Raw genomic sequence first — 116,453 nt, 5'->3', positions numbered from 1 at the left:
GAGGTGATATGCTAAAGATAAAGAGAGTAAACAGCAAGAAGAGAAACTGGGCTGTGATGCCCATAAAACAACTGCAATACTGTGATTTATGAGAAAGATAATACTTGGCCATTCAGATGACCAAAATATATTTCTCACATACATTTGGTCCTTTTCCACAATTCTTGGCTCACAGCTCCTGAAACCTGTAGAATTTCCTAAATGTTGAGCGTGAAAAAGGTGTCTCGTGTTATTTAATGAAGTGACCTTTGGAAAGCATGGATGGGGGCTGGTTGCCAATGGAGTCAACGAAAGGATGGTTGAAACTTTCAGTCCCATCCCCGCTCATCCCATCTCTGGGGAAGAGAGAGGGGCTGAAAGTTGAATCAATTGCCAATAATTTAATTAATCATGTCTCTGTAATGAAGCATGCATAAAATCCAAAGCACAGGGTTCAGAGAGCTTCTGAGTTGGTGAGCACATGGAGATTTGGGGAGAGTGGCACCTGGAGAGTGCATGGAAGCTCCACGCCCTTTCCCGGTGCCTTGCTCTGTGCTCCTCTTCCACCAGGCTGTTCCTGAGTCTTTTTATAATAAACTGGCGATCTAGTAAGTAAGTAAGTAACATGTTTCTCTAAGTTCTGTAAGCCTCTTTAGCAAATTAATTGAACCCAAAGAGGAGGTAACTGGTGACAAGAGAAAAAATTCTGAGATGTTCTAAATTAAAACTACAGTGCCAGAGAGTGGAGAGACAGTGCAGTTAACCTGTTAATTCCCATAGGACAAAAGACTGCTCACATTCTTGTATATCTGTTGGAGTTTAGGATTAATTCCCAGGTAGCTATTTCTGTGATTATCTAAGAGAGAATAGTGGGCCACAATCAAACCCCAGGAGCCTCTGCTTCTTATTCGCATGTGAGCTTTACAGACTCCTTTGCACTCATCCCAGAACTATCCCCACTTCACCTTCCCCCCATTCCCTTTGTCTAGCTACCATAAATTCTTTCAGAATGGGTTTACCCTGTCCCCACCCCCCCATACTTGATGAAAAAACACTTGCAAAACTCCTGGATGTCGGACATGTTATCTTTTCCACCTAGCTGTGCAATGGTTTAGACTCCATGTCCCAAGACTGGTCTTCTTTTTTTTGTTAGCAATGGCCTAATAAACCCTTTTGTTAAAATACTCTGTAGAAGTTAAATTTTTCTTTTTCATTTAACATTGGAACCTAGCCAGTCAATCAGAGGCACAGGTAACAACCTGGACTTGAGACTGGTGTTTGAACTGAGTTGCCAAGGAGGGGGTGGTTGGAACCTCCAATCTATAAGCAGTATATCAGAAGTTCAGTTAACAGTCTAGATTTTCTGCTGGTGTCTGAAGTGAAGCAGGTAGGAGGTATAGGACGAATCCTTAACCTCTGGAATCTGATGCAAAATCCAGGCTGGCAGTGGCAGACTTGTGTAGAACTGAGTCAAAATCTTGGATATCCTGGTGGTGTCTGAGTGCTTGGCATTTTGTGGGAAGCACCTCCTCCCTACACACACACACACACACACACTAGAATTGAATCCAGGAACTCAGAAGAACTGCCACCCATCCCTGGACTCTATTTGCAGATTCTTCTATGTGAGACAAATAATCTTCTACCTTGTTTAAGCTATTCTTATTCTGGGCTTTACTGTTACTATAATATCATTTAAATTCGTAGGTAATATAGAGGCTCCCTTTCCCAGGAGATGAAGGATCAAGTTTGAGCAGTGAGCAGTTATCTGTTGGGCTTTCTTTCTTCCTAGTTGTAATATATGACCAGATGGTGCCAATCAGTCTCTTCATTCTTGGTACAGTTCCAACCTTTTTCTGGAATTACTCACAGCTCTCTATATCCACCCCGCCCTGCTTATACAGATAAAGAAAAGTAAATGTACCTTATGAATAGTTAAAATACCTACTATATTTATAGTCTTCTATTTATCAAAATAAACTAAAAATATCCAATACATTCATTCCTCTTCACTTGGCATATTAACTACCATTATGCATGCTTCATAGTCACTTTTTCCTTTTGGAATATCACTAGAGTCATAAATTTTAAAAAATCACCTGTTCCAATTAACTACATTGTTTTCCTTTTGATTATCAAATTGTCACAGAATGTCAGATGGGAGCCTTTTAAAATTGGTTCCTTTGCCTTCTCAGATCTACCCTGTACATTTAAGAAACTATTCTTGCTGACTGTCATCAACAAGTTCCAGGCCTAGAATTATTTAAGATATGAGGGAGGAGCTATTCTCCAAGGAACCCTGAGTACTTTTAAAGGTGAATAATGTTTGAGGCAAAGATCCAGGTGCTAAAAATGCATATTATAATTTTTCCTAATGCTGTTTCTATGCTACTTTAGTGATACAGTTTGAAAAATTATTTCTTTTGAAAACCACAAATTCACATTGGTATTTCCTATTTAATTCAAGCATTACTAAATCCTTTCTTTTTATTTAACTCTAACATACAGTTTTATATTTATTTTCTTTACAACATACCTGCTTATATTCTGACCCAAATTGCAATGACATCTTTTCTCTTTAGTAATCTTATAATGTCTCATCAACCATCATTTTCTAGTTCCTTTATTGATTGAGTCATCCATGCTGAGCCAATGGGACAGTGAGATAAGAGAGTCTATAAATACTGGCAGGAGATTGGTTGAAGGGATGAATTATTGAATTCAAGGTAATAGCAAGTTTAAGGAGGATAAGACAGCACAGATCAGGAGAAAGAAGAGAGATTGTGGGATAGTCTAGAACAGGTTCCGTGAAGGTAAATGAAAGAGCTGGAGGAAGGGGGTGGTGGTCAGAGCACAGAGGGATTGAAGTGCAGGCTACAAAGAAGGAACACTTTTAAAAGGTGGCTATGGTCATTGATGTGTTCCATGCCTGGAGATCTACACTTGCCTACATGTAACCTTCTATCCATAGCTGCCCAAGGAAGTACTGTACACCCACTTTCAGCTGGTACAAACAAACATACACACCCCATGTCTTGGGTGGGGAAGTGAGAGCCAGAGTCCATTTGAGACCTGGTACAGATGAACACCCAGGTTCACTGCCTGCTGGTTGTAATGTCCATGAAAAATGTGTACCTTGTTCAGGCTGGCCACATGTCCCCTTCCTGCCCTACCAGTCATAGGTTCTGGGCTGCTCAGTGGCCCTCCCCACACTTCTACTGGTGGCCGAGCCTCCTGCCCTAGTCCATATGGTGCTGGCTCAGCTCCTGACTGTGCTGGCTGGGATCTGTGGTGCTGGCTCTCCTCACAGGAAGGAGCCTGCAGGGTATGCTGAGCCTGGTCCATCTGGGCCCTTGTGGGGGCCTGTCAGGCTCACCTGTCCACCTGTTTCCAAGTAGCACTGAGCTAGAAGCTGGGGGTGGGGTGGGAGAAGGGAGAGCAAAGTCTGCAAAGTATGACAGGACTCTTTACCTGCCAAATCCTGCCCTCATCCTAGGGCTGCAGACAAAGAGATGCAGTGAGATGTTGTGAGGGCCTCTGGGAAGTGGGAGGGGCCACGTCCTAAGACACCATATCTCTGCTCATCACCTTGGGTGTTTGGCACAGGGTCCCATGCAAGAAGGTGAAATACAAACAGCCAGAGGGAGCCTCTCTCTTACCCCAAAGATGTTGCTTGTAGGGCAGGAGAGGGGAGAGGACAGAGTCCAGAAGTCAGGGGCTACATTCCTATGCTTGAAAGGCTTGAGCCCTCAGAGTGGAAAGATGAGGAAGCCAGAGAAGCTTGAATATTTCCAGCCACCCAGCAGGTTCCCCCGACGCAGGCGCAGAGATACCCGGTCCCCTGGGTCCAGGGGCAGTAGCACAGAGCTGGTGGCTGCCTCCCGGGTCACGTCAGGGTCATTGGCAAAGGCTGAGATGACAGGCCATGTGTTCAGCATCAAGCTCACCTGGAAAGGGAGGCCAGTTAGCATCTCTCCCCAGCCCTTGTCCTAGGACCCCACTTTTCTGAGGGTGGCCTCTCTCCTCCCCAGCCCCAGAGGGATACCCTAGAACCTGGCAACCTGGAGTTCATGCACTCTCCTGGGAGGGCTGAGGGGTGGCCAGTGCTGGATTCTGCAGGTCCTGCACATTCTGCTAGACAGGCCCTTTCTTCCCTTGCTCCTGGGTCCCCAGGACACAGGCCAATGGAGGGTCTGCCCAGGATTCAGCTGGGCTTCGCTTATTCCTCCCTCCATCCAAGTGGGACAGGGATAGGGCCTAGTCTTCAGATCACCTGGACGGTTTGGCGGTTGTAGACCTTCACCACGTGGAATCGGAAGCTGTAGACACCCCGGACAGGGGCCACGAAGGAGCCTGAGGCCCGATCAAAGCCTCCACCTTCATTCACCAAGACCTGGGGGAAGCAGACCCGGCTGGAGCTCAGGGAATACCTGGAGCTCAGGGAAACCACTGGGTTGGGGGATGGGTCAGTGAGTAAGGAAAATAAGGGGTGGCAAGTAGCTGTCAACAGGAGGAATGTACAGGTTCAAAAGAAATAGTGAGAAAGGGCAAGGAGGAGTATGGGTAGGAGCGAAGGGAAGGGAGATGGACAGTGGGATTGAGTGGCAACTGGCCACAGCATAGTGGGCTTAGATTTATTCCAGGCCCTTGGAGGGTAGGGGGTTGGTTACCTGGTCAAAGTAGATGGCCCCACTGGTGCCGTTGCCCATCTCCCCTGCCGGCTCATGGTGGTGGCTTCGGACTGCCGCAAACGCCACTCTTCCAGGGGGTGCTTCTCCCAGAGCTGCTCCCCCGGGCCCCCCTGCAGCAGCTCTGCCAGGCTCACAGACCACCAGGCACTCACCCTCCAGGAGGACAGGCTCTGCTCCCTCCTGGGCCCATCCAGTCCCCAGGGCCAGAATGGTCAGCGCCAAGGGCAACCTGGAATTGAGTGTGAGACCTGGTAGCCAGTGTTGCTTTGCTCCCAGCATGGCTGAATGGCTCTAACTCACAAGTCCTCCTGTCTTCTTGTCCCTGCTTCTGGTCCTTTCAGTTTCTGCTCTCCTCTAGACGTTCAACACCCGTCACCCTGCTCCTCAGCCCTCTCTCTGTGTCTCACTGTCACCTGGTCTCAGCATCTCCCTTTCCATACCTCTCTGTGTACCACAACTCTGTCCTGCTTCTCTCTCCTGCTGTCACTGCAGTTCCCTCCTTCTTGGCAGGGCACAAAATGACAGCAATTGGGCTCTGGGAGGGAGAGGAGAGATGAAGCAGCCAGTTAGGAGGGCTACAGCCAGAACCCCAGGACAGGCCCTGAGGAGGGAAAGCATGGAAGGCTGGAACTGGGACCACAGAGATGGTGAGTGTGTGCGTGTGTGTGCACGTGCAAGCGACAGCTCTTACAGCCCTTCCTCCTCCTCATGCCTTGCCTCTTCAAAATCCCTCACAGGTCTACAGCACTCTCAGTGTTAGCTCTTCCATTGTTAGACAGGAAAGCCCTTGTCTTTTTCCTACAATTGTTTTGGTGAGAAAGTGCTTGGGCCAACAGTGTCACTATGTGGTGACAATGGGCCAGTCACTTTTCTCCCTTTGCCTTCCAATAGCTTCATCCGAAGGGACTGGATTAGTCCCTTTAAAGCTTTGACTCTCAAGGAGTGGCTCCTGTTCCCTGAGAACTAGGGACGAGGAGCAAGGACCCAGATGGATCTGAAGAGTGTAGGGAGACCCAGTGAACAGCGGCCGAGTGGGCGGGGCCTAGGCCGGGGGCGGGGCCTGGAGCTGGGCGGAGACCGGCGGGATGGGGGGCTGCCTCGCTCCTCGGGCACTATGTAGGCTCAGTCCAGGGAGGAGCTCGGCTGACTCCGCCCCTGGTCAGGAAGTGACTCCAAAAACAGTTGGAGATGTGAAGAGAGGTCCCTGTTGGGTGAGAAATCGGAAAGGCCCGCCCAGATTCGAGTCCCCCCCAGCCCTCTGCCTTTCTCCCCTGGGCCCAGGCCGGGGGCGTTGGCGAAGTTGGGCCGACGGACACTTAGGGGCACGGGCTGGACAGGAGGCCGCGGGAGGCCGAGGCAGGTAGGGGAGCCTGGGCGGTGGGATTTGGAGGCCGCACTGCAGCCCTTGGCCGGGGGCTGCCGCCAGAGGCAGTGGGCGGGGCTCGGTCCGGTCCTTGGGCCCCGTAGGGGCCCGTGGCTCAACCTAGTGGGTGGCGGCGGATGCGGGGGAGGGGGAGGGGAGGGGGAAGGGGAGGAGGAGGGGACGAGGATGGGGGTGGGGGAGGGGGGAGGGGGGAGGTGAGAGTGACTAGAATCTTGGAAATGGTAGGCGAGGGACTGCCGAGTACAGCCCTAGTTCGAGCCCTGGTGAGGATCCATTTTAAAGAGGACGTCTTCGATCGGTGATTGCAGAGTCCCCGGAGGATTGGGACTCTTTCGTCACCCGTCAACTCCTTGTGGACCCAGACTGAGCTGGAACCGCCCCTCCCCTGCTGCTCAGTGCTGTGGTCATCCTATTACAAGGCCAGACGCCCATCCCAGACAGACAGCCTTGTTTATCCATGACGTCCTTTTGGAGAGAAGGCCTGTGCCCCTTTAATCGGACGTTCACTTCCTACCCTCAAGATGGCCCGAGATCTCCAGGGTTGTTTACCAGATTTGTAACTAGGTGCGACCTGTTGGTAGCTGATGTAGCCGGAGAGGCCAAGATGTGGGTTGAGGGGACGGCGAGGCTCTGAACTGTTTCCTACCTCCAGGTCTGGGCGGCCAAGCCGCCATGCCTACTTGGGGGGCTGGCTCCCCGTCCCCTGACCGCTTTGCCGTGTGTGCGGAGGCCGAGGACAAGGTGCGGGAGCAGCAACCCCACGTGGAGCGCATATTCCGCGTGGGGATGAGCGTCCTCCCAAAGGACTGCCCTGAGAACCCTCATATCTGGCTGCAGCTGGAGGGCCCCAAGGAAAACGCCAGCAGAGCCAAGGTGAACACCCCTTCCTGACCCTTCTGGGAACAGTGACTCCCTCCCCCCACTCAGAGGCCTGGGAGAAGAGGGGCTGGGAAGGATCTCCACCGCTGCTCGTCTTATGGCAACCTCAATGGTCCTGAGATGTGAGAGACTCCCCGACTTTGTAATTGTTTGGAGTTTTGGTTTTATTTCCTTTGTGATGACCTAGGTTCTGCCAGAGCTTGGAGACGGGTGATTCAGTTCAAATGAGTGTGTGCTCTGGGACAGTAGAGAAAATCCAGTTGAGCAAGCAGGTCCCACCAAGGAATTCACTGTAGGGAGGCCAGGCCTGGGTTCCAGTACAGCTCTACCACCTACCAGCCCTATGTGACCTGAGTCTCAGTTTCATTATCTATAAAATGTAAATAATGGCAGTATCCACCTCTTTGGGCTCATTGTGAATCAGATAAAGCATGAGTGCAGTAAAAGTTAGCAATAGCGGTAATAATGATGGGAATATACAAGACACATACACACATAAATTTTTTTTTTAAAGATTTTATTTATTTTTAGAGAGAGGGTAAGGGAGAGAGAAAGAGAGAGAGAGAAACATCAGTGTGTGGTTGCCTCTTGCACACCCCCAACTGGGGACCTGGTGTGCAACCCAGGCATGTGCCCTGACTGGGAATCGAACCAGTGACATTTGGTTCACAGGCTGGCGCTCAATCCACTGTGCCACACCAGCCAGGGCTTCACACATAAATATTTAGAGAGACAGTCCTGTGACTAATTAATTTTAATTGTATCTTAACATCAGTCAAGTTCTAAATGGAAATACTAGACATGGCTGTCAGCTGGAAAGGGAAGGAAGTGAGATCCTTGATCCCTTTTCAACCCTGGCTTTTTTCAGGATCTGTGGGGCTCCATTGCTCTGCCAGGGCATCCTGGAGCTCAGGGGAGAGCAGTGAGCCTGAAGGGGCTACTGGGCCACTTAGGATTCTAGCAGTCTCCTGTTTTCCTACCTTTCCCTTTTTTTCCCCAGGAGTACCTGAAGGGTCTCTGCAGCCCAGAGCTGCGGGATGAAATCCACTACCCGCCCAAACTGCACTGTATCTTCCTGGGGGCCCAGGGTTTCTTTCTTGATTGCCTGGCCTGGAGTACATCAGCCCACCTGGTACCTGGGGCACCTGGCTCACTGATGGTCAGTGGCCTGACTGAGGCCTTCGTCATGGCTCAGAGCCGAGTGGAGGAGCTGGTGGAGCGGCTGAGCTGGGACTTTCAGCCAGGGCCGTCTGCTGGAGCCTCTCAGTGTGTTGGAGTGCTGAGAGACTTCTGTGCCCTGTTGCAGCCCCGGGGGGATGCCCACAGAGAGGCCCTGCTGCAGCTGCCCCTGGCTGTCCAGGAGGAACTGCTGAGCCTGGTGCAGGAGGCATCTAGGGGGCATGGGCCCCAAGGGCTTCCTTTCTGGGAGGGGGGGAACCTAGGCCTGCTGGGTGCTCAGCACCAGGGAGTCAGAGCTCCCCTGAGTGAAGGCAGGGATTCTCTGGACAGTGGACCTGCAGCGTGGCAAGAGTCAAGGAGAGAGAGACATGCTATGGAGAAGGAGGGAGGGAAGCAGGGTGGTCCCAGGGAGATGGATTTAGGATGGAAGGAGCTTCCTAGGGAAGAGGCCTGGGAGAAAGAAGTGACCTTTAGGTCGCAATCAGGGAGAGGAGAGGCAGCGCAGGAAGGACTCCTGAAAGGGAAGGCCCTGGGGAAGGGGGTGTTGCCTCAGGAAAGAGGAAGGTTTTGTATACAGGGTGAGCCTCCTGGTGCCCAGGGCCCCTGTCAGAGGGGAGCTCAGCTCCGGGGAGCCTCTCTCCTCCAGCGGCTCCACAATGGGGAAGCCTCACCTCCCAGAGTGCCTAGCCCCCCACCTGCACCTGAACCCCCTTGGCACTGTGGAGACCGAGGAGACAGGGGAGACAAGCAGCAGGTTGTGGCTCGAGGTCGGGGGTCTCCATGGAAGCGAGGCACCCGGGGCGGCAACTTGGTGACTGGCACCCAGCGGTTCCAGGAGGCCCTACAGGACCCTTTTACCCTGTGCCTTGCCAATGTACCTGGCCAGCCAGACCTCCGCCATATTGTCATTGATGGCAGCAACGTGGCTATGGTGTGAGTACCAGGTGGGGATGAGGGTATTGGGGAGGGGGATGAGATGGGCAGTATTGTTCATCTTGGGGACATCTACTGAGGGGTAAGCATTCCAGTCAAGCTGCCAGGCCCTCCTCTGGGGCCCCAGAGTGCCGACCCCTTCCACTGCAGGCACGGCCTCCAGCACTACTTCTCCAGCCGCGGCATTGCCATTGCTGTGCAGTACTTCTGGGACCGTGGTCACCGAGACATAACTGTCTTTGTGCCTCAGTGGCGCTTCAGTAAGGATTCCAAGGTCAGAGGTGAGTTGGGCCTTGTCTTTTTTGTATCCTGGGATAGACCCCGCTTCCACCTTGAGGATAAGCGTGTTGTGCTGCTCTGTTTCTAGAGGGTCACTTCCTGCAAAAGCTCTACTCCCTCAGTCTGCTTTCCCTCACTCCCTCCCGAGTCATGGATGGCAAGAGGATCTCTTCCTATGATGACAGGTACTTGCTTCTCTCCTGGACCCAGACTTGATATTCAAGGAGCTCTGTGGGATATTGAGGGTGAGCCAGAGACTTCTGACCCTTTGCGCTGTTTCTAAGCCTGGGTATTGAGCAAAGGGCCAGTTATTCCACTGTGTGCCTCTATGACTGGTCAGGTAAACCTGCCCACAGGTGAGATGAGATGGACAGTAGACAACTGTGTTTGCCCATTCATCTTCATTTTTCATTCACCAAGCTAAATAATGCTTTGTGTTTATATTGTTCCTTACTGTCCAGAAAATACTAGTTTAATGAAAAGATGGGAAAGCTGATGACCTGAATAACTGATGAATGCCTTCTTCCAACCTAAATTACCAAACATGTAGAGAAATTCCCCCAACATTCTGGAAAAACAAGAGTGAATGTTCAAAATGACAAGTCAAACGGAGAAACACAATCCACACATGATAACATAAAACACGGCATAATAGAGAGATCACTGGACCTGGAATTTGATGATCTGACTTGGAGCCCCAAGTTGCAGTACTCATTGACTGACTGTGGATCAGTCTTTTAGTGAATTTACCTCTTGTCTCAGGGTCCTCTTCATTCATTCATGTTCCTTGTGACTAAAGAACATACACTATGTGCTTTACTTACTCAAGGTGCTAGGCAAGAATACAGTGATACAGTATTTCCTCACTTATCATGGGTATTACGTTCTAGACCCCCCTGCGATAGGTGAAAATCCACGAAGTAGGAACCTTGCATTTATTTTAGTATTTATATATATTTTAAGGCTTTATAAACCCTTCCCACACACTTATAAACCATTCCCAGTCCCTTATTAACCTTTCCGACTCCCTTATTAACCTTTTCCACAATTTTATAAACACTACTTATGTTCTTAAACATATTCTATACTCTTAAACCTATGTAACTTTAACAACATATGTATATAGTTCTGCAGAATCCCGCGATATAGCGAAAAATCCCCGATAAATATAATATTTTTAACAATCCTGCAATACAGTGAGGCCGCAATAAGTGAACTGTGATATAGAAGGGGACTACTGTATCCCTTAACTGTTCATGAACCCAATCAAGTATGGCAGAGAGTCTTACCTCTGTGTTACAGAAGTGGAGCAGAGGGTAAGAATGGTTAGCTTTCTTGGCGAAGGCTACTAAGTGGCAATGGAAAAATGGGAGTTTAAAGCTGGGTCCTGGGATAGACCCTGCTTCTACAATACCTTGAAGATAACCATCTGTTTCTAGAGGGTTACTTCCTCTAGAAACAGTGTGGGAAATGGGCAGATTTTAAAAGCTAATTAACCAATTAAAAATGTTTACAACTGAAGTCTATTCTCTAATATTTTCAGTTTTCAATAAAAAACGAGTTTCCAAACCACAGTGATGATACATTTTATCGTTTCAAGTACTTAACTTTCTCTCCCTAACAAGTAAAAAGTATTCTACAAAAAGGCAGTTCACTGTGTCTCAGTGATGTTGTCTTATGTCTAGACTTTACAGATTATCTAAGACATGGAACCTTCTATTTATACCAGCATTGACACAGAACTGAAACTGAAAGTTGAGTCAGTTGCTATGAATTTTAAAGTCACATGTTTCTACAGTTGTGTGGGTCCTGATAGGCTGGCAGCACAGTATGAATTTGGAGTCTTGCCTAGTTACAGTGACTGATAGTCATGCATAGTATAGGCTTCCTGGGTGAATACTGCTGAACAGCATGTGGCATAACATGATAATGGTAAATGTGCTTAGCCTGAAAATGCCTTTTATATATTATATGGTACCTTAAACAATTATATGTCATCTCCTTAATTTGTTTCCTGGATAGAAACTCAGAACCAGACATGTGTCACACAAAATCCTAACTACTAGTCCCCTCAATACCACACTGTCTTTCAGATACTGACTGCCCACTTAGTGCTGGGTGTGTAGCTTTCAGAAAGAGGTGGGAATGCTGGGAATTTAATTTCAAAGAGCCAAAAGAAACTATAAATCCAACACTTCAGTAACCTGGAGGAAAGGGAACCTGCTTCTGGCTGGGGTTTTGCGGAAAAGGAGAGACTTGTGTTTTTCAGTGCTAGAGAAGGCTATGGGCTGGACTGGATCTCTTGGTTTCTAAACCTGTTTAAAAAGATCCTCACCCACCTCTTCATGAGACCTCCCCCAGTTCCATGGAATCAGGATTACTCAGGTGTAGCCCAGGGGTTTCTTTTTTAATTATATTTTTATTTTTTCACTTAATTTTATGTTGTTAACATTTATTTATATTGTGCCATCTGGGTGAGCCTGTAATAGCGTAGCAAGTTAATACACCACAGTTTATACATCCCCTTCCCTTTTTTTAAAAGTTACTCTGGTGATTCTGTTCATCAGTGAAGTTTGGGATTACTTTCCAGATAGAGGGAATAGTTTGAGAAACATGGAATTCAGAGCATGTTTGAAGAACGGGATGTAATCTGATCATTGATTTTTGGCATGAGTTGAGAGTACTTTTGGGAATACTGGGAGAGAGAAGGCCATAAAGGTGGCTGGATCTGTGTTGCAGAGGCATTTAACTGTCAGGCCTGGGCATGTGGACTTTATTCGGGAGATAAAGGGCAAGTATGGAAGAGTTGTGTGTGTCCAAAGAGTTGGGGGAGGGCAGGAGAAACTAGAGGGTGGTAAATGACAGAGGGAAGGGGACCCTCTTATCAGTATCTCAGCTGCAATGTCTGAATAGCTAAGGTGGTAATGGTGAAACTGGAAAGGAAGGGGACAGGATGGAAGGCTTTTCAGAGGGAAAACATGATGGATTTGTGACTGATTGTTGGTAGAGTTGTGACTGATTGTAGGGTGGAAGAATACAGAGCCAGGGCTAGATCTTACTGTCTTAATTAACAAAGCATTAAGTACATATTGGGTGGAGGATTGTGGTGAGTGGAGGGGATGTTCTTGGGATTCTACATTGGATTCATCTTTATTTTCTCTCTAACTCATGGCACCTGTATCCAATCAGTCCCTGGTGGCTGGGTCAAGATGGGGGGAGGAGGGGCAGAACTCCCATCACCAGAAGTGGGTCATAGGAGTCGATAGCACTCTTTGGGGTTGAGGCTTTGGAGAATTCCAGAATGTTGATGTGGTTTCCGAGACAGGTTCATGGTGAAGCTGGCTGAGGAGACCGATGGGATCATTGTCTCTAATGACCAGTTCCGGGACCTGGCGGAGGAGTCTGAGAAGTGGATGGCAATCATCAGAGAGCGGTGAGGGGGCATCCCCTGAGAAAAGGGCTTGGACTCAGACCTTTCTCTAAAACCACTTCTGCTTTGCCACTGGGTGAGGACTCTGGAAATGGGCTTGACACTGGCTTGGAGGATGGTAGCTTACAGCTTGTGGTGCAGTTAGTCTCAGCTGTTTGGAAGATGAGCAGGGGCCCCTCTGTGACCATTCCACTTTCTGTCCCCATCCAGCCTGCTACCCTTCACCTTCGTGGGAAACCTCTTCATGGTTCCTGATGACCCATTGGGGCGAAATGGCCCCATGCTGGATGAGTTCCTGAAGAAGCCAGTCAGGTAATGCTCCAGACTCTCTTAGGCAGCCCCAGCCTTGGCCCCCTTTCTGCAGGGACCTTGCAGGCCTGGAGACTGGGGAGAAGTGTGACCTCAGTCTGGGCCAGCCTAATTCTGTAGTGGTTTGTTTAGGTTGCCTTGGGCTTGGCCCCAACTGCTTCCCTGGAAATCCTGACACAGATCTCCAGGCTGGGAGGGACGCTCCTGTTTCCTGTTTCCCCTAGTCAGTGTGTGCTGGAGTTATTTGGAACATGGTTGCTTTTACTTATAGCCACTTGTATTCAGAACTCCCTCTGCTGGGCCATTAAGTAAGTGAGTATTTATTAGACTAGAACTAGATTATAATAGTGGCAGGGTTCACCCTCCTGGTTTAAAAGTAACCACCCGTCTTCCCTTCTGGAGTTGGTTGATACTGCCGCTCAGCGGTCAGCTTGGGGAACTTCAGAGCCAGGAACAGGCTGGGCAGTTAAGAGCAGTGGAGTGCTGGGAGGCCTGCTGAGCTCTACTTCTCTCCCGGTTGCACATCAGCTCCTCTCTTCTCTCTGCTTATCCCCAGGCCACAGGGATCTTCTAAGGCTCAGCATCCTTCCAGGGGCTTCGCAGAACACGGTAATCAGCAGCAGGGAACAGAAGGGGAGGAAAAAGGCAGCGGTGGCATTCGGAAGACCCGGGAGACAGAGAGGCTTCGGCGCCAGCTGTTAGAAGTGTTTTGGGGCCAGGATCACAAGGTGGACTTCATCCTGCAGCGGGAGCCCTACTGCCGGGACATCAACCAGCTCTCTGAGGCTCTGCTCAGTCTCAACTTTTGAGCCTCACCGGCCCTAGTGGCTGCCTCCCTGTCAGCATCAGCCTTGCCCAGCTTAGCCTCTTCTGTGAGGATCCCTTTGATGCTCAAACCCTGACCTGGACCCACTCTAGTTGGTTCATTGGTTGAGGGACGGACTGAGGAAGAGCATTCCAGTGCTCTTGCCTGGGGCACTTTGGGGACAGGTCCATAAAATGGCCTGATCTCTTGAGTCAGGACGCCAACCAGCTCTCAAGAGGTTCTGTTCAGCTCTAACTCCCCAACCTTAGCACAGGGTTTCTGTAGGGAGTGCGGGCTGCTGGAAAGGGTAGGTCCTGGAGATTGGGACTTCCACGGTGGAGTGGGCAGGAGGGGAATGAAGACAGGTGGCAAGGAAGTTGAGCCTTTCCTACCCCTGGCTGCTGCTCTGGATGGCCAGAGGACAGGGTGCTTCCCAGGCCTGGCAGGGCTCCTGGGAGCCTTGAAGGGAATGCTGGGCCCTTGAAAGGCTAGTGTGAGGGGTCTGGGTCACAGTGGTGCAGCAGGGAGCTGGTGGGAAAGGTAGAGTGAGACATGGCTTCTGGTCTCAGCCGTGCCTATCTGCGATCTTGATTGAGCTACTTGGCCTTTACTTCTGCCTATCAATCAGATGTAAAAATGCCTGTTGGGAGAAATGAGAACATGGAGGGCTCTTTGGAGGAAAAGTACTTGGACCAAGTCTCAGGTGTGTCTGTCTATAACTGCACAGGTTTCCAAACCAAAACCTTACTTTCAGAGAACTGAGGGTCCTCTGTCCCCAGGGCCTGCGCCCTAGATTTTAATACTGCACCCTCATGATGTGCCCTATAATGGCTGCATCCCTTTTGGGCAACCCCCAAATCCACATTTACAAAACAGTTAGTTAGGGGTGACTGTTTGCATTACCAGAATACTCTCAGGGTTCCTCTAAATGGCAGCTCTCCTGTTGCATTCAAGTGTTTACAGATTGACGAATGTGTCAGAAAGTCCCGTTCAGTGCACTTGTGGTGTGAATTCACCAAATCGATGGAAGCCATGCTCTGCAATGACAATGTGATCAACCCTAGCATTTTCTCTACAGAACACGTTGCATAAAGCGAGGCCCACTTCTGCTTTGTGTGTGTATTTTGTGTGTGTGTGTGTGTGTGTGTGTGTGGTGGTGTGGTTATAGAGGTTGTATCTAGATGAATTAATTTTTTGGAAAATGAAAACTGAAGAATTATTAGAATAGGGAGAATCAGACCAACTGCTGTCCCATTGGAACATTCTCTTGCCCTGATTCCTACAGGTCTTTGTCCTGTATCTGCTTGAAGTCCCCCTGTGCCAGGTAACTGACTACTTCCAAAAGTCCTTTCTTTAGTGCAGCCCTGATATATACTTATGCCCTTGAGGCTGGTCATTTCCCCAGGAACAAATACAGGGCTAACTTCCTAGAGTCCCAAGACTGGATAAAGAGGGACAGGTGCCACAGAGTTCCCTGCTGTCTAGGCCCTGAGGTGAGTCCCTGGACATCATCCTTTTCAGGCTCTGGCTTGCTTCTTCCTGAGCAGCACAGGCAGTTAAAGACTGCCGCCCCAGTTCCTCATTCCAGCAGCTAGTGGGAGCCGAGTGATGATGGGGAGGGTCCCTGGGTGCTAGTGTTTACCATTCCTCCCAGTTGTGATGTACATCACTAGACCTTACCGACTTGTGCTGGGGGCAGGTGTCGGAGAGAGGCTAGTCAGTGACAGTGACTCAAAGTTCCCTTGCAAGAGGGGAGATTGATTAATATGGCCCAAGTTGAGGGGGCTAGAGGAACTACTGGGCAAGTTGTGGCAGGTATCAGGGTAGGTAAAACAGGAGGGTCCTAAATGAACACTCACTATTTTTTTTCTAATAGGGTTGTAGTTTTTGGTCATTCTTTGCCCCCTTTCACTTTCAGTGATGGTGGGTGTGAAGTAGGCCAGAGGTATCTTCTTTCCTTTTGTGCCTGGGACTCTGGTTGACTGAAGTGGCCTCAGACAGATGTGAGGCCAGTCCTAAGCTACTTACAGGCAGGGTTGGCTTACTTCTGCAACTTGATGAACTGGGACCATTGTGTGATCGCTTTATTAATTCACTGCCATTCAGCAATAGACTGAAGGCTGTCCTAGACTTGGACCTCATCTCCTCTGCTGGCCTCCTAATGGTACCTTGTGAACAATTATGCAGGGTGACCACAGAACCCATTAGAAATGGATCATCACATCTCTTCTGGTCTCTACCATTATTGTAACCTCATGCCCCAAATTTGTTAGCAGCTCTTTTGGCAATGGAGGGAACAAAAAGGGAAATAATGCCCATTGTAACTTTCAAAACCCCACATAGGTGAGTCTTCTAGGGTGATGTTCTTTGAAATAAATTCAAGGAGAATCTAGGCTGAAGAGATGAGTCAAAGCTAATGAGATAATTTATCTTTATTACCCAAACTGTAGAGTATTCACTACACAGCAAAAGAGAAATGGGGCAGGAATGGGTCATGTGGGGAAACCAAGCTTGGAGATTCTTTTACAAGGAGTTGAAGATGTTAAGGTTCCAAGCTAATGAGACTACCCTTGAAAAGTGGACAGTCAAAGTGCAGCAACAGAATAACAAGAAGGGATAGGGAGGAGAGGAACCCCTAAGAACCAGATGAGTTCAGGTCTCTAGAGGAATACCAGATATTATTCAGTTCCTCATTGGGAAGCCTCTGTTGAGGGAGAGGCCATAGGCCCTGCCATGAACCTTCTCACTTAGGCTATGACTTCCTTCAAGGCAGCTCCCAGCTCTGGGAAGGAATACTGGTAGCCCGTGGCCAGTGTCCGCCGTGGGATCACCTTCTGGCCCTCCAGCAGCATGACAGCACGTTCTCGCCCAAAGACAGCTTGCACAATGGTGCTAGGGAGTGGGATGAAGGCTGGGCGGCCTAGAGCTGTGCCCAAGGCCTGAGCAAACTCAGCATTTGTAGTGGTATAGGCTGGAGCCACTCCGTTCAGGACACCCTGCACATGGCTTGCTTCAACGGCATGGACCAGGATTCCTGCCAGGTCCCCAATGTGAATCCAGGGGAAGAACTGTTGGCCAGAGCCGATGGGGCCCCCCAGGCCCAGGCGGAAGGGTAGCAGCATGTGACCAATGGCACCGCCCTCACGGCCCAGCACAACCCCTAGAGCAGGCAAGGATAGTGCAGGGAGACCCCTCAGCATCCAGGCAGCCTCAACGTTCCTTTCCCATTTCCCCTTCCACCCTCGTTTCCCATGCTGGCTTGGCTCTAGCGGTCCAGGGGTATGGCTGTCTTTGGGACTTCCAATCCTCCCATCTGCAGGCTGGCCAGAGGTGGTGGCATCCTTACTCAGTAAGCTCAGTTCCCCTTATCCCTCAGCTCCCCCAGCACAGAGAAGACATTCCAACCTGGCCTGATACACAGGCTCCTTGTTCTCACCAGAGCGTACCACCACCTGGCGTGTAGAAGCTCCAGGAAGCCTGGCTGCAGCTTCCCATTTTGTTACGAGGTTGGAGAAAAAGTCAAAATCCCCTCCTGGGCTGTCCTCATCATACTCGGCAGTCAGGCTGGGCTGGTAGTAAGCTGCCGGAGGAACAGCACTTGTTTGCCCTGGTTGTCCTTGGTCCTGCCTGGTCCTTTGCATTGAAGGGCCCCCTTGGCCTAACCCACCTTGGCCCTCAGGGTCTCCCCATGGGATGGAGCCATGGATATTTTCCCCTTGAGCATTGCTGTTAGCTTACTTGTTCCTGCCCTGGAGTAACTTATCTTTTGCTGCAGGGCTAAACTGAGAGGCTGCTACAGTGTAGTGGTTCAGAATAAATCCGTGGGTGGGTGCCAGGCTGAGTTTTAATCTTAGCGCCACCACTTTAACTATGACTTTAGGCAAGTTACAGAACCTCTCTGTACAGAATTTTTGCATTTTTAAAAGGGGAATAATAGTGCCTACCTCATAGTGTTCTTGTGAGGATTAAATGCTATATGTGTGAAACACTCAGTGGCTGGTATATGTGTCAAAATTGTTTGCATTTGATCCCAAAGGTGAAATACAAAAATCAGAAATTTTGTTCCTAAAGAACTCTGTGATAAACAAAGGACCTGGGAGTAGGTGGAGTTTTTCCTGGCCTTGGGAGCAGTACCACTCCACCCTCTTTCTCTAAGGGTCCCTGATTTTCAGTGAAAGTACACAAAGGTTAGGAGAAACATGCGTGGATCAACAGCCTCGTAAGAAGAACTATAGGCATGTATACCTCAAAGGGCCTGAGCTACCCCTTCACTGTGTACTCCCTTCCCCTGGCTAATGTAAGGGGTTGGTGATTTGGGGCATACCTACACCAGTGACTAAGACCCAGGCCTGGGGGGGTTGTGGGGCCTTGGTGATGGCGCTAGCTAGCAGGTGGGTGGTCTCCAAGCGGCTGCTGAGAACATCTTTTTGGAAGGCTTCATTCCACCTGCAGGAAAAACAGGGAAAATAAGCCACTGAATACACACATGTATCCCTTCTATCTTTCCCTGGGGCCTGTCCATGACTATTTCTAGTAAAACCCTGCATTGTGGCTTAGAGAAACTGTCCATCTCTCCTACAGAGGGAAAAGCATATCCTTTTGGGGCATTCTGACCTATAAGTGAGGACTAAAGTCATTTGGCTGAGTGGGTGGGAAGGAGGATGGGTTTGGAGGTGTGGTATGGGATAAGTAACCAGGGATCGGGCAGCTCCATTCTTCACATCTCAGAGGGTCTCACCAGAGTCGTTCCCTCTTCTCCTGCTCTACCGGATATCAGTTTTAGGGTCCAGCACCGACTGACCTTCGGAGAGGGTTGAGGATATTCTCTCCAGCCAGGTTGACTGCGGCATCGCAGCGGGGCAGCCCAGACGTAGCGAGCTCATCCTGTCAGAGAAAGCACGCAAGTGCCCGCACAGCCCTGCGCCACCAAATCGGGCCTCTCCCCATCCCCACAGTCTCCAGAGGGTGGACATACCCACGTGATCCGACCCGGCCCGGGCTTTCGGGAGACCAGAGTCACTTCGTGGCCTCTGGCTTTCAGCAGCTGGGTTAGGGCTGTCCCAATGAAGCCCGTCCCGCCACCTGATCAGGAAATACGAGGTGTTTATTCTCTGTTCCCGCATGTGGCCCCTTTTTCTGGTGCCATCCCATCTGATCCCAGATTTCTCCCCTGTTTCTCAGCCCCGGCCCCGCGATACACGAGTGACACAGGTCATAGGGATGGGGGAGATTTGGCATCTCCAGTTAGTAGGACAAGGCCAGATTGCCGGTGCACGAGACAGTGCCCTCCATCGCGGTCCACCTAACCCTCAACCTCTGGTTCAATCTTTTTTCCATAAGCCCGCCCCCCATCTCTCCCACTTTGCCCTCCCTCACCCACGAGCACCCGCATAGCTACCAGGACCTAACGCGCCTGCGTGAGATCCAATCGCACCGTTTCGGCTGCGCGTGCGCGTCATTGGGAAAGCGCTCCAATTGGAAAGTGGGCAGAATTGAGACTAGGCGTGGCTCTTGTGGCGACCCGGAAGAATTCATAGGAAAGGCACTACGTTTACGTATTTCATAGGGAGGTGCATGGAGAGAGAGAGAGAGACAGAGTTGGGAGGGTGGGAGGGTGGGAGGGGGAAGAGGGGCGGTGGTGGAAGGGCTTGGGGGAGGGGCCGAAGAGGGGTGGTGGAATTGACCCAGGGGCCACAAACAACGGGGAGGAGGCGGAGAAGGGAAGGTTTCAGTGTAGAAAAACATCCTTGACCTAAAACCTGAAGCTACTCAAACCGCCAAATTCTTGAGGTCCATTCAGCGTGGTGGGTTAGTAATCCAAAAGCATCCGTCCGTCGTTACAGATGATTTCTTTTTACACGACCTTTTATTTTTTTCTCCTTGTTGCGTTTCCTTCCTATCGGCATTTAAACAGTCTAAAGTTTCCCTGGTCTTAAAATAACCCTTCTCCAGCCCTCTTCATCCTCTGCTCGTGTCCTCTTCCTGTCTTCGCCTTCACTGCCAAACTTCTCAAATGATTGGTATCCATTTTCTACTTCCCAATTCACTGTTGTTTGGCTTTGACTTGATCATTCATTGCCTCCCTCTCCAAGATCACCAGTTTCCCATGTGTTACCAAGTCGAAGGCCTACTTTTCAGTCATTTTTCTTGAACTCTGTAACACTGGACATGCTGACTCCTTCCTCCCTTTGGGAATGCTCATCTCTTGGCCTCAGTGAAAACCACACTCCCTTCTGGGTTTTTTCATTAGCTCTTTTCGGTCTCTATTGCTTGCTTAACCACCTCCCTAAGGTTTTAAAATTTGGTATTCCTCAAAGCTGGGTCTTAGGACCTTCCTCTCTTCCCACTATGTACTTTCTCCCAAACATCTTCGTTGGTGAACTCAGTTACCAGTTTTTCAAAGACTTGCCAAATCTCCTATGCAACTTGAATCTCCTCTGAGCTCCTGGCTCCTATAAAAACTTCCCACTAGATATCTGATCTTGAATGTCTAAAACCCTGTTGATTTTACTTTCTAAATATCGCCTATCTAGTTATCTCTGCCACCACCACTCTCCTCCAAGTTATTGTATAATTTTTTGTGTAAATTTCTGTAAATTTCCTAATAAGTTTTCCTGCTTCTGCTTGTTTCTCCTCTCCAAACTGCTCTGCACATTGCACAAGCTGAATGAGCTTTTAAGGACACGTGGGAGGAACACTATGGTGGCATATATATCCTAAAAAAACTCTTCAATTGCAAAGTTCCTGGATATGCCAGATAAAATTTAACACATCTCCCTTTAAATACATTTTTGAGCTAGCTGGAAAACAAAGGAAATCCCCAGAGGACAAAAATCAAAGTGTGCCCTGGGACTGAGGCTACTTTGTGGTTGTTGATCAGTTTTAGTAACCCATAGGTTTGGGTGACAGGAGATGCCTGGGACCCAAGCAAGATTGGGCATGAGACTCATGCATAAAGTTCTGGGTGGGCTATGCCCACTTATTACCATGGGACATGATTAGGAAACTTGTTTCTGTAGGCTTGGATCTTGAGTAGGATTTGTTGTAAAAAAAATTAGTCTTTTCTGAGAAGTTGTATCTATTGGCCTGCCCTGACACAGTTTTGGAGTTTGAACTCATTGTTACCTACTTGCTTGGCCTAGGAAGCCCTAAGCCAAGAATTTAAGTTAAGTGTTCCAGATAGGAGCCAATGTAAACCATAGGGTTCACAGGATCTCCTTAGATAAATTCCTGCCAAGCATGAGCACACAATCCAAAATTACAGAACACAGGGAAACAAACCACTCTGGGTAGGACTCAGCAGAGTTTGACCAAAAAGGATTTCAGTACTAGAATTTTGAGATATGGAATATAAAACTACCAAGTCTAAAATGTTTAAAGAAGGAGGAGATATTGAAAACACAAGAGACAAGATGCTATAAAAAAATTCTAACAGAATTGATAAAGAACCAATTCAAACTCCTAAAAATTAAAAACATAATGATTGAAATTTAAAAACTCATTGAATAAGTTTAAGTAGTAGAGAGTAGATTTATCATTGGTTAGGAGAGGATTAACGAGATATGAAGAAATTACCCATAATGCAGCACAGAGAGACAAAGATGTAGAAAATATGAACATGAGGTAAGAGACAAGGAACATAAAGTGAGAGATTCTAATTCTTCTACTTGGCATTCAAAAAGAGAGGAGACAGAGAAAGTATTTGAAGAAATAATAGCTGATTATATTCACAAATTAGTGAAAGATAATGAATACTCGGATTCAGTAAGTAAAATAAATCTCAAGTAGAATAAATAAAAATAAATTCATGCCTAGTCACATAATAATGAAACTGTAAGACAAAGACAAAGAAGAGATTTTAAAAGCAAGCAGAAAGAAAACACATTACTTAAAAATAAATAACAATTAGGCAGGCAACTGATACCTCAACCACATGACCACAACAATATAAACCAGTAGTACCTTCAAATACTAAGAGAAATTAATTGCCAACCTAGAATTGTTTACTAACAAACTGGCATTCAAGAATGAAGGTAGGGAGAGGTAAGATGGCGGAGGAGTGAGGAGAGGTTGCGGTTTTAGGCTCCGGAGACCCGTCTACAGTTTGGTCTAATTGCAGACAGAACATCTCAGTGAGCAGCTGGACATTGGCGGGAGTTGAGCCAAGGCACTGCTGGATTAGAGAAAATCCATCTGGGAACAACCTGTTTAGTGAGGATAGCGGAGAAAAAGGGGACGAAACGGGATTCCTGACTGGGGCGGCTGCCCGAGCTGTGGCGGGAAGCACACAAAGGATTTTTGGCGACCACAGGCTACCCCAGAGAGGAGTCAGGCGGAGAGCGGATCTCTGCCCGCTGGCAGAGACGGGACTCGACCAAGTGGCATTGGCGCTGAAGGACAGGAGACAGCGTGCTGCCGGGCAAGTGAGAACATAATTCTCCTTTATATTTTTCTCTAGTGGATGGTGGAGACGGGAGGAAAGTTTGGGTGTGGTAGGCCGTTCTGGAGGAGCCCAGGCGCAGGGGCGCGCTAATCCACTCCTCAACCCTACCATTGGGTCGCGGGGGCGCACATAGGGAAGTGCTCTCATTCACTGGCCCAGGTGCGCGGGGCCGTGAGTCCAGGCGTCCCTCGGACATTCCCCAACGGACATAAGATCAGTGCCCCAACGGGCACAGGGAGGGCCCACTGAACACGAAGAGGACTGTGCACAGACACCCCTAGACAGCTCCCGTGGGCGCAGGGCCCCAGGCCGGAAAGCAGACCACTAGCGCAGGCTCTGTTTGTGCCCGCCCAGATGGGTGAGGGAAGGCGGGCGGCTGCAGCACGGGAACAGGGAGAGGCGGCGACCCACGGACGCTCGATTCCACTGAGCGCAAGTGTCCCTGGCCCTGCCCTAAGAGGCGAGAGACCAACTCCCGGAGCTCGGCTCAGCGGGACTGAGGGCACGGGGCAGCGTGCGAGCGTGAAAGCACCTCAGCCCGGGGTCAGTGGGAGCTCTCGGGCCGCCTGTGCGGGCAGGGTCACCTTGGCGCAAACGGGGAACCGCCGCGGCCCAGCGAAAGCAGGTGCCAATCCCGGGGAAAGCGCTCGGGCCGTCCGCGCGGGCAGGGTCACCTCGGCGCGAACGGGGAACTGCCGCGCCCCAGCGAAAGAAGGAGCCAATCCCGGGGAAAGCGCTCGGGCCGCCCGCGCGGACAGAGACACCTTGGCACGAACGGGGAACCACCGCGGCCCGGCAGCAGTGGGCTCCAACCGCGGGGCAAACTCTCGGGCCGTCAGAGCGCGCAGGGGCTTGCGCGCAAGGGCACCTCAACTGGCTACAGCGGGCAGCAAGGTAGCGCGCCGTGCCGGCAACCGCGGGCGCGCACCATAGCGGCAACCGGGTGCGCACACCAGTCCGGCAAAAGAACAAGAACCTCTGACCTGCCACACTAGACCAGCTGCGGACCCAGAAAAAGAAGGCAACACACCAAGGCTAAAACGGAGTAAAAACATCGTTTTTTTTTTTTTTTTTCTCCAAATTTTTTCTCCCAAATTTTTTCTCCCTTGTTCTTTCTTTCTTCTTAATAATTTCTTTTCTTTCCTTCTTTCTTTATTCTTTTCCTGGGGTTTTTTTTGGGGGGGGGTTTTGGGGGGTATATATATATATATATTTTTGGTTCAATTTTTTTTTTTCTCTCTCTTTTTTCTTTCTTCTGTATTCTTTCTTTTCTATCTTTCTTTGTTCCTTTCTTGCTAACCTTTTGGGGTTTTTTGGGGGGGTGGTGGTAAATTTTTTATTTTCTTCTCTTTCTCTCTTTCTTCTTTTCTTTCTTCTATTTTCTTGGGGATTTTTTGGGGGAGTGTTTTTCCTCCACCTCTTCCAATAATAACAAACTTTATCTCTAACGTGTTGCATATAACCTCTCCTTCTCATCCTTTCTCTTTAATAGTGGTTTATTCGTTTGTGTGTCTAGCTTAGCCCCCCTATTACTTTAAATAATACAATATAATTACTATATAAACCCAAATACAATACAATCCCACTTTCTTACTATACTAAGTATTTTTCTATCCTTTTCTTCTATTTTTCTTAACATACAATGTAAATATTACTAACTGGCTTGCACAGTCTCAACTATTATTAATCTATCAACCCCTCTATCAAAAATTATATTTTTCCTCCCCAAAAACAACTCGTATCTATTCTTCTTATAGTATAAAAGCTCAAATCTCTTTACATTTATATTAATACGGGCTAGTTGGCTAACGATAGCAGGATAGAGTGGGGGATACTTTCTGAGGGTGTGGGTCTCCTGCCTGGGCTGTGTGTTTATGTCTTTAACAGCATATCCACAAAAGAACTCAAGACAAAGCAGATAGAGTGACTCTCAACCAAGTAGCCAGAAGGAAGATCCTATCAAAGAACATCTGAAATATAACCGAACAGCATAAACAAACGACATAAAGGGTAACTCAAGACCATCAGGCTCAGGATATCAAAGAGACTGCACCACTGAAACTCCCAGACCTTCGATAAAGAATATTACACCACAAAGGAGGGAAGTCAAAGCAGACTACCCCCCCCAAAAAATAAATAAATAAATAAATAAATAAATAAATAAATAAATAAATAAAAACAAAAAGAATCCAACATGGTAAGACGCAAAAATAACCCCTCAATGAAAAGAAAAGAGGAATCCTCAGAAAGAGAGATAGACGAAATAGACATAGCCCAAATGTCAGACATGGAATTCAAAACAATGGTGGTAAAGAAGCTCAATATACTCGACATCCTTAAAATCAACTATGACAACCTTCAAGGAAGTTACCAGCAGCTCCAAGAAAATTACAGGGAACTGGCAGAGAACTACACCAGCATAAAAAAAGACATAGAAATCGTTAACAAGAACCAGGAAGAACTTAAGAATACAATCTCTGAACTGAAAAACACAGTAGAATCAGTCAAAAGCAGACTAAACGAAGCAGAAGATTGGATTAGTGAGTTAGAAGATAATGTAGAGAAAAACTCCCAGACAATACAGCAAAATGAAAAACGATTGAAAAAATATGAACAAGATGTAAGGGAATTACAGGATAGCATTAGGAAAAATAATTTAAGGATCATCGGAATACGAGAGGAAGAAGAAAAGGAACATGGAATTGAAAATCTGATAGGAGAAATAGTGACAGAAAATTTTCCGAACCTGATGAGAGGAAAAGCTATGCAAGTCCAAGAAGCACTGAGAGTTCCAATCAAGAGGAACCCCCAAAAACCCACTCCAAGGCACATCATAGTTAAAATGGCAACATTCCAAGACAAAGAGAGAATCCTAAAAGCAGCAAGAGAAAAGCAGCAAATAACATACAAGGGAGCTCCGATAAGGCTATCAACTGATTTCTCAACAGAAACATTACAAGCCAGAAGGGAATGGTCAAAAATATTTCAAGCAATGAAAAACAAAGGCCTACAACCAAGAATACTCTACCCAGCAAGGCTCTCATTCAAAATAGAAGGTGAAATAAGGAGTTTCTCAGACAAAGGAAGACTGAAAGAATACATCTCCACCAAACCAGCATTGCAAGAGATGCTAAAGGGACTGTTCTAAGAAAAAAGAAGGAAAAAACAAGAGAGGAGAGGAACAGAGGTACAAAGGGAAATGAATAAATACACGTCAATAATAACCTTAAATGTAAATGGATTAAATGCTCCAATTAAAAGACATAGGGTAACGGAATGGATAAGAAAACAGGACCCACATATTTGCTGTCTACAAGAAACACACCTCAAAACAAAAGATTTACACAGACTGAAAGTAAAGGGATATAAAAAAATATTCCAAGCAAACGGACCGGAAAAAAAAGCCGGGGTAGCAGTTCTCATATCAGACAAAATGGATTTCAAAGCAAGGACAATAAAAAGAGACAAAGAAGGACATTTCATAATACTTAAAGGAACAATCCATCAAGAAGATATGACTTTGATAAACATATATGCACCCAACATAGGAGCACCCAAATACATAAAGCAAATACTAGAAGACCACAAAAAGGATATCAACAACAACACACTCATAGTAGGGGACTTCAACACTCCATTATCAACAATAGACAGATCATCAAAGCAAAGAAACACCAAGGATATACAGGCATTGAACAACACACTAAACCACATGGATCTAACTGATATATATAGAACTTTTCACCCCAAAGAAGCAAAATATACATTCTTTTCAAGTGCACATGGGACATTTTCAAAGATAGACCACATGATAGGTCACAAAACAAGCCTCAACAAATTCAAGAAAATTGAAATCATATCAAGCATCTTTTCAGATCACAATGCCTTGAAACTAGAAATCAACCTCAGAGGAAAAAATCAAAGACACCCAAACTCATGGAGATTGAATAACATGCTATTAAATAATGAATGGGTTAACAATGACATCAAAGAAGCAATCAAGAAATTTCTAGAAACTAATGATAATGAGCACACAACAACCCAAAACCTGTGGGACACAGCAAAAGCAGTCCTGAGAGGGAAGTTTATAGCAATACAGGCATATCTGAAAAGGCTAGAAGAATCTCAAATAAAAAACCTAACCACAATGCTACAAGAACTAGAACAACAACAACAAACAAAGCCTAGGGCAAGAAGAAGGAATGAAATCATCAAGATCAGAGCAGAACTAAATGACATAGAGACTAAACAAACAATCCAAAAGATCAACGAAACTAGGAGCTGGTTCTTCGAAAAAATCAACAAAATCGACAAGCCTCTAGCCAGTCTAATCAAGAAAAAAAGAGAGAAGACACAAATAAACAAAATCAGAAATGAAAGAGGAGAAATCACGACTGATACCTCAGAAATACAAATGATAGTTAGAAATTACTTCAGAAAACTGTATGACAAGAAATTTGACAATCTAGAAGAAATGGACAAATTTCTAGAAACATACAACCTTCCAAAACTGAATCAAGAAGAAGTGGAAAGTCTCAACAGACCAATAACAAAGAAGGAAATTGAAACAGTAATCCAAAATCTCCCGGCACACAAAAGCCCTGGACCGGATGGCTTCACAGGCGAATTCTACAAAACATTCAGGGAAGAACTAACTCCTATCCTCCTCAAACTGTTCCAAAAAATCCAAGAAGAAGGGAAAATCCCAAACTCTTTCTATGAAGCCAGTATTATCCTAATCCCCAAACCAGGTCAAGACACAACAAAGAAAGAAAACTACAGGCCAATATCACTGATGAACATCGATGCTAAAATCCTCAATAAAATATTGGCAAACAGGATCCAGCAACACATCAAAAAGATCATACATCATGATCAAGTGGGCTTCATTCCAGGGATGCAAGGATGGTTTAATATTCGCAAATCAATAAATATAATACATCACCTAAACAGAATGAAAGACAAAAATCACATGATCATATCAATAGATGCAGAAAAAGCATTTGATAAAGTTCAACACCCATTTATGATGAAAACACTCAGCAAAATGGGAATAAAGGGAGCATATCTTAACATAATTAAGGCTATATATGAGAAGCCTGAGGCCAACATCATACTCAATGGACAAAAACTGAAAGCATTCCCCCTGAACTCAGGAACGAGACAAGGTTGTCCACTCTCTCCACTCCTTTTCAACATAGTGTTGGAAGTCCTAGCCACAGCAATCAGACAAGAAAAAGAAATAAAAGGAATCCAAATTGGGAAAGAGGAAGTGAAACTTTCATTATATGCAGATGATATGATAGTATACCTAGAAAATCCTATAAACTCCACTAAAAGACTACTCAATATAATAAGTGAATTTGGCAAAATCGCAGGGTACAAAATAAATATACAGAAATCCAAGGCATTTCTGTACACCAACAATAAAATAGCAGAGACAGAGACAAAAAAGAAAATACCATTTACTATAGCAACAAGAAAAATAAAGTACCTAGGAGTAAACTTAACCAAAGAGATAAAAGACCTGTACTCTGAAAATTACATAACATTGAAGAAAGAAATTAAGGAAGAAACAAATAAATGGAAGCAAATACCATGTTCTTGGATGGGAAGAATCAACATCATCAAAATGGCCATACTACCCAAAGCAATTTACAAATTCAATGCAATCCCTATTAAAATACCAATGACATATTTCACAGACCTAGAACAAATACTCCATAAATTCATATGGAACCAAAAAAGACCCCGAATAGCAAAAGCAATCTTGAGACAGAAGAACACAGCAGGAGGAATCACAACACCAGATATCAAACAATACTACAAAGCCACTGTAATCAAAACAGTCTGGTACTGGCATAAGAACAGACATATAGATCAGTGGAACAGAATAGAGAGTCCAGAAATAAACCCAGGCCTCTATGGTCAACTAATCTTTGATAAAGGAGGAAGGAACATAAAATGGAGTGAGAAGAGCCTCTTTAACAAATGGTGCTGGGAGAACTGGATAGGGACCTGCAAAAAAATGAAACTAGACCACCAACTTACACCACACACGAGAATAAACTCAAGATGGATCAAAGACTTAAATGTAAGCCGTGACACCATAAAAGTCCTAGAGGAAAACATAGGCAAGAAAATATCAGATATCTCACGTAACAATCTCTTCACGGATACATCTCCTAAAGCAAGAGAAATAAAGGAAAAAATAAATAAATGGGATTACATCAAACTGAAGAGTTTCTGCTCAGCAAAAGAAAACAACAGCAAATTGAAAAGGAAACCAACCATATGGGAAAACATATTTGCCAATGACATCACAGACAGGGGACTGATTTCCAAAATATATAAAGAGCTGATACGACTCAACATCAAGAAAACAAACAACCCAATTAAAAAATGGGCAAGGGACCTGAACAAACACTTCTCCGAAGAGGACATACAGAAGGTCCATAGACACATGAAAAAATGCTCAACATCATTAGCCATCAGGGAGATGCAAATAAAAACCACAATGAGATACCACCTTACACCAGTCAGAATGGCCATCATCAACAAATCAACAAGCAACAAGTGCTGGCGAGGATGTGGAGAAACGGGAACCCTACTGCACTGTTGGTGGGAATGCAGACTGGTGCAGCCACTATGGAGAACAGTATGGAATTACCTCAAAAGATTAAAAATGGAACTGCCTTTTGAACCAGCGACTCCACTACTAGGATTATACCCGAAGAATCTTGAAACACCAATTCAAAAGAACTTATGCACCCCTATGTTCATAGCAGCACTGTTTACAATAGCTAAGTGCTGGAAACAACCTAAGTGCCCATCTGTAGATGAGTGGATCAAAAAACTGTGGTACATTTACACAATGGAATACTATGTAGCAGAAAGAAAGAACTCCTACCATTTGCAACAACATGGATGGAACTAGAGAGAATTATGCTTAGTGAAATAAGCCAGGCAAAGAAAGAAAAATACCATATGATATCACCTAATACAGGAAACTAAAGAACAACACAAACAAAGGAACTAAATAGAACAAAGAGCAGAATAGCAGTCAATAGGGGGGAGGGGAGAGGGAGAGAAGGGGGATAAGTAAGGGAAGGGTTTAATTAAAGAGCCTGTATGGAAGACTCATGGACATGGACAACGGGGAGGGATGTGATTGCGGGAGGGGGGGTGGGCTGGGTGGGGGAGAGAAATTGGGGGAAGAGGGGACAACTGTAATTGAAAAACCAAAATTAAAAAAAAAAAAAAAAAGAATGAAGGTAAAACAAGCATACTTTTAGACAAGCAAAAAATGAGACTTTACCATCCTCAGACTTTTAAACTTTGTCAGTGAAAAAGAAAATTATCTGAAAAGGAAGATGTAAGATGCAAGAGAATAATCAAAATGTTAGTAAGCAACTGGGTAAATATAAACAAATATTGACCATATAAAGCAACAACAATAATATATAATTTGTGGGTAAAAATGGAAACAGAACTAAACTATTAGTCACCAATAATGGAGAAGTATGTGACTGCATCTGAATTGCTGGGGAAAGGATAACAGTATTGAATAATATTAAACTGTTAAATGTATACTTAGAAGATTAAGGGCAGTCCTGGCCAGGTGACTCAATTGGTTGGAGTGTCATCCCAGACATCAAAAGTTTGCAAGTTCAATCCCAGGTCAGGGCCATACCAAGATTGTGATTTTGATCCCTGGTTGGGGTGCACACGGGAGGCTGCCAATTGATGTTTCTCATATTGATGTTTCTCTCTCTCTCTCTCTCTCTCTCTCTCTCTCTCTCTCTCTCTCAAATAAATAAAAACATATCTTCAGGTGAGGATTAAAAAATAATTAAGGGCAGCTATTGTACATTAATAATAAAATGTGCACTTCCAAATCAGTAGAAAGAAACAAGAAAACAATTTAACCATTTAATCGCCATAAAAAGAAAGTGTAGATAAAACTAGAAAGTTCCAAGGATGATAATGGGAATAATCAATAATGATAATATATTTAAACAGACTAAGAAACTGAATTAACTAGATGTATTGGAATTACAAATTTCAACAAGAATGAATCTCACAGTTATAATATTAAGCAAAAAAGAAGTTGCAGGAAAGTATTTATATTATGATACTACTTATTTAAAGATTAAAAGGACATTTGGCCAAGATGGAGGCACAGGTAGACGTGCTTTGGCATCCTCCACAACCATAACAAGAAATACAACTACCTCAAAACTAAAAACAAGCAGAACTACCAGAAAATTGAATTGCATGGAAGTCCAACAAAGATATAAAGAAGTAATACTCATTCAGGCAGGTAGGAGGGGTGGAGCCAGGGTGGAGAGGATGTGGTGTGGCGATCATGGTGGCAGCAGCTGTGGCAGCAAGGCAGTGGCTGTGGCCAGCTGATGGAAAGTGCAGGCACACATTATAAAAGTCAGGAGGGACACCTGGGGAGCAATCCCAGCCCCAGACCAGACTGCACAGCTTAGGATTCTAGCAACAGAGAAAATAAAGTCTCATTGCTTCTGACTGTGAAAACCAGTGGGGGCTGGGGCAGTGGAAGAAACTTCCGGTCTCTCAGCAGAGTCCACTTATTAAGAGGGCTCCAGTGGTCCTAGAACATCCACAAAACCACCCACTCTGGGAACCACAACCACGGCAACAGCTAGATGGGCGCAAGTCCCATATGGCAAGTGGGAGAAGTGCCTGGAAAAGGGGCAAGTGCTGAGCAAGCAGCCTTGTTCCCTCTCTGACTCCTCCCTCACATACAGTGCTACAAGATGGTGAAACAGTCACCCTATACTGATGAATACTGAAGGCTCCACCCCTTACAATGTAACAGGTGTGATAACTTTACTTCAGACACAGAGGCAAACATATGAGGCCTCCAAATAGAGAAGACAGAGAAGTATAGCCCAAAAGAGGGAGCGGGTCAAGGTTCCAGTTGGAGAACTAAGGGATGAGGAGATAGCCAACTTGACAGGTGCAAAGTTCAAAACACTGGTGATAATGATGTTCACAGACTTGACAGACATAAGGGAATAAGTGAAGGCTATTATAAATGAAACAAAGGAAAACCCACACAAAACCAATGGTGAAGGGAAGGAAGCCAGGGTTCAAACAAATGATTTGGAAAATAAGGAATAAAAAAAGTCAACCAGTACAGAATGAAGAAACAAGAATTGAAAAAAATGAGGAGAGGCTTTGGAACATCTGGGACAACTTTAAACATGCCAACATCCAAATCCTAGGGGTACCAGAAGGAGAAGAAGAAGAGCAAGAAATTGAAAACTTATCTGAAAAAATAATGAAGGAAAACTCCCCTAATTTGGTGAAGGAAATAGACATACAAGTTCGGGAAGCACAGAGAGTCCTTAACAAGCTAGACCCAAAGAAGACCACACCAAGACTCATCATAATTAAAATGCCAAATCTTAAAGGTAAAGAGAGACTGGAGATAGACTGGGACAACTGTAACAACATAATCAATAAAATATACTTAAAAAACTAAAGATTAAAAATAGGCAAAACATACTATTTTTTATAGAGGATATAAGTAGATTTGTAGTTAAAGTAAAAAGGGATTCATGAAAATGAGAAAACTCAGGACAGCATTTCCCTGAGGCAGTAGAGAATGCGATCAGGGAGGAGTACGCAGGGGACTTGGGTTTCTTATTTCTTATGCTAGGCAGTGGGTGTGTGAACATTTATTCAGTTTGTTTTTCTTTGTATTTTGTATATCTGAAATATTTCATAATAAATAAAAATATATCGTGGATTTAAAATTTATAGTCAGATTTCAGATGTGCATAAGCATAACTTTATTTTTGTAATTGAACATAAGTTATTCATGAACACTTCTCCTTGATAGTGGAATAAGCTTAAACTCACCCAACCTAAGAAACTTTATTATTTCTAGTTTAAAATTTCTCAGTTAATTCAGTTTCTCTGAGTAAATTCTTAGTCTTTCAGTGCTATATCTCACTTCCCTTTTCCTTCTCTCAACCAGTTACCTGGGTGTAGGAGGCCCTTTGGTCCAGACACTGTGGTCTAGTCCTCAATGCCTGCTCAGAAGAATCTCACCTCCTTTGGCCTTTAGATATTGCCTGCTGACATCTAAGTCACAGCTGGTTAGGCCAGGTCTTTGGGTGTAATGTTTTGATAGTGATACCCATACTTCTGAGTATCATACCTTTTCCTTTTGATACTCATGGTCCTTGCCTTGATCTCAGTGTTCCAGAGCCTTCCATGGGACCCCAAGGAACACTTGGCTTGTCTTCTGGCCAACAGCATGGGATGTATGAGAGCTGGTTAATCTCCCCTCAGGCTCAGCTCTTGATTCTCTGCCTCAGTCATCACTGCCCAGGCACCTTGCTGCAGTCTGGCACTGTTAGTTATATATTGCTGTTAACACATTATCTCAAAACTTAGCGGTTTGAACCAACAATATTTATTATCTCATATGATTTCTGTGGGTTAGGAATCTGGGAGCAGCTCAGTTGGGTGATTATGACTCATGGTTTCTCATGAGGTTATGGTCAAGATAGCAGTTAGAGCTGCAGGTATCTGAAGACTTGGAGGATCCTTTCCCAAAATGGCTTACTCACGTGGCTGTTGGTAGGGGTCCATGTTTCTTGCTGGTTTTTGGTAGGAAACCTCAATTTCTTGTCACGTTGACCTCTTCATAGGGCTGCTTGATGTCCTTATGACATGGCAGCTGGCTTTCCTGGTGCCAGTGATCTAAGAAAGTGAGAATGAGGAGGAAGTTTCAATGCCTTAATGACTAACCTAATCTCAGAAGTTACATACAGTCACTGTATTTATGCTGGAAATGAGTCACTAAGTCCAAGCAGAGAGGAATTTGGCTCTAATTTTTGAAGGGAGGAGTGTCAAAGAACTTGTGGACATGTTTTAAAAGCACCACAAGTTCCGTGGGACAATTAGGGCTTCTCTGAGGGGCTTGTAGTTTCTTGGCAATGCCTGGGAAATGGTGAAACAATCCAGCTGTTTTCAGATACCTCTTCCACTTCTTCAGGTTGAGTATCACTCCCTACCTCCCTAGCTGGGTTCCTTCTCAGAGAACACAGGCAGCATTTAGAATCTAGTTTTGTTCTCTCCAAATCTCTTCTTGCTCCTCCCCCTCGACCAGGAAAAACTGTGAGATGGGCAACTGTTCTGATGCCATAGATAGCCTGCTTCCTTTCTACTCTTAAAAAAAAAAAATCCTTACTTGAGGATATGCTTTTTATTTGTTTTAGAGAGAGAGATGGTGGGGAGGGCTTGGGGAGAGAGAGAAGAGAAGAGAGAAATATGAATTGCTCCCTCCTGTATGCACCCCTGACAACCAGGGATTGAACCCACAACTAAATGAGCCACCCAGCCAGAGCTCTTTTCTACTCTTTGACTATAGAACAGATTCTATGTTCAGTCTTCAAGATCCAGCTAGTTGGAATACTTTAATATTTTATTCTCTCAAGAAAACCTTGCTCTTGCAAGTGAATCTCCTACTCTCCAAGCTAGTTTTTAGATATGGAACCAAATAACTTTATTTTGAGATTCAAAGCTAAGGCTTATTTTATTTGTTTCTTTATACTGGGAGAGAAAAGGTAGTGCTGGGAGGGGTAGATACGTTGGGTAATATTTCAGAACACATTGACTTCCTGCATGACTGGATCCAGGTGCTCTAATACCACTAGTAATTCACATCTTTCTAGTTTTCAGCTCTTCTTCTTTGTAGTTTGTCTGCATTTTCAGGAAGATTTCTCCCCTTTATGGCAATTTCTAATCCCAGCAAAAATCTCAGAAGTTGACTCTCTTTGGACTGATTTGGCTCGTGTGTCCATCTCTGAATCAACCCATGTGGCCAAGTATGGAATATTCTCCATACTTGGGACATGTGTTTACTTTTGGATTAGGGGTGGGAGGGGGTCCCCACTCATCATTCCATCCTCCTGTGGAATCTTAGCTAGGTCTCTGAGGTGTCAAGGGACTCATTCCCTCTTCAATCACACTCTAGTTATTGACAGTCCCTTCTTTCTCTCCTGGCTCTATCTTTTCTTCCAGGGAGCTTGGGGGTGGGGTGGGGTGGGGAAGAGGGAGAGGAGATTCTGCAAAATAAGATGCCTTTAGATCGCAGATTCAGGACAGTGGGGGTCCATCAATATCCTCATGGTGATGAGGTTCAGGAATCCCTTCCAGAGCTTTGTGCCCCTTGTGAGAAGGGGTATACATAAGGACAGTGCTCTGCTCCCAGCAATCACTTCCTGATCTCCAGGGAGGCTGGTAGAGAGCAGGCTTGCCTGGAGCGTACTCAGCTTCTCCTCAAATGCCTTAAAGTCTTCTTTTCTTCTGGGTTCTGGGGACGGGTGGGTCAACTTATTCTTCTTTAGCCTCTTCTTTAACAACTGAACTAATTAAACTATTTGTAGCTCTCGCAGTCCATCTGACACTTCGGCAGTTAAAACATTCAAACCTGAGCCAGAACACAAGGCATGAGAAATTTTTGTCTACATATCTGGGTGTAGGGGCAAATGAAGTTGGTTTGCCCTTCATAAAGTCAAGGGTCCCTCCTGAGTTTGCAGCAATTGCAAGAACTTCATTGATGGAAACAGGCTTCCTTCCCTGCACAGCGGAAACAGTAAAGAGAGCTGAGCACAGTCCTTCTGGGTGGTCAGGCCACCACTGCAGGGCAGGGACAGGAAGCTATAGGACACTGAGAGGGATCCTAGCTGTTTCCCTCAGCATGGCTGGGGCAGGGTGGGGTGGGGGTTTGCTGGTGACGGGCGCCTCTGCCTTTCCCCCAGGCCACCTTTAATTGTGGGAATGGTCCTTGCTTCATTTTGGGCAGATTTTTGCAACTTCTCTCAGGCTCTGGAATGTTACTTGCTAAATGCTATTCAAATTATCATCTCACTTGGTTTCTGATTAAAATATGGTACAGCCAACAAACCAATCAAAATCCTAATATGGAGACACAACAGATAAAAAATCCTAGAACCCTCTGCCCCTCCTTTTTAAGAGTCTCCTCTGATCCCAGGATTTGTGGAGACAAAAGCAGGGTTCTCTGAGTCTCTCCCTCTGTGGAGAGAACTTGTTCCATGGGGCTACACCTTCTCTTCTCTCCTCTCCCCTCCACGGAGACTTCTAGATGTCACCCTGTCTAGTCAGATCCCTATCCAGACACCTATTTTCAGTAGGGCTTTTCTTAGGAGTTGATACTTCTCACCCCCATATCAGCCCCACCTTCTGTGTGTGTGTGTGTGTGTGTGTGTGTGTGTGTGTGTGAGAGAGAGAGAGAGAGAGAGAGAGAGAGAGAGAGATATGAAAGAGAAACATCAATGGGTTGCTTCCCATATGCGCCCTGATCAGGAATCGAACCCGCAACCATTTGGTATACAGGATAATGCTCTAACCATCTGGGTCATCTGGCTGGGGCCATAAATTCCATTTCTTACCATCTCAAAGAGAGGGCTACAGGCTGCAGGCTGTTGCCAGTGTTTAGTCTCTGGGCTGTAAAAATGGCTACCATGAAACTTTTCTTGGGTTCGTTTTTCCCTTGGCCAGTGTAGAAAACAGATGCAGGCAGTAAAAGTCAAGCCAATCTAGGTGACAGAAATGGTTCTATTTTACAGCAGGGTTATGAATTATTAAACAGGGGATTTGAAACCCTTAGTAGTGTATGAGCATCTTATTAGAGCTTATCTGATCAACAGGGACTTAATAGGAAGATGATCCATGGGATATAATTCCACAGTTAAACAAGGATGTGGTTAGGCAGATGAGAGTGAAGTGATCCTGTATGTGGGAAGACATAAATAGTCTTAACTTAAAACTTATATAATGTCTGTGGGAAGAAATCACATTCTCATACAATAAAATGTTACCTGATTTTATGTATTATTGCCAGATGCATAAAACTTTCTTATTCAATGGCCTTCTAGAACAATTTGACATCCTTTTAAGGAATTTTTGAGTGAGTAGGTGAGGTGGTGAAAAGCAAAGTAGACTTTCATTACTAAGGGTTGAATGAAAAAAGGAACTATGAATATAACAAAGTGGAGCACTCCTCTATGGTGGATCATGTGACCAGCCCAAAGAGTAAAAAGCGAGGTTACAGAAGCTGTCACTTAAATACAAACTGTATTACTTGAGGAAACAAAGGGTGGGAAATGCCTTATGAGGGTGGAAATTAGAAGCGATGTTTTTACTTACAATTTTGGGATGTGCAAATAGATTGCAACATAAACCAGGCCAGGTAGTAGGTGTAATTCCTTTAGTAAAAGTGTTTACACCCAATTAAATCCAACAGCCTTGTGGAAGAGAGAGAGAACTGAGATACAATAGGAAAATCAGTCAATGAAAAATGGGAAGATAGACTATTAAAAGGCAACACCCCAAAAGACCCTTTAAGTCAAGAAATAAAATTCGTGGATTAATGTTCCCAGGCACTTAAGGTAATCTTCCTTAGTGATTAACCAGCATAGTCAAGAGGCTGGCTGCTACAGGTAAAAATACACCTTTTAAAGAACATAGTAAAGGCTTCTGGTCAAGATGGAGGTGTAGGGAAACACAGCTTGCCTCCTTGCACAACCACAGCAAAAATTACAAATAAAATACAAAAATACCATCACCCAGAATCATCAGAAAATTGAGCTGTATGGAAGTCTGACAACCAAGGAATTAAAAAAGTCACAATTCACCCAGACAGATAGGAGGTGCAGAGATGTGGAGATGCAGTACAGGCAGTCTCACACTCACAGGATAAAAATTGGGAGGGATACCTCAGGAATGAGGGATACCTCAGAAGTGAGGAATCCCAGCCCCACACTGGAGCACATAGCCCAAGGTCCCAGTGCCCAGAAGATAAGTCTCCATAACTTCTGGCTGTAAAAACAAGTGGGGGTTGTGGCAGCAGAAGAAACTGTGATTCTCAGGCATATTCTCTTAAAGGGCTTGCAACAGACTTAGGACTTATGCTGACTCACTCCCTCTGGGCCCCAGCACCAGAACAGCAGCTGGAAGGGCACCAGTAGCATCCGGGAGAGTGCTGGGGGACAGCTTCCTCATGCACAAAACTCCAGAGGCCAGGCAGCAGCCATTGTCCCCTTTCTGAGCTCTCCCCCACAGAGCCACAAAGCAATGACACCATATCTGAGACTCCATCAACCTGGTTCACATGGATAGTACCTCCCTGGTGATTATGTAAGGCTCTGCTCCATCCAACTTACTGGTGCGCTTTTCTACAACAGGCCATGCTAGTAAGACAGAGAGTCAAAGCAGTTCTAACTAATACATAGTAACAAACACAGGGAGGCTCCCAAATTGAGGGGACAAAGAAATATGACCAAATGAAAGAACAGAACAAAACTCCAGAGAAAGAACTAAACTAAATGGAGATAAGTAATCTATCAGATGCAGAGTTCAAAACACTGGTTATTAAGATGCTCAAGGAACTCATTAGGTACTTCAACAACATAAAAGACCCAGGCAGAAATGAAAGTTATACTAAGTGAAATAAAGAGAAAATTACAGGGAATCAACAGGGGAATGGATGAAGCCAAGAATTAAATCAATGATTTGGAACACAAGTAAGAAAAAAAATTCATTCAGAACAGCAAGAAGAAAAAAGAATCCAAAAAAACTGAGAATAGGCTAAGGAGCATCTGGGACAACTTCAAATGTATGAACATCTGAATAATTGGGATGCCAGAAGGAGAAGAGAAAGAGCAAGAAATTGAAAACTTATCTGAAAAAATAATGAAAGAAAACTTCCCTAATTTGGTGAAGAAAACAGGTATACAAGTCCAACAAGCACAAAGAGTCCCAAACAAGCTATACCCAAAGAGAACCACACCAAGACACATCAAAACCAAAATGCCAACGGTTCAAGATAAAGAGAGAATCTTAAAAGCAGCGAGAGAAAAGCGGAGAATTACCTACAAAGGGGTTCCTATAAGACTATCAGCTGATTTCACAAAAGAAACTTTGCAGGCAAGAAGGGACTGGCAAGACGTATTTAATGTGATGAAAAACAAGGACCTACAACTAAGATTCCTTGACCTAGCAAAGCTATCATTTAGAAGTGAAGGGAAGATAAAGTGCTTCCGAAACAAGGAAAAACTAAAAGAGTTCATCATCACCAAGCCATTATTGTAGAAAATGTTAAAAGGACTTAAATAAGACAAAGAAGATCAAAACTATGAACAATAAAATGACAAAAAATACATATCTATCAACAACTAAATCTAAAAAAAAACTAGGCAAACAAGCAGAACAGGAACAGAATCATAGAAATGGAGATCATTTGGAGGGTTATCAGCTGGGAGGAGATGGGGGAGAAGGAGAGAAGAGATGCAGGGAATAAGAAGTACAAACTGGTAGGCACAAAATGGACAGGGGGATAAGAACAGTATAGGAAATGGAGTAGCCAAAGAACTTATATGCATGACCCATGGACATGAACTAAGGGGTGGGGGTTGCTGGAGGGAAGGGGGTACTGGGTGGAGGGGACAAAGGGGAACAATTGGGACAACTGTAATAGCATAGTCAATAAAATATATTAAAAAAAAGATTTAGATGTTAACTAGAAATGAGATAACCAAGAAACTTAGGGGGACTAAAAACCAACTTAAAAAAGAACCCCAAACTTTTAGTGCTGTGTAACATTAATGCAACTTAGTGAGTTATCACAGAGTGAACATATTCATGTAAGCATGACCTCAGTCAGTACTAATGCCCCAGAAGCCTCTCATTCCGTAACTCTGCGCCTCCTCTTAATTCTTGCCTCTTCACTCCTCGCCAAAGCTAACTGCTATCTTGACTTTTAACATCATAGATTAGTTTTGTCTTCTTCTGAACTTTATATTAATGGACTAACACTATAGGTCTTTTTTTTAAGTCTGGATTTTTTCCCCTCTCAACATTATGCTTGTGAGATTCATCCATGTTATTCTATTTTTATTGAGGTTAATTTTTATTGAGGATAGTATCTCATATTACTGAAAAGGTCCTTTTTCATTCACTATTGATGGATTTTTGGGTTGTTTCTAAATATCAGGTTGTTATGTACATTCTTGTTCATGCTTTATGATGCAGCTATTTCTTTTGGGTATATTCCTAGAAGTGGAATTGATAGATCATAGGATATGTGCATTTGCAGTTTCTCAAAGTAGTTAATGTACACTCTCTCCTACCATGTATGAGATTTCCCATCACTCCCCTGGCTAATATTAGATATTGTCGACTTAAAAAAAAAAGTCATTCTGATGAGCGGCTTTTTCCTTATTACTAGTGATGTTGGGTAGCTTTCATATGTTTATTGGCCATTTGGATATCATACTTTGTGAGTTTTCTGTTCAAGTCTCTTGTCTATTTTTTATTGGGTTGTCTGATTTTTTTCTTGTTGATTGATAGGCATTGTTTATAAATTCTACATGAACCTTTTGTTAGTATATGTGATACAAGGATCTTCCCCTACTCTGTGGCTTGCCTTTCTCCCTCTCTTAAAGATGTGTTTTGATGACTAGAACTCCTTGTAATCCAGTTTATCAACTCATTTTTTCTTTAAGACAGTAGTTCTCAACTGGGGTGATTTTGCTCCGTAGGTAGCATTTTAAGATAAAATACATGACACCTAGTTAAATGTGAATACTAGGTGAACGATGAAAAAAAATTTTTTAAATCCTCATCCAAGGACATTTTTTTAACTTATTTTTATAGAGAGGGAGGGAGAGAAGAAGGGAGAGAAAGAATTATTGATTAGTTGCTTCCTGTATTTGCACGGACTGGAGGGTTGAACCTGCAACCTAGGTATGTGCCCTGACTGGGAATCGAACCCACAACCTTTTGCTTATGAGACGACACTCCAACCAACTGAGCCACACTGGCCAGGGTGAAAAAGTTTTTAATATAAGTAATATTTGGGACATACCTAAGCTATTTTCTTCTTGTTGTCTTAGATTTAAATTCTGTTTTTTCCCCCTAATTCTGGCAATTAGACCTCTAGGGGACATTTGGCAAAAATGTCTTGGAGACATTTTTGGTTGTCATAACTAGGGTGGTGGTGGTTGTGCTATTGGCATCTAGTGGGTAGAGGCCAGGGATGCTGATAAATATTATGCCATGCCTAGGACAATCCTCCACAACAAAAATTTATCCAGTTCAAAATGTCAATAGTGCAAGGCTGAAAAACTTGTTTTAAGGTTAGTGCTTTTTGTGTGCCTTGAGGGAATCTTTCTAAACCTCAAGGTAATAACGATGCTCTCTCTAGAAGTTTTATGTTTTACCATTCATGTGTGGACCACATGGAATTGATTTTTGTGGCTTTGTGATATGGGGTCAAATTTCATCTTTCTGCATAAATATTCACTTGGCCCAGAAATATGTGCTGAAATGACTTCTTCCTTACTGCTCTGCAGTTCTTCCATAAACCAAATGTCCTTGGATGAATGTATCTGTTTCTGGTCTGTATTCTGTTTCACTGATCTAATTGATTGCCTTTGCATCAACATCACATTGTACTAATTACAGTAGTTGTTCATGCATTTTCTCCAGCAACCGGGACATCCCCACTTTTGGTGTTTCTGGTGTACATACCTTGAGGTCTGTGCTTTGAAACTAGTTTAATAACAAGTCCTTTACTGTGGAGCTCCTGAAGTGCTGCCCTGGCCAAGGAACCGCGGATCTTCAGTCTCTTAGAGAACGGCTGGGGTTATTTGCTTATAGTTGGCAACTTCCTTACAGAGTGTGTCATATGTTGCTTTGTCAAACTAGATTAGGTTATTGAGTGTGTCCCAGACTTCACGTTTGTGCTACTTCATTTTGGCCTTGCACCCAGATTTGTTCACTGGGTCTTTGTCTTTCTTGGCTGACTTTCTGGCATCTTTTTTCTTGTCATCTGTGGGCAGCAGAGCGAAACTCCAAAGCAGCTGCTACCACTGCAGCCTCAATAAGTTGTTGGACAAAATGGCCAGTAGTTTTAAATAAATCCAGATGTCTGGGAGTATCTTAGATTGGGTTTCCCCTGAAACAGATCTGGATACAAAGATCTGAGTGCAAGTAGTTTAACTGCAATGTGGTTCCTGGAAGCATCAACAGAGGAGTGAAGCAGTGAAACAGACAAGGAAAGAAGGAAAGAGAATACTGAGTGTGTTAATGAACAGATTGCCTCTGTGGACGACTGGAGCTTCATCTTGCAAGGGACTATTGGGAGATGGTGACAGACATGTTTTAGAGTTGCCCCACCAGAACAGGGTTATCAACTAGTTCCCATCAATCATGGGTTGAGGCCATTTTAGGGGCCATTTTTGGTTTGCTGTGTATGGGCTGAGGATGTTGCTGCAACCAGAAAAAGCTCTTAGGGGAGAGTTATGGATGATTGGAGTAAGAAGTCTTTTGGAGAGGCTCACTTCAGTGAGCAGTGATGGACTATGGGTAGGAAACTAACAGTATCAGCTACCCTCAAGCTTCTGAAATGATTTGACCCACTCATGCCCTGCAGTCAGTTTATTTCCTCTGGCCATTGATTCTTCAAGGTAGTGATCATTTCAAATTATAACAACAAAACATTACATAGCATCAAATTATAGCAATAAAACATGTAGTCGTCGTCGTCGTCGTCGTCGTCGTCGTCGTCGTCGTCGTCGTCGGCAGCCGTCTGTCTCGAGAGACGATGGCGTAGCTTCCTGAGAGTCTATCTGCACCGCCGAGAATGGCTGTGCAGTCCGATTCGGGAGTGACAGTCCCTGCCACAGAGGCAGGCAAGCTGGAAATTCAGGTAAAAGTGATGTTGCAGTCTTGAATTCAAATTCCATAGGGCAGCAAGTGGAAACTCAGGCAAGGTTTCTGTGTTGCAGTCTTGAAGAATTTCTTCTACTTTAGGAAACCTCAGGCTTTGCGCCTAACATCTTCAGCTGATTGGATGAGGCCCACCTGCATTATGGAGGTTTACTCAAAGTCTACCAATTTAAATGTTAATTGCATTAAAAATGCCTTTATAGGGACAGCTCTAGTCCCTATTGTTGCCATTGGTCCTGGGGTCACTATTAATAGCTGTAATCTTTCTCCTCTAGCACCTGTCTACTCCCAGCTCCCCATCCCCTAATCCGCCCCTTGGCAAGAATGTCTGTTGGTTTAGGTTGCTGCCCTATTAGGTTGTGAAGATCTGACATGCAGAACATCAGCAGAAATTGGGGCTGTAGCTGGTGAAGTGTCAGTAGTCTATTGTCATTGCCACGGTAGATCTGGCCTTCCAAGACACCATCCCCTGCATGCTTTACATCTTTGAGAGTGCCACTAAACTAAGCCATCTCACCTAGGATGTTGCATTGTTCCTGAATTCCCGTTTTGGCCAGAGCTGGGGAGGCAGCTACAGAAGTTTTTCTACCAACATGGACCTTACTTTATAAATTAGAGATTCATTATGAGAGTCTGTCAGCTTCTAAGTACTGTATGTACATTCCAAGTATGCATTCAGAGACCCAAGAGACCCACTCTTAGATGGACATAGGTGCAGACTCCGTTTGTCACTTGGCATCTGCTGAGTCCCAGCTCTAACAGATGGGCCATGATTACCTTTTGGATTTCCAAGTATTAGTATCAGCTCAGATCCTGTATGCAAGAACCCTAAAAGTGCTGGATGTTTTGTAGTCTCTTTGCTAAAGGGTTGCAAAATATTTCCTGAACGTCAGATCTAGTACATTGGGAGGCCCTGAGGTGAGAAGTTCTCTCAGATGCAAAGGGGCAGTGAGAGACTAGAGAAACTGTTTTTAAAATGCTGAACAAAGAGGGCAGAACACAAGGCAGAAGAGGTGTCAAACACTTTGTTCCCCCGAAGCTGTTAGATGAGTTTTGATTAATGTCACCTCACAGTTCCTGGAGCAAGAGAGGGTCCCCTCTCTGTGATGGAATGGTAGGAATGTTAGGATGAATTGTTACTGAGTGATCGAAAAATATTGCTCTGGCTCCTGCAATAGCTTCGACTTCCTTGGTGGCCTCTGTCACCTAGGACCAGATATCTCCCTCTTGAGGGGTTTGCCTTAAAAAAAGTAGCCTTTCTTGCCTCCATGTAGAAGTGAATCATAACAGTAGCCTTCCTGGGCCTGTTACCATTCCTGCACCAAAAACTGCTTTAGTACAGGCTTGAGAATCTAAAGCTCTGTGATGTGACCTTTTCCTTTTCTCCTGCCCTTGAAGAGGAAGAGTTAAGGAGCCTGCTGTGTATAAACTGGCATGTGGCTTTAGGACTTTCAATCAAAGACATGGGAGAGAGAACAGGCCAGCAGACTCTATGGAAGGTTCCCTGAGGGGATGGGCTTAGGCAGGAAAGGCTGTACAGTTCTTCTCCACTCACCCCTCCAGATCCACCCTTCATCCTGCTCTGGGCCTACCTTACGGGCTGCTTAAAGATTTCCCTTGTCTTCTAGCTTTTCAGTGGGGATTGGCCAAATGAATACTGGCAGGAGTTGGGGGGCAGGAGGAGTGAGATGGTGGAATTTATTCACAGTCTCTCGGTGCCAGACCGCTGGTTGCATGTGAGTCCTTCCTTTACCATAGCCTCCAGCTCCTGTCCTGCAGAGCTTCCACCCTTTTTCTGGGTTCTCCAGGCCCATTCATGCCCAAGAAATGGTGGTGGCTTCTCTGCCATTATCCCCTATTAATTTCCTTTAACTTTGTCCCCTTTGCCTACAAATCCTCCAGTGAACTATCCTAAATTCTCCTGTGTGATTGTGCCATCTGCCACTGCTGGGAAATGACAGAGAGACTTTTTGAGGATAAAGACTCAAAGGACAGGTTGACACAATTGTTTCACAGTGCAGAGGTGGGGTTGGCAATGGAAAGTTTGCAGTTGTTTCTCATGCAATTTACAGAACCAGCAGGGCCAGCAAAGATAAGCTCATGTGTGAGATGAAAATCAGAGATTTTCATCAGGAAAAGCAGCATGAAAACTAGCAAAGAGCTTAGCTTCCTGGCTACCCCTGTGCAGTGATGCAAGTACTGATGAGGAAACCAACCCAAAGTAATGCAGCCAACTCCTCTTCTGGGGAGCCACGGTGTTTGATAGCACTAAAGCCATGTTATAGAACCAAACCAAAAACTTCAAACACTTCAACTATCCAAATAAGTTGAAAGTACTGAAAAGTTGAATAAGGACAGAGCCTTTCATCATTTAATCAAAAACATACTCAGCAAATAATGGTCTTAACCACAAATCACATTATCTGGGCAGAGATCTGCTAGCTTCTACTTAATCCCTCTCTGGCCTGGGGGACTGAGGTTGGACCGTGCAGTCATGGGATATTTTACAGTGAGAAGGGGAAACATCCAGGGTCTTCCCAGGAAAGCAATCCTGCCTTAGAGCCCCCATACTAACACAGATCACCCCCCTTTCGTTAAATGCACAGCTCTGTGTCTTGGCGTGTAGTCAGTACTTAATGTGTTTTGACTTGAGCAGTGTTAGCTTCTTTCTCTTTCCCTTAGCTTAGGGGACTAGCTGGGTTAGTGTGTATGCTAGGAAGGCCTGGGACATGCCCTTCCCAAGAGTTAAGTGAAGCCTCTGGTGCTGAGAGACAACCTTATGCAAGTCCCTGCTTTTGCTAGATGGGAGCAAGCAACAGGCAACAACCCCAGAATCTCAGAATCAAATTTCTACTGCTGCATGGTCTTGTCTTTCCTGACTATAAACCCATATAGAGCTTGTTCGATGGCAGGGGGGTGCAGGGAGGTGGGTGTCACTGCCACAGGCTGAATCAGGACACTGAGTCCTGGGTTGCAAGGCTTGGGACTGTCCTGTTTGGGGTCCCCTTATAGCTACCACCATGAGTGGTTCCCCCAAGCCTGAGCCTGGAGGGTCATGGATCTCTCCTGTACTTTCTGTCCTGGGGATCTGGGTCCTATGTGCCCTGGTTCCACAGCCTTCTGGGAAGGTCTTTCTGGTTCATGTGTTCTTCATTGTTTTTTCTATGCATACACAAAATATGCATTTACGAAATTGAGATTCTACTATAGGGAGATTTTTTATATAGCTTTTTAAAAAGCATTACATTATATGGAATTTTCCAACATTACTAAATGTTTTTGAAAATAAAGTTTTGAATGAATACAACTTATTCAATTACATAAATTTACTATTTAAACATGTTCCATGGCTAGAATTTCTTTTTTTATTCTTAAATATGGTTTAATACTTTTCTCCATGTATGTACATCATAACACTAAGGTTTCACTGCTTAGGATCTCTCCGTAGAGGCTATAGGGTACGCAGAGGCTATGGTTTTTATGCCCTCCTATTGATATGTTTGTAGAATTCTATTTTTTTTAAATGTGTTTTATTGATTACAGTGTTACATTTGTTCCAATTTTCCTTCCCTCTGCTCCCCTCCACCCTATGGCCCCCTCCCTCCCCTTGTCCCCCCCTTTTAGTCCATGTCCATTGGTTGTACATATAGTTCTTCTCAACCTCTCTCTGTCTATTCCATTCCCTCCTACGATGTTTCTTAATTCCTATACTATCTCCCTCCCTCTCCCCCTTCCCCTTCCCTGCTGACCTCCCCCCCAATATGCTCCCCATATCTATAGTTCTTTTCCCACTCTCATTGCCTATTTAGTTTGCCTTTGCTTCAATTTCCTAGCTTCTGTTGTTTCTTGTGATGAAGTTTTCATTTTAGTGTTCATAGTTTTGATCCTCCTTTTCCTAAACCAGTCCTTTTAACATCTCATATAACAATGGTTTGGATCTAATGAACTCTTTCAGTTTTATTTTGTCCTGGAAACACTTTCTCTGCCCTTCTATTCTGAATGACAGCTTCGCTGGATAAAGTATTCATGGTTGTAGGTTTTGGATTTTCATTGCTTTGAATATTTCTTGCCAGTCCCTACTTGCCTGCAGGGTCTCCTTGAGAAGTCAGCTCATAGTCTAATTGGGACCCCTTTGTACATGATTCTTTCCTTCTCTCTTGCTGCTTTTAAGATTCTCTCTTTATCTTTAACTTTTGACATTTTGATTATAATGTGTCTTGGACTGGTTCTCCCTGGGTCCAGTTGTTTTGGAACTCTCTGTGCTTCTTGGACCTGTAAATCTATTTCCTTCCCCAAGTTTGGGAAGTTCTGCTTAATTTTTCAATTTCTAGTTCTTCTTCTTCGCCCTCTGGCAATCTGATAATCTGTATATTCGATCTCTTATAGCTGTCCCAGAGGTTTCTGATCCTCTCATTATTTTCCTTGCTTCCTGTTTCCTCTCTCTGCACTGGTTGACTGTTTGTTCCTTCTCTATGTTCTGGTTTGTTGATTTGAACTCTGGATTTTATTTCCTCACCATCTGTCTCGTATGAGGTTTTGTTCCTTTCAGTATGAGTGTTTTTCAATTCTTTCTCATCTTTTTCCAGATCTTTTGTTAATTCTGTAAGCCACCTGATAACAATGGCCCTGAACTGAGCCTCTGACAGGTTTCTTATTTGTTCATCTGTCAGATTCTTCATCTGTTGCCTGGTGAGCTGCGCCACCGGGATGTCTATAGTTGTCTGCCTCATTTTGACAGATGCGTTTTGCTTTCTTGGGCTGGCTATAGGGGGCAGTGTCTGTGTACTCGTCACAACCCAGTGACCGGCGGCAATACGCAACCTTTTTCGCCACGCTGTGGCCCTTTGTCGTCACAACCCAGCGACCAGTGGCTATCCGCAACCTATTTAGCCACGCTGTGGTGCTTTGTGTGGGGGCGGGGGTCCAAGATGGATTCCTGCAGTTATTCCGCTAGGAGCTGGGATCCGTCCTCCCGCCCTCTGAGTCTCACTGTTCCGGGCGATGTGGTGGTTGCTTTTCCCAGCGTTGGGGTCGCCTTATTTTTTAATATTAAGAACACTGAGGTTAAACTCTTTATTCATGACTCTTTGTGTATATTTCTGATTATTTCTTTTTTAATAATTAAAAAAATTAAATTATATTTTATTCATTCTTCTATTACAGTTGTCCTGATTTTCCCCCATTTGCGCCCCTCCACTCAGCAACCCCCACTCCCTCAAGCAATCCCCCCACCACTGTGCATGTCCATGGGTCATGCATATAAGTTCTTTGGCTATTCCATTTCCTATACTGCACTTTACATCCCCATGGCTATTCTGTAACTACCTATTTGTACTTCTTAATACCCTCACCTCTTCAGATATTTCCCTACACATCCCTCCCATCTGATAACCATCAAAACGCTTTCCATATCCATGATTCTGTCTCTGTTCTTCTTGTTTGCTTAGTTTGTTTTTTAGATTCAGTTTTTGATAGATATGTCTTTTTGCCATTTTATTGTTCATAGTTTTAATCTTCTTTTTCTTAAATAAGTCCCTTTAACATTTCAGATAATAATGGTTTGGCAATGATGAACTTCTTTAGTTTTTCCTTGTCTGGGAAGCTCTTTATCTGCCCTTCAATTCTAAATAATAGCTTTGCTGGGTAGAGCAATCTTGGCTGTAGGTCCCTGCTTTTCATGACTTTGAATATTTCTTGCCAATCCCTTCTAGCCTGAAAAATTTCTTTTGAGAAATCAGCTGACAATCTCATGGGAACTCCCCTGTAGGTACCTACCTGCATTTCTTTTGCTGCTTTTAAGATTGTCTCTTTACCTTTAACCTTTGGCATCTTAATTATGATGTGTCTTGGAGTGGGCCTTTTTGCATCCATCTTGTTTGGGACTCTGTGCTTCCTGAACTGTCATGTCTATTTCCTTCACCAAATTAGGGAAATTTTCTTTCATTAGTTTTGCAAATAGATTTCCAATGTCTTGCTCTTCCTCTTCTCTTTCTGACACTCCTATGACATGAATGTTGGACCTCTTGAAGTTGTCCCAGAGGTTGCTTACACCACCATTATTTTTTAAAATTATTTTTTCTTCTTGTTCTGACTGGTTGTTTTTGCTTCCTTATGTTTCAAATCATTGATTTGATTATTGGCTTCACCCACTCTACTGTTGTTTCCCTGTAAATTGTTCTTTATTTCAATTAGTGTATTCTTTATGATTTTTTTTTTTAATGCTGCTGAGGTCCTCACTAAGTTTCTTGAGTATCCTTATAACCAGTGTTTTGAACTCTGCATCTGATAGATTGCTTATCTCCATTTTGTTCAGCTCTGTTTCTGGAGTTTAGATCTGTTCTTTCATTTGGGCCATGTCTCTTTATCTCCTCATTTTGGCAGCCTCCCTCTGTTTGTTTTTGAGTATTAGGTAGAGCTGCTACATCTCTGAGTCTTAGTAGTGTGGCCTAATATAGTAGGTATCCTGTAGGATCCAGTGGCATAGCCTCCCCTATGACTCGATGTAGGTACTCGAGGTCTGCCCTTCATGTGGGCTGAATAGTACACCTTCCTCTTGTAATTGAGCCTTGGTTGCTATTGGCAGGTCAATGGGAGGGATTTACCCAGGCCACTCAGCTGCAAGGACTGGCTGTGACCCCTGACCACCAATCTCTACCCTCCGTGGAGGATCAACAGGGTGGTGGCACTCTGACATGGTCTATAGCTATCCACTGGGTGCACAGGCTCTGGAGATTCCCAAGTGGTGCAGGTGAAGATCAGCCCCCAGCTGTGTTTTGCCCAGGCCCTCCCTGTCTGAGATATAAAGCAATCTGAGATGGCTGATACTTGTGCTTGGGTCTTGGAGATTCCAAGTTGAAGTCAACCTGTGAATCTAGGCTGGCTGCTGCTACTACTGGGCCTGGGGCCACTTAGCAAGAGGGTCAGGGGCTGGGGGCTCACTGAGGTCAGCTGTTGCTCTTTTGAGAGGATTTAGGAGGTTGGGAAGCATGAGTCAAGGCCAGCCAATCATATGGAAAAGTCACTGTTAGCAGCTTGGGTGGACCTGTAAGTTGGGTGAAACAGAGTCAGGGGATCTCCAGCGTGGGTCAAACAGTGTTAGCCAGGTTGATGGAATTTCAGGTATGGCACCCTTTTGCTAGCTTTGTGGCTCTGTGGGGGAAGGGTTCAGAAAAGGGACAATGGCCTCTGATCACATTTTTGTCTGGGAGAAACCTGTCCCCTAGCTCTCACCTTGAACTCAGACACTTCAGGTCCTCTCTGTATACCACTGATGCCTTTCAAGCTGCTACCCCAGTGCTATAGCTCAGAGGGAGTGAGTCTGAGTAAGCTGGTGTATGGAGTCTTTAAAAGAACTGCTTGAGATTCCAGAAGTTTCTTCCACTGACTCAATCCCCACTGGTGGTTGCCGCCAGAAGTTATGAGGACTTATCTTCCTGACATTGGTACCCTGGGATGGGGAGCCTGGTGTGGGGCTGGGACTCCTCACTCCCAAGATATCCCTCCTAAATTTTTATCCATCACACATGGATTTGGGTACAACCCCTTCTGCATCTCTGCTCCTTCTACCAGTCTGGGTGGATGTGGTTGTTAGACTTCCATTCAACTCAATTTCTGATGGTCCTGAGTGATGGTTGTTCTATATTTTAGTTCTAATTTTAATATGGTTGTGTGAGGAGGCAAGCCATGTTTACCTAAGCCACCATCTTGACTGCAAGTCCTCTCTGATTTTCTTGCATTGAGGGCCATGTGAACAAGACTGCCAATCAGATGAATGAGTATAAAATTTTATTTAGAAGGGGTAATATAGGTAGCAGACATTATATGCAGTTATGATTTTTCTGGTGAGGGTGAGTTGCAGAGGGAACTGACTTCAGGGGAGGACTTAGTCAAGGTTTAGGTTTCTGGTGCTGCCTATAGTGTCAGGACTAAGCCAATGGGTACTGAGAACTTTGCCGAACAGTCTCATGGTGTAGTTCAGACTTTGTTTCTGGTTAGGTTGCTTCCAGATCGGATTCTACAACATCTTGGCAAACAGATGTTGAATCTGTATAAAGAAGAATTTACTAATAATCAGTTGTTACAATATGATTGTGTGTTCAGGGGAGGTAAGTGATTTCTTATTTGCTGAAGATACTTGAAGTAGATGTTGCATGGAGTCTTGTTTAAGATCCACAATTAACATAAAGGAGAGGTTTGGACTTGATGTAAATGCACTGACGTTTTGATGGCCGTGATTCCATAGCCACTATAATCCAGTAAGATCATTCCTTCTCTGAGTTCCTGAAACATTTATTATCTGTTCCATTTTTCACTTTAACATGTGAGGCATTTAGCTGCCTTTGCTTATATCCTGCTTCTGTCATTTTAACTATCTGACTTAGGACAGTTCCTTAAATTCTCAGCATTAGTTACTGCATCTATAAAATATGAAGAGTGATGTGAAGCAGGGTTTCTGGAGAATTGAATGTGGTTCTAAGTGTAAAATGCCACATGGTTGGTACTTAATAAGTGTTGGTTTTGTTCCTTTAATTGTGTTATCATTTGTGCTGTCATATAGCTGCTTAATGGGTAAATGGTGAGTATGTCCTGATTGAGAGTTTATATTTGCCTGGGCAAAGAAGATTATACTTTCTCTGAATTCTTCTAAACACATTACAGATGAGTCAGATATGCAGACTTTAGTGATTCTCTGCTTTGGACAGCATCTTGTTTCTATTCATTTAACTTTAGGCACCCAGGTTGTTACTCTACTTTTTCTTTGAGTAATTGGTTGTGTCTTTTTTGATTGAGCATCTGTATAAAAATTCTTTTAACCTTTAAGTTGCCATGTAGAGATACAACACCTATAAGCTTTTGTAAATTTTAAAGTCTCATGTAAAAAATACTATAGGTAGCTCAGCTGATTCAAGCATTGTCCCAATATGTTAAGGTTGCAAGTTCGATTCCTGGTCATAGTTTTTATAGGAATCAACCAATGAATGCATGAATAAGTGGAATAGCAAATTGATGTTTTCTCTCTCTCTCTTTCTAATAAAAACTAAGTTTAAAAAATACTATGGATAAGGAACAACCGATGACACGGGCTCATGCCACCTTGCATCAGATTGAGACAGCGTGTAATGGAGCAGGAACAGGACATCCTTTATGGTATTGGCCACATTTTCCTGAAGCAGGCTGGAGCTCACTCTGTGCTTGCCTTTGTGCTAACCTCTACCTGCTTCTGCAGTTGATGTTTCTGAGTGAGTTTCTAAGTTTAAAGTTTAAATTTAACTGCCGCTAACTTACATTCAGCATCTGTAAAGTGATTTTCAAGAACATAAGCTGATTTATTTTACTATGCTATTGCCTCAACTCTGAACACACTAGTTCCTTTTTGAACCACTGCACTGTGCACAGTTCTTTCAGTGGACAGAGTATCCAGAGGGTTGATGAGTGGAGAGGCCCTGGGTGAATACCCCAAGTTTTGGTTTAGGAACAAGATGCTTCATGCTTCACCATTTCTGTCCCAGGCTTTTAAGCAAGAACACTCCCTCCTCACCCCCAATCTTGCTTTTTTTGGAGTTTCTTTCTGGTATTTCTAATTTCTTTTTCAGTTTTTATAAATATTTATTTGAAATCAAGTAACATTTAAAAGGAAAAATGGGACAACTGTAATTGAAAAACCAAAAAATAAAAAAAAAATTATTTTTAAATTACAGTTTACATACAACGTTATATTAGTTTCAGGTTTACAACATAGTGATTAGACATTTATATAGCCTACAAAGTGATCACCCCAATAAATCTAGTACCAATATGATACCATACATAGTTACTACAACATTATTGACTATATTCCCTATGCTATATTTTACATCTTCATGACTATACTGTAACTACTAATTTGGACATTTAATCCCTTACCATTTTCGACCTGTCCCCTAACCTCCTCCCATCTGGCAACCATCAAAATGTTCTCTGTATCTATGAATTTATTCCTGTTTTGTTTGTTTATTATTTTAGACTCCACATATAAGTGAAATCATATTGCATTCATCTTTCTCTGTCTGACTCATTTCACTCAACACAATACCCTGTAGATCCATCCATGTTGATGCAGATAGCAAGATTTTATCCATTTTTTAAAATGGCTGAGTCATATTCCATTGTATATATGCACCACTTCTTTATTTATTCATCTCTTCATGGATACTTCCATATCATGACTATTGTAAATAATACTGCAACAAACATATGGATGCATATGTCTTTTTGAATTAGTGTTTTAAATGTCTTTGAATAAATACCCAGAAGTGGAATTGCTGGGTCCTTTTTTGTCTCTTATTATATCCCTTGTTTTGAAGTCTGTTTTGTCTGGTTTAACTGTTGCTACTTGAGTGTTTTTGTTTTAAAATTTTCATGAAATATCGTTTTTTATCCTTTTGTTTTCAGTCTCTGGCTATCTTTCAGTCTGAAGTGAGTCTCTTGTAGATGGCACATGTAAGGTCTTGTTTTGTTAACCATTCAGTCACATTATGACTTTTGATTGAAGCCCTTAACCAGTTACATTTAAACTAATTGTTGATAAATATGTTGTGATTGCCATTTTATTATTCATATTTTTGATCTTTCTTCTTCTTCTTTGACTTCCTTTATAAAAAAGTATATTTTATTGATTATGTTGTTACAGTTGTCCCAAATTTTTCCCTTTGCTCCCCTCTGCTCAGTACCCCCTTCCCTCCAGCAATCCCATCCCCCTTAGTTCATGTCCATGGGTCATGCATATAAATTCTTTGGCTTCACACTTTCCTATATTATTCTTAACTTCCCCCTATCTATTTTGAACCAACCAATTATGCATCTTAATCCCTGCACCATTTCCCCATTTTGCTCCCTTCCACCTCCCAGCTGATAACCATCCAAATGATCCTGTACCTATGATTCCGTTCCTATTCTGGTTTACTAAGTTGGATTTTGTTTTTATTTTTTAGATTCAGTTGTTGATAATTGTGTTTGTTGTCATTTTAATGTTTATAGTTTTGATCGTCTTTTTCTCAAGTAAGTCCCTTTAACATTTCATATAATAATGGCTTGGTGATGATGAACTTCTTTAGCTTTACCTTGTCTGGGGCGCACTTTATCTGCCCTTCCATTCTAAATGATAGCTTTGCTGGATACAGTAATTTTGGTTGTAGGACCTTGTTTTTCATTACATTGAATACTTCTTGCCAGTCCCTTCTTGCTGCAAAGTTTCTTTTGAAAAATCAGTTGATAGTCTTATAGGCACCCCTTTGTAGGTAACACTCTGCATTTCTCTTGCTGCTTTTAAGATTCTCTCTTTATCTTGAGCGTTTGGCATTTTAATGATGATGGGTCTTGGTGTGGTCCTCTTTGGGTCTAGCTTGTTTGGGATTCTCTGTGCTTCCTGGACTTGTATGTCTATATCCTTCGCCAAATTAGGGAAGTTTTTCTTCATTATTTTTTCACGTAAGTTTTCAATTTCTTGCTCTTCCTCTTCTCCTTTTGGCACCCCTATGGTTTGAATGTTGGCATGTTTAAAGTTGTCCCAGAGGTTCCTAAGTCTCTCCTCATTTTTTTCAATTCTTGTTTCCTCATTCTGTACTGGTTGACTTTTTTTTCTTCCTTATATTCCAAATAGTTGATATGAACCCCAGTTTCCTTCCCTTCACCATTGGTTTTGTGTGAATTTCCCTTTGTTTTACTTAACATAGACTTCACTTTTTCCCTTGTGCATTTGCCATACTGAAGCATATCTGTCAAGCCTGTGAGCATCTTTATTACCAGTGTTTTTAACTCTATGTCTGTTAGGTTGACTGTCTCCTCATTTGTTAGGTTGGCTATCTCCTCATCGCTTACTTCTCCCACTGGAACCTTGATCCATTCCCTCTTTTGGGCCATACTTCTCTGTCTCTTCAACTTGACAGGCTCCTGTGTTTGTTTGCCTCTCTGTCTTAGGTAGAGCTGTTGCACTCGTTATGTTGTAAGGGGTGGAGCCTTAGGTGTTTGTCATATGGGTGACCTATTTCATCACATTGTGGCGCTATATGTGGGGGAGGGGTCTGAGATGGAACAATGCCACTTGCTCAGCACTCATCCCTTTTCCAGGCACTTCTCCCACTTTCCGTATGCGACTACCACCTCTCTAGTTGTTGCCCTGGCCGTTGTTCCCAGAGTGTATGGGTCTGTAGACATTCTAAGATTGAGGGCTTTCTAAACAAGTGGACTTTACTGAGAAACCAGCAGTTTCTTTCTCCATCCTAACCCCCACTGGTTTGCACAGTCAGAAGCAATGAGGCTTTATTTTCCCTGGTGCTGGAACTGTGAGCTGTGCGGTCTGCTCTGGTGCCAGGAGCACTCCCCAGGTGTCCCTCCCTACTTTTTAAAACGTGTGACTGCACTTTCTGCCGGCCTGCTGCTGCCGCTGCTGCTGTTGCCACCACACTGCATCCTCTCTGCCCCAGCTCCACCCCTCCTACCTGTCTGGATAAGTATTTCTTCTTTATATCTTTGTTTGTTGGACTTCAGTGCAGCTCAGTTTTCTGGAACTTCTGGTTGTCTCTAGTTTTGAGGTAGTTTTATTCCTTCTTAGTTGTGGAGGGAGATACAGCATGTCTGTCTAGACTTCCATCTTGACCAGAAGTCTGAGAAGTTTTTTTTAACATTTCTTGTAATACTAGTTTGGTGGTGATGACCTCTTTTAGCTTTTTCTTTTATAAAAAGCTCTTTATCTGTTCTTCAATTATAAATGATAGCTTTGCTTTATAGAGTAATCTTGGCTTTAGGTTCTTGATTTTTTTCCTCACTTTGAATATTTTCTTCCAATTCTTTCTTGCCTCCAAAGTTTGTGTTGAAAAATCAGTGGACAGTCTCATGGGTGCTCCCTCATAGGTAACTAAGTGCTTTTCTTTTGCTGCTTTTAAGATTCTCTTTTTGTTGCTTTTCTGGACTTGGTGGAGCAGAAGATGCCATCGTGCAGGTTGACATCTGCCACAACAAAGACTGAAGGGTTCAGCTCAAGGAGCCCAAGAGCCAGGACATCTACCTAAGGCTGTTGGTCAAGCTATACAGGTTTCTGGCCAGATCAACCAATTCCACCTTCAATCAAGTGGTACTGAAGAGGTTGCTCATGAGTTGCAGCCACCTCTGTCCCTTTCCTGGATTATCCAGAAGATAAAGTTTTCTGGCCAGGAGGGCAAAATGACTGTGGTTATAAGGACTATAACTGATTATGTGCATGTCCAGGGGCTGCCCAACCTGAAGGTGTGTGCATTTTGTGTGAGCAGCTGGGCCTAGAGCTGCATCTGGAAGGTTGGGTGCAAGATCCTCATCTTTGACCAGCTGGTCTTGGACTACCCCAAGGGCTGTGACACCATCTTACTTTCTAGTCCTTGCAAGGGCAAAGAGGTGTATAGGCATTTTGGCAAGGCCCCATGAACCCCTCACAGCCACACCAAAATCTATGTACATTCAAGTGCCAGAAGTTCAAGTGCACAAGAGGTCCATGCAGCCAGCTGTGGCTACAAATACTAACCTCGGGTCCTACATTGTTATGCAAAAGATTTTGGATGCTGAAAATAAAAAGATTCTCTCTTTGTCTTTAACCTTTGGCATTTTTATTACAAATCTTGCTGTAGGTCTCTTTGGGTTCATCGTGTTTGAGACTCACTGTTTTCCTGGACTTGTATGTCTATTTCTTTAGCCATCATGATTTCTTTACATAGGTTTTCAGAACCTTGCTCTCTTCTCTGGTACCCCATGACGTGACTGTTGTTACACTTAATGTTGTCCCAGAGATCCCTTAAACTGTCCTCATTTTTGGATTCTTTTTTCTTTTTGCTGCTCTGATTGGGTGTTTTCTGCTACCTTATCTTCCAAATCACTGATTTGATTCTCTGCTTCATCTACTCTATTGTTGATTCTTTCTAATGTATTCTTCACTTCAGTTATTGTATTCCTCATTTCTAATTTTTTAAAATGCTTATTTTTCTTTATATTTCCTATCTCTTTGTTGAAGTTCTGGCTGAGATCACTGAGCACCCTTTTAACTTGTGTTTTGAACTCTGCATTTGGTAGACTGCTTTTTTCCATTTTGTATAGTTCTTTTTTTTTTGGAGTTTTGTTCTGTTTTTTCATTTGTGATGTGTGCCCCCACCCCCATTTTGGCTGCCTCCCTATGTTTATTTCTATGTATTAAGAAGAGCTGCTACATCTCCCAGTCTTGGTAGAGTGGCCTTATGTAGTAGTTATATCCTGGGCCCCAGTGGTGCAGTCTCCCTGGTCACCTGAGCTGGTTGCTCCAGGTGCGTCCCTCATGTGGGTTTTGTGTGTCCTCCTATTGTAGCTGGGCCTTGATTATTGTTGGCACATCAATGGGAGGGATTGATGCTTGGATTTTATGGTTTTGAGAACTTCCCGTGACTATAGTGGAGGAGCTATTGTGCAGGGGATACCATATGGAGAAAGATGTGTGTTAGCAGGGCCCTGGTGCTTGGTAAGTCTGTATTTTGAGTGTGTTTTTTGTGGAGGTGGTTGTGTGGTCCTCTGGTGTGATCTGAAGCTGGTCACCAGGAATGTTGGTTATGGGTTTTCTTGGGAAATGTAGGCCAAGGTCAGCTGCTGCCTGTGCCCTTCCTGGAACCACCTGGTATGAGCTACAAAGTGGTCTGCAGATGGTTGCCACTTGTGCTGGGATTGGAGTCCCTAGAAGAAGCTAAGCTATGTATTAAGGCCGGGTGCCTCTAGTGCTCAGCTTGGTGCTGTGTAGCAAGAGGATATGCTGAGGCCAGATGCTGCTTGTTTGGGATTTGTGAAACTTTGAGAGATTTTAGGAGAGTCCACAGTATGAGCCAAGACAAGCCATTTGTATGAAAAGGCCACTGGAAACAGCTTGGGTAGGTCCTCCTGCAGGGTGGGACAGGGTCTCAGGGAATCAATCACCAAGGTGGGGAGAACATTGTTAACTGGGTTGATGGAGACTCAAATATGATGTCTGCTTGTTCCTTCAGGGTGAGAGCTGCAAGGAAACAATGGCTATTGCTGGCACTTCTGTCTGGGATAAAACTACCCCTTCTGTCTTCATCCTGCTGCCAGACAATTCAGTTTCTTTTTGAGTATTCCTGGTGTCTTTTGAGCTGCCATCCCAGTGCTGGAGCTCAGAGTGAATGAGTTCATCAGCAAGAAAGTTCATGCACTAGTCCTTTGAGTAGATACCTAGGACTCCGGAAGCCCTCGTTCTCAATCAGCCACAATCTTCTCTGGTTTTCACAGCCAGAAGTTATGGGGACTTTTCTTTCTAGTACTGAACCCCAGGGGAGCTGGGTGTAAATCTTGGATTCCTGGATTCTCAGGGGTAATTCCACAGCTGAGATATCCCTCCCGATATTTAACCACTACACATGGATGTGGGAGCAGCTGGTTCTGCATCTTGGCCCCTCCAACTAGTCTCTATGTGGCTTCTTTTTAGTTATAAGAGTTCTGTTCAGCTAGTCTATAGTTGGTTCTCAATGATGGTTGTTCTGCAGTTTAGTTGTAGTTTTGATGTATCACAGGAGGAGGCAAGTACAGTATTTACCTACTCTGCCATATTGACTGAAAACTCCCTGATATTTCTAGTTTCCACTTACCATCCCTGCAATAGGCAAATATTTGAGGAGGGAAAGTCCTAAAGTGTTCCTTCTTTTTAGTTTGATGAAGTACAGTTTCTTCTGTAGACTCTGTGATGCTACCACTCCCCTTATCGCTATCAGCATCAGTCAGGCTGGCCCACTCCTTGGGTCATCATTTTGTGCACCTCAAAATTAATAACCACGATCATCTTATCTTTCTGGATGGGCTGCAGGAGAGACAACAACTGTTATTTCCATTTCAGGGGTTCACATAATGTGTGCTTGATACGTGGTTGTTGCCAATGGTGAGTCAGTATTTGTAGGCTCAACCCTCCTCCTCATAGTCTCTATGAATAGTTTCTGGATTGGGAGAGGCTTATCTTCTATTAGCTCTAGAATGGCCTGATATTCTCCTACTAGGATTGCTTTATTATGTGGAGGCCTTATAAGGGTGTCTTATCTGCCTAGTCTTTTCTCCACATCCTAAATTCTTGGTTGCACGAAGATTCCTTTGTTTACTGAATAGAAAATGCTGCCCAGCTGCAGATACGATTCTCTAAGGTTGTTGGGGGTGAGTGAAGGGGCAGGTTATGAGACAGAAGGTGTAAAGTATTAACAGTATAGGGTAGGGCCAATCCTCTAGGTGTCATTTAAGCAGTTTTCAGTAGTGTTTTTGTCTAACCATATTTGGGGGAAATGTAGAGGAAGAAAATCAGTACCACAAACTAGGTGGCTGAAAACAACAGAAATTTATTCTCTCAGAGCTTGGAGACTGGAAGTCTCAGATCAAAGTATTGGCAGCTGGTTCTTCCTGAGGGCTGTGAGGAAGAATCTGTCTCATGCCTCTCCTCTGGCTCCTGGAGACAGCTGACAATCCTTGGTGATCCTTGGCCTGTAGATGCATCATGCTATCTCTGCCTCTGTCTTCACATGGCCTTCTCCCAGTGTGTGGCTATCTCATCTTCTTATAAGGACACCGGTATTGGATTAAGGGTCCACCCAACTCCAGTATAGCTTCATCTTAATTAGTTCTGCAACAACCCTATTTCCTAAATAAGGCTATATTCTGAAGCACTGCAAGTTAGGACTTCAATATTTTTTTTGGAGGGACACATGCAATCTGTAACAACTCCTTCAGTATATTCACATGCCAAGAGCCACTATACCATGCATGACTATGTGAGGGTAACTGTTGCCAGGGAAACTGTGGGTGCAGGAGAATAGTCCCCAGGTTCCCAGGGGAGGGCCTGACAATGGGGTAGGGTGGGAAGGGCAGATACTTGCCTTGGACTTTTGGACCTGGACTCCAGCAACCCAGGGGGAACCGGCTGTTAAGCACCTATTTCCCTATATGTTGCATCAGTTGTCCATAGGCCTTCCCATGAGTTTGGGCAAAACCCTCTTATCTGGACAGTTTTTCCTTCTGACCCCATAATGCCGAGACTTGATCACTCTGGGTGTTGGTCAGGCTGACTCACTCTGTGGACTTATCCTCCACATGGAAGAACTAACACTTTGGCAATGATGATGCCCTTATCTTCTCTGGGTGACAGCCACCAACTGATTTTTCCATGTTATGGGTCCATGTGATGCTTGTTTGATCTTCTGTGGTGGCTGAGCCAGAGTCAGTGCCTGTCAATCCCTTGGGGTCCAATTTAGCCTGTGGGCTCACACAAGCTCCTCAGTCTCCACCAGCGCTGCTATTCCTTGGGGGCCAGGTGGCTGGCAGGACAGGCTGACTACTCTCCCTACATCTCCATTGCCCAGTTCCAGGGAACAGGACTACCCCATGGATGTGCTGTCCTTAGGGCCTGGGGGTAAAGAGTGGATGGAGCTTTAGCTACAACTCAATGTGTGCTCTGGTCTCCTAAGCAAACATTACACATAGTGTCTTTGCTTCTTGTATCTCACATTTAAAAATTCTTATTTTATTATACAAATATAAAACATGAATTAAGATAAGTAGAAAAACTCCTATATTATCATTCCAACATTTGTTCTCTTATTTTTGAGATCTTCCTAGACAGTTGAATTTGGCTGGCTCTGAGGTAGTTCAGGGATGAGGCTCACTCTGATGCTCTTGGGGATCCCTATCCTGGGCTTGAATGGCCCTGACCCATATACAGCCCCGTTGTGACTGCTGCAATAGACAGACTCATCCTGAGACTCATCCCTCCTTCACTCCACTATCCTGAGCTCTTGTGCTTGGAAAATTTTCTTCTTTCCCATTTGGCAGATGCTTCTGTGGCTGTAGACACACTACTTAGGCGCTCGATCATGAGGCAGAGGTGGGTGTAAGGACATAAGGTATCAACAGCTTAGGCCTGGGATCATCTTTGAAAACAGTCATGGGGAATTTGCTATGTGCACCTGTGCAGTGGCTGAGGCATGGGGTTTGAAGGAAGAAGAGAAGTGAGAGAAGAGGTGGTGGTGGTGGTGGAGGGGTTAGGACAGAGGAGAAAAGAAGGTCAATCAGTGCCATTATTACTCTGGATGTTAATCCTATTGAGCAGATAAAAATATTTTCTTTAATAATCCAAAATATCACACAACATGTGTGGAAATTGGTAGGCTTGATTATTAATCTGGCAAGAAAGAAGCCCAGTGCAATTTTCCATTCAAACTAGAGAAGAGGATCTGCATTTCTCCCCGTGGAGCAGACCAGCTCTAGGGGAGCTCTGGGGGATAAAGAGTCTCACACACATTTTCTGGAGGATGCATCTTTATTGAATTTTTTTTTAATGTTTTTTATTGATTATATTGTTACAACAGTTCCAATTTTCTCCCCCTTGTTCCCCTCTACCCAGCACCCCCCTCCCCCAGCAATCCCCCCCCAAGTCCATACCCCTGGTTCGTAAAAATTAACTATCCCCCCCCTCTCAAATATTAGGACCCTTTGTAATCTTGTAAAGGACAATGGGCGAAGGTCTCATCTTTATTGAATTTTGCTGAGTATGCAGTCAGCAGGGTTTTGGGTGCCTCTGTGATTCTCCCTGGGGTTGGCCTGTGGCCAGGCTCCTGTGGAATCTGGGGGCTACCCAGGGAGAGCTCTGGCTTCGGAGTTTTCTGTGAGGCTGGCCAGGCTTCTGTGACCATTTGCTTTCTAAGATTTTATTAATCCAGGGCATAGATGGGGAGATTCGAGTGAAGACAGCAGAATGCTTTTCATTTCCATTTCCATATGACAGAATACCTTGAGCCATCCCAGCACAAAGAAGGGTCCCCCCAGAATTCCCCTGTGGGTTGGAGAAAACAGATCACAAGCAGGGATCATCCTTCTCTCCTGTTACCTTCTCTACTGTTACCTCATCCTGGTTCTATCAGCACCCCAGCGAGCACCAAGATACCCTATAGTCACGCCAGGAATCCTGACTCCTCATGGAGTCATAGTTTAGGAGTTACCAGTTTAATGTCCTCTTTCTCTCTCTGGCTCAGAACTACAACTCTAGATCCTGCCCCCTCCACCTCCTTATATTTTTCTCTCCAGGATCCCTGTATGGAGACTAGATGGGATGATTAGAGGCAGGACTTGAGTATGGGAAGGTGGAAACTAGAAGGAGGATTCCAGTTCTCTTAGTCCTGGAAACCCATGAATGCAGACACCAGTCACTGTACTAGGGGACTTCCTGACCCACCCCTTTGCAGGAGGATCTTGTCTCCCAGGGACATTGTGAGGAGGAAGTGTAAGTATGTGGTACCTTGTATGCTGATCTTTTCCTGGGGTTGCCTACACAGATTTGTAATTTATGATTGTAAAAGTGAAAGTGGCTGCAGGCCTTCCCATTCAGGAGTTCCAGCTTCACCTTTCTCAGAGTGTTTGATCCTGGCTTCATCCCTCTTCTCTTCTCCCCCAGCCAGTTGCCCAGCATACTCTTCCAGGTTGAATAAAGGTAGACCATGTGCACAGGGGGATTGTTCCCATGAGATGATTCAGCTCAGCTTTCTTTTGTAGCTATGAGAGAGGGAGAATAGATGGTTGCCAGTCTCAGGGAAAGTTGTGGGTGTAGTGTGGTAGAGGCTCCCTGGGCAGGGCCTACAGTTTTTACCCAATAGGGTGGTGATACATGGAGTGGGGGTGGTCCCCAAGGAAGTGGGCTTGAAAAGAGAATGAGGAAGGTACAGGTCAGGAGAAGGATTAAGAACGGGGAATTGAAAAGTCCAAGTAACAGAACGGTACCTTCAATAACATGATGTCATTGAGATTGGTGAAAGAGTTATATTTTGGATGAACAAATTGTTTTTTGACTTCTAGATTCTGCCATGTGGATTCTTCTTGTTTCATGTCATGAGCCCTGAGAGTGACAATAATTTTTCTGTTGAGACGGAAGAGAGAGTCAGGGAAAGGTGCTGGTCTCCTGAGAAGGGCCGACTCTGAGCAAAATGTCACCACAGACAACTGAGGCACTCATGTCTTACTGAGGACAGGTGTTCCTGCCCAGGATCACAACTGTTTCAGGAAGGGCGAGGCCCTGATAGGCACAGAACTGAGAGAGCTTTGCTGGCCCAAGGATGAGAGGGGAAGTATTGGCCTGTCTTGACCTGGGCTGCCTATAGTAAAGCCCTGGCCTCTGGAGATGGAGATGACTGATCAGAATGGCCCAGTTCTTCCTAATATACATTATTGACCATCTTGAGATAAGTGAGACATGAAAATTTCTCCTCAGGATACTTGAAAGTCATGTTAACTCTAGTTCCTACAACTCCTCACATGAAAAGGGAACAAATCAAATTTTCTTGCCTTCCTTTACAATGAGCAGCTGTCACCACAAATTCTTGACTTATGAGAAACCCGCCACAGTTACTAAGATGACCTTGGTCAGTGATGATTTTCAGATGGGCCATGTAGGGGCGGGAGTGTGTCTTGGACTCAATGCCACTGATAATCTCCCCTGAAACAGAAAAGCCCAGGTTCCCAAACATAGGCTAATTAAGCCTTCAGACAGAGCACTGGGTAAGGAAAATGAGTTGAAAGCTGAGGCAACCCTCCCACCCCCAGCCTCACCCTTACCTCTGCTGTAGCTCAGCCCCACCATGTATCCTTTTTATTGACTTTCCTTATCCCAATCCATCCTGTCAATCCTCAGCCTACTTTTGAGAATGCAATGGCTAGTCTTGCTTCTGAGTTGTTATTTAAACATTTCTTCATGTCCTGATCCTGACCTCCTCCACATGAGAGCAAAGCTGAATGACCATGAATCAGAATTGTGGATATTTTGAGGAAAGCAGCTTAAGAGGTACTCCCCAAGATGGTTTTCTGATTCTATCTCCACCCAAGACTTCTATTCATGAGGCAACTGTTATTAACTGCTGAGAAAAAGTATGACTCTTCCAGATAGATTTACCTCTGGAACACTTGCAGTGGGTTCTTACTTTCTCATTTTAGGGTCTTATTTGACTCAGGTCAGTAAGCTTGGAATAGGGGCTGAGGACCCAGAGAACAGGCAGTTATACTCCAGACTCACCAGCTCCAGCTTCAGGAGGCAAGAGAAAGATCAACCAAAGGAGTAGGGCCAGCATTTTCCCAGTCATGCTTCTCATGGTAAGCTGCTTCTGTCACTCTCCTCTCTTGCCCCTGCTTTTATACCCCCAGTTGTAGAAGTAGGGCGAGGAATGGAAACCACAGAAAGCACATTTCTGTCCTTCACTCTGGCCTAGCTTATCTTCCTCATCAGCAATTCTTTCAGCTCTCCTCTCTGCTCTGCTGGTGTTGAAGCTGTGGTCAGAGCCCCAGTGTCCTGGATTCTAGGATGAGGAATGCATCTTTCTCATTTAATGCAGCTCTCTAGAGGCATAATAATATCACAAATTGGAGGAGGAGGGGAGCTGGTATTTTTAGATGCTGTAGGAATCTAGAACAGGGATCTGCAAACTTTTTCTGTAAATAGCAAGGTGGTAAATATTTTCAGCTTTGAGAGTCATACTGTCTCTGGCAACTATTTAACTCTGCTGTCATAGCACAAAAGCTGACATAGATAAGATGTATACAGGTGGGTGTTACTCTGTTCCCATAAAACTTTATTTACAAAAACAAGTGGTGGCAGCCCTTCAGTTAGTTAGAGCATCATCCCTATGATACAGGTAGATCTGGCCAGATTGCTGGGCAGGGGGTAGGGGTCATAGGAGTCAGCTGCCTGAGGCAGTGGTAAACAAGCTAGCATGGGGTGTGAAGACAGATTTCCCTACTCCCGGCAGAGACATGGCAAGGGGAGGCCTTGCATGGAGAATGTGTCAGGCTAGTGAAAAGCCCTCCTACTCCCTTCTGGAACATGGCAGCCAGAGGAGGTGCTGACCGGCCAGTCAAGCCTGGGAAAAGGACAGGATTGGCTGGAGAGCTGAACCCTTTTGGAATGCATGGAATTTTGGGCCTGGAGATTTAAATGGAGGGAAGGTACAAACATGCATTTTCCTCCCTTGGCTCACCTGATTGGGGCGACTGGGGCGGAGGCTGAGTTGTGTGCACTGGCCATGCCCTAGGGACATGTGTCTGGCAGTGGCTCATGGGATGACATGGAGTCTTCTGTGGCTGCATGGATGACCCTGACCATGTCTTCTCTTCTTCAGGGATCTGCAGCATGGTCATGTGGGGCAGAGTGCTTGTGGACTGGCGGGCCTAGGAAGACATGTGGGCAGGAGGCAGGCCCCAGGGCCCCCAGTGGGGGAAGTGGGAAGTGGCAGTGGCTGACAGTACTGAACAGGCCATGAACAAAGACTCCAAACAGGAACTAGAGGCCCAACAGTGACTGGGTTACTTGAATGATCATGCAGCAGCTGCCTGTGGTTTCCCAAGGATGGTATTTTTATCTATTTTTAATTTTTTTGCATAGCATCTGTACAATTTTGTTTTTTATTTTTAGGTATATTTTATTGATTATGCTATTACAGTTGTCCTGATTTTTTTACTCCCTTTGCCCCACTCTGCCCAGTACCTCCCTTCCCTCCAGCAATCCCACCACCTCTTAGTTCATGTCTATGGGTCATACATGTAAGTGCTTGGTCTTCACCCTTTCCTATACTATTCTTAACAGCCCCCCCCCTGTCTATTTTGTACCAATCAATTATGCTTCTTGATCGCTGCACCATTTCCCCATTTCTCTACCTTCCCCCTCCCAACTGCTAACCCACCAAATGATCCCCATACCCATGATTCTGTTCCTATTCTGGCTTAGTTTGTTTTTGTTCTTGTCTTTTTTTTTTTTTTTTAATTGAACTAGCGGCAGACATTTTAATTGGGTCGTCGTCGGCAGCCGTCCGTCTCGAGAGACGATGGTGTAGCTTCTTAAGAGTCTATCTGCACCGCCAAGAATGGCTGTGCAGTCCGACTCGCGAGTGACACGGTATCTGTCTCCTCCCGTGTTAAATCGACATCTTGCGATGACGCTGGAGTGTCCTCTCCAGTGAAGCTGAAGCTACAGAGCCTGGGCAGGGTGATATGGAGGGTCTGCTGTTGCCCATGCAGCAGACCCCCCCTCTCTTCGCAGCTGAAGGGTCCAAGGGAAAGACGGAGTCAATACAGCTTGGCTTCAGGTGCGCTGCAGGAGTTGCCGGTGTTGACTACAACGTCAAACCGCCTTAGGGACTCCGGCTCTGGATTTTCTGTCAGGGTTTACTCCCTTAGCCTTTCCCCTGAAGAGGTATGCCGCAAGGCAGCGGAGGTTTTTTGGAGTCAGAGTTTTCCTTCTCTGATGTGCCCTGACTGGAAGATCGAACCAGCGACACTTAGCTCGCAGGCCGACGCTCAATCCACTGAGCCAAACCAGCCAGGGGCTTTAATTGGGTACTCCATGCAGTTTTAAGAAGGTGCATCATGCAGTTTTGAAAAGGGGACACCACATGTCTTTGAAAAGGAAGGAACACCATGCAGCTTTAAGAACATCTTGTGGCTTGGAGAAGAGGGGATACCTTTGTGGGTTTGGAAAGGAAAGGCTGGGAATCCACACGGCTCTGGATTAAAAGCTGGCGGGCACCACAATACAGAAAGGCCTCCCCAATCAGAATTGAACGACCGGCAGCTACTGGTAAAGCTGAACTTTGTCGAGGAAGTAGGGAAATGGTATCTCTATTAAAACAACTTTTTAAAGTATATTTTACTAATTATGTTGTTACAGTAGTTCCATTTTTTCCATTTGCTCTCCTCTGGCCAGTACCCCCCTTTCCCTCCAGCAATCCATGGGTCATGCATATAAGTTCTTTGGCTTCACACTTTCCTAAATTAACTTCCCAGTGTCTATTTTGTACCAACCAATTATGCATCTTAATCCCTGTGCCACTTCCCCATTTGTCCCCCTTTCTCTTCCCATCTGATAACCCTCCAAATGATCGCCGTACCTATAATTCTGTTCTATTCTGGTTTGCTAAGTTGGATTTTGTTTTGATTTTTTAGATTCAGTTGTTGATAGTTGTGAGTTTGTTGTCATTTTAATGTTTATAGTTTTGATCTTCTTTTTCTCAAATAAGTCCCTTTAACATTTCATATAATAATGACTTGGTGATGATGACTCCTTTAGCTTTACCTTGTTTGGAAAGCACTTTATCTGCCCTTCCATTCTAAACGACAGCTTTGCTGGATAGAGTAACCTGGTTGTAGGTCCTTGCTTTTCATCACATTGAATACTTCTTGCCAGTCCCTTCCTGCCTGAAAAATTTCTTTTGAGAAATCAGTTGATAGTCTTATAGACACCCCTGTGTAGGTAACTGTCTGCTTTTCTCTTGCTGCTTTTAAGATTCTCTCTTTGTCTTTAACCTTTAGCATTTTAATGATATGTGTCTTAGTGTGGTCCTCTTTGGTACAGCTTGTTTGGGACTCTCTGTGCTTCCTGGACTTGTATGTCTATTTTCTTCATTATTTTTTCATGTAAGTTTTCAATTTCTTGCTCTTCCTCTTCTCCTTTTGGCACCCCTATGGTTTGGATGTTGGCATGTTCAAAGTTGTCCCAGAGGTTCCTAAGCCTCTCCTCTTTTTTTTCAATTCTTGTTTTCTCATTCTGTACTGGTCAACTGTTTTTTTCTTCCTTATGTTCCAGTTCATTGATTTGAACCCCGGTTTCCTTCCCTTCACCATTGATTGTGTGTGGATTTTCATTGTTTCATTTAGTATAGCCTTTCCTTTTTTTCTTATGCGTTTGTCATACTTAAGCATATCTGCCATCCAATGAACATCTTTATCACCCGTGTTTTGAATTCTATGCCTGTTAGATTGGCTATCTCCTTGTCACTTAGCTCTCCCACTGGAACCTTGATCCGTTTCCTCCTTTGGGCCATACTTCTCTGTCTCCTCATCTTGACAGGCTCCTGTGTTTGCCCCTGTGTCTTAGGTAGAGCTTTCGCTCCTGTTACATTGTAAGGGGCAAAGCCTTAGGTATTCGTCATTACAGGATGACCCATTTCACCATGTTGTGATGTTGTGTTTAGGGGAGGGGTCTGAGAGGGAACAATGCCACTTGCTTAGCACTCAATCTTTTTTGAGGCACTTCTTCCACTTCCATATGGGACTGGCACCTCTCTAGCTATTGCCTTGGCTGTTGTTCCCAGAGTGGGTGGGTCTGCAGATGTTCTAGAACCATGGGGCCCTCTGAACAAGTGGATTCTACTGAGAGACTGGCAGTTTTTTACTCTGCCCCAGCCTCCACTAGTTTGCACAGTCAGAAGCAATGAGGGTTTATTTTCGCTGGCACTGGAACCATAGCTGCATGGTCTGGCCTGGTGCTGGGAACATTCCCAAAGTGCCTCTCTCCACTTTTAAAATGTGTGACTGCGCTTTCTGCTACCCTGCCACTGCCGCTGCCGGTGCTGCCATTGCTGTTGCTGCCGCTGCTGCTGTCACCACATCATGTCCTCTCTGCCCTGGCTCCACCCCTCCTACCTGTCTAGGTGAGTATTTCTTTTTTATATCTTTGTTTGTTGGACTTCCATGAAGCTCCATTTTCTGGAACTTCTGATTGTCTCTAGTTTTGAGGTAGATGTATTCATTCTTAGCTGTGGAAGGAGATGCAGCATGTCTGTCTAGGCCTCCATCTTGGCTGGAAGTCCTGTCATTCCTTTTTTTTCAATTCTTAAAAAAAAAAATTTTATTGATTATGCTGTTACTGTTGTCCCAGTTTTTTTCCTTTTGTTCCCCTCCACCCAGTGACCCCCCTCCCTCCAGTTGTCTCCCTCCTGTAGTCCATGCCCATTGATTGTGCATATAGTTCTTCTCAACATCTTCCTGTCTACTCCACTCCCCCCACTATGCTTCTTAATTCCTGTACCATCTCCCTCCATTTCTCCCCTCCCCCTCCCTGCTGACCTCCCCCCATAATGTTCCCTATACCTATAATTCTTTTCCCACTTTCTTTGCCTACTCAGTTTGCCATTGTTTCGGTTCTCTAGCTTCTGTTTTTGATTGTTGTGATACAGTTTTCATTAATGTCCATAGTTTTGATCCTCTTCTCCTAAACAAGTCCCTTTAACATTTCACATAACAGTGGTTTGGAGCTGATGAATTCCTTCAGTTTTACTTTGTCCTAGAAGTAATTTCTTTTCCCTTTGTTCCCCTTCACCGATGACCCCCCTTCTAGTTGTCCCCCCCTTAGTCCATGCCCATTGGTTGTGCACATAGTTCTTCTCAACATCTTCCTGTCTACTCCACTCCCCTCCTACTATGCTTTTTTTTCTATGTCCTGAATCATTTTTTAAAATTAATTTTAATTTTATTATTATTTTTTAAAATAATTTATTTATTTGTTTGTTTGTTTATTTTTAGAGAGAGGGGAAAGGGGTAAGGAGAAATAGAGGGAGAGAAACATCACTGTGTGATTGCCTCTCACTCGCGCCCCTGACTGGGGACCTGACGTGCAACCTAGTAATGTGCCCTGAATGGGAATTGAACCAGCGACACTTGGCTCACAGGCCGATGCTCAATCCACTGAGCCACAGCAGCCAGGGTTTATTTTATTTTTTTAATTAAAAAAATATATATTTTTACCTACTATGCTTAATTCCTGTACCATCTCCCTCCATTTCCCCACTTCTCCCTCCCTGTTGACCTCCTCCATAATGTTCCACATACCTATAATTCTTTTCCCACTCCCGTTGACTACTTAGTTTGCCTTTGTTTCAATTCCCTAGCTTCTGTTGTTGGTTGATATCATACAGTTTTCATTTTAATGGTCATAGTTTTGATTCTCTTTCTCCTAAACAAGTCCCTTTAACATTTCACATAACAGTGGTTTGGATCTGATGAACTCCTTCAGTTTTACTTTGTCCTGGAAGTACTTTCTCTGCCCTTCTATTCTGAATGACAGCTTCACTGGATAGAGTAATCGTGATTGTAGGTTTTGCTTTTCATTACTTTGAATATTTCTTGCTAGTCCCTTCTTGCCTGCAGAGTTTTTTTTTTTTTTTTTTTTAATCAGTTGATAGTTTTATTGGGATCCCTTTGTATGTAATTCTCTTCTTCTCCCTTGCTACTTTTAAGATTCTCTCTTTATCCTTAATATTTGACATTTTGATTATAATGTGTCTTGGTGTGGTTCTCCCTGAGTTCAGTTTTTTTGGAACTCTCTGTGCTTTCTGGACCTGTAAGTCTATTTGATTCCCCAAGATAGGGAAGTTCTGCTTCATTATTTTTTCACATAACTTTTTAATTTCTAGTTCTTCTTCACCTTCTGGCAAGCCTATGATTTGGATGTTGGCTCGCTTGTAGCTGTCCCATAGGTTTCTGAGCTTCTCCTCATTTTCCTCACTTTTTGTTTTCTCTTTCTGCACTGGTTGACTGTTTGTCCCTTCCCTATGTTCCGATTTGTTGATTTGATCCTTGGTTTTCTTGCCCTCACCATTAGTTTCGTATGTGTTTTTGTTCCTTTCAGCAGTACTAGCCTTCATTCCTTCCCCACCTTGTTTAAGATCTGCTGTTAGGTCTATAAGCATTTTTATAACCAAAGCTCTGAACTGAGCCTCAGAAAGATTTCCTATCTGCTGCTTTGTTAGATTAGATATTTGCTGTCTGGTCAGCTGCATCACTGGGATCGCTATCATGATCTGTGCCATCCTGACAGTTTTGTGTTTACTTTTACTTCCTGGGCAGGGCTGTCACACCTCCTATGCTACAGAGGGCGGAGCCCCGTGCACTCATCACAACCTGGCGACCCTTTTCACCACACTGTGGCGTTTTCTGTGGGAGTGGGGGGTCCAAGATGGATTCCTGCTGTTCACTCTCTGCTGAGAGACCGGGAGCCTCCTCCTCTGTTTCCACTTCCTCCGGGCCTCACAGTCCAAGGCAATGGGGGTCTTTCTTCCCCAACATTGGAATTACAAGCTGATGGGTCTGTCTGCAGCTGGGGGTGCTCCCCAGGCTCTTCTTGCCTCCCCTTAAATATGGTGTCTGTGCTTACCACCGTCCCATCGCCGTCGCCACTGCTGCCACCACCAGCACAGCTTGACCTCTTCACCCGGGCTTCACCCCTCCTACCCATCTGTTTGAGTACCACTTTTTTTATAACTTCATACGTTGGACTTCCATTTATTTTCTGGAACTTCTCGTTATTTATGGTTTTGCGGTAGTTGTATTCCTTCTTAGTTGTGGAGGGAGATGGAGTGTGTCAGTCTAGGCCTCCATCTTGGCCAGAAGTCCCCGTCATTACTTTTTGAAACAGGTTTTCTGTCCCTTCCTCCTCTTCTCCTTCTTGTATCCCTATGATATGAATATTATTAGGTTTCATGTTATCCTGCAGCTCCCTTAAACTCTCTTTGTTCTTTTTGAGTCTTTTCTTGTTTCGTTGCTCTGTCTGGGAATTTTTTTTTCTAATATGTCCTCCAACTCACTAATTTGATACTCTGCTTCATCTAGTCTGTTTTCAAATCCATCTAATGTATTTTTCATTTCAGATATTGTGTTCTTCATTTTCTTCTGTCTCTTATTGATAGGTTCTATGTCCTTTGTCATGCTTGTGTAGTTTTCAGTAAGTTCCTTGTAACTTCCATAGACTTTCTCGTAGCTCTCTGTTAGCTTGTTGAGCATCCTAATTATCATCATTATTTTGAACTCAATGTCTGATAGTTTGCTTACCTTGATTTTATTTAGCACTCTTTCTGGGGATTCCTTCTTCTCTTTCAGTTGGGGGTTGTTTCTTTGTCTCCTTAATTTAGGTGACCCTTCTTGTTTGTTTCTGCTTCTTGACTCCCTGTCTGCGTGGTGTGAACTTCTGTGGTAGGAGACCTATGGAACTCAGTGGTGCAGTCTCATTGATCTCCTGACTGAATGTTCTTGGGATACCTTTTATGTCCTTTATGTGGGCTCTCTGGTTGTAATTGGATTTTAGTTGTTGGGTCATTCTTTGGTGGGTCTTCCCTCCAGCTGGTTGACTGAGAGTCATTTTGCCCACCACGTCTTGTATGCTATTGTACAGGTGCTGCCAAAACAAAACCAAACAGCCCAGAAAAAAACACACCCCCACAAAAAATCCCCCACCCACAATCACATTATTAACAGCAAATAAACCAATAATAAGGGTGTAAAGAGATTAAGACTATTGTAAGAAAGGAAAAATGAATGAGATGACTAACTGAAAGAAAAATGATTTTGAGAGGGTAGAGGGAGAAGCAATGATAAGAGCAGGGAATAGAGACAATGCAAAGAGAAAATGAAAAAATTACATTGTAAATAAAGAGGAAGGTAAGAAGATAGAATGGAGTAAGAGAAAGGAATTGTATAGTGTTAAGTTTAAATAGAAATTTAAAAAATTACGTAGTGAGAGAGAGAGAGAGAAAAAAAAGAACCATATTGGAGAAAAAGACCCACCACAGCACTACCAACAACAAATGAGCAAAGATTAATATAAGTTCGATGGGAATAAGAGGGAAAAAAGAATGAAAGAAAGAGAAGCTTAAGAGATGTCTAGAGGAAAGAGAAGTAATTTTGAGAGGTTAGAGAGAGAAGGAATACTAAGAGTGTGGAATGAAAACAAGGCTAAGAAAGGGAAAAATTCAAATTTAAAGCAAAAGGGCAGGAGGAAGGCAAAATGGAGTATGAGAGGAGAACAGTAAAATTTGAGATCTGAAATACAAAAAATAGTGAAGATGTAGAAATAAAATTGAAGAAATGCAACAACCACCACCATATCAACAACCAATGAGCAAAGACTGATAAAGGTGGAGAGAGAATAAGGATATTTTAAGACTGAGAAAAAGAATGTCAGGTGACTAATGACAATAAAACTGGTTTTGAGAGGCTGGAGTGGGGAGAAATGGTGAGAATGTGAAATAGAAACAAGTCATAGCAAGAGAAAAAAATAAAACAAAAATAAGAGGAAGAAAGAAGGTAAAATAAAGTAAGAAAAGGAAGGAGCAAAATATGAGATTTGAAATAATCTAAAATATAAAAACTAGTGAAATAATAGGCACAAACTTGGAGGAAAAGAAATGAATGTTAAAAAACCATGCAGGAGAGAAAATAATGCAAATAATGAAGATCACAATGAAATCTGTCTTGGTAGAACCCAGTGTTTATCACTGTTTTCTCTTTCTGGATCTGCCCCTGGTAATGTCAGATGGTGTCCTTGTCTGGCCCTAGGCAGCCTGTTTGAGACTACAAGTGATCCACAGTCTGGTTGTCTCCTTCAGGCTTGGCTGGTACCTACCGTTCTGCCCTGGTGGCTTTCCATCAATCCAGGGCCCAGAAACAGTTCATTTAATGACCTGGGAGGACTGCCACTACATTCTCCACCTGCCTCCAGAGGGAGCCTCTGGTGCAATTGGGAGGGTGGGAACCTTGGGTTACCCCTGGGGGCCACTGTTCAGTCTTCAGGGAAGGTGTTGGGAGCGTTTCCCCACTCTCTCCCCACTCATCTTAGTCTGTCCCAGATTCTTTCCAATAATGTATGGTTTCTGGTGAATTAGCTGTCCATTTACCGTGAGGGGCCAATCTGTGTAAAAGGGGCTGCTCTGTCATGCTTGGCACAGATAGCAGCTCTGTTTAGGTGCTAAGGCTGGGCAGGGCCCTGAACACCCCTTGTTGCATCTGACTTGTCTCTCTGCTGTGCTGGTTTCAGTGGGTCAAGGCCCGAGGAACGATGTAGCTCATAATGTCAGGTAAAAAGGGCCCTTTCAGAGATTTTTCTTCTTTCCCCTACAAAAATGCATCCAGCTGGGGGTTCCTGAGCCTGGCTTCAATGATCTGCAGAACCTGTAATCCTGCAGGTAGGGGTTGAGCCCGCTCATCTGTGAGGGGACCTACCTGGCTACAGTAAATCTCAGGTTTTCAGCTCCTAGCCATCCAGTTCCCAGTGTGTTGCTCTCTCACAGGAGACTCAGGCCCGAAGTCCCCTGTGAGAGAGCAACAGTTCCGCGCATGCCAGCCATGCTTGGTTGGGCCCCACAGTCCCTTCAGTATGACCCTATTTCTCTGAGTTCTTTGTTGTCAGAGCCACTGTGCACACATACATGTGTACAGGAGCACTAGGTCCCTGCCAAGTCTTGAATCTCACCTGAGCTCCTCTTTTAAAAGTTTCTTTGTGGCCCTCATGCTGTAGCACCTAGCCCTGAGGTGCCTGTTCTTCACATGCTCCCCCTCCCCCCAAATCACAAAGTCTCTCTCTGTCAGGGCCAGCCACAACCTCCAACAGTTTTAATAAAGTTTCTCTCTGTATCTCTCCCAGATGGCACTGGGAAGGGTCTTGCAGTAATACCATAATATGGTGTGGTGGTGGGTGCTCTCCCCACTGCCTCCAGTGATTCTCAGCCTCAGGTGGGCCTGCTCCCATCACATCATTTCTGCAGCCACTACCTCTCCAGCTGTCTCTCTCCACCCACAGAGCTCGCAGCTCCTGAGCCCATCAGCAGCTGCCCTGATTCTGTGTAGCCAGCAGTGCTGGGTTGGGCAGTGGTGGTGGCAGTTGCTTCACTACGAGAGCCCGGGCCATCCACCCATGAGTACCCTGCAGGCAGGCAGGCTGTTGCCGACTCATGCACACTCCTCCAGACTCTTGTCCCCATACGCACTCATTCACACAAACTCTTACTCATTCTCTGCTGGATTTTTGAGTTGATTGCTCTTTGGTTTAGCTGCAAGACCGGTCTGGGAGCAAGTGAATGGAGCTTCCAGCTACTCTGCAGCCATCTTGGATCCTCTCACCCTCTCGTCTTTTGGAAAACAAATATTCTTTCTTTTCTCCCTAAAATTTCTTTATTTTTCACACTCTGTACACCATTTGATGCTTTTTTGTAAAAGAAAACTTGGTGGATCTAAAATAGTATCTCATTATTTTAATTTTATTTTCCTCTGAAACTGAGCATTCCTCATATACTGTTTAGCCACTGGTGCTTTTCTTGCTGTGAATTACATATTCATATTTTTTGCTTTTTTTTTCCCTATTAAGTCCTTGTTTTTCTTGCATATTTACAAAATTTCCTTGTGTATTTTGTTTATTTATTTTTACTTTATTTTTGTTGTTTACACTATTACAGATGTTCCTGTTTTCCCCTGCTTTGTCTACTCCCTCTTCACCCTTGGTCCCCCTTCCCTCTGGCAGTAACCACACTGTTGTCTGTGTCTATGTCTTATACATATATGTTCTTTGGTTAATTCCTTCACCTTCTTTCATCTGGTTCCCCTTCTCCCCTCCCCTCTGCCAAACTGTTTGTCCCATATATCTATGCCTCTTATTGATTTTTTTCTTTGACCCAAGGATTATTTAGAGTTTGTTTCCAAAATATTGGTTAATTTTTAGTTATGCTTTTGTTTTTATTTATAATAATCTATTGTGGGTCAGAACAATACTGTATGAATTCAATACTTAAAAACATGTTGCAACTTATTCTTTGGCTTAGCAAATATTCAATACTAATCAGTGTTCCACATGCACTTGAAAGGAATGTAGATTCTGCAGTATTTGGCTGTAATGTTTTGTATAGTATTAGCTAGCTCTTCCATTCTTGACCTAGATGATAGCTCCTGGAATATATAACCACTCTTAGCTTTAGAAAATGGAAAGTCTTATCCCTACTTTCAGCATTCTAATAAGTCCTAGTAAGTCATTCTTATGGAAGGTGAGTGGGCCCACATTGTCCTTTGGGAGAAGTTTTTATTTCTGTCCTTTCAGTGAATCATTTTCAATAATAGATCTGGGGTTTAGCCAATTCCCGGGTAGGACTGAGGCAAGGATGGGTCACAGAGATAGCCTGGCTAGGGTTCTCTAGAAGTGGTGAAGGTGTTCCAAGCACTGCATTCTTAGGCAGTTACTGAGACAGCATGACACTATCCACCAGGGGAAACTCTGGGCTCTCAGAAGGTTTTGGGGGACTTTGACATGATCCAGAAGTATCATTCCCTACTTTGGTTGAATTCTGGGTCGTCAAAGAGCCTGAATATCATCCTACATTGCCTTGCATTTGTGATTAGCACCCGCCTACTCCCTAAAATATCAACACCTGATCCAATCCTTTCCCTTTTAGTCTTTCATTGTTGACAGCCCAACCATTTTTTTTTTTGTTTACATGTAAAGGTGCCAAGCGCTGGTCTAACCTGAAACATGCTAGCTGAGAGCCAGTCATTCAACTTCTTCATGGTTCCAGTCAACTGCAGAATCCTGGAGGTGCAGGTGCAGCATGGAGTTTGGGGAGAAAGGGGACATGAGATGTTAAAGAGAGAATCAGGTAGACGAAGAGAGGCCAGAAGAGTAGTTCTCAGAAGAGGGATCCCAAACAAATGTGCTTGAGTTTACTGTGTGAATCCAAGTTGCCCTGATAAAGATACTGTTATTTTCCATATCATGATGCTTGGAAGGGGGTCACAGTTTCCAGTGCCAACAAATTTGGAACATTAAGTAGAAATATAAAGAAGTGAAACCAGAGTTTGTCACTAATCCTCCCTGTACCTGATCTCCCCTGTTCCATGGACCCAGGACATGGGGCCCCTTTGAAGATTGCCATGTAGGCAAGACTTATGCAACTCATCATTCTCCATTCATGGTTGAGAGTGTCTGATTTAATTTCCAAGGAAAGAAAAAACAGTCCCAGTTATAGGAGACTGGCCCAGCCTGGGTGTCGTTTTCTGCCTTTCTTCCCACTCAATGTCCTGAGAGGAATGGTGGGTGTAGTGGAAATACTGGCCACTTTCCCTCCTGAGAACACATTCCTAGGCCTAAGAAGCTCAAACTGGCCCAAACTGGCCAGTTTCATTCATTACCTGAAAGGTTAGCTCAGCACAGTGTAGAGGATTGAAGAGAATCTGGCATTGGACATACCACCTTTATCCTCTGAGGAGAATTTCCACTAGAGTTGAATGGGTTTTCACTTCCTTAAGAGGATGGATAGGGAACCAGAGGTGTTTAGCTTGAAAGAGAATATAGTTGGGCTAAAAGGATGATATGCATGATTGTGTCCTAAATTAAGGGCTAACAGGTGGTCCTTGATGAAATTTTCTCCTTGAGGTTCCAGATCTGGTGGTTTCATAACCTGATGAGTGACACTAATAGAGGGAGTTGAGAAGATACTCAGGTAACTCAGATTCTACCATTTATTTGAGAAATACAGTTGTCTGGAATCCCTGAGTGGTTGATTTGAGCTTATAGCTAGGAGATGAGATGTACCTCATGGTCCCACATGGGGCATCCTCTCCAGTAGGTGTCAGAGCATCCTATATGACCATGTGGCCAGAGTTTTAGAGAGAAGGGTGTGAAGAGTAAAATCTTCTGTATGGCCTGATAGTGGAGATACCAGGCAGCCCTATTCCTGTGCACCTCTTGCTGAATGGCTATGCTGGTCACTCTGATACCAGATCATTAGGAATTTGTCATTCTCACCATTGTATCTCCAGGACCCTGTACCATGCCTAGCAGTTGACTGATCCTCACTAACCTATTATGTATTAATGGATGGCAAGAGTAGAGCCCAAATGCCAGCTATTACCAGAAATGCTGGACTAAATGCCCTATGACTGTTGAGTGATCAACCCTGAGGTTGGGGCAGATGCTGGCCCCTTGTCCTCCAACACCCAGACCAGAGTCCAGGTGAGCTGCCAGGGGTTTTGACACCACAAAGGAGAGTTCAGTTGTTACCCACAGGGTATACAATGGCCAGCTGTAAAAACCTGGGCCAGAGATATGGGGGTGATTTTCTAAGAAAAGGGGTCCTGGTGGGATGGTGGTCTCTTGGGCCCTCGGGTGTCCCTTAGTCCAGCTCACTGTCCCTGTTCAGGTTCCTCATGCTGCTCAATTGGTCTTTCAGGTGCATTTCTCTCAGAGGAAAATTTTCTTTGGATCTCACACTCACCTTTGCCACAATAGTTTTCCCACATGCCCCTGGGAATTCTTTTCCTCTGGGTCACTGCTGGGATACCTCTCTTACCTTAAATTTGCAAGCTTTCTTCTTTCTTGGCTTTCCCATATGCAACATCTCATGCACAACTGGTCAGAGCCATTGTAGTAATGATGCTCTGTCCTCCATTTCCACTCCATGGGTGTGTCTGGATGGTTGCCATCATTCTTATTCCCCCAGCCTGCCTCCCTGCACTTCATCCCCTGCATCACCTAGTTCCAGTTCTGGTGCAAGAAGGACCTCAAAGCAGAAGTTGTTTGGCCTTGTCTTCAGATGTCTGAAACAGGTAAGTTATGGCAAATTATTTGTTTTTCTCTGTTGGGCTCTAGAGCCAGGGAGGAGCTATGTTTACTGGGCCCTCCTGCAGCACCTGAACCTGCCCCTGAGTGGTCTGAGATCCTGCAGATGAGTCAGGCTGGAGGAGAGGGCGGAGCTGGGGCCTGATGAACTGCTGAATGAGAAAAACAAGCATGGGGCACTTGCATTGTGTCTGGTCCATGTCTGTTGTATCTATCAGGATTTGGCATGGCTCTGTCCACAGAGATTTGCTGCTGGGTGGAATCCCCCTCAGTGATATTATGGGCACCATGGATAGTATCTATTTACCCAAGGTAAGAGAGGTGAAGATGGTGCAGTTTATCTTGATATTCTCTTGTCATTCTAGTCTACCTTGAGTTGGCAGTCAGGGTCTCAGTGATGACTGTCATGCCAGCAAAGCCTTCACTCTCCCATATTAATACCAGGAAGTGGAGGTCATTAGGTTTTATTAGAGGCTGGCTACCTCTGAAACCCATTCTAATAGTCAAAGTTGCAGCAGCAGTTCCTAAAACAAACATTGTAAAATTTCTGGGTTGTTGAAATGGTTTAATAATTTTCTAAACAGCGGAACATAATGTAGCCTTGGAAAGTTACACTTCTGAAAATTCAGTGGAAATTTGAAAAAGCAATTGTGCTAAGGTATCAGGCTAATGGAGTTCTTAATTGCTCTGGGGGTCATGCTGCCTAAAATCTTGAAATCATTTATAATTTGTTTAGCAGATTCCATGCACTTCTGATAGATTTTTCACATTTTTGTAACATAGCTGGTTTCTATGAGCTATTGAGACTGGTGTGTGCTGCCCCCTGTCATCCTCAAGGTGCAGATGGCTTTCTCCAGGGGCACCCACCTTTTCCCCAGACAAATTCAGACACCATTATCAATGTCACCACCAATCACTTCTGTGATTCTGCTACAGTGTGTTGAATAGCCAGTGTCTGGTTTCTCCTGATCCTGATGCTCTGTGCTGGGACAGAGGCAGTAGCTTCTGTAGACTTGAAGTCTGCCTTGGCTCTCGGTTTGGAAGAGAGGTTCCTCATGAGGTTCCTGCACCTGAGCTTGTTATGTATGGTTTTATGACTTTCTAGTCAAGTCAGTAAGGCCTCTAATGCACAGAGTCAGCACTTGCAGAAAGAGTGGGAAGAATTGGTCCTTTTGCACTAGTTTCAATGTGCTTTGAGAACACTTTCTTGCCAAAGCTCTGCTGCTGAAGTTTATTTAGTGGAGAAGAGTGCAGAGCTGTGGGAAGTGGTGTGGCTGGCTCTGGGATGGTCAGGAAAGGTATTGTCTTCAGGAAATGAGCACTGTGAGGCCTGTAGAAACCTTTCCAACAGGGAAGCCAGAGACTGCCTTGGAAATGCTGAGTACCAGGGAAAGACGTGGATGTGAGATGGGTCTTCCCTGGGTGTTTCCTGCAGACTGGCCCTGGGACTGGGTGGTGTTCTGGGACTCTCAGTACATGAAACAGAGAGTAAGGCCTGGATGGGGACTCTTCTACCTTCTAACCTCCCCAGCCCCACCATCAAGTATTCATTCTATTGCCAATGCAAGCATTTCATTGATAAATGGCTTACATGGAATATTAGGCAAATGACTCTCTGATGAGAAATTTCCATAAAACAATGGTCTAATTTACCAAAGCATTTATGTTTGTAGCCAGTTAGATTTGATATTTGTTCAGGGATAATTTCACTTAAAGCATGAAAACTGCAAAGTTCAGATGGTAAATGTCACATTTTAAGGAATAATTGACATTTTGATGAATGTAGAAGAACCTCTCTGCTGATTCTGTATAATCGTCTTAAGAATGTGTTTAAAGCATGATTTTAAGTTATGTGACTTCAGTAATCTTTTATTTGAATGTAATATTGATGTGGACAGTCCTGGGCTAATCTTTAGGGTAACAGTCATATTATTTTAGTCAACATTTGGGTTGTTGTTTGGTATAAGTTTAGAAATGAAAACAGGAAGCAGACCCCTTACACATTGGAAAAGAGGACAGTGGGGGTTGGTTGGCATGAGGGTTTGAAGGAAGAACTCTCGCTATCAATAGGCATTTGGGTTGCTTCCATCTCTTGGTATGTGAATAGTGCTGTGCTGAATATGGGAGTTCATTAAGCAAGCAGAGATTTTTCTTTCTTCAGAACTTGTATGGTTTACTTTTTTACATTAAAACATTTTTATATATTGATTTTAAGAGAGAGAAAGGGGGAGAAAGAGAGAAAGAATGAGAGAGATTTTTTTGTATGTGCGCAAACAGGGGATGATTCTGTAACCTTGGTGTATCGCGGGATGATGCTCCAACCAAGTGAGCTATCCGGCAGGGCTTTTCCTCCCCCTACATTTATATCTCTGATCCATTTGGGAGTTATTTTGGATTATGGTGTGAGAAGTGTGTCCAATTTTACTTTCTTTTCTCCCAAACTATCCTGTTTTTTTAACACCATGTATTAAAATTTCACTGTTTCTCAGTGGTTTGAGATGCCACCTTTTGCCACATATTAAATTGAACCTTGCATTGAATTTAAATTCTTTCCCTTTGATCAGCTTGTGCTACACACAACAGTGGCACAGAGTTTTAGGGTACACCTTAATATCTGGTAAGAGAGTCTCTGGTAGGGTAGAGAACAGAGAGCCTTTCCCTGGGGAGACAGGTGGCCTTCCATCAACCCTCAAAGATGTATGTGGAAGGGAGAAGGTGAGTGGATGGCTTTGAGGAGGGAAGTAGCTCATCCAGTCCCCAAGGATGAATTGTGGGAGGTTCATTTGTCCTGGGGAAAGGACTCCATTTTCCTGGAGGAGTTCAGACTCAGTCCTGGTTATGTTTGTTTTGTGCAGAATGATATTTAATAACATGAGAAATTGGATATTTGCACTGTAGACATGGGCATTTATTAAGGCTCTGGCAACCACACTCAAGCTGGCTTCCATCCTAAAGAACAGTCAGTCACAGTAGGTAGGGGGATCTCAGTGTGACTCCTTAGTTCAAATTGTCTCATTGTTCTATTTATCCAGGGCAGAAAGTGAGTAATCCTGGTGAAGACTATTGCAGGAGCTCCAATGCTGCTTCCATAGAAGACAATGACCTGAGCCACATTGTTACACACAAGGGGTCTCTGGTGTCCTCCTGTGGGTAATGAGAAAAAGGGACACTAAGCCAGGCATCTGCACTCCATACCTCCCTGTTCTTGGTGTTCTAAGGCCCGGCCGGCTGTGTGGGATGGGAGGGTGGTGGGGGTGCAGAAGTCAAGCTCCTGCATCTTTCATTGGTTAGGCTTCAACCCTGGCTGTGGTTACTGTCTCTAGCTCATCCAAGTCAAGGTAACTACCTTTTCCATAAAAACATTGCATATGTATGTTATATGTTGGGTGCTCCACCCCTCCCCTCAGAGACGGGATTGATTGGGAAAAAGCCCTTGCTATACTCTAGTCTGGCCTCCAGATTGAGGCCATGGGAATGTAATATGTTTCCACTGCCCAGTTCTACCCAGACCCCTCTGCCTCAGGTAGTGTTGGCAGATGCCTGTGTTCTTACCCAGAAAGTAGTCTTCCCTTCACTCTGGTCCCATACACAAATCTGCCTTTGGTAGGTATCAGAGTGACTGCTGCATGTGCAATCCCTCTGCATTTTCAGCTTCACATCCTAGAGTGTATCTCTTCCCCTGTTCAAGATGACCAGGACCCAGCCAGCTATAGTGCATCAGGACCCAGGTCTCAGCCTGACCTGAGACTGAGGCAGAACCACTGGCCTCACAAATTGATTCCATCTGACTCTGTTTTCCAGCTGGGAGGAAGAGTGCAGGCACTCAGAGAATGTCTATGCAGTGCTCAGCCCACCACCCTATGGGTCTCTGCCCCTGCTTCCTTCTCCTTGGTCCCAGGACAAGGTGAAACCCTGATGCTGGGAGGGAGACAGCTCAGCTGGAGAACCAGAGGGTCAGGTAGGTGGTACCTGCAGTAACATGATGTCATTCAGGTTGTTATGCTCATTATATTCAGGATGATAGATGGCTCTGAGCACCAAAATACTCTTCTGGGTACTTTCCTGCCTACTGATGTTGTGGGTACCCAAGATGACATGTATATAGCTACAAACAAATCTGGGGCACCACCACCATGCCCCTGGCAGAGCTGATCCTCCACGGAGGGGGGAAGGTTGGTGGTCAGTGGTCACAGCCAGTCCTTGCATCTGACTGGCCTGGGTAAACCCCTCCCATTGATCTTCCAACAGAAACCAAGGCTCAGATACAAGAGGAGGGTTACTCAGCCCACAGAAAGGGCACACCTTGATTACCGAGCATGAGTAATAGCTATGCCATGACCCAACAGGACACCTACTACATTAGGGCACACTACCAAGACACGGAGTCAAAGCAGCTCTCCCTAATACATAGAAACAAACACAGGGAAGCTGCCAAAATGAAGAGACGAAGAATCATGGCCCAAATGAAAGAACAGATCCAAATTCCAGAAAAAGTACTAAACAAAATGGAGATAAGCAATCTCTCAGATGCAGAGTTCAAAACACTGGTTATAGGATGCTCAAGAAACTTAGTGAGGAACTCAGCAGCATATAAAAGAGACAATCAGAAATGAAGGATACACTAATTGAAATAAACAACAATTTCTAGGGAAACAACAGTAGAGTAGGTGAAGCCAAGTATCAAATCAATAACTTGGAACATAAAGAAGCAAAAACAACCAATAAGAACAACAAGAAGAAAAAAGAATTAAAAAAAAAATGAGGGTAGTCTATGCAGCCTCTGGGACAACTTCAAAAGGTTCAACATTCACATCATAGGGATGCCAGAAGGAGAAGAGAAAGAACAAGACATTGGAAATCTATTTGCAAAAATAACGAAAGAAAACTTCTGTAATGTGGTGAAGGAAATAGACATGCAAGTACAGGAAGCACAGAGAATCCCAAGCAAGATTGATGCAAAAATGGCCCATCCAATACATCATAATTACAATGCCAAAGGTTAAAGGTAAAGAGACAATCTTAAAAGCAGCAAAAGAAATGCAGTTAGTTACCTGCAGGGGAGTTTCCATGGGACTGTAAGCTGATTTCTCAATAGAAAGTTTGCAGGCTAGAAGGGATTGGCAAGAAATATTCAAAGTCATGAAAAGCAGAGACCTACAGTCAAGATTGCTCTACCCAGCAGAGCTATCATTTAGAATTGAAGGGCAGACAGTGCTTCCCAGACAAGAAAAACTAAAGAAGCTCATTATTACCAAACTATTATTATATTAAATGTTAAAAGAGCTTATTTAAGAAAATGAAGATCAAACCTATGAACAATTAAGTGGCAAAAATACATATTTATCAACAATTGAATCTAAAAAACAAACTAAGCAGATGGCAGGAAGATGATGACAGAGTAGTTAGCAGCCCTGTCTACTTGCTGCCACCATGGACTGGACAATGGAGTAAAAACACAGAGAGGAGAGTGAGTAAGAGTGGCTGTGAGTGAGTGCAAACACATACAAGAGCACAAGGATTGTGCAGGAATGGGCCATGCTTTCTAAGTGGAACCGCCAGAGCTGCCCAGCCCAGCCCAACCCAGCCCAACCCAGCACTCCTGTAGGGGTGGCTGTGAATCAACTAAGTAGCCACAAACTACCAGGCCAGAGAGAAGGCCTGTGAGATGCAGACCCTATAAACTGTGCAACAGGAGCAGGCCTGCCATAGGCTGAAGATCTCTGGAGAGAGCAGAATCAGCACTGTGTCATCTCCCAGTGTTACTGTAGTACTGCAGGGCCCTTCCCAGTGCCACACAGGAAGGATCCAGTAAGAAACTTTGTATGAAACTGTTGGAGGTGTGGGAAGGAAGAGGCCATCCCTGACCATGATAGACTGTGATTTTTGAGAAGGGGGAGCGCATGGAGAACGGGAGCTCCCAGAGACTAGTACTGCAGTATGGGGGCCACACAGAGACACTTTGAAAGGAGAGCTGAGGCGAGAACTGAGAGTCAGCAGGTACCCTGGCCTCGCACACTTGTGTGAGGCCTCCACAGCTCTAAAAAAAAAAAAAAAAAAAAAATCCAGAGGGCTAGAGTACACCACAAGAACAGTTGGCGGGACCTGACCCAGGATGGTTCAGAGAGGAAGGCTGTTATAAGAGGAGAGTTCGGCAGAGACACCAGCAAGAGAGCAGCAGCCTCAGGACTGGGAGGCAGGAGCCAAATGCCAGTGTTTTGAAGCATACAAACAGGTGAGCTGGCCCTCCATCTGCAGAATCCCAGGCTCAGGAGTATCCTGCTGGGAACATTTCTATAGGGTAAAGAAGGTAAAGCTCTGGAAATGTTCTTTGCTAGACACAGGAGCTACACAGTACCTTGGGCCCTGATTTACTAAACCCAGCAGAGATGAGAGAATAGAGACTGGTGCAACAAGGTGCAAACTTCCCCCCTACATATATTGCCCTTCAAGTTTGGGTCTAATATTTCACCAGGTTTTATATTATAGTTTATTTCAAACCTCATATATTGCTCTTCCCTTTTATTACTGCATTTTACCTTCTTCCTTTCTCTTGTCTTGGATTTAAATTCTATTTTTTCTCTAGCTATGACTTGTTTCCATTTTGCACTTTTACTATTTCTTCCCGCTCCAGCCTCTCAAAACCATTTGTGACTGTCATTAGCCATCTCACATTCTTTTTTCTTGTTTTAAAAATATCCTTATTCTCCCTCCACCTTTATCAATCTTTGCTCAGTAGATGCAGATAAGGAGATTGTTGATACATTTCTTCAAGCTCTACAGTCACTATTTTTGTATTTCAAATCTCAAATTTTTTTTTTTTGGTTTTTCAATTACAGTTGTCCCCTTTTCCCCCAATTTCCAAATCTCAAATTTTATTGTTCCCCTTTCCTACTCTATCTTGCTTTCCTCCTGCCTTTTCTACTTTTATTTTAAATATGAGTTTTCCCATGCCTTAGTCTGGTTTTCATTCCTCACTTTCAGTATTTCTTCTCTCTCTATCCTCTCCTTCCTATTATGCCCAATCCACTATATAAATTTTAACTCATTTGGTGTTGAGAGTGATGTGGTGGATCTTTTTCTCCAATTTGGTCCCTGTTAATTGATACACACACACACACACACACACACACACACACACACACATCCGGTGGGAGATAAAGAAAAAAAAATCATGAAAATTTATATATCTCTCTATATAAATATGTATGTAAAAATATATATATAATTAGATTTTTTAAATTTTGGTTTAAACCTAATATATATGCTTCCCCTTCTGTAACTCCACTCTTGTCTTCCCATTTCCTTTTTTTTACTTATGATGTAAATTTTACTTTCTTTTTTTCTTTGCCTCATCTCTATTCCCTACTCTTATTATTCCTCCCCCGCTACAATCGCACAGTCACTTTTCTCTCAGTCATCTCATATTTGTTTTTCCATTCTTATAATAGTTAATCTCTTTATATGTTTATTAATATTGGCTTACTTGCCGCTGATAGGGTGGTAGTGGGTGGGGGTTATTTTTGTGGGTGTGGGTCTGTTTCCTGGGCTGTTTGGTTTTGTTCTGGCAGCATCTGTACAACAGTATACAAGATGTGGTGGGTAGAGTGAATCTGTCAGCCAGCTGGAGGGCAGGACCTACTGAAGAACAACCCAACAACAACCAAAACCCAATTACAACCAGAGAGCCCACATAAATGGCATAATGGGCAGCCCAAGAGCATCATGCTTAGGAACTCAAAGGGATTATGCCACTGAGCTGCACAGTACTCCTAACAGAAGACCACACCACGAAGACAGTGAGGAAAAGCAGACCAAACTGATATGCAGAAACAAACAAGAAGAGTCACAAAAAATGGGGAGACAAAGAAACAACCACCACTCAAAAGGAAAGGAAAAATTCCCAGAAAGAGTGCTAAATGAAATTGAGGCAAGTAAACTATCAGACATTGAGTTGAAAATAATGGTTATAAGGAATCTCAATGAGCTCAGTGAGAGCTACAAAGAACTCCAGGGAAGCTACAAGCAACTTACTGTGAACTATGCTAGCACAAAAAAGGACATAGAAAATATCAACAAGAGAGTAGAGGAAATGAATAATACAATTGCCAATATGAAGAACACAGAAGAAGGAATTAAAAGCAGGCTAGATGAAGCATAGGATCAAATCAGCTAGCTGCAGGCCAAAGTTCAAAAAAATTCCCAGACAGAGTAACAAAATGAAAAAAAGCTCAAAAAGAAGGAAAAGGGGTTAAGGGAGATGTAGGACATCATGAAATGTAATACTATCTGTATAATAGGGATACTAGAAGGAGAAGGATAGGAGCAAGTGATAGAAAACCTGTTTGAAAGGTAATGACAGAAAACTTCCCTAACTTGATGAGAGAAAAAGTCACACAAGTCCAGGAAGCACAGAGGATCCTAAAGAGACTGACTCCAAGACACATCATAATTAAAATGGCAAAATTTAAAGACAAAGAGAGAATCTTAAAGGCAGCAAGAGAGCAACAACTAGTAACATACAAGGGAGCTCCAATAAGGCTGTCAGCTGATTTCTCAACAGAAACACCACAAGCCAGAAGAGAATGGCAAAAATATTCCAAGTAATGAAAAGCAAAGGCCTGCAGCCTGACTACTCTACCAAACAAGGCTCTCATTCAAAATGGAAGGTGAAATAAGAAGTTTTCCAGACAAAAGAAGGCTAAAAGAAAACAGCTCCACCAAACTAGCATTGAAAGACATGTTAAAAGGACTGCTTTAAGAATACAAAGAAAGAGTGGTGGTGGTGGGGGGAGGGGAATGCAGGTACAAAAGGGAAAAATGACATTGAACAAGTATCTATCAATAATAACCTTAAGTAAATGGACTAAATACTCCAATCAAAAGACATAAGGTGGGGGGGAGAGGGAGAGAAGGATAAGAAGGGGAAGGGTCTAATCAAGAACATGTATAAATGACCCGTGGACATGGACAACTGGGTGGGGATTGACTGTGGGAGAAGGGGTGGGCAGGGTGCGGGGAAGCAATAGGGATAAAAGTGGGACAACTGTAATAGAAAAACAAACAAAAAATTTTAATGGGGGAAAAAAGAAAATATAAAGAATGGAAATGCAATTTTAGTGAATATTAGAAGGACAAGGATTTTCCTTCACACTGTATATTTTTTTCCCTATCTGATCCCTCCAGAATTTGGCATTCTGAAGAAGTCAGTAATGACATAAGGTTCTTTGCATAAAACTAATAAGACCAGTTGTTAATAGAGGTTTTGTTGACCAGACTTTGACTGGAATTACATGCCTGAGGGAGGCATGCTTAGGCTCTGGTTGTTACCAGAAAACCCTGAGGAACTGGACTTGACTTTTGAAGCTAAGAAAAGCCCTGAAGAAAAAGGCTTTGCACCTTGGTTGGTTGTGCGGTTCATGGCAATATTTCCAGGGAAGGAACAAAGGTTGCTTTCTTGAAAGATTGCTAGAAGGGACCTTAAGGCACAATGGAAAACCTGAACGACTTGGAAAAGACAGATGTTGATAGGCAAGGCTGAATTGCAGGTGTGTGGTTCAGCTTCTGTGCCCTGAAGGGCAGACTGAAGGTCACCCTAAATGTTCCTTGTGTAAGTTCCAGCAAAGCAGACTTAAAGATCATATGTGATCATTTGCTGCTCTTGTTGTGTTTATGCAAATGAACAGGATAAATTAAAAATGAACTTAATGTAGTCCCTTTAATGACAAGGAGGGTAATCTTAAGGAGAAAAACTGTGATTCAAGGAAAATCACAATGCTCAGTTGTAGACTATAAAATAGTGCAGCTAACTGTCTTTAAAGTTTTTTTTTCATGTAAAGTTTGTTTCGTTTGAATGTTAAACTAGGTCTATGGCATCATCAAAGATGCTTAATTTACAAGCAAGAAGAATGTCAAATGCCTTGCAACTGGATGTCTTCCCAATAAGACAGCCTCACAGATTTAGAGACTGGATTGTAGGTTATGTTGCATAAATTAACATGTGTTTTCTGTTTTTGAGTGATTGCCTATATGTATAGGCCTCACTTAATCCTGTCTGCATTGCTGCCTCCTGAGACTCAATGGTGTGACTGAACTAAGTGGCTGGAATACAACATGGATGTCAGCCTTTTAAATCAAGCACACCATTGTCCAGGAACAGCCAACTGACCTGGACTCTGCAAGATCCTTCCCCATGTGGGAAGGCCACCCTCCCTTCCACACCCCCACTCTTACTAGGGTTTTCTGGACTCAAGGGTAGGTAGGATGACTACCATGCCTAGCTTGAAGCAGCTAGAGGAGCTTGAGACCTTTGCCCATTGCCCTTTATAAGATTATAAAGGGTCTTAAGTCTGAGAGGGGGAGATTGTTATTTTTATTGTTATAAAAATTAATTAATTAATCATTAAAAAAAGAATAATATGGGAAAGGGTGAAGCCAAAGAGCTTGTATACACGACCCATGGACAAGAACTTGTGGGAGGGAGTGGGATTTTTGGGAGGGGGTACTGGGCAGAGTGGAGCAAAGGGGAAAAAATTGTAACTATTGTAACAATATAATCAATAAAATATACTTTAAAAAAAGACATAGAGTAGACTTCAAAACAAAGACCATAAAAAAAGATGGAGAAGGACACTTAATAATTCTTAAAGGAAAAATCCACCAAGAAGATATAACCACTGTAAACATATATGCATCCAACATAGGAGCACCTAAATATATAAGGAAAATCTTGGAGGATTTCAAGAAAGATATAGACAGCAACACATTTATAGTAGGGGACTTTAACACCCCACTGTCAACAATGGATAGCTTTTCCAAACAAAGAATCAAGAAGAATGTCATGGCACCAAATGACACTCTAGATCAAATGGACTTAATTCATACATAAAAAACATTTTACCCCCCAAAAGCAAAATATACATTCTTTTCAAATGCACATGGAACAGTCACAAAAATAGAACACATGATAGAACACAAAACAAGCCTCAACAAATTCAAAATAATTGGAATTATATCAAGCATCTTCTCAGGTCACAATGGCTTGAAACTAGAAACCAACCTCAAGGAAAAAACCCCAAAACATCTAAATTCATGGAGACTGAATAACATGCTATTAAACAATGAAGGGGTTAATAATGAGATCAAGGAAGAAATAAAAACATTTCTGGAAAGAAATAAAAATGAACACACAACAGCCCAAAACCTATGGGACACAGCAAAGGCAATCCTGAGAGGGAAGTTTATAGCAATAAAAAAGACTGAGAAATTTCAAATAAACAACCTAATGCTACAGCTATAAGAACTAGAGGAGCAACAACGAAGCCCAGAGTGAGTACAAGGAAGAAAACAATCAAGATCAGAGCAGATTTAAATGACATAGAGACTAAAAGAACAATTCAGAGGACCAATAAATCCAGGAAATGGTTCTTTGAAAAGAAAAACAAAATTGACAACCTTTAACCAGGCTCATGAATAAAAAAAGAGAGAGGACCCAAATAAACAAAATCAGAAATGAAAGAGGAGAAATTACAACTGATGCAACAGAAATACAGAGGGTTGCAAGAAATTACTATGAACAATCATATGCTGAGAAACTTGACAGCCTGAGTGAAATGGACAAATTTCTAGAAACATATAACCTTCCAAAACTGAATCAAGAAGAAGCAGAAAGGCTGAATAGCCCATTAACAGCTAGCAAAATTGAAACAGTATTCAAAAAACTCCCAGCACACAAAAGCCCTGGACTGGATGGCTTCACAGGCAAATTTTACAAAACATTTAGGGAAGAGCTAACTCTTATATTCCTCAAACTATTCCAAAAAATTCAAGAAGAGGGAACATTTCCTAACTCTTTTTATGAGGCCAACATTATCCTAATTCCACAACCAGGTAAAGACACAACAAAGAAAACTACATGCCAGTATCACTGATGAACTTAGATGCTAAAATCCTCAACAAAATATTGGCAAACTGGATCCAGCAATACAAGAAAAAGCTCATACACCATGATCAAGTGGGATTCATCCCAGGGGTGCAAGGATGATACAACGTTTGCAAATCAATAAATGTAATACATCACACAAAGAAAATGAAAGATGAAATCACATGATCATATCAATAGATGTGGAAAAAGCATTTGATAAAGTACAGAACCCATTTATCATAAAAATGCTCAGCAAAGTGGGAATAGAGGCAGCATACTTCAACATAATAAGGCCATATATGAGAAATCTACAGTCAACATCATACTCAATGGACAAAAACTAGAAGCTTTCCCCCTAAGATCAGGCACAAGACAAGGGTGTCCACTTTCACCGTTTCTATTCAACATGGTTTTGGAAGTTCTAGCCACAGCAATCAAGACAAGAAAAGGAAATAAAAGGCATCTACATTGGAAAAGAGGAAGTAAAACTATCCTTGTTTGCAGATGACATGATAGTGTACATAGAAAACCCTATAGGCTCCACCAAAAAACTGCTCGACCAAATAAGTGAATTTAGCAAAATGGTGGGATACAAAGTCAATGTTAAGAAACCAAAGGCATTGCTGTACACCAACAATGAACTATCAGAAACAAAAACTGGGAAGAAAAAATCCAATTTACTATAGCAACAAGAAAAATAAAGTATCTAGGAATAAACTTAACCAAGGAGGTAAAAGACCTGTACTCAGAAAACTAAAGAACACTGAAGGAAGAAATTAATGAAGACACAAATAATGGAAGCATATCCTATGCTCATGGATTAGAAGAATTAACACCATTAAAATGTCCATACTACCCAAAGTAATCTATAGACTCAATGCAATCCCTATTAAAATACCAAGGACAATTTTCACAGACCTAGAAAAAATACTTCAAAAATTTATATGGAGCCATAAATGACCCTGAATAGCCTCAGCGATTTTGAGAAAGAAGAACAAAGTAGGAGGGATCACAATACCTGATATCAAACTATATTACAAGGCAATTATAATAAAAAAAGTCTGGTACTGGCATAAAATCAGACATATAGATGAATGGAACAGAATAGAAAGCCCAGAAATAAGCTCAAGTCTCTATGGTCAGTTAATATTTGACAAAGTGAACAGGAGCATAAAATGGAATAAAAATAGTGTTTTCAATAAGTGGTGTTGGGGGAACTGGACTGGTACATGCAAAAAAAAAAAAAAAAAGAAACTAGACCACCAGCTTACACCATACACCAAAATAAACTCAAGATGGATGAAAGACTTAAATATCAGTTGCAACACCATGAAAGTCCTAAAGGAAAACATAGGCAATAAAATTTTAGGTATTCTATGCAGCAATATTTTCATCAATATATCTCCTAGAGCAGGGGATGTAAAGGAAAGAATAAACAAATGGGACTACTTCAAATTAAAAAGCTTCTGCATGGCTAAAGAAAACACCAGCAAAATAAAAAGGGAACCAACCATATGGGAGAACATATTTGCCAATGATACAAGGATTTTATCTCCAAAATATATAAAGAACTTATATGACTCAACACCAGTAAGACAAACAATCCAATTAAACAATGGGCAAAGGATGTAAACAGACACTTCTCCAAGGAGGACATACAGAGGGCCCATAGACATATGAAAGGATGCTCAACATCACTATCCATCAGAGAGATGCAAATTAAAGCCACACTGAGTTACCACCTCATACCTGTCATAATGGCCATCATTAACAAATCAAAAAACAAGTGCTGGTGAGGATGTGGAGAAAATGGAACCCTAGTGCACTGTTGGTGGGAATGCAGACTGGTGCCACCACTGTGGAAAATGGTATGGAATCTCCTCAAAAAACTAAAAATGGAAATGCCTTTTGATCCAACAATTTTATTGTGAGGATTATACCTGAAGAATCTGAAACACCAATTCAAAAGAAGTTACGCACCCCTATGTTCATAACAGCATTATTCACAATATCCAAGTGCTGGCAACAGCCTAAGTGCCCATCTGTAGATGAGAGGATTAAAAAACTGGTACTTTTACACAATGGAATACTATGCAGCAGAAAGAAAGAACTCCTGCCATTTGCGACAACATGGATGGAACTGGAGCGAATTATGCTTAGTGAAATAAGCCAGGCAATGAAAGAAAAATACCATATGATTTCACTTAATATGGAAAACTAATGAACAACACAAACAAATGAATAAAACTGTACCAGAGGCACGTGAACAAGGAGTAGACTGACAGTGACCAGGGGGATGGGGAGTGGGAGAAAGGAGGTTAGAAGGGGAAGGATCTAGTCAAGGAACTAGTATAAATGACCCATGGAGATTGACTGTGGGAAAAGGGGTGGGTGGGGTGGGGAGGAGCAATGGGGGCGAAAAGTGGGACAACTGTAACAGAAAAACAATAAATAAATAAATAAATAAATCCTTAGCTAACTAGGAATAGAAAAACAAATGTCTTTAATATGATAAAATTATCTACAAAAATGCCACAGCAATTATTATACTTAATGGTGAAACGTTGAATGCTTTTTGTTTGAGAATGAAGCAATACAAGGATGCCTGGAAAGCCACAATCACATTTCTCTTCAATATAATGCCGCATAATTTAGTGAGTGCATACAGGCAGGAAATAGAAGTGAAAAGTATAAGGACAGAAATTGATACATGATACATACATAGAGTATGGCAAGGAATCCACAGATAAGTTATTGCTAGAAACAAACTGAATTTAAAAACTAATCATATTTCTATATATACAAAAATACTGCAAGAAAATGAAATTAAAAAATAATACAAATGGCACGAAAATGTTTAAAAAACAAAAAATAAATTTAAGGAGAAACGCAAGACCTCTTTGGTGAAAATTATAAACTTGTTTTAAGATACATTTAAAAAGACCTAAATATAAAGATGCAGTATTCCTCACTTATCGCGGGTATTACGTTCCAGACTCCCCCGTGAAGTAGGAACCTTAAATTTATTCTACACTCTTAAACCTACATAACTTTAACAATATACGTATACAGTACCACAAAATCCTACAATTTAGTAAAAAATCAGTAATAAATAGTTAAATATAATATTTTAAAATATCCTGCAGTACAGTGAGGCCGCGATAAGTGAACTGCGACATAGTGAGGGACTACTGTATTCCATGTTCGTGGTTTGCAAGACAAAATATTTGAAAAATGTCAGATTGCTAAAAAAATGACGTATAGATTCATTGAACCCAAGAGGTATTTTATAGAACTTAATTGATTCCTAATATATGTGAAAAAACAAATGGCCAACAATAGCCAAGACACTCGTGAGGAATGAGAATAAAATGGGAGCACTTGCTTCAGCAAATAAAAGAAGAGTAAAGAAAATAGAATGGTATTAATGGGGACATAGAGACAGGACTAATGAATAAGAATAGGGAACCCATACTTATTTGGACAGATACACACATGCATGAATACTTGATTTATGATGGAGGTTTCCTGACAGAGAAAGGGGATAAGATGTTTTCTCTCCTCAATTAATGATGCTAGAAATATAGATATCTTCATGGTGTCCTGTAAGGACACGTATTTTCTATGTGGAAAAGAAAAAAAGAACTTGATCTTTATCTCATACCATATCCAATAATCCATTTTAGATGTGAATAAAGATTTGAAAATATAATGTAATAATGCCTTCATGATAGGTAAAGAAGTTAAACACTATAAAAGGGGGAGAGTAGGTTTACTGTTGTAATACAAATGAATAAACAATAATTAATAAATAATAATACAATACACTGTTTATCACATACTCAAAACTGTAAACCTAGTTTTGTCCACCCTTGTACATTAAAGTACTAATAATAAAAAAAGGATTGATGAATTTGATCTATTAAAATCAAGAGAAATAAAGGATAATTTGTAGAGGGGACAAAGATGCTTAAAAAGCACTTAGATCCAAAGTATGAAAAAGATAATCAGGTCAATAGAATAATGGGCAAGACTTCAACAGCCTCATCTTAAAAAAGGAAATCCAAGTGGCCAAAACATATGAAATGGTGTTACTCTCAGTAGATAAACCACCCATTTAAATCACAGTGAGATACTAGTTGCAGTTACCGGATTGGCCCTTTCCCCACTCCTAGGTATATACCCTTGAGAAACATGTGCAAATTTCCATCAGACACATGTCCAAGAGGTCATAGCAGCATTACTCATGATAGCCCCAAACTGGAAACACTTGGAAGGTCTATCACCTGCAGCACAGATAATCAAATTACGGCACATGCATATAAATGGATGCATAGCAATGAAAATGAATGAGTATTGACACAAATGAAACTCACAACAAACATGATGTTGAGAGAAAGAACCCAAGAAGGTTGCATTCAGTATGATTCTCTTTATATAAAGTTGAATACTAGCAAAAATGAAACTACATGGGTAGAAATGCATACATAGGTGGGAAATTAAGATGAAAAGCAAGGAAGTAGTTTTCACAAAAGTCACAACAGTAATAAACTCTGGCCTGGAGAGCAGAGAGGGCACTTTGACCAGGAGGAGACACAAGGGCAATTTTTGGAATGTGGACCATGTTCTATTTGATATAAATAGTAGTGTTTACTTTATAAATATCCTATTAACTGATCATTTATGTTTTATGCACTTTTCATGTCTGTATATTTTGCAATAAAAATTTCTAAAAGTCTATTTTCCAGAGGGTGTGGATTAGAGAGAACATCTGGATAAAGAGAGGACTATATGAGAGTTGATGGAGCATGCAAGTTTTTAATGTTTTATATTCCATTTTAATAAAAATTATATTTGTGCTAATAAGACAGCGGTATGTTTCACAATATCCATAGCTGCTTACATCTACTTTGGACTGCTTTATTACACTTCCGTCAGTTACAACTCTGCTCGTCTGGGATGTTGGACGTTGAAGCAGGCCGTTTCCCACTACCTCCCTGGGCCCCATATACCACCACCAATGCAGATCTTGGCAGGCAGCAGCCAAACTGATTCTGGGCCACTTCCCTATTTGATCCTGCTCTAGTTGCTCTTGGCTCAGCGGGAGGCCATGTGCTACTGAGGGATCCTGGACATCCTCAGGGCTGCCTCAATATCACTCTTTGAAGGATGTTTGCAGACTCCTTGGAAAGTCTTTACTGATAAGTTTGTGATGACTTTATGGAATGTCAGTACTGGGAGAAGGCTGTGCCAGCACCATTGGGACACATTCTTCCAAAGAATTAGCCTGTGCTGTCTTCCTTTTAGGGAGGAGCAGGTGAAAAAGGAAATCCAATGGGATCTTCATACAGTCTTCCCATCAGAGTAGTTAGGAGAAAAGAGGGGACTGCAAACCCTGGATGTGGCAGAGAAAGATATAATAAATATTTAAGGTTCTCAGTGTTCCTGGCAGAAAAGTTTGCTTTTGAGACTGAGGAGATGACCCTGGGGCCCTGAAAAAATGTGAGAAAGAGGTGGAGGCGGACATATTTCTTGAGGCCCTCTTCCAAAAGTGTGCAGATTATCCAAATATTCAACAATGGGAGACAGTAATATAAATCATGATATATTCATGGGATGAAATGTTATTCAGTTATTAAAAAACTTCTAAGATTGCTTTGTGGGATGGAGCAGTTTGTATCATCTAATATTAAGTGGAAAAAAGTAAAATGTAAAACAGTGTGTGTAAATTGATACTAATTCTATTTAAAAAGTGCAGCAACCAGAAAAACTATTTTTAAGTATATTTTATTGATTATGTTGTTACAGTTGTCCCAATTTCTTTTCCCTTTGCTCCCCTCTTCCCAGTACCCCCATTCCCTCCAGCAATCCCACCCCCCTTAGTTCATGTCCATGGGTCATGCACATAAGTTCTTTGGTTTCATCCTTTCCTGTATTATTCTTAACTTACCCCTGTCTATTTTGTACTAACCAATTATGCTTAATCCCTGCACCATTTCCCCATTTCTCGCTCTCCCCTTCTCCCAGCTGATAACCCTCCAAATAATCCCCATACCTATGATTCTGTTCCTATTCTGGTTTGCTTAGTTGTATTTTGTTTTTATTTTTTAGATTCAGCTGTTGATAGTTGTGAGGTTGTTGTCATTTCAATGTTGACAGTTTTGATCTTCTTTTTCCTAAATGAGTCTCTTTAACATTTCATATAATAATGACTTGATGATAATGAACTTCTTTAGTTTTACTTTGTCTGGGAAGCACTTTATCTGCTCTCCCATTCTAAATTATAGCTTTGCTGGATAGAGTAATCTTGGTTGTAGGTCCTTGCTTTTCATTACATTGAATACTTCTTGCCAGTCCTTTCTTGCCTGCAAAGTTTCTTTTGAGAAATCAGCTAATAGTCTTATAGGCACCCCTTTGTAGGTAACTGTCTGCTTTTCTCTTGCTGCTTTTAAGATTTTCTCTTTGACATTTTAATGATGATGTCTATTGGTGTGGTCCTCTTTGGGTCTAGCTTGTTTGGGACTCTGTGCTTTCTGGACTTGTATGTCTATTTTCTTTACCAGATTTGGTAAGTTTTTCTTCATTTTTTCACATAAGTTTTCAATTTCTTGCTCTTCCTCTTCTCCTTCTGGTACCCCTATGATTCAGATGTTGGTATGTTTAAAGTTGTCCCACAGGTTCCTAAGCCTCTCCTCATTTTTTTTTTCAATTCTTGTTTCCTCATTCTGTTCTGGTTGACTATTTTTTTCTTCCTTATGTTCCAAATCATTGATATGAACCCCGGTTTCCTTCCCTTCACCATTGGTTTTGCATGGATTTTCCTTTGTTTCATTTGGCATAGCCTTCACTTCTTTCTTTTTGTATTTGCCATACTTAAAGATATCTGTCAAGTCTGAGCATCTTTAACACCAGTGTTTTGAACTCTACACCTGTTAGGTTGGCTATCTTCTTGTCGCTTACTTCTCCCACTAGAACCTTGATTCGTTCCCTCTTTTGGGCCATACTTCTCTGTCTCCTCATCTTGACAGGCTCCTGTGTTTGTTTGCCTCTGTGTCTTAGGTAGAGCTGTTGCATCTGTTATGTTGTAAGGGGGAAAGCCTTAGGTATTTGTCAGTACAGGGTGACCCGTTTAACCATGTTGTGGTGCTGTAAGTGGAGGAGAAATCTGAGAGGGAGCAATGCCACTCGCCCCTTTTCCAGGCACTTCTCCCACTTCCTGTATGGGACTGGCGCTCCTCTAGCTGTTGCCCTCACCGTTGTTCCCAGAGTGGGTGGGTCTGAAGATGTTCTAGGACCATGGGGGTCCTTTAAACAAGTGGCCTCTACAGCGAGACCTGCCTCCACCCAACCCCCCAGGTTTGCACAGTCAGAGCAACGAGGTCTTATTTTCCCCAGTGCTGGAACCATGAGCTGTGTGGTCTGGTCTGTTGCTGGGGACGCTCCCCAGGTGTTCTTTCCTATTTTTAAAAATATGTGTCTGCGCTTTCTGCCAGTCTTCTGCTGCTGCTGCTACTGCTGCTGCTGCTGCCACCACACTGATTCCTCTCTGCTTCAGCCCTGTTCTTATTACCTGTCTGGATGAGTATTTCTTCTTTATATATATATTTTTTGTTGGACTCCATGCATTCAATTTTCTGGAACTTCTGGTTTTCTCTAGTTTTCAGATAGTTGTATTCCTTCTTAGTTGTGAAGGGAGATGCAGTGTGTCTTCCTAAGCCTCCATCTTGGCTGGGAGTTCCCCGAAAAACTATTTTATGTGAATCTTATTTTTCACCTTTATATTACCAATTTTATCTATAATGGAAATGTTAGTTTTATGAGCAGAAAAATATTTAAGGCTCATGATTCTTATAGACAGCAAACACTATTAAGCATTGTGGTAAAGCAGAAGTAACAGTTTGGCAAAACAATTTTCTTTTCCTTCTAGAGACCATAGGTGAACTACATTATCCAGTATCACTTAAAGTCAAGTGTGGCTGTTTTACTGTTGTAGCAAATGGGATGTGAGTGGATATGATGGGGACACTTTCTAGTGGCTATCTAGGTTTTATCCCTTCCTGTTTTTGACACATGTGAACCTGTGGAACTTAGAAATTATTTTAGGGTACTGATCCTGGGTTACTTCACATGGGCTGACCATGTAATTTGTTGTCTAAACTGGGACACTTGAAGTAAATGGGGGCACTACTCACTATGACTGTGTGTGAGCAAGAAATAGACTTTTATTGTATTAATCACTGAAATGCTAAAGTTCATGTGTTATAACCATTAGGGTTATCTTAACTAATACATGTACCAACCTACTTAAGCCTACCTTTTGTGACATGAAATACTTGTATAAATAAAATTATTTTAATAATTATAAAATTTAGAATATTGAATAAATAAAACTGTAGAGAAAAATGTCAGCCTTAATCCCACTACCCAAATGACCACTGTTAACAGATGTATTTCCATGTTAGATTTTTTCTAGGTATATTTTTATATAAATGTGTTTATAATATATTTAGTTTTGAATCCTATACTTTAAATCACTCCTCATAAACCTTTCCTTCATTTAATTAAAATCTATTTGTGAATGTCATTTTATAATCTCATTCATATTTATAAACACAGGCTTTTAATATATCTAAATAATATGTAAAAGTTGTAGAAAAATTAAGAAAATGGATATGTAAAAAAAGGAAAAATCTTAAAAATATGTGTATAATAAGAAGGGGAAGGGTGTAGTCAAGGAACTAATATAAATGACCCATGGACATGTACAACTAAATGGGTATTGACTGTGGGAAAGGGGGGAGGTGAGCGGGGCAGGGGAGAGCAATAGGGGAAAAATGGGACAACTGTAATAGAAAAACAATAAAAAAAGAAAACCTTACAACCTAAAAACATTTGATTGCTGTTTACATTCATGAGACCCATAATGTTTTGGTCAACAACAGACTGCATCTACAATGGTGGTCCCATAAGATTATAATGGAGCTGAAAATTTCCTATTGCCTAGTGCCAGCTTAGTCATCCTTGCTCAAGGCATTATTCATGTGTTTGTGGTGATGCTGGTGTAAACAAACCTACTGTGCTGCCAGGCATGTAAAAGTATAGCACATACCATTATGTCGTCGTCGTCGGCAGCCGTCCGTCTCGAGAGACGATGGTGTAGCTTCTTAAGAGTCTATCTGCACCGCCGAGAATGGCTGTGCAGTCCGACTTGGGAGTGACACGGTATCTGTCTCCTCCTGTGTTGAATCGACATCTTGCGATGACGCTGGAGTGTCCTCTCCAGTGAAGCTGAAGCTACAGAGCCTGGGCAGGGTGATATGGAGGGTCTGCTGTTGCCCATGCAGCAGACCCCCCCTCTCTTCGCAGCTGAAGGGTCCAAGGGAAAGACGGAGTCAATACAGCTTGGCTTCAGGTGCGCCGCAGGAGTTGCCGGTGTTGACTACAACGTCAAACCGCCTTAGGGACTCCGGCTCCGGATTTTCTGTCGGGGTTTACTCCCTTAGCCTTTCCCCTGAAGAGGTATGCCGCAAGGCAGCGGAGGTTTTTTGGAGTCAGAGTTTTCCTTCTCTGATGTGCCCTGACTGGAAGATCGAACCAGCGACACTTAGCTCGCAGGCCGACGCTCAATCCACTGAGCCAAACCAGCCAAGGGCCATACCATTATGTACGGTATATAATATTTAAAAAATAATAATTTATTTGTTTGTTTGTTTATTTATTTATTTATTTTTTAGAGAGAGGGGAAAGGAGAAAGAGAGGGAGAGAAACATCACTGTGTGGTTGCCTCTCACTCGCGCCCCCAACTGGGGACCTGATGTGCAACCTAGTCATGTGTCCTGACTGGGAATCGAACCAGCAACACTTGGTCAGTACATAATGTTTAATAATAATAATAAATGATAATGTTACTGGTTTATATATCTGCTATACTATACTTCTTATTTTTATTTCACAGTGTACTATTTATACTTATGAAAAAGAAATTTTGTTATAAAACAGTATGTGAGTTATGCCCGCAGCTTTATTTGTTTACAGAGTCCCTTGGTTGCATCACTTTCTTTTGTTCTTGATTTAACTTGTGTTGTTTTGTACACTAACTTGCTGTGTGGGTTTATAGCCTAGGAGCAATAGGCTATCTCATATAGCCTACGTGTATAGGAAGCTGCACCACCTAATGACACATTTCTCAGAACATATCCTTGACATTCAGTGGCACATGACTGTATACTGCTCTCTAACCTGCTTTTGATTTAAATATACCTGGTGAACATTCTTCTAGTGGAAAATTGTAATTCTATGTCATAGCTTTAAAGGTTCCATACTGTTTAATCATATGTAACATAAAAGCTAATCCCCAAATTTGTGCTAGACATCAGTATTGTTTCTAAGATTTGACTTGCGTGACAAATCTATAAAAAATAATCTTGTCCAAATTTCTTGGTGTGGTTGATGGCTAGATAAAAGAATACTTTTTTTAAAAGACCTTTGTGTACAAAGTGTGAAAACATAATTTTATCAATGGCTATACTGAATCTGAGTATTATTATTTTTGTATATCCTTCTTAATAAGATATGCAAAAATTATTGCTATTTTAATTTACATTGATTAGTTAGTAAGCTTTGACTATTTCCCAAATGTTTAGTTTTTGAAATAACTTTCTGTTAATGTTCATAGCCCAATTTTCTTTCTTTATTTTATTTCCTTAGCCTAGTGTTTTAGAGCCGTGGAAAATGTAGCTGTGAATGGGTTGTATGATAAATACATAATGTGATGTGCCATATTTTACCATTTCCCTATACTATAGAACATTCATATGATTCCAGCTGGAGTCTGTTATTAAACAATGGTGTGATAAACATTTTTATGAATAACCCCACTACACACACTTTAGACTTTACATAAGATAAAATACTAGAAATAAAAATCACTAGATCAAGAGAGAGAAATAAATACTTGAAAATAATTTTAAGGAAACAAGTATGAAGAGCATCCCAGTCTTCATGATGCTCTATCATTATAAGTAACAGTTTTCTTCCTCTTGTACGTTGTACTATGTGAAGGGCTCCTATCAGGTGCAAGGGGGAAGACTGACCCATCAGGTGCTGTCCTTTGAGGCCACACACCTTTGACCCTGCTGGTGGATCCTCTTGGCCTCTCTGCTGCTGGCTCTAGCTTACACCCAGGGGCTCCGTGGAGCTCCTCATGGCTGACTACCTGGGGCCTCTGTTTCTTTTGTGTGGTGGCTTCTCCTAAGAGTCATGTTTTACTGCTGGGACCTGAAGTTGCCCCTTGGCTCAAGCACATTATACTGTCTACCCCTTTTTCTCACACATACATTCAGCTCTTCTCTCACTTGAACTTCTGCCAGGGCTGTGAGCCTCAGGGAACACCTGGCACATGGATGTAAGGATGGTCTTGTATAAACAACAAGCTTTTATTAGCTTTCCATCTTATGTTTAAAATGTGCTGAATTTTGCTTCTATCTCTGTGACTTATTTGTTATTCTTTTTAGGAAAATTGCTTCTCTTTTTGATGTCAGTCCCACCTGATTCATTGTCCATTTGTCGTGAATTTGTTGTGTTCTGTCACATCTGTCACTGGTTGGTGCTGTTTGAATGATACAAATCTCTAAAGTAAGGTCATCTGGGTCACAATGACCTGTCTTGCACTTGAAATGTGGCATTTTGTGGGTTTGTGGATTGAAGTTTATACCTTTTACATATAATATTGAGTTAGCCAAAAAGTTTGTTTAGCCCTGGCTGGTGTGCCTCGGGGATTGCATGTCAGCCTATGAACTGAAAGGTCACTGGCTCGAGTCCCAGTAAGAACACATGCCTGGGTTGTGGGCCAGGTCCCTGGTTGAGGTCGTACAAGAGGCAAACAATTGTTGTTTCTTTCACTGATGTTTTTCTCCTTCTCTTTCTCCCTCCTTCTCCTCTATCTAAAAATAAATAAATAAAATATATATATGTAAAAAAAGGGGATTTATTTAAAAGAACTTCACTTAGTTTTTTTCCATATGAGGGCTCTAATAGTGCTTAGTTGTCTTTAACTTCATTTGAAACAATTCTGTTAGATTGTATTGTGATAGCTGTTATTAAAAAACTTATCAAAGTTGGTGAATTTTTGTGTAGCCATTTTAATATTGAAGATGGGAGAAGATATGCAACATTTTTGGCATATTACACTTTATTTTTTTCAAGAAAGGTAAAAATGGAACTGAAATGCAATAAAAGATTCATGCAGTGTGTGGAAAAGTGGCTATGACCAACTGAATGTGTCAAAAGTGTTCTGTAAAGTTTCTTGGTGCTGTTGACATTTTGGCCAAATAATTCTTTGCTGTGGGGCTGTCTTATGCATTGGAAGATATTTACCAGCACCCCTGGCCTCTACCCACTAGAAGCCAATAGCGGGATATAGCCAACATACTCAAAATATCCCAATCAATAAAGTTATTGGTGAAAATGAGAAATGTGTCTTTTACTTTACAGAAAAAACTATGGACTTTTTGGCTCAATATAAGTAACGGTAAGGCTGCCCTGGCTGCCCCTTCCCTATTCCCACACCTCTGGTCATGAACTCCACTGAGTGAATTAGAAACCTCAGGACCTGCAGATATCCAAGTCTCTTTCAGTTTCACTGTGCTTTGTGATGACTGATCCTTCCTATCCCTCCAAGGGAAATTACTAAAGACTAAATTCTTGGATCTAAGTTCTCCTAGTTTTTAGGCTGACGCATGAAGATATGGTCACTTTCATACCCTAGAGCTTCCCAAGTTCCTCTCTCTTGGGACCTGTATATGTAAATGCTGGAAACCTGACCTGACCTTGAAGCTGGTCTTCATCTTTCTTGTGTCTCCTATACAAATCGTAGTAGCTGAGGAAGTGGGATTCACACTTAGGGCCCTTCTATGTGGTCAGCTTCACCTCTTGCAGAGTGCCTGAAGAGCCTATTGTGAACCACCACCAGCCGGCTGGACTTCTGTCCTGGCCTCACCAGGGTCTTGCTCCTGAACAGTCTGAGGGTCATCACAGCTTGCTCAACCACTGATGGGGAAAAGGCAAGAGAGCCCAGGTCAGCCAGTGGCTTCAGGGCCTGGACACCGAGATGAGGCTGCACTGTTCTTCCCTCCCCCATGAGCCACTGGGACTGGTCAGGTGGCCTGGATGAGAAAAGAAGGAACAGGTCTCAGTGGGAGGAGAAATAATGAGGACCCAGGAGAGCAAGAGCAACAGGAAATTTCCTTACCTGCAGAAACATAACGTTGGAGAACTTCTTTGGTCTTGTGCAAATTAACCTGAAACTCAGCAGTATGATGTTTGTGCCCTTTGGATTATAATTACAGTCTTTGTGAGGGAAGGCTTGGAGCACAGGAATGACCTGCTGGCTATTTTACTTTCTTTCTTTTTTTTTTTTTTTTTATATATTGTGGGTGACATTTATTTTTCTAGTCCAATGTCCCTGGGCCTAGCCAGCTTGACACAGAAGAAAGAATAATGGAAAGGAAGGCATTATGAGTTCTTTTTTTAAAAAATGTTTTCTTTTAAAATATTTTATTTATTTATTTTTAAAGAGAGAGAGAAAGAGAAGGAGAGAAACATCAATGTGTGGTTGCCTCTCACATGCCTCCAAGTGGGGACCTGACCCACAACCCCGGCATGTGCCCTGACTGGGAATCAAACTGGTGACCCTTTGGTTCTCAGGCTGTGCTCAATTCACTGAGCCACACCAGTCAGGGAAGCATTATGTGTTCTAAACATCTTAATCCAAATTCTGTGAAAGAAACAGCATTTTATGAATACAGAGAGAAAGAGTGGAAAAACACATGTTTAAGCATCAGTGATAATGACCTCTGACTGGTGGAATTCTTGGTAATTTTTATTTTCTTATTTATATGTTCTGTATTTAACTGCCTTCTTATGATGAATATGTATTATCCAAAATATACTTTCCCATAGTCAGAGCACACTCATGAATGGCTGATATTTAGCAAATCACTTCTTTTCAGGTGGGTGTTTTAAAATGAGGTTATTTTTCTGACTCTATTCTTATAAAAAGGATTTAGAGAATTGTTGAAAAATTGAAGAAAAATTCACTCAATAGGCTATAAGTCATTTTGGTAAATATAGAAGGAATCAGTGATTTCCATTCTAGAAATTGAAGTTTATTAAATCTCTGGCAGCTCCCCCCCTCCCCAATGTAGTTCTGGCCTCTGCCCCAGATTAAAGATAGATGGATCAATCCTGAGGATATTTCAGTCTGGCCTCTGCAGTTGGAAGTTTTTTTTTTTTTTTTTTTTTTCTTTATTCAGTGTTAAAAGCTCAAGATCCTAGTGTGGACACGTGGAGGTTTTCCATTTTTCCTGTACAGGAAAGGTGCATAGGATAAGTCACAGGAGCTACAACTCAGTCTCTGAAAGACAGGTTGAAGTTCCAGCCTAAGGCAGACCTGCAGGGAGCCAGATTGGGAGGATGGGAAAAGTGGGTAGTGTCGCCCTTTGCTTTTAAGTGGTGACCCAAGCCTAGTTATTTGGCAGCCTGTTTTGCCACCTAGACCTCTCTCAACACGCTTCACCCCTGTACCCATACTCACTTAGCCCTCATCCGTCCGAGCAGATCAAATGGTTCCTCCAATGACTCTGCGTATTCAAAGACCTTCCTGATTTATATGCCCTGGGACAGTACTAGGGGTCCCCAGGAAGACAAGGACTCCTTGGTCCTCACCTTCCACTGCAGTGAGCTGCTGTCTGCATGTGTTTGTCTCCTATCTGGAACCACCCACATCTGCTCCAGCTCTTTTTGTTGTCATAGAAACATACAGATACCATGTAGATTCAGAGTGCAGTCTGGACTCTCTGCCCCATTTAATCACCCCTGAAAGAGAAAATTGCCCTGAATCTCTGTGTTCATAGGCTCTGCCTAGTGACCTGAAGCAATGGAATGTTCAGAGATCAGGATGGTCTTTGTTGGTCTCTAGGGACCCACTGCAACAAGGTTGTGGCTGCAGGCTTCTGTGGGTAGCAAGGCAGGCGTGCAGTGTGACTTGCAGCGTGATTGTTCCCTTGCTTAGTTCTCAGTTTCTTCCTGTAGAGATGAGAAGCCAGCCCTTGTTCTGGATCAGACACACTTCAAATACATGTTAAAAGGAGGGGATCTGTCTTTAGGATAGACCATCCTAGGAGTCCTGGAAATTAGTCTCTCTGACTTACCAGGTTGCTTCTTTGTTCCTAAGCTTCTTAGACCTCCTGTGTCCTGCTTACTTTCAGGATGGGTCTGATCTAAGACCTGAACGATTTGAGTTCATGGAGCAGAACACTCTGGCTTTTTCTCCTTCATCCCGAGTTAGGCATATAGTAAATCACCCACAAATGCTTGTTGAATATATGAATGAAAAGTCTCCAAATTTGCTTTGCCTAGCAGCTGGGGAGGAGCAGGCCTAATGCAATCTGAACCTCGGCACGGATTCATCATCCTAAGGCATTTACCTTCAGAATCAAGAGGGAAGAGTACAAAGGACTAGAAATTAGAGTGAGATGGGGAAATGCACTGGAAGAGACTTGAGTGGGAGCCAGTCTCCAGTAGGGCCATGGGAGCAGTGAGGAGGCATCACTCTAATGGCTTGGTTAGGTTCTGGGTATCTGCCCTGGTAGAGCTGAGAGGCTCATGAGAGTGGGGACAGGGAGAAGGTGACATCTAGGAAACTAGCTCTTTTATTCTTAGTTCAGATGATAGCACCTGGGATGGATAATCACTCTTAGCTTGGAGAATGGGAAGTTATAGCCCTCATTTACAGCTTTTCCCCTCCACCAGGATCATGTGCCATCCTGACAGGACACTTTCCAGGTGACAAGAGTATGAACTATGAAGGAGGGAGGGCCCCCAGGTCTCTCAGGGGGTAGTTTTCTTTCCTGTGATTCCTCTACACTACCAGGTGGGGCAAATGTAGGTTTACAGTTGTTCATATGGAAAATAAGACAATAATTAATAAATACTAAATGCAAGAACAAACTCTGTGTTTCACATACTCACAACTGTAAATCTATTTTTGCCCCAATCTGTATATATCCAATGACAAATCTGGAGTTTAGTCAATTTCTGGGAGTAGATATAGGCACAAAAGGAGCATAGTTATAGCCTTGTTGGGGCACTTTGGAAGTGTTGCTGTGGAAGAAGCCAGGCCATCTCCCTCCTTCAGCCATGGAGGGGAGGAGCTGATCAATGAGAACAGGAGCAACAGCATCTTCTCTGAAAGACTAATCAGGTTTGAAGTGGTGTGTGCTTTCTTTTTCTAGGCTTTTCAAGGCTTTTCTAGGCTTACTTCTAGGTGAAGTAAGGTGGAGCAGGCCAAGTGACCACCAATTTCTGCCTGGGCCTATTGATTCTCAAGATAAGAATTTCTCCATTACCTCCTTCCCCTCACATAGAAAGGTCTGCGTGGCGAGGGTGTTGCAAGAACCACATTCTTATGCCATTGAGAGTCAGCATGACAAATTCACCAAGAGAAAAACCTTGGCTCTCTGAATGGAGGAAGTGGCTTTGCAGAGGTGGGGACTGGCATTAAGCAGAAACGGTGTCCTCTTCCTCTAATATCCAAGAACATGAATATGACCTCACCATGCCTGGAATTTGTGATTAGGTAACTACTTCCTAAAATAGTATGCATCCCTCCAACCCTACTTTTTGTAGAACTTCATTTTTTGATAGCTCCCTTTTTTTCTTTTGGTATAAATGCAAATGCCAAGCACCAGTCTCACCTAAAACACATTAGCTAAGAGCCCATCCATCAACTGCTTTGTAGTTTCAGACAACTGCAAACTGTTGGAGATGGGGGTGAGGATCAGAGCTTGGGGATAAAGTGGAGATTGGGTATTGATGAAAGTACTAGAAAGGTAAGGAAATGACAGAACATGATTTTGAGAGGAGGAGTTTGACATACAAATGCACTTGAGTTCATGGTGTGCTCCCTGGTCATCCTAATAAAGCCAATGTTATTCTCAAATTGCTGATATTTCAATATTAAAGTAGTTGGGGAGGAATGCAGGTAGAGACTAAAGGAGGAAAAACAAAGCTTTGCCACTCACTTTGAGTTTCCCAGGTCACCCTGCCTCCCAGCCCGGTAATCTGGTGCCCCATGAAGACTGTACTGTAGGCAAAAGTTCTGCCCTGCAAGGTTCCCTGTCCCTGGAGAGGAACTGAGCATAGTTATTCACATAGTTTTCCTCACATAGGTACTTGAGGGCTGTCAGCTTTTGGAGGGCAAAGTTTTAAAGACTGTTTCTACTTAGAATACAAGTCATAAGTCTAAGAGTTTAGATGACTTCTCTTTGTTCTTTTATGATTTAACATGGATACCAGAAGACTTCTGAAATTTTATCTCCAACTGGACATAATGCTTATGCTGCTTCTGCACCTGTTGGACAGTCATTACCCAGAAGGTGGAGCATGTCCAGTGTCATCTCATTTTCATTCTTTACGCCAGGCATGACAGTTCCTTATAGGAGCTATCATTGCCCACTTACCTTTGATGATTTATGGCCCCTCTCCACCCTCAGTTTGGAAACCACAAGTATGTTCTATAATGTTGTAGTGATTTATTAAATAAATGTGTGTTAACACATTGAGTTATTAAGTACTTATTTACTAATATTTGTGAAGTGATGGAAGCATAGACAATCAAAGATGAGAGAATATAACTTTGGCCCAAAGCAATTGGTTATTTCAGCACATAGAGCCATGAGAGTTCTCAACTTCCAGAGCTAATGTCTTGTACACTTGGCTGTGTTGTCACATTTTTCTGATAGATCATTTCCTCGGAGCTATTGGGATGCTTACTTAGGTTACACTTCTATCCTACACATGGCTCAGGCATCCATTCTCCCAGAGTTTCCCATGGATTCAGATTATGTTGACAGGCAGTGGACTCTCTCTGCTCTCCTTCCACTCCCTTTGCCCTATCTCACCTGACTCCACACCTGGCTGGTCACAACTCTACTTCTCTAAGGACAGAAGGCAATTGCACCTCAGCTTAGCCATTGCGTTGGAAGAGAAGGTTGGCTGTTCTTTTCTTTTCTTTTTTTTTTAATTTTAAATCAACTGTGAAATTCTATAATATGTCATCTGTATATTGTGTTGTGTGTTCATCACCCAAAGTCCAGCCTTCTTGCATCATTGATTATTCCCCCTTTACCCCCTATACCTCTCCCCATCCCCATTTCTCTCTGGTCATTGATATATTGTCTGTGTCTATGAGGGTTGTTGTTGTTTTTCTTGCTTAATCCCTTCACCTTTGTCACTCAGTCCATCAACCCCCTTCCCTTCTAACAGCTATGAATCTGTTTCTATTTTTTTGTTGTTGTTCATTAGATTCAAAAGGTAAGTGAAATCATATGATATTCATCTTTCTCTAATTGGCTTATTTCACTTAACATAATACTCTCCAGTTCCATCCGTGCTGTCACAAGAGGTACAATTTCCTTATTTTTCATAGCTAAGTAATATTCCATTGTGCAAATGTACCAATGCTTTACTATTCATTCACCTACTGATGGGCATTTGGGCTGCTTCCAAATCTTGAGTATTGTAAATAATACTGCAATGAACATAGAGTTGCATATCTTCTTTTAAATCAGTGTTTCAGGCTTCTTCAGATATAGTTCCAGAAGTGGAACCTTTGGGTCATAAGGCAGTTCCATTTTTAATTTTTTGGGTTAACTCCATACTGCTTTCCACAGCTACTGCACCCATCTGCATTCCCACCAAAAGTGCACAAGGGTCGCCTTTTCTCCACATCCTTGCCAACACTTTTTGTTTGTTGATTTGATGATAGCCATTCTGACAGGTGTGAGGTGATGTCTCATTATGGTTTTAATTTGCATTTCTCTGATGATCAATGACATTGAGCATCTTTTCAAATGTCTATTGGCCATCTGTATGTCCTCTTTGGATAAGTGTCTATTCAGGTCCTTTGCCTATTTTTTAATTGGACTGGTTGTATTTTTTTGTCGTTGAGTTTTATAAGTTCTTTATAAATTTTGGATGTCGACCCTTTATTAGAACAATCATTGGCGAGTATGTTCTACCATTCAGTGGGTTGTCTTTTCATCTTGTTGATGACGTTCTTTGCTGTGCAAAAACTTTTTAGTTTGATGTAGTCCCATTTGTTTATCTCTTTTGTTTCCCTCTGGTTTAAGCCACTTAGCCTGTAGTATTTTGTTATGGCAGACCAAGCTAAGTGATGCAGTAAGTAACCGGGAAGCCTAAAACAGGAGCAGCCATTTTTATCCCCTGAAGAAATCCAGCCTGAGGACAGAGCCTTCTGGAGAAGGGCAGACCTCCTGACAGGCTTCCACAGTGAATTCAGCCACCGTAGAGGAGCTCAAGCAGTGGCTCAAAGAGGAGAAGCAGTAGCAGCTCTGTAAGGAGCACCACCAGGAATACTTGAAGATGCTGTCTCTAGTACTTTACATCTAGCTGCATTGGGCCTCTAACGAGGAGCTTTCCTTTATAGCCTGTACTACCAGGATGCACAGAAACATGAGTAGCCCTGATGAAACCTTGGTTAACTTCTCAGCCCTGTAGCCTCTGAGACGGCAAGGTTTGGTGAGAAGAAAGTTGGGACACGTCCTGTGGGATGGAACCTGGAACTCTGTGCACCTGGCTGATCACAACTCTACTTCTCTAAAGACAGAAGGCATTTGCACCTCAGCTTAGCCATTGTGTTGGAAGAGAAGGTTGGCTGTTCTTGAGAGGATATTATTAATGAATTTGTAATGTGTTATTGCTTTTAGTGCCACGTTCACAAGAGGGAAATGCTTGGATGGAGCTATTCCTGGGGTCTGCGACATTAGCCAGATGTGGTGCCTCTCTTCCTTGACCCAGACACCTGAGTGCTCAGAAGAGAAAAGTAGCTCCAACAATGCTGGACATGGGCAGAGGCAGTTGCTGTCCACTTTTATCAAATAACATCTACTATCACTAGAGATTTGTTCCTTTTGTATCACAAGATGTTTAAAAAATTACTTTTTAAATTGTAAAATATACATAATATAAAATTTACCTACTAATGTTTTTTGCAGTGTACAGTTCAGTGGCATTAGTAAATATGTTCCCATTGTTTTGTAACCATCACCAATGCTCCTTATATTTCTACTGCATCCACCATTCTTCTCAGAACAGTGACTTTTGTAGAAAAGGCAGAGGAGGAAATGTCCAGGCCTCTCTCTCCCATCTGAACACATTCAGGAAAATATAGGAGGAACCTCAGCTTCGTCATGGTGGTCTGGGGCAGATAATGAGTTGGGACAGGCTGTGGGAGGAGGTGAGCCTGGCTCTCGAATAGCTATGTCTTCTGGAGGTGCACACTGTCAGGTCTGTAGGAACATTTTCAGTAGGGAAGCTTGAAGCAGGGAGCTGCCTTGGAAGTGCTGACTGTCAGGGAAGGACTTGGAAGTGAGATGGATCTGCCCTGGGTATCTTCTGGAAACTGAGTTCTGAGACTGGGTGGTGCTCTCGAACTCTCAGTACACGTCACAGAGAGTAAGGGCTGGATGGAGATTCTTTCACCCACTATCCTCCCCAGCTCCACCATCAAGTATTCTTTCCATTTGCTAATGCAAACATTTAATAATGAGACTACTATCCCCCAAAACATGAAACTAATAAAATTCTTATGGTTAGGTGGTAGCAAATAGAGAGAGAATGACTGAGTATTGTCCAAGATGTATTGTAGATTAAAATTTTGTTGATAAATGGCATGCTCTGAATATTAGGCAAACAACCTTCTGATAAGAAATTCCTATAAAATAATGGTCTACTATACCAAAGCATTTCTGTTTGTAGCCAGACTTGATATGTGTTCAGTGAAAATTCCATTTAGAGCATGAAAACCACAAAGTTCACATCTTAAGGACTGGTTAGCATTTTTATTGATGTAGAACTTCCCACCTGATTCTGAGCTATCCGACCAGGGCTATTTTTTTTTTTTTTTTTTTTTTTACAGTTATTTAGATCTCTGATCCACCTGAGACTTATTTTGGATTATGATATGAAGAACAGATTTAATTTTATCCCCCTCCACAAACTATCTAGTTCTTTTAACACCATGTATTAAAAGTTCATTGTTCCCAGTAATTTGAGATGCCACCTTTGCTACATATTAAAGTGAACTTTGCATGGAATTTCAATTATTTCCCTTTGGTCAGCCTGTGCTACACACACCAGTGGCACAGAGTTTTATTTAGTTTTAATATCTGGTAGGGGGAGTCTGTGGTAGGGTGGAGAGCAGAGAGCCTTGCTCTGGCGAGACAGGTGGCCTGTGTGAGGAAGGGAGATGGTGAATGGATGGCTTTGAGGAAGGAAGTAGCTCATCCAGTTCCCAAGGATAGATTGTGGGAGGTTCATTTGTCCTGGCGAAAGGACTCCATTTTCCTGGAGGAGCTCAGACTCAGTCCTGGATACACGTGTTTTGTGCAGAATGATGAGAAATTGGCTATTTGCACTCTAGACATAAACATTTAATAAGGCTCTGACAACCAGCCCTGTTCCAGAAAAGAAGAGTCAGTCACAGGAAGGGTGGGGGTTGTCTCTTTTGATCCCTCACTGTTTGAAGCGTCTCATTGTTCTCCTGATCCAGGGCAGGAAGCTGGAAATCCTAGTGAATACTGCTGGAGGAGTTCCGACGTTATTTCCATAGGAGACGATGCCCTCAGCCACATTGTTACACACAAGGGGGCCTCCGGAGTCCCCCTGTGGGCAGAGAGAAAGGTACACCAAGCCAGACTTCTTAAGGTCCAGCCGGCTGTGTGGAATGGGAGGGTGGTGGGGGTGCAGAAGTCAAGCTCCTGCATCTTTCATTGGTTAGGCTTCAACCCTGGCTGTGGTTACTGTCTCTAACTCAACCCAAGTCAAGGTAACTACCTTTTCCATGAAAACATTGCATATGTATGTTGTATGTTGGGTGCTCCTCCCCTCCCCTCAGAGACTGAATTGGTGGGAAAAAGCCCCCACTTTACTCTGGTCTGGCCCCCAGACTGAAGCCATGGGGATGTAATCTGTTCCCACTGCCCAGTTCTGCCCAGGGCCCTCTGTCTCAGGTAGTGTTGGAAGATGCCCAAGTTATTACCTGGAAGGCACTCTTCCCTTCTCTCTGGTCCCCTACACAAATCTGCGTTTGGCTGTTGTAGGTATTAAAGCGATTGCTGCACACCCGATCTCTCTGCACTCTCAGCTCCACATCCCGGAGTGTGTCTGTTCCCCTGTTTCGGCTGACACGGCCCCAGCCAGCCACAGTGCACTGGAACCCAGGTCTCAACCTGGCCTGGGACTGAGGCAGAGCCACTGGCCTCACGAACTGATTCCGTCTGGCTCTGTTTTCCAGCTGGCAGGAAGAGAGCAGGCACTCAGGGAACGTCTATGCAGTGCTCAGCCCACCACCCCATGGGTCTCTGCCCTTGCTTCCTTCTCCTTGGTCCCAGGACAAGGTGAAACCCTGATGTTGGGAGGGAGCCAGCTCAAGTGGAGAACCAGAGGGTCAGGTAGGTGGTACCTGCAGTAACATGATGTCATTTTGGATGTTCTGCTGGTTATATCCAGGGTGGCGGATGGCTCTGAGCACAGACACACGCTGCTGGGTCCTTTCCTGCCTGCTGATGTTGTGGGCCCCCAGGGTGACCGTGATAGTGCTGCAAAGGAATGTGGTCTAGAGGTAGGTATGAGCTGCATGGGCTAAAGTCTACCGACTCTGCAGGGCGAGTGTAGAGCCCAGCGCAATGAGACAGCAGCTGAGGGAAATGAGGGGACAGGAGGGCTCTGGGGCAGAGATCTCTGTGCCCTCTGCTTCTCAGAAGGCTTCAGCTGGGGATGGTGAGGGGACACAGTGACCCTAATGATAAATTAATAAATAGGATAAATTAATAAAAAAGCTTAAATTCATATTTTGAGCTCCAGTGCGTGATTTTTGTTTCCTCCTTCTGTCTTTGAGGATTTACACTGGTCTGTTCCCTGCCCCCAGGACCTACCCAGGTTCTAATCACACCTTCATTGTCAGAAACTGCTGTCAGCTGAATGCTGTGCTGAATGTTTCAGACCTGCCTTGCTGGCGGCCTGAGAGCTCCTTGGTGCCTCACCTTCCCAGGCAGTGACCTGCTGTCATCACAAAGTCTTCTCGCACCAGGAACCCTCCACAAGCACCTCGTCCCCTTGGTGTTTGGATCAGAAGATATGCCATGTAGGGGTGGGAGTGGGGCCTGGCCTCACGGCCTCCGATAATCTCCGCTGGAAGGAAGTATTCAGCAGTTATTACTGCGTGCATTGAACTCACAGTCTGGTGAATCCAGAAAAGCGAGAAGATAAGGAGGCTACAGAGATAATGCAGGGAGAGGAGGATTTGGTGTTTAAAATTGGGGTCTACAAGGTGCCACATCATGAGAGAGGGCTCCAGGGTTCTGCAGAAAACACTGCTGGTTTCCTACTCCAGACCTCAGCTCCCCACACCTCCCCAAAAGGAGAATAACCCTTGCTCTGGGCAAGACCAGCTTAAGCCTCTCACAATGTGTAGAGATCTCTGCTGTTGGGATCCAGAGCCTTCTGGAGTTGCTTCTGCCTAAAGTTTGCTGGTACATTCTTTTTCAAGGAGCTTCCTTGATCCCTGTGAGTCCAGCTCATGACTGTTTCATGGGCAGCATGAACTGTTTTTTTAAGAATCTATATACATGATCTGATGGGACAGTTATTGCTGTATTCTTGTCTTCTAGGCTTTGATACATGGGCTGCAGAATGAATTCAAAGAGCAGAGTTACAGAGCACATACTACATGCTAGGGGTAATTCCAGGAGTTTCATGTAGACTAATGCAACTATCATAGCAACTCTATGAGGTAGACATTGCTATTATTCCTAAATACAGATGAGGAACCTGAGTACTCTGAATTCAAATAACGTGACTAGGCAGTGTGAGTCTAGAGTCTACAGGATGGCATTGGGCCTCTGAAGGTTTGGATAGTCACTCACCTGCTCCAGCCCCAGTGGGTAGGAGAAAGGCCACCAGGATCAGGAGGAGCTGCATCTTCCAGGGAAGGCTGCCCAGTCAGTTGCTGATGATGCTTCCTCCTGCCAGACTTTTAGCCCCTGAGAGAGGAAGGAAGGGTAGGGTGGGAACTAGAGGGTCACAGTCCCATTCTTCTGCGGGTGTGACAGGTTTCATCACCCTGGCTGGCCAGGAGGCTTGCCTACCAACTGCCTGTGCCCTGGGAGAAGAGAGGGTAATCTAAGCCAACACTGAGTCTCCCACAGCTGTTGAGTCAGTGCTGTCAGTGGAAATGGGAACCAGGGCACAAAGAGAGGAGCTTTGGGCCTGGTGCTTCAGAAGCCCAAACCCACCCAAGTCAACAGTATCTAAATAAGGCATGAAAGCTGCTAGCTACCCACAGCTTCCATTTTCAGTTGCTCTGAGATCAAAGCCTGCCTGTCCTCACTGTTTTGGACCCTGGCTGCTTGTTGAACCCCTGGCTGCTCCCACCTCTTTCTAGAAGCTGCCAAGGCAGATCGAGTAGCTCTCTCTCCTGAATGGGTGAAAAACATTGACAGAGAAGGAAAATGGAAGAACAAGGTTGTGCCACTGATGGTAACTTTCTTAGGCCACCTGAACCCAAAGAAATTCTCAGTAATAATTATGACACAGGTGAAGACTTCTATTTGCCTATTTCCTATCAGGATGAAGGCCTTTGTGTCTCAGAATGTTCCTGCATGCAGAAAAGACCTAGTGAGTTGATTTTGTTGAGAGCTGTCATAGCCTGGCTGAAAAACATATTAAGATCCTATTTCATCCAGGATTTAAGAGAGCTATCAACCAGTCCTGATTCTCTGCCCAGGGTGGGGTAGGGCAAGCAGGTTTAAGAAGGAGGTACATCCTTGCTGCGCTACCTATAACACGTAGATCCAAAGAACTGCAACCACTCACCCAACATTGAGAGTAAGACGTGGCAAAGTACTACAGGGTAACACAACGGCTCATGATATGCACTTAAAACTAGTTTGACTAATGTCTGTATACACAGAAAAACACTATAACTCAGTATAATTTTTGTAAAAATATCATAATTGTAATTAACACTGTTCTCAATCTTCTGAAAATTTAGGCACCTCTCCTTTTATAAAACTATACAGAAGTTTTCATTTATTTTCAGAAATGTAAAGAATTAAATTCCTTCTCTAATACATGTTCTATGATGGCAACATCATGATATATATATATTTACACATCTGAAAAGAAATGTGCAAAAATAAGGAGAAAAAATAGTAGTATTAGTGCCTTAGCAATAAATAAAATAATTTTTATTTATTGTTACTTAAAGTTTTTTAAAACTTAATTTTGTTGCAAAAACATTAGTCTAATTTAAACATAGAAAGATAAAGAACAGCCTGCATATGGGGAAAATGGGAGTAAAGACTGTGCACCCAATAATCTGAATAGAGATATGGAGAGGTGATCTCACTAAGAGTGTCCTGGGATTGCATGACAACCTTCTCACTATAAACAATCAAAAACAGACCTGTTTAAAATGTCTAACCTTCAAAGCTTTAAAGAACTGCCAAGGTCAAAACTGGAGGCATAATGGTAGTCTAGTTAGGTAGCTCTTTCTTTTAGGGCATTTACTGAACCCATAATATTTGAACCTCTGGTTTGATGGCCATGTAAAGTTAAGGGAGAAGAAAACAAAACCAAATTCACCTAAGATCCAATCAGGGGCTCTCCCAGCAGGAAGCTGGGACCTGAAAAGTCTGCACCCTCAAAGTAACAAAGAAGAGTAAGGGGCTAGTGCTTGCAAGTAATTCATGAAAGATTGGAATTAGTTGAACTTCTCTGGGAAGCTCAGACCTTAAGTTGCATTATTGTGATTATGGATGTTTCCCAAAGTAGCTGGCAGGATCGAATGCAAATCTAGAGGAAATTCACTTAGTTCCAGATTTGAATCATACCTAAAAATTATTTTTTCATAATAATGGCAAGTATATAGTTAATAATATCAAAAAGCAAACAAAGAAGTAAGGCACCCTGACTAAGAAACCATGACAATGAGTACAGCAAAATAAACCTTTAATTATTGGGATAATATTATGAAAATAATCTGTTACAGATTAAAAAACAAGTATGTTGTTATAAAAGTAAACTTAAAAAGAGCTGCAGGTAACAAGAAATTTTAAACAGAGACATGCTAATTGAAAAAGAATTAAATATAACGCGAAATATGTAATAAGCAAAATTAAAGTCACAGTGGATAAAGTTAATAAGGATTAGACAAAGATGAAAAGAGAATTTGTAATGTGCAGTAGCTCAGAAAAAGGTGTCAAGAATGGAGCACAGAGAGGCATAAAGACAAAAATATAGAAAGTAATATAATTAGACAGTTGAACATTTGTTAAAAAGGAATTCTGGAAGAAAAAAGAGAGAATAGGAAAAGGGGCAATGGATAGTAGCTGAGATTTTTTTCAAACCTAATGAACAATAACCATAGTTGCATGGTTCAGCCATTTGGAGCATTGTCTTATACATCAAAATGTTGCAGGTGCAATCCCTAGTGAGGGCACATACTTGCTTGAGGGTTTGGTCTCCAATCATAGTCATAGTGCGATGTTTCTCTCTCACATCTACATTTCTCTCTCTCTCTCAAAATCAAAAAACATATCCTCAGATAAGTATTAATTAAAAAAAAAACAACAACAACAACCCAATGGACAACTTCCAATTGATGGTTAGAGAAGGTTAATAAAATGAAAATTAAGAAATAAAAAATATATACTTAGAAAACAATGTCATAAAGAAATGGCAGAAGTCTTAAGAAAGAGAAATTACTAGAGAAGGATAGATGACTTTCAACTGAATAGTGATTAAAGGCTGAATTCTCAGTAGCAGCAATGAGTGAATGATATCTAGGAAGAAACAACTTCATAGTCATTTGAATTTTCTAGGCACATTTGATAAATTGATTGATAATGATGTAGAAGTTACAAATAGCTGATGAAAAAATTAGTATATATAGGACACTTTGCCAAACAAGGGCAGATTACACCCTTTACAATCACATGTAGAATATTTACAAAATAATGACCACAGGTTAGGTCTTAAAAAATGTTTAAAGGATTGAAATTTTACATCATTTGTGATCCAACAATACAGTTAAGCTAGAAACTCATAACCAAAATATGAGCAGAAAATTCCTATATTTTTAAAAAT

At 43.1% G+C, this 116,453-nt stretch overlaps 5 protein-coding genes and 3 pseudogenes across 11 annotated transcripts; 2 read left to right on the top strand and 6 right to left on the bottom strand.

Annotated features, from left to right (window-relative positions):
- Positions 1 to 3,086: 3,086 nt before the first annotated feature.
- CBLN3 (cerebellin 3 precursor) lies at positions 3,087 to 5,250 on the bottom strand. The gene is made up of 4 exons (XM_090270193.1): positions 4,650 to 5,250; positions 4,253 to 4,372; positions 3,813 to 3,926; positions 3,087 to 3,391 (listed from the first exon to the last, which is right to left on the bottom strand). Exons 1-4 carry the CDS (start codon positions 4,947 to 4,949, stop codon positions 3,284 to 3,286), a joined length of 642 nt encoding a protein of 213 aa, XP_090126319.1. The 5' UTR covers positions 4,950 to 5,250; the 3' UTR covers positions 3,087 to 3,283.
- A 569-nt stretch (positions 5,251 to 5,819) lies between these two features.
- Positions 5,820 to 14,977, top strand: KHNYN (KH and NYN domain containing). 4 transcript variants are annotated; one of them, XM_090270188.1, is made up of 8 exons: positions 5,820 to 5,881; positions 6,707 to 6,927; positions 7,934 to 9,045; positions 9,196 to 9,326; positions 9,413 to 9,509; positions 12,650 to 12,757; positions 12,965 to 13,066; positions 13,620 to 14,977. In XM_090270188.1, exons 2-8 carry the CDS (start codon positions 6,727 to 6,729, stop codon positions 13,870 to 13,872), a joined length of 2,004 nt encoding a protein of 667 aa, XP_090126314.1. In that variant the 5' UTR covers positions 5,820 to 5,881; positions 6,707 to 6,726; the 3' UTR covers positions 13,873 to 14,977. The 4 variants fall into 4 exon arrangements, with proteins under 4 accessions (XP_090126314.1, XP_090126312.1, XP_090126311.1 ...); XM_090270186.1 differs by lacking the exon at positions 5,820 to 5,881 and adding an exon at positions 5,967 to 6,026; XM_090270185.1 differs by lacking the exon at positions 5,820 to 5,881 and adding an exon at positions 5,967 to 6,030.
- A 1,335-nt stretch (positions 14,978 to 16,312) lies between these two features.
- On the bottom strand, positions 16,313 to 33,030 carry SDR39U1 (short chain dehydrogenase/reductase family 39U member 1). Of its 4 annotated transcripts, XM_090270192.1 has the most exons (7): positions 19,245 to 19,297; positions 18,844 to 18,950; positions 18,670 to 18,752; positions 18,290 to 18,314; positions 17,532 to 17,661; positions 17,305 to 17,448; positions 16,313 to 17,028 (listed from the first exon to the last, which is right to left on the bottom strand). In XM_090270192.1, the coding sequence occupies exons 1-7, from the start codon at positions 19,258 to 19,260 to the stop codon at positions 16,616 to 16,618; spliced, it is 918 nt and encodes a 305-aa protein (XP_090126318.1). In that variant the 5' UTR covers positions 19,261 to 19,297; the 3' UTR covers positions 16,313 to 16,615. The 4 variants fall into 4 exon arrangements, with proteins under 4 accessions (XP_090126318.1, XP_090126315.1, XP_090126316.1 ...); XM_090270189.1 differs by lacking the exons at positions 17,532 to 17,661; positions 19,245 to 19,297 and adding an exon at positions 32,928 to 33,029 and having other exon boundaries at positions 18,193 to 18,314; XM_090270190.1 differs by lacking the exon at positions 17,532 to 17,661 and having other exon boundaries at positions 18,193 to 18,314.
- On the bottom strand, positions 32,978 to 43,963 carry LOC150016001 (small ribosomal subunit protein eS25 pseudogene; annotated as a pseudogene).
- Positions 43,964 to 51,233: 7,270 nt separating this feature from the next.
- Positions 51,234 to 55,644, top strand: LOC150016000 (large ribosomal subunit protein eL18 pseudogene; annotated as a pseudogene).
- Positions 55,645 to 57,862: 2,218 nt separating this feature from the next.
- LOC150015999 (mast cell protease 4-like) lies at positions 57,863 to 63,236 on the bottom strand. The gene is given in 7 exon segments (XM_090268320.1): positions 57,863 to 57,946; positions 60,758 to 60,955; positions 61,418 to 61,552; positions 61,555 to 61,671; positions 61,897 to 62,032; positions 62,458 to 62,608; positions 63,182 to 63,236. Coding segments are annotated over 7 exon segments (876 nt in total).
- A 17,001-nt stretch (positions 63,237 to 80,237) lies between these two features.
- Positions 80,238 to 103,829, bottom strand: LOC150015998 (cathepsin G-like; annotated as a pseudogene).
- A 6,886-nt stretch (positions 103,830 to 110,715) lies between these two features.
- On the bottom strand, positions 110,716 to 113,328 carry LOC150015997 (cathepsin G-like). Its single transcript, XM_090271875.1, has 5 exons — positions 113,231 to 113,328; positions 112,349 to 112,496; positions 111,769 to 111,904; positions 111,346 to 111,600; positions 110,716 to 110,969 (listed from the first exon to the last, which is right to left on the bottom strand). Exons 1-5 carry the CDS (start codon positions 113,283 to 113,285, stop codon positions 110,820 to 110,822), a joined length of 744 nt encoding a protein of 247 aa, XP_090128001.1. The 5' UTR covers positions 113,286 to 113,328; the 3' UTR covers positions 110,716 to 110,819.
- Positions 113,329 to 116,453: the final 3,125 nt, after the last annotated feature.

The sequence above is a fragment of the Furipterus horrens genome, unplaced genomic scaffold (assembly GCF_987537825.1).
Source record: "Furipterus horrens unplaced genomic scaffold, mFurHor1.1.pri manual_scaffold_3, whole genome shotgun sequence".
NCBI lineage: Eukaryota > Metazoa > Chordata > Mammalia > Chiroptera > Furipteridae > Furipterus > Furipterus horrens.
The sequence above is the reverse complement of the archived record's forward strand: the minus strand, read 5'-3'. Positions and strand labels throughout refer to the sequence as shown.

Coding starts and splice junctions, on each gene's coding strand:
- CBLN3 (XM_090270193.1), bottom strand. CDS start 4,949: ATGCTGGGAGCAAAGCAACACTGGCTACCAGGTCTCACACTCAATTCC. Junction 3,927..4,252: donor ACAACCGCCAAACCGTCCAG/GTGATCTGAAGA, acceptor CTCCCTTTCCAG/GTGAGCTTGATGCTGAACAC. Junction 3,392..3,812: donor CCCTGGACCCAGGGGACCGG/GTATCTCTGCGC, acceptor CCCCACCCCCAG/CTTCTAGCTCAGTGCTACTT.
- KHNYN (XM_090270188.1), top strand. CDS start 6,727: ATGCCTACTTGGGGGGCTGGCTCCCCGTCCCCTGACCGCTTTGCCGTG. Junction 9,327..9,412: donor TAAGGATTCCAAGGTCAGAG/GTGAGTTGGGCC, acceptor CTCTGTTTCTAG/AGGGTCACTTCCTGCAAAAG. Junction 12,758..12,964: donor ATGGCAATCATCAGAGAGCG/GTGAGGGGGCAT, acceptor GTCCCCATCCAG/CCTGCTACCCTTCACCTTCG.
- SDR39U1 (XM_090270192.1), bottom strand. Junction 18,753..18,843: donor GGCCGGGTCGGATCACGTGG/GTATGTCCACCC, acceptor TTTCTCTGACAG/GATGAGCTCGCTACGTCTGG. Junction 17,029..17,304: donor CCAGGTGGTGGTACGCTCTG/GTGAGAACAAGG, acceptor TGCCTGCTCTAG/GGGTTGTGCTGGGCCGTGAG.
- LOC150015997 (XM_090271875.1), bottom strand. CDS start 113,285: ATGCAGCTCCTCCTGATCCTGGTGGCCTTTCTCCTACCCACTGGGGCT. Junction 112,497..113,230: donor ACCCACTGGGGCTGGAGCAG/GTGAGTGACTAT, acceptor ACTTCCTTCCAG/CGGAGATTATCGGAGGCCGT. Junction 110,970..111,345: donor AAGGGAAGAGTGCCTTCCAG/GTAATAACTTGG, acceptor CTCTGCCCACAG/GGGGACTCCGGAGGCCCCCT.